This window comes from Cherax quadricarinatus, chromosome 16 (genome assembly GCF_038502225.1).
Source record: "Cherax quadricarinatus isolate ZL_2023a chromosome 16, ASM3850222v1, whole genome shotgun sequence".
Classification (NCBI taxonomy): domain Eukaryota; kingdom Metazoa; phylum Arthropoda; class Malacostraca; order Decapoda; family Parastacidae; genus Cherax; species Cherax quadricarinatus.
Window position 1 is genome coordinate 23,372,816 of NC_091307.1, and position 144,179 is coordinate 23,516,994.

The following is a 144,179-nucleotide window of genomic DNA, read 5'->3' on the forward strand; positions in this document are numbered from 1 at the left end:
GTCTGCTGGTGGGTTCTGGATATTGTACCGTGGTTGTGCAGGTTGTGGTTGTGCAGGTTGTGGGAGTGTGGGGTTGGGTGAGGCTGGTTGTTGTTGTGCAGAGTCAGCAGCGTGGGTAGTAGCGTGGACCGCTGCTGGTGCCACATGGGTCGTGCCACCATCACCATCACTATCACCACCACTGCCTGCTCCCTAACTCACATCATTCATACCCATCGTAGCAATATCGTCATCTTCACTATCAGGTCATGGTGTAGGGCCACGGGATGTGCTCCCAGAGTTTCTCCTTCCCCTTGGAACAGCACATGAAGCACTACCAGACCGCATGCTACGCCGTACATACTGCTGCTTCACTGGGGAATATTCACCCTCACTGTCACAACTAGAACTGCTTTCAATGACCTTGAAATCACTATCACTATCACATTCACTGCTAACATCTGGGTGTTGTACACAACCAAATAGTTTCCTCTTTCGTCCTGGTACAGGCGAACGTGAACAAGCCGGCCCAGCACCAGAGGTGGAAGGTTGTTAGTCATCTGGGTTTTCATCACTAATTACGTTATCCTGGGCACTTTTTGCGGTCACACTCACTTCAAAACCCTGGAATTCACTGTCACTGACATTTTCATCGCTGTTAGAGCTATCACTTGGGATCAAAAGACCTCCAATCCGCCGAGGAGTGAGGTACTTCTTACCGCGAGGCATGGTGAAAATGGACTACCAAGATGGCGTTCCCACAATGCACTGCTGAGTCCCAGATTTTTTTCACAGGGTGCACACCGACCACTGAGACCCATTCTCTCTCATGTAGGCCTACCAGGCCTTTCCCGCTTGATTTGAAGCCGCTAGAATTTATGCGTATAAATACGTCAGAAACAGTGGCGCGTAAGACGTATTTATACGGCGTAAACAGTCAAAGGGTTAAACGACATCTACCCTAGTTGCTTTACCTCTTTTCGTTCTCCCAATTGCCTCGCACACTTTCCCCATATCCACCTAAGGCTCCTCACTTCTAAATGATGTTATCCCTCCATGCCCCATTCTTGAAATCAATGCCTCCCCTGTATCACCAACCCTCAACAACTCTTTCAAATATCCTCTACACTATTATTACTATTAATTTCACAGGGAAACATTATACCCAAAGCAGTCATACAGCATCTAGGGAATGGGAGGTACTTAATTTTGATCCCTTTGATCAAGAGCCCTTCACCAGTTTAAAGGCACCATTCTTGTGCCAATATGAAAGTATGGTACAGTATTTAAAAAAATCAAAAGAAATAAACAAGAAGACAAATCTTGTATATTCCCAATGGAGACACCACTCACAATAATACAGCATACACCACACCAACCATGAAGTATCAATGGGAAAGCTGTAAAGCATTAGGAAAAATTAACCTAAAATACAAATGTTAGTACTGTGTCAAAACTGCTTTTACCCTTGTTCAATATTGAGCTACAATACTTTTGCATTTGTTTAATTAAGATTCACAGTGATGTGGCATCAGCCAAGTTAAGTGAAGCATGGTGACAGTAGCCAAGCAAGAATGCTGAATATATGTTGCTTACTTTACTTTGTGTATACAGCTCAGTTTATAAAGACAACTAACATTACATGAAAGCAAAAGAATGCAGATGTTTTAGGTAGTGTAATGTGATATATGTAACAGCTCAGAACATGCTAGAGTAAACAATTCACAATACTTATTTTTAAACTTTAAAGTACATTTAAAAAATATGAGACTAACTTCTAGGTTGGAAAGAAGCTTAAACATAGCATTACATAATTAAAAAAAAAATACAATGTTGGACAAACAGCAGTGAAAATGCATTGCATTCTTCAACTTTGATTTGAGTTAATGGCAAGGAGTAATACTGTATTCGAGTTGAATACACATTAGTGACTACACTAATTTTATGCAGAAATGCAAATGATACTTTGCAATTACTGTATAAAGCAGCCGGTACCAATATTTATCAAGATAAAAGTACCTGGTATTAGAAGAGCACCAAATACAGCACAATTTAAGTAACTTCCACACGATAATAAGATTTTTTTCCCAAGACACTGTTAATTATAAATATAGCTGACATGACAATTTGTTGTTAGAAAACTGCTACCACTTGTAATGAAAATTCCTTAATCACTGCATACTCACTGAAGATAAACGTTATATCATAAAGTTATGATGAATATTTAATACAGTATACAATACTAGTAACCTTTTTTCACCAAAAAAATTAAGTGAATATTAAAATTTTGTACTATACTACGTATAGAGCCAATTTAATACTTTTTAGCATATTTACAAATGTTCTTTCATTAATGAGGCTGCACTAATTAAAACTACAAATTTCTTCATTTTCATGCTTTTAAAGGGATAAGCTGTCACATAAATATAAAAAATGATAGCACTAGAGATAATTCGTCTATTATATACAAAAGACTGTTGTTTTAATGACATTCACTAATTAATAAAATTGTGATGTACCATTTACAGAGTACTGTATCATTAAATATTATTCACCTACAATATCTACCCATAACAATTTCAACACAGGTAACTTGTATAAATATGAATCATAACCACTATAATTTGATACTTAAATATGTAGTATTGTATATAAAATTTATGATATATTTTGTAGAGAAATAAATGAGCAAATGGCATAAATACACTGTGAGAACACCTAAATTCTGAAATGTTACAAATTTTTACTCTTTATACACATGTTACCCAGAGCAAAACCAAGTTAATAACAGAACATCACTTCAACAATAACCATCAGGAAAAAAATAGGTCTATGTAATAGCAAATACTAATTTATTTCCACAATAATATGCTGAACACGTTCTAAAATACTTGCATTATAGATAAGATTAAGGGAGTAAGAAGAATGCTTGTACAAGTCTGTACAGATCTTAAGAGTCCTGGACATAACTACCCAGGAAATGTGCAGTAGTTTGACCAAGAAACTTTGCTGAAACACCACAAACCACCATGTATTTGATGCCCATTAAAAGATACTGGAGTAATTGAACAGAGAATTAAATTAAAAAATACAAGTGAAGAATTTTTGATATATATAAATGAAACTTCATTGCACGGTTAGATGTGAGGTTGCAGAGTCTCTTGGATAACTATGGACAATGTTTGTACACTGGAAACCAAGGTGGATCACATCCCTGGCAGCGAACCCCAAGTCACCGCAGCCCAGCCCTATAGCAGCATCAGCACCTATACTTCCTGGGATCATGTGTCTAGTTCTCTTTCCATACATTCCAACTACTGTATAGGATTATCTGCCCAAGTCAGGGTTGTAAATGTAGTTATACAGGCTTATTCAATAATTTCAATATGATGACCCTTAATTTGGTCAAGGTCAAAATCAGACCAGTTGCACCCAATATAAATTACTACTCCATGTTGTTATTAAGCACTCAAATATCAGCAAGACTCACCAGTCTACATTGCAAATATGGTTCTTCCAGTAAGAATATGCAATGAGACAATAAAGTGCTCTAGCCTGAGAGCAACAACAAAGAAATTTTACCTGTTTAAATACATATGTAAGCATCCACAGTTCAAGTAATGTTATTTAAGATACTAAAGCAACAATCATTGCAGATACTTTACCCCCACCATACTGAAAATGTTATCCTGGTATGGGATTGTTATAATATAAATTATGGGACATGTAATTTGTCTCACCTATATATGTTGCTTTCAATCACTTGTTTTATGAAAGATAAGAAATTGCCTTGAGGTGATTATCTGGTGTTGATGGAGCACTGGTTTCAAATTATCAAACAATTAACAAATTAGAGGGAAAAGAATTACTAAAAAAAGTCTACTACTAAATAATGAGGTAGGTAATGTGACCTATAATAAAGTCTTTATTAGTTTATGAAGTACACCATAAACTTTACTGGGGAAAATTATTATTATTATATTAAAAAAGAAGTGCTAAACCCATGTGGGGATACAGCACTGCTACTGAGGGGGAAAAATGTGGGGCATGTGCTAACTGCTAGCTTTAAACAGTGGAAACAATGCCACGAAAATTAAATATAAAAATGCTGTTGCAAAATACATGCCATAATATTTTAATAATTTGGTAATTCAAAATATAAATTATAATTCTTGAAAATATCTGGGAGTGGCCTCTGCATTTTTAAAGCCTTTTTGTATTTAACATTTTTAATACTAAGGTTACCGTGGATGTTACATTCAACGGAGAGGAATATTCTTCCAACAAGAATATGTACTTTATCAGGACTGAATATCAGCAGGTACACAAAAATAGGTATGAGCATGAGCCAATATTTTAAGACAATTTTTAAAGCACAGGCAATGCAGCATAATTTCAAAACTAATTCTAATCCCTTTAATACATTTGTCACATGACACATTTAACCTATGCCTCATTTACATTCTCACTATGCTAGCTAACAATAAACCCAAGCCTCCACTGCTAATCTGGATCACCAGTGTGATTTCCATACACATTTGACAGAAAATGCACCATGGATACCTAAATGAAATTACAGTAATTCCTTTGCAAAAACCTTCCAAGACTGCAAGTAATGATAGAGGTGGGAAAATAAAGCGAGTGAGTGCTCCCTGTCAGGTGCATTATGCAGACCAAAGAAAACAGGTACCCTGTTTGAGCAATCTTGGATAAATGAACCAAACAGCAGGCAAGAAGCAGCAAGAAGTAGGCACTTGATCTACACTCTGCCAAGGGTAGGGGAGGCAGGCTTGTTGTTCTCGGACAATCAATAAGTACTGCATTGTGCAAAATAGCACCATATCTGTAAGGTAAGGACATACACATGGTACATTAACATGTCTTCACTAAATACCCAACTTTTATCTTAGCTGCAGAAAGAATGATCCTTCTGATGCTGTAATGTACACTACAAAGCAGCTAACTCTGTATTGAAAAAGTATTAAAAGTCATTTCAAATGTGTGGAAGCAGGTCAACAGCTACAGACAAAAGACTGTATCATCCAATTATTTACTGTATAGTTATGAACTTTGTACTGTGCATGGGGATTCTCAATGGCAAAAATAAATAAATTATAATAAAATATATAAAAAGGTAATAATAATGATGATGATAGTGATGAGAATGATACTGATGATAAAAATAAAAAATAAAAAAAAAATTACTGTACATTGTTAACAAAAAGTTGCAGTACTCTGAGCTAAGTTCTGGCACAGAGATGAGAGAGGTGCAGTCTATTAACAATCCCCCTAAAACAACAACTTCTGTTGTGAAAAATGCAATAAATATTTTCTTGTACTAGTATTTGTTGTTCCTTATAATAACAAATATCTACCTATAACTACAGCTTATACTTTTGCAAAAACACTTGGCATACACTATCGTTGTTAAAGTATTTTATCAAAGTTAGAGGAAAATATGAATCGAGTATAATACATGAGCAAAATGGGAGTCTGGTCTTTCTTGCCTTTTAACCTCATTATTTTTTTAGGATTAGAGTAACTAAATGCTCATGGCATTAACTATGGTCTCTATATTATTAAAGAACAGCATATAAAAAGACATGTATTACATACACAAGTGTAAATGCATGTGTGAAAACTGGGAGTGTTCTTAATTACATCACTCAAAACAGTGATAAAAAGCAAGTGTTGGTTAGTAGGAAGGGCAGTGCCTGTACTCTGAAGGAGGGATAGGGGGGTTGCAGCTGGGGGGTAATCTGAATTGTGATGTCAGCACACTTCTGGAAAAGACAGCGACTGAATGAATGATGGTCAGCTTGCCATGGTGGTGGACAGCTATTCTGTTTAAATATATATTATATACACTCTATATATATTTATTTTTATATCATCAGCTATTGGTAATTACCCATTTCTATTTATATCGGTAGCAGTGTAAAGTTTGTGATTTTCCGTCTTCTTGAATTAATCAATAATGTGTGCGTGCCTTAATGATTATATGCAACTACACAAGTAGTGCTATGCTTTTCTATCCTATTTTTATTTATTCAAACAATTCTTTAAATATTTCAATGGTGAAGACAGTTTTTAGCATCAGGAGTATGACATGGCAACCATTAGGACACGTGTATTTTTCTTTGCTTCAATCACTAATATTGGAGGAAAAAAAAAGCCAAAAGGTTCTCAAATATTGTAGCACACAACACAGCTATATTGAACCCTTCCTAACATTGCTGATAAATATATATTTCAGTGTTTGTGTTTGAGATATCTAATAATCTTAAGTTTGTGATTCCTTTTCATGCAATACTGTAACACATATATAGCATATATTTGTGTGCTGTGCTTCTTAGGAAGAGTTAGTTAACCAAGGCAAACTGCTCTAAAAATAGATCTTTTAAAAAATTAATTAATGTATTTTCCTGAATTACATTACTGTATGCACAATTCTTTAATTTGCACCAAAGCTAACTTGGCAACCTAACAGACGTGCTAATATTAAATGTTACTAATATAATGTCATTTAGCTTAATTCAGCTCAACATAGATTAGCCTAAAATTACTAAATAGTATTTAACATAAATGAAATGCTGTACATTCATTTGGTGATTTTCAAACTGATTTTCCCAGAATTATCTCAATAATGAATTTACACTACAGTATCTACTGTATACGATAAAACTTAATGCTGCTTTATAAGCCAACATTACAAGCACTGCTTATAAACATGACATACACACACCTCGCCTATGTAATTACAGTTTACCCTTGATTATATGTGATGGAGGTGGTGGGGGTTCCTCAGAATAATTGGAAATTCAATTAAACATATCGGAATTTTGAGTAATTTTTTATAATTCAACAGAATGTCATCAAGTACTGTACTGTATTTCCATACTGTACATCAGTATATGTAGTGGGTTCTAAAAAACCTGAGGAACAAAATAAATTGCTAACTCTTATTTGCATTTGGCTAATTGTATTAAATAACAGGAACCCACAACACCCACATTAAACATCCATTTTCCAAAGATCAATGCAACTTATTAAGAAACAGTGAAAAAAAATTATTACTATGTATAAATGTAAAAAAAAAAAAATCCTCGACTAATTTCTACAAAAAAATAAAAAATAAATAAATAAATAAAAAATAAAAAAAGCCCCACACACAAAAGAAGTACACAGTAAACCAAATTTCAATGAATTTGATGGAGTAAATTCCTGAGATTTTTTTTTTTTATAGAAAATCTCAAGCCCCTGTACCTGCAGCTGGTCAGTGTCAGCAGTAGTGGTGATGTTGAAGATAAAGACAAGTGAGCAGGACAAGCCTTCATTCAGAAAATAAAGTCTTGTTCTGGTGTACAATCTTTGCCTTCAATCATATCAGCAGTGTCCTTCAACCGAGGGTGGTGGGAATGGTGTTTTTGAGCACAGATAAGTTTCCTTTCCATTATGACTCGCTAACAGTTACATTAGTGTTATTCCACAAAAGTCTTAAGAGAAATACATGACTCAAACAATGAAATACTGACAAAAACTTTGATTTGATGTGCATACTGTATGGCAAATGGCACACTAGACAAAAGAGCAATATTACAGTCTACTAATAATGACCAATATTTTGAGGGGTAAAGCATTAATGAACAGTATTAAGAAACAAAACTTGCATTAGTAAATTCAATACAGTTTGAATGATGATGCCTAATTGTTTATAAGGGGGCCCCTCTTGATAATTTAAGAAGTTTTCTCTCTGAAAAGATATGTGATTACTACATAACTTTCATTAAATGTCAATAATCATCAAACTTGTTTAAGCTCTTACATTAGCTATATATATTTATTTTAATCAGTGAGAAGCACTATACAAAGAGGTCACAAAGCTCCTGCAGAATGGGATGTGTTCAGGTTCAATCCAGGGAAGGAAAGAATAAGTTCAGTTCCTTGGATCATGAACCTCCTCACTGGCGAAGAGAACCACCCTAGATGAGTATCGACACAGTTTGTTTACTGCCGAGTTCCTAACCTAAAGATTTAACATGCCAATAGGGAACACCTTTTCCCCAGCCATTTTAATTTATACAGTACATACATGGAAATATTTTTAAACAAAATTGCTAGGTAGAATTCTTCCCTATAGCGAAATGAAAAACACACATGTGGATAATGTCCTATGCATATGACCAAAGAATAAAGATTTATATAAATGTTTCTTCTTGAATTAAATATCAAATTTATAACTGAAGTTTGACACAACTGTAAATGTAACTTGTGTGAATAAGGCATCAGGTGGATTTCAACCATTTGCCAGGTGGCAACTGACACCTTTATATCTGCACCTTGATGGCACATATGTATTGAAAAGGAATTTTACTAATCTATCAACAACAATGTCTCAATACTTTGGCTGGAAAAATACACAAATAACCTGCATTTAGAAGACTGAAACTTATGATGATGGTCCGACTAGGACCACTAGTCACACTGGTGACTAGTTAATGGTCTAAGCCAAGCCAAAACATCGTCATAAGGTTCATTCTCCTAAGTGCTGGATATTTGTGTATTACGTGTACTACTTTATCAAGTGTGATAAGTTTCATTGTTGCTCCAAGTCACATTTTTAAATGCTACCTGGACACATGTGGGTTTAGAGTAGAGAATAGAATACATAACCTTCCATGCCTGCCAGTGCAAACCTAAACTTCACAAACTTGAGTGTAACAGCCTGTGTCAACTAGGTGTCATGCAAGTTCAAAGGTCCAAGAGGTGGGAACTCTCTACCTCTGCATCTATACCATTATGATAAACCTTGGTTTGGGAGCACATGACAGTGATTTCATTAGTAGTTAGTCTTTGAACTAACCTCTACTCTAAATCTGAGTGTAGCCAGGTACTGTAATGTGTAAAACGTATTTTGGAGCAATAGCGGAGCCTACATCGTGGCTGATGAATGGAGTCAAAATCCTTGTTTTGATACATAGGTACAATGTGCTGAAGCTGGGACAAAAAGCTAAACATGAAATAGCAATAACAATTGCTATCACCACCCTAGCATGCAAACATGGCCACAGCTGCTGATCATTCATTTGTCCCAGGAGTGGCATAGACCCACCTTCTGGTGCAAAAGTTCACAAAATGGGGGTAGGTAGTTGCTGAAGAAAATTAAACAATGTCGACAGTTGCTAAGCAGATTAGTGTATAGGTTGGTGAGACGATAAAAAAAATAATGACACGAGAACATTTACATTGAAGATACTTTTAGCACCAGTGACAGAATAAAAACATGATCACAATTGTATACGAGAAAAAAAAAAGGCCTGATAGGATAATAGAAACAGTATTTACGAAGTGTGGTAGACCGCTGGAATGAGATTCAACTGCTGGAAAGGAATTCAACTTCTGAAATAAGAAAGTAGTACATGCTACAATCACTAGAATTTTGTAAACATTGCATGATGAACTGAACAACAAAGCCAGGATGCCACAAACATAACTCCTGCAACTACAAATTCTAGACAAAATACGCATACAATAGTAATTACACGCCCACGCCCACACACACACACACACACACACACACACACACACACACACACACACACACACACACACACACACACAGTAACCTCTAAATTTATCAAAACCCTTTGTTAATGCATAACAAAAAAGCTAATTACAGAAATATTTATCTATTTGAGCATGTAGACCTGGGGTAGATTTGGCACAAAATGTGGCTTATATTTAGAGCATTATCTATCTGTAAAATATGGATGTGAATAGTTTTCATTCGGTACAATTTTACATCCTCCAGTCCTGGCGAATTTCTTAGAACTGGGCAGTAGTTGCATTTCAAAATACAGTATAATACTAGGATATTTTAGCCAAAACCCAGGTGCACTGTCAGGCTCAGGCTTTGTAACAAATAAATTTTGTAGTATAAACAACAACCCAGAGCACACATGCCAATGATTTAGAACAGAAAATCATGTTCTTGAGTGCCCACTACATTTCCTGGCCCTCATTCTAATAGGAAATATTATTTTATGAATTAAAACAGTAGCCATTAGCATAGCTGTTCAACCTGAACAAGCTTGAGAGAATCTAATGAAGAAGTGGTTATATATACCTTTGAAGTCGATTATATAAAAGAACACCAAACCCATGTAGGTCATATAGTGCTGCAGTGTGGTTATGTGCAAGGGTAGGGATTAGAGGAGTTGGGAAAGTAGTGCTGATGCAAAATTTACATCAAAGTTTGTGCAGTAGGTTAGTGTTAAAAAAAGCCACTCTCTGAGTCTGCATTGAAAATGGGAATTTTGGCTAGGTATTGCATATGTTGAAAAATATTGTGTGTGCTCTCTGAAGAAAGGACAGTCTATTAAGACATGGTGAATAGATAACTCAGTGTGGCAGTGTTTGCAGAGTTGGGTGTCTTCTTGTTGTCTCCATGTGCAAGTCAAACATATCCAATCTGTAATCATGCATACAAAGTTTTCCAGATCCTACAGCAATGGAAATATGGCTAGGAACCCAAATGCAGGTAGATAGAAAAACAATGTGTTGTGTTCTGACTCTGAACAATGTTGTTGCCAGCAACTATGGAGTTATGAGAGTACTGGATATAGTCTAAGGAAGGGAACCATTTGTGGGAGATGGTAGAATATGAGTAGTAGATCAAATGGCTGAGTCTGCATGCTCATTAAACTAAACATAAGAGTCCAGAAAGAGCAGAAAAAATAACTGTGCTCGTTAGATATGCGACATAACCATTTATGTATACAAAGTACAATGGAAAGTGGAATCAAATTTTTGGATATCTTGTAATGCACTCTGAAGTATGAAACAACAAATGACATGGTTTACATACTGTAGTTGAAATGTGAATGACAGTGGAGAGTATTGACTATAATTCTGCTGTAAAAATGCTGGCCAACTATGTAAATGTGCTTGAATTACTCTTATCTGCAAAAGCAGCCTCGTACCATACATCAGCGGGGAATCTGGAACCATTAGTGTAATGTACACTGCAATGTAATAATAATAATGTGACTGGAAGTGTTCAAGGGAGTGTAGGCCCTGTAAATCACTGTTAGAGTCATGAAGGAAGCAGGTTCATATATGAGGAACTACAAGGCTAGTTAGAACACTGGTAGTGGGTTCGGGGAATAAATGGATGCCAAAAAGCAGTTCTAGGGTCTAAGGAGGACTTGTGGATGTTTGGGGGGGTCAGTAGAGTGCCACAATTACTATGGATTCAGAAGAATAAGAAAATGAGTCATTCAACACAAAGTAAAAATGGAGAGCAGCACCTAGAATAAGCAAAAAGAAACATGTACCCACTCTGAGCCATGGTCACTTCAGCTGGAAGCTTATGAACCTGCTGAAAGGTTGCAATAATTGCCTCCTCCATGTTATATACAGTCAAAGGAGGTTTCACCTACTGCTGTTTGTTGTAGTTTAAATAAATATAAAAATCATGTACAAACATTTATACAGTTTATGTAACTACATTTGATATATGCTATTAATACAAATTATTGACAGTTGTAAGCCTTTATTTTAATTTATTGCTACTGAGATTGAATGCAGTCAGGGTTAAAAGTATCGTTGCACACTTGTTCAAAACTGGTCTAAACCCTAAGCAAGTTCTGGCAGTTCCAGTGCCATCAGTAGTTCAAGGTCTTGGCATGTAACAGAACTTTTGTCCATGACTACACCTGCACTTTCTTGGTAAATTTTATGCCATAAATGTATTAATAAAATTTGAGGCTACTGTGCGCATGTGTGTAATTACAGTACTTATTTGATTTTGTGAATAGTGAGCTCTAGCTCTTGTAATTACTTGTGTGTGTATGTGAACTTTTGTGTGAAAGGGTATGTATGTGCTTGTGTTTCTTAATGATACTTGCTGTTGAAGGGTCTTGAGAGGCAAGCTACAGGGTCTGGGCTCAGGGCGAGGGGAGTTCTGCCACAATCATGACTACTCACATGATATGGCCACTGGGGTAGGAATCCATAAAATGGAAAAACCAGCATAGCACTGTGGCAGGGGAGTTAATAGGACAATATCATGATGGTCATACTACCACTAGTGGAGGCCCACCCAAGCTATCTCAAGAATGTCCCATGCCTACACCCGAGATACCTCTGCACCTGCTCAACCTCACAGCAGTACACCAGCTGCTCACACCCTTTATTCTGTCACATTTACAACCACTGTAGTGTAAGCGCACCTCTGGCAAGACAGTGATGGAGTGACTGATGGTGAAAGTTTTTCTTTTTCGGGCCACCCTACCTTGGTGGGAAATGGCCAATGTGTTAATAAAAAAAATAATAAAAAAAAATATTTACAACCAAGCAGGTTGCAACAGTTAAAAAAAATAATCTGTACGGTTTGATGCTTTTTAGACAGCACTTGTAAAGTAAATCCATTACAATAAAGAAAGAGTCTGAGGTAGCAGAATACTTTAAAATTACATTACACATCCCCTGAAGAATGCCCACTAGGTGAATGCTGCAGAAAGAGAGCCATGGCTGCCAGAATTTCCTTGAGAATATATCGAGTATTTAATTGACAGCGAGAACCATCCCACAGTGACCACAATAGGAACTTGTCTGTAGCTGCCAATCACAGCTGCCACTCAAACCTTCACCATCTGGCCCATCACATCCCTCACATTAGTTTTAGCAACCCATATATCTCTCAATTATCATTGCCATCAATCAAGATCCTCTCTCTAAATAACCCAGTCTATTTTTTAATTCCTTTTATTTCATCAGCATATAAGCCTCTTTCAACATGAAGCATTCATCAGATATTAAATTTTAAACATTTCTTGAACTACATAATTCCTGTAAATACATAAACAAGACTGCACAACACTATAGCCCTGTCTCTTATTATCTCAACACAAAAATGTCTTTATATTACTGCTATTAGCACAAAAAAAGCCAGATGGATATTGTTTTATACTTTCATTTTCTTAATACGTATATCTGAGCGTAAGCAAAAGCCTACCCCCACTCAAGATTTTTAACTCATTTAAAATGTAGTCAAGGTAAGATATAAACAAAAGAACATAACAGTTACTCAATTTATATCCAGTGACAAAAGAGGCACTTCTAAAAACTGACATCTCTCACACTGTAACCTGGTATTATAAGATACCTCTCTAAATGTTACACTCACCAAAGCCTGCCTAGATAAACAAATAAAAAATTATCCTAGTCTGACAAACAAGTACATGAGACTGACAGTGAAAATATGAATAAATTCAAGGGGGTGGGATGGATGGAGGAGGGGTAAGGGAAGACGGAAGGAAACAGGTGGAGGAAGGAGGGAAGGAGGTACGTTGGTAGGGGAAGAGGGAAGGAAATAGGTGAGGGAAGGAGGAGGTAGGTAGGTATGTAGGGGAAGAGGGAAAGAGGTAGGCAGGTAGGGGGGTGGAGGTAGGCAAGTAGGGGGGGGTGGAGAAAGAGGAAAAAAGGTAGGTGGGGGAAAAGGAAAAAGGACAAATGGAAATAAGATAGAGAGAAAGAGGGAGGTGAGGATGAAAGAAGGAAGATGCAGGGAAAAGTATATCTGCATGTATCTATAAGTGTGCCTGCATGTTTGTGTATAAAGCAAGATTCAGATCTCAACATACACTACAAAGATAACTAGAACTAATCAAGTATGTTGTCACAAATGGCTTCCCTGACAACTTAACAGATGTAGGGCATGAATGAAATTTAACTGGGATTGGGGATCTTCTTTGTCAATCTTCTATGCCCCCCCACCCCTGGAACCTATTATCATTCTAGTCTGCTGCACTCTAAAGAGTAATTAATACTGTAATCATAAAGAAAGATATACAATTTAATGATTAAAAAAGCTAAAAAAAATTAGTTATGTTTGTATACATTAGCAACAGAAAGATGGTAGGAAAGGCCTGTGATAAATTACTATTACGTATAATAATAGGGAAGCACTAAACCCATAAGGGTCATACACTGCCTGGAAAACAGTAGGTAATCAAGGTTCATCCAGGAAAGGGGAGGGTAACCTCAGTATCTTGGACCAACAGCCCTTCACCAGCACCAAGGCACCCTCCCTCCCTTGAAGGAGGACTGGAGTAAAGTGAAAAGGGAATGAATGTGAGTAAAAGCAAGCAAGGAATAAGAGTGCGGGTATGAGTGAGGAAAAAGTAGGTGCATGTGTGTGGGGGGGGGGGGAGATGAGAGGATGAGTAGGGGTATGCATGTGGGACTAGGTAGGTAAGTGGGTGTGTATTTCCCTGAGTTTGTGAAGGTTGAAGTCCAGTTCCTGGGCCCACCTCTAAGTTTCTACTAATATGGTTGAAATGTCCAAATCATTTTTAAATCTGTGTATGGTGTCACTTTCTACTGTTGTTTCATTTCTCTTTTCAATTCTTTACCACCACAATGCTGTTCAAATGTCTGTTAATATAACAAAGACTCATCTGACTGCTTAGCTTTAATATGTGTCCTCAAATCCTCCACTAATTCATGTGAAAAAGTCCTTGCTTACCAATGCATTTCCCAGAATATTTATTATATCAAATCCTTTTCTTTTTTGATATACATTTCTCTAGTCATGGGGGTTGTTGTTAGTCTTGTCTCATAGCTCTTGCCACTCAGTTTTAGTACCAATCTGGTAGCAAACCTCTGATATACCTTTGATTGGTTTTGAGTCTTTCTACTCCTGGAGCCTGGTCATAGGCCAAGTTCATAAGGTGCTAGAACCTCTTAACTTGTAATGTGCTCGACCAAGTGTTGGTTCTACACTGGTGCTGTCTTTTCAAAAACTGATTTAAAAGATGAGAATAGCAATTTCAAACATTCTTTGTTCAGGCTACCAAAGATTGTTATTACATTAGTTTGAATGTTATACATAACATGTTATTCTGCTTGTGTGCCTTGAAACACATGATACATACTGTTTAATTCAAGATCCTTTCATTTAACCAACTCCATTGATTGATCAGCCTGGTGGTACATTGTATCAGGTTTCCTTTCTTTGTCAAACTTTCATTACTTTACACCTAATGGGGGGTTGAACTTTAGCCAGTACAAGCCATCTTGCTTTCTGTACACATCATCCTGGTTACAATCTTTTCCTTATAGGAACCTAATTTCCCCCTGTCTAACATTTTTCACATAAGTCACTGTTTGTCTTTTAAGTAGTCTCCACTTTCTCTCATGGATGATGGAAGCTATTCCATCATCCATTGCAAAATCTGTGAACACATACATGCAAGCATGTAAATGTGTGCTTGCACATATTTGTGTGTGTCTGTGTGTGAGTGAGAAATTACCTATTTAATACTCCAGGAGCAGAGTTATTCTTGCAGTGTTCTATCTTTAATGTTTATCACAATTTTTCAATATTTCTAATGGTTGTAGTACCTGTTTCAAAGATCTTCAAAGATCTTTCACTATTCATCCCCTCTGTGAAAGAAAACATCCTAGTTTTCTTCTGGCACTGCTTTTCCTCTTCTTTTCCCTGTCCTAATAAGTTTGTCTACAGTTTCACATTCTTTTATGACCATGTGTCCTTCCCTCCTCAACCATTCTGTTTTATCATGTTTTTCTGCTTCATAATTTTTCTTAGCTTCTCTGAACACTTTTTCCATTCTGCTCCTTTTTAAATGGACATCACACAACTGCTGGATATCATATTTCAATTTAATGTACACTTTTAACACCCTTTTTCAGTACAGTATTTACCTATTACAGCATTTATCTAAAGGGCATTTTAAGTTTTGCCAGTGTAATAAACAAATTATCAATAATCTCACAAATGTGATCTGATGATGATAATGTTTTCTTCCTTGTGATGCCTACATCCTTCTTTTTGTCTGATACAGTAAACCCTCAGTATAACTAAAAAAAAAAAAAAATGCAGAAAAGCACATAAGTACTCTACTGCATAATTAGTATAGCATTGTACTCACCATTCACAGCTACAGTGCAATATTGAAAATATAATTGAATTAAAAGTACGTACAATTTACTCAATCGATTTTTGCAGTCTCTTAAAACTTTGTTTTATCAAGGGTTTAGTGCACTTTTAATATTTTATCATATAGTCTGTCATCATTTTCTTCCATTTATTAATGAAACCTATTTGTATCAAATTTCATAAATCTATCGATTCATGTGTATAACCTAGTCGTATGTATGAATGCTTACTTGTAGTTACAGGAGCAAAGCTATGATGTGCATATGTACATACAGGTGTGGGTGTTTGTGTTGGTGGTGGTGATTACCAAGTGAGCATTGACATTTTATATTCTCTCCTGGCTATAGGTAAGGGAAGCTGACCCCAAGTGTGACATGCCCGTACCATACAGTCCACGTGTCATGTACTTCCACCCTACAAATACTATAATGTGACTACAGCCTATCTGCAGAAAGAGCTGTAGGACACTTATCTGATGGCAGGTAAATAGACAAAGCACTACTGGGAACATTAACCTGTTTGAACTCAAGAAATAACTCAAGAGTGTATGACTGGGGATGAATAAACCTGTAATGCAACTGAGTGAATGAATATGATATGAGAGGATGAATATAGTACATGACATGAATAAACCTGTAATACACATCTGCATGATAATGATACCTGTGGATGAAAATTGTACAAACTTAGTTGCCTGAGATAAAGCAAGTGAGGCTCGGCCTCACTTGTACCAATGACTGTTGAACATGCTGATTTACTGATAAAAATGCCAAGGCATGAGATTCGGGGTGAAATGAACAAATTGTACCTGATGTGGACCTGACCTGACCAGTAACTGTAATGAGGTAATGAGATGAATGTAGGCCAGTACTGACAATGACACAGTCAACTGGCTAGGAAAGGCTTGCTGCAATTGTTACTGCAATTATGAGGATGAGACATGGGATGGAATGTGGCATCCATGTTGCTACAGGATGCACTCAGTGGAACAGTATGATGGACATGGGAACTGGGAATACATGCACCCAACCTAGAACACTATAACATCTTGTTACCAACCAAGCATGTTGAAAACTTTACAAAATACATTTTATTCCCAGATATAAAAGATCATTAACTAAACTTTTCTAGTACCAAAGTAGTTTCAAGCCATGTCTAGACATAACATTCATGGACATCAATATTTAGTAGCAAAATTTAATGGGAGGGGAGGAGGGGGGGCCTATAACTTTTTTGGCACACAATTTATGTACATATTTTTTTCAATGTGTGTACGTACATGTGTGTGTGTGTGTGTGTGTGTGTGTGTGTGTGTGTGTGTGTGTGTGTGTGTGTGTGTGTGTGTGTGTGTGTGTGTGTGTGTGTGTGTGTGTGTGTGATATATATATAAATATATATAAATATATTATATATATATAAATACATAAATATATATATATATATATATATATATATATTTATATATATATATATATATATATATATATATATATATATATATATATATATATATATATATATATATATATATATATATAGTATATATAAACAATAATTTATAATGTGTGCTGACAAAATAAACCCACCCCAATTCATTGACTTTGCAATATGTTGTCCAAGGATGCTATGCCAAGAGTCAGTACCTTTAAGAGCCGCCAATCACAACCAACGGTAACAAACCCTCACTAAAACTTGATGAATTTTTAATTTCTCTCTAAAATTATTAACTAATATTATCTAAATAATTATCATATCTAAATACTACCCTAATTCATACTTTTAGCAAAAAGACAGGTTGAAATCAATGATTTTTTCAAAAATTATCTAATTTATGAAAGTGTCAAGTTATATCCCCATGAAAACAAATTTGAATCACTAGTAAACTGCTAACTAGCACATTGGTATCCATGGAGTTGCCTATTAACAATTGCATTAGTGAGAGCCCATAAGTGTGTGTAATGTAGCACACTTGGCTTTAGAGGAAGGCTGGAGGGGCAGTGGCTTGTAGCCTGTTTAATGGTTGAGCACACAATTAACACATGAGGCACAAACTCCTCTACTCACACTGGGGGTCAGGCTTCCTATCCACTTCCTCCTCAATTTATCTGCGGCTCTATAATGGTTTATCTAATGTATAATAGAGCAGAACCCGGATTTTTCGCCTTTAACTACTGTAGTACAGCATTCTTATTAATAAATCTGTTAAAAGCACATAAAAATGAATGTGAAAAAATTCTATAAACTAATAAAGCAGAGCTAAAATCAACATTGATTCAGAACATGTGCTGATATTGTGCAATGTGTGTGTATGCACGTGTGTACATATGCATGTATAAGTGAGCACGTGTGTATGTGTGCATGTATGTGTACATGTGTGCATGTATGTGTACATGTGTGCATGTATCTGTACATGTGTGCATGTATCTGTATGTGTACACTGTGTATGTATGTACGTACTCACCTATTTGTGGTTGCAGAGGTTGATTCTTCGATCCTGGCTCTGCCTCTTAACTTGCCACTCTTTAGATTCACTCCTGCTTAGCCTCATGGGCCTTATCATACCTGCTCTTAAAACTATGTATGAAGACTGCCTCTACCACTTCCTCATGAAGATTATTCCACATCCCAGCCACTCTTGAGACTGAAGAAATACTTCCTAATATCCCTGTGGCTCATCAGTGCCTTTAGCTTCCACCAATGTCCATAAGTTCCTGTTTTGCACCTCTGAAACAGCCTATCCCTTTCTACCTCATTATTCCCCCGAATATTTTGTATGTTATTATTATGTTCCCCGGTTCTTCTGTCCTCCAATGTCGTTAGGTCCAATTCCATTAGCTCATACCCATTAGCTCAGGAACAAGCCTTGTTGCATATGTCTACACTTTTTCCAGCTTCCTAACATGCTTTTTGAGGTGCAGGATCCACACCAGCACTGCATACAACGTATGTTGTATAAAGGGCCCAGTTAAGATTCCTGAAGGTTACTCTTAGATTCACCAAACAAGCACTGGCTGCAGATGTTATTCGGCCGATGTGAGCCTCTGCCGTTATACTGGGCACTATGCTCAGAGACTGCAGACTTCACTCAAAGAGTGAAGTCTGCAGTCTCTGTCACCCTAGTCTACATTCCATTTCCAGCATTTTTGCCACTTCACCAATCCTCACAACCTATCAATTATTGGGGTTTAATTCAAGCAACCACTTATCTGCCCAATCTTGCAGCCTGTCCAGATCCATTTGGAGCCTTTCCCTTTCTTCACATTAGTTTTACATCTACAAACAGGCATACATCTAATTTAATTCCAACTGAAATGACATTCATATAAACAAGAAACTGTACTAGTGATAATAACAATCTTCACGGGACTCCACTAGTTAATTTTCCTCATTCTGATGTCTCTTCTCTGACAGTCATGGTTTATTTTCCCTGTATTCACATTTAACTTTCACTTGATCCACCGGAATACATTTTGTTATTCCTGCTTGCACCTTGAGTTTGTGTCCCAGCCTTGTATGGGGTACAATGTCAAATGTCATCCTACAGTCTAAGAAAATGCAATACAATCATCCCTCTCTCTCTCTCTCTCCTATCTCTCATCTGTTACATTTCTATAAAACTCCAAAAAGTTGGCAAGACATCTCTGAACCTGTGATGGTTATTGTTTATGAAACTACTTCTCTCCAAATGGTCTATCACTCTTATTCTGATAATTTTCTACAGTACTGTGCATGGTGTGCATTTCATGTGCATGTTCATATGTATGTGTATGTTTCTGTGTTTGTGTATATTTGATACAATGTACTGTATTACAAATATTAGATACAGGAATAGGGCTCATGCTTGTGGTGTCCCATTTTGTTATAAATTTTCAAAATTCCTAATAGAACTGAACACACTATTTCTTCCCTGATCTCATAAATTAGTCATCTACCACACATCACTACAGAAATGTTTTCACTTCCATCTGTGTCTTCATTTCAAATGTACAACCTCTTGTTCTCCCTGTTAATGGAATCAAGAAGAGTACATTACCTACATTTTGAACATTCACTTATATAATTTATATGCATTTAATCATTATGCATATTCTCCTCTGATCATCTAATGAGTGCTTGCCTAATCCCCTTAGTATTCCTTCATAAATCTTTTTTTTTTTTCAATTCTGGAATCTATTTTGGGGAAAGTCTGATATGTTTTGTACTTTAAATATATGACTTTAAAATATAAACAACATATCACAGCAGCACAATCAAATGTTACATTGTAAACTATTTTTTAAACTTTTTACCATTCACATGATTCATCTGAAACCTATAATAAACAAGAACAGCATCAGTTTTTCTCCTATATTTATTTAATTTTGTAATGAAAATTTGTTTCTATAATCACCCCTAGTTCTTTTTATAAATTCAATGTTCTGAAAATTTTATCACATTTTCCTCTATTTTCATTAAGCATTGTTAAATGCCATAAAGTTTTTTATACTTGACGTTCTCAGGGAGTAATATATTACAACAAAAATATCTTTTAAACCTAAGTTTGGATTTCAACTGCAAAAAACTTGACATTACTGTATTCACATTTTACTTTCACTAGCTTATTATAAGCTTTAGTATTAATACTACTATGCCACTGCCCCTTTTCCCAATCCTCTCTCTCTCCAATTTTTTTTTCCAAGCATGACCTTATTCAGTGCTTCTTGCTAATGAATAAATACAAATCAATACCACAGCTAGAACAAATTACAAGTCCACAAATTTGAAATTAAAACTATATGATGTTTGGGTTCGTTCAGGATCTCAGTACACTAGCTAGAAACTTGATAACAGCCAAGATTTTATTATTGTGATCAATTTATCTGCTAAACTCAACAAGGGACATGCAAAATTGGGAATGTGAGGAAGTTGAGAAAGATGAGAGAGAGAGAGAGTGTGAGGAGGGGTAGAGGTGTGTGAATTATTATTATTATTATAATAAAAAAAGAAGCGCTAAGCCACAAGGGCTATACAGCGCTGCAGGGAAGGGAAGGAAGAGAGGGTATTGGATGGCAGAAGGGAGGAGGGATGATCAGTAGGTTACAGAAAACAGCGGGGCAGGGGATAGTACGGGGGTAGAGGGTAGCAAGAGATTGAAGTAGAAAGGGCTGAAGGTATCAGAATTTGTGAAGTAAGTCAGTTGTTGTCAAAAAGTCAATGAGAGAGACTGGATGAAAGGTGGGTCCATCAGCGAGAAGGGAAGGTAAAGAGAGAGCAGCAGAGCGAAGACAACGATGGAGGTAAATTCTGCGTGCTCGTTGATAAAGTGGGCAGTCCAACAGAATGTGGCTGACTGATAATGGAGCTTCGCAATTCTCACAGAGAGGAGCAGGGCACCTCTCCATGAGATATCCATGAGTAAGACGAGTATGGCCAATGCGAAGACGGGAGAGAGTAGTCTCCCAACCTTGACACAGGTGATATGAAGACAGCCAGTAACCTATACTCGGTTTAATAGACTGAAGTTTGTTGCCGAGCATAGTAGACCAATGTCGTTGCCAACGGATGTGAAGGTGGGAAGATATTGCAGCAAAATAGTCCGTAAATGGAATACCTCTATATGAAACTGGTAGGTCATGTACTGCTGACCGCGCAGCAGTGTCTGCCTGTTCATTGCCCTGTACGTCAACATGACCAGGGACCCAGCAGAAAACAATATCTTTATGCTTGGTAAAGATGCAGCGTAGCCAAAGTTGGATACGGAGGACTAACGGGGTGAGGTGTATCAAATTTCTGTATAGCCTGTAAAGCACTAAGGGAGTCTGAGACAACTACAAATGATGACACAGGCATAGATGCAATACAGATAAGTGCTGTAAGGATGGCATACAATTCAGCAGTAAAAATACTAGCCGAAGATAGTAAATGCCCTTGTACGACACTGTCCGGAAACACTGCTGCGAATCCTACGCCGTCAGAAGACTTAGAGCCATCTGTGTACACAGCAATGGCATGAGAATGAGAGTGAAAGTGGTCAAGAAAAAGAGAGCGGGAAGCGACCATAGACAGTTGGGCTTTCGAGCAAGGGAGAGAGAAAGAACAGACTCGAACAGCTGGAACTTCCCAGGGGGGTAGGGAAAAGTGAGATGCTACATGTACATAGAAAGGTGGTAATTGAAGAGAAGACAAGAGCGAATGAAGGCGAAGAGAGAAGGGACGGAGTAAACAGGGGCGGCGAACAAATGAAGAATGTCTACTAATATCAGTGACCATTCTATAAATGGAAGGATTGCGGAGATCATGAGAGCGTACATAGTAGTGAAGGCAATGGGCAACACGGCGATCGGATAAGGATGGAACGTTCGCTTCTGCATAGAGGCTCTCGACAGGGGAAGAGCGAAAAGCACCAAGGCATAAACGTAATCCTTGGTGATGAATGGGGTTAAGGCTAGAGAGAGTAGCAGGAGATGCTGCTGAATAGATCTGGTCACCATAATCAAGTTTCGATAAAATAAGGGTGGAATGTAGGCGAAGGAGGGTTCGACGATCAGCTCCCCATGAAAGATGAGCAAGGGTTTTAAGAAGGTTCAGCTGGCTGTGACAAGTTGCCTTCAGAGAGGTAATGTGAGGTTTCCAGGATAACCTACGATCAAAGAGGAGGCCCAGAAACTTGACTGTATCACGTTCAGGGATATGGGAGCCATAGAGGTACAAAGGATGATCGGAGATGACAGAGCGTCTAGTAAAGTAATTTGGTGGGTTTTAGTGCTGGAAAATTTAAACCCACGTGTGGTGGCCCAATTGGAAACACGGTCGACTGCATGCTGGAGAGAAACTGTAATGAGGTGACAGTCAGCGCCTGCACAGGCAATAGCGAAGTCATCAACATAGAGTGATGACCAAATATTTGATGGAAAACTAGAGGCCAAATCATTAATAGCAAGTAGAAAAAGTGTTGTGCTCAGAACACATCCCTGGGGGACACCTTCAGCTTGGATAAAGTCCTGGGAGAGCACATTATTAACCCGAACACGGAAATGCCTGTCAGTTAAAAAGTTCTTAAGGAAGGATGGTAGATTGCCTCAAAGGCCTAAGGAGTGGGCTTGGGCTAAAATATTATACCTCCAAGTTGTGTCATATGCCTTCTCAAGGTCAAAAAATATGGCAATAACTGAGTGGTTATTCGCAAAGGCATTACGAACATACGTATCCAAGCGTAGTAAGGGGTCTATGGTAGAACGTCCTTTACGAAAGCCATATTGACGAGTGGAGAGACTGTTGTGTGTCTCTAAATACCACACTAAACGTCTATTTACTAGGAGTTCCATCACTTTGCAAAGTGCACTGGTAAGAGCAATGGGGCGATAGTGGGAGGTTTCATGTCACGTAGTGCCTGGTTTGCGGAAAGGGAGAACAATGGCGGATTTCCACAGCTGTGGAAGAACTCCTTGTGACCAAATAAGATTGTAAAGGCGTAATAGGACTGCAAGGGCTGAGTGATGTAAATGTTGTAGCATATGAATATGAATGTCGTCGGGCCCAGCTGCCGATGATCGGCAAGCTGAGAGTGTTGCCTCCAGTTCTTGAAGTGTAAAAGGCACATTATACTGTTCTTCTCTGAGAGAAGAAAAGTCCAAGGGTGCTAACTCTCTGGCAGACTTTGAGGAAAGAAATGAGGGGCATAGATGGAGTCCCTGAGAAATACAGACCAGATGATTGCCAATTTCATTGGCAACATCTAGTGGGTTTGCTATATCAACACCGGCAACCCGCAGAACAGGAGCCGGGTCAGGAGAATATTTACCACTCAGTTTTTGTACTTTTTTCCAGACTGCACTCATAGAGAAAGCAGAGGTGATGGTGGAGACATAATCTCGCCAGCAAGTGCGTTTAGCATCACGGATGACACGGCGAGCGATCGCACGCTTCTGCTTAAAATCAAGAAGTCTCTCTGTGGTTCTATTGTACCGGTACGTGCCCCATGCAGCGCGTTTCAAACGTACTGCACGAGCACAAGCAGGAGACCACCAGGCACGCAATTCTGAGAATGCCTGCCCGAAGTTTGGGGTACAGAATGAGAAGCTGCGGTTAAAATGGAGGACGAGAAGAAGTGTAAAAGCTCATCGATGGAGGACGAAGAAGGAACCTCTCTAAAAACTATTAGGTGTTAGTAAAGGCTCCAATTTGCCTGATCAAATTGCCAGCGTGGGATGCGAAGAGGTGGTGAATATGAAGGGGAAGTAAGAATGATCGCTGTCATGTAAGTCCGGGAGAACAGACCAAGAGAAGTCTAATGCGGCGGAGGAAGAGCAGACTGAGAGATCGATGCAAGAGAGAGTGTGAGTCCGAGGATCAAAATGGGTGTGAGTACCTGTATTTAAAACATGGAGGGGGTGGGTGGCAAGAAAATCCTCTAACTGGATGCCACGGGAATCACAGTGAGACCCCCCCCCCCCAGAGGAAATGGTGGGCATTAAAATCACCAAGTAACAGAATCGGTGGCGGTAATGACGAAACAAGAAAGGCAATATCCGGAATAGATAATGCCCGAGAAGGAGAGAGATATAAAGAACAGAGCGTATACCACCTATGCAAGTGGATACGGGCTGCTGTGTAATGCAGCGAAGTACGAACAAATAGCTAATGGTACGGAATATCAGTGCGTAGAAGAAGGGCACTTTCATTAAAGGTCCCATCAGGAAAAGGATCTGAAGAATGCAATAAATTATAGCCTGAGATGGGAGAGATAGCAGCAGAGTGTAATTTTGGCTCCTGTAAGCAAACACCAACAGGGGAAAACTGGGAGAGTAACATCTGAAGCTCACCCCGATTACACCTGAGGCCGCGTATATTCCACTGTAAATAGGCCATGATTGGCAATGATAAAGATACCTGAAATCCGCAGGTAAGGGTTCCTACGGACTAGAGGGGTTAGAAAAGTCCACATGCGGAGGCAGTGGAAAACGTTCAAGCAGTGAAGGAACGGTGCGCTGTGAAGAAAGGAGTTGCGCAGATGGAGCAGAGGAGAGAGAAGGAGCGGAGGGTGGATCAGTGTCCATTGATGGTTTGGTCTCTGCAATATATTCAGAGATTGCTTCAAGTGTTTCGGAATTCAGAGACGTCGTATGGGAGACAATATTGGAAATGGTAGGGTGAGGTGAGTAAAGATTGGAACTGTATTGGACTGTACCAAGGTAGGGGGGGGGGCAAAAGGGTGGAGGGAACTGGAGAAGCGTGGAAGGGGACAGAAGAGGCTGAAACCTGGGAGGTGGCAGAAGAGGAAGAAACTTGGGAGGGAACAGGGGAGGAAGGTACAGTACGAGGAGGAGGGTGAACCTCTACACTTGTAACAGAGCCAGTGAGAGGGGAAGAACCAGGAACAGAGACAGGGAAGGTAAAATGAGGAGGTGGAAGATGGGTAGGAGGTGTTAACGGACCTTTTTTTTGACTTTTGAGAAGTAGAGGGACGATTGGGAGGAGGTGTCATACGAGATCTCGTCGCTACTGAGGCTTGTGAGAGAGAACACGAAGAAGCGAGATCAGACTGAGGCGTTGAAGTAGGGACGTCTGAGCCGAGGACAATAAAAGAATTAGATACAGGAGTGACTATGGGAGAGGTAACCACAGAGGTGGGTGCAGAAGATGGGATACCAGAAGTGGGGGGACGTTTTGAAACACGGGAATAAGAAACACGAGGGAGTCTCCCTTGGAGGCGGAGATGAGAAACTGCCATGGCATAAGGGAGACCTTCTGCCTCTTTGAGGTAATGGATTTCCTGCTCATTTAAGTAGACTTGACAACGGCGAGAGTACGAAGGGTGAGCCTCATGACAATTAAGGCAAGAGGGAGGTCGATTGCAAGACGTATTAGAATGGTCATCGGCACCACAGACTGGGCATTCGGCGATAGATCTGCAATATTTCGCTGGATGGCCAAATCGCCAGCAATTTCTACACTGTTGCAGTGTAGGGATCACCTTTCGAACTTGTAACCTATGTCCTGCTACATAAACTGAGGATGGGAGTTCACGGCTGTCAAAAGTTAAACGAGCCACATTGCTAGGGTATCGTCTCCGCCTGCGGGCAGGAAAAACGTAAGTGTCTACCTTGAGGATTGGGAGATCTTGGAGTTCCAGCTGTTCAAGAATGTCAGTGCCACATGTCTGGAAATTTTGTTGAACTATGGTATGGGGCAGAATGACGGTACCACTACAAGAATTGAGGGAATGATGTTTTTCAATAGTGACAGGAACAGTATCGATATGGGAAAGACGAGAAAGCTCATGAGCCTGGGTAGCATTCTGTATGGTGATGATGCGCGTACCGCTCTTAAGAGCATGAAAAGAAATATCTTTACCAACATGGCGTAGGAGTGCCTTGCCAATACTGTGGTCAGAAAGATAGGCAGTAGAGGAAGTCGAAAGTCTGAAACTGAGCGTGGAAAGGTAGTGAAGGACGTGTCGATCGTTTCTGAGAAGAACGAGAAGGTGGAGAAGTATCATCAGCAGGTAATTGTCGTTGGCGTTTAGGCGTGGGACCAGAGTTGGTCCGACATGGAACGGGTCGGCGATTCGAAAATTGCCGCACCGTAGAGGGAGAGGCCGGAAGCATAGTCAGAGGAGAGCGAAGGTCAGATAAATCGAAGGAGTCAGTCAAGGCCTCAGTACCTGAAGCGGGTGAGGAAACAGCACCGGCAAGAGGTACAGAGGCATGAGGAGTGTCTGAAGAGTGGTCCAAAGACGAGGCGGGGTCAGAACGGGGTGCGGTATCAAGAAGGGGCCCGGGGGTAGCAGGTTCATGGACTAGGGCTGCCATGGTTAGGTTACTTCTTTCTTTTTGTTTTTAAGAAAAAAAAAGAAAGAAGAAAATAAAAATAAAAAAAAAGAATAAAAAAAGGGGGGACCGGGGAGGAATGAAAGGGCCAGAAATCTCCCTCCGCTCCCAAGAGGACCTCAGCACCGCAAGTAGCGCAGATGCAGCATGGAACCCGTGCCATACCCTACCCATCATGCCAGTAAACTAACAATCCAGGATAGCAACCTCACATCTGCCGAGCTACCTCGGTGGACAAAAGAGAGGGTGGCTGGAAATCCGCCACAAAGCACACCTCCTTCGGCCACCACCCCCGGAATCCGAAAGGTGGCTTCCAGAGATACACCCGTCGCCCTAGAGACACCCAAAGCCACCCTCCGGGAGACCGGAGAGGGATCGGGACATCCCCAGGCAATCCAGATTCCACGGCAAACTACGCCACCGCCAAGAACCTCAACGGAATGGGATGGACCCCGGTACCCTTTCCCCTACCTAGGAACTAGCATGCCTGTGTGAAAAAAAAAAAAAAAAACCCAAAGGCCAAAAAGGAAGGGCAAAAGGGAGGGGTGGAGAGAAGGAGGAAGAAGGAAAAAGGGGAGGATGGGATAGGAAACGAGGGATTGGGTGGTAATTAGGTTCGGTCTGAGGAAGGAGACCGACAGGTCTAATTCCTCAGACCAAGAGCCTCTTCACCACGCCAAGGAGCCCCCCTTGAAGAGGAGAGGTGTGTGAAGTTGGGGGTAAGTGGAGCTGTGGTTTAATAAAGCAAAATTGTAATCAAAGCTGGTGAAATAGCTTAGTTTATGTTAAAAAGTCAAAAAGTGCTTCTTTATTAAAGACAATAGTGTCTGCATCAAAGGCAGGCCTTCCAGCAAGGTCAGTGAGTGAGTGTGTTGGGGCCGTTGAGACATCATAAGTGACTCCTGCATGAATTCCGATAGACAGGATAACCTATTATGTTAGATGAACAGTGCAAATTAACAGTGCTCACAGTGGCACCCTCTTCTCCCTGTAGTATCCGTGAGTGAGTTGTTTGTCCAATACATAAGCACAACAGAGCAATTTCCCAAACCCAACAACAATGGGAAGGTATGTCCAAATTCCCAAATAGTCTGATAAAAACAATTTGTTGTAGTACAATGTGGACCAATGTTTCTGCCAGCAGTTTGAGGAGGTGGTGAGAGCAGTGAAAAATAGTCATTTATAACCTTAGAAAACCTTCAAAGGGTTCCGAGTTTTCCTACTCCCACAGTCTGTCCTTGGGCAAGGCTTGTCTGGTGCTTGCCTAATCAACTAGGCTGTTACTGCCAGCAGCCTGCTGGCCCACATATCCATCATAGCCTGGTTGATCAGGCACTTGAAGGTACATGTCCAATTTTCTCTTGAAAAATCTTTACACTTGCTTTGACAGTGTTTCTGATATTCTGTGAGTGTTAAACAGTCTAGGCTCATAGATATTGATACAATGTTCTCTTACTGTTCCTAAAGAAATACCGCTATGGAAAATCAGGTGGTTTTGAATAGCTGACCAAGCGGCTAACTCTGCATGTTCACTACCTTCAACACCTTGAACAGGAACCCAGCAAAATATGATTTTTTTCTGCTTAGTGAATATGTGAAATTATTAACACTTCATACAAAGGACGATGGGATGAGGGAAGTCAAATTTTTGAAAGGCCAGAAATTATTATAATCAGAAAGAAGCGCTAAACCACAAGGGTTATACAGCGCAGCAGGGCAGGGAAGGCTGCAGGGGCAATGGGCAGTAAGAAGGAAAGGGATGATTATTAGGTTATGAAGTGTTGTGGGGCAGTGGATAGTGCAGGGGTAGAGGGTAGCTAGAGATGAAGGTGAAAAGGGCTGAGAAGAGCACCAGAGACATCATCATCATCAGAGTTTGTGTAGTAAATCAGTTGGTGTCAAAAAGGCAATGAGAAAGTCTGGATTAAAGGAGGGTCTGTCACCAAGGGAAGGTAAAAAAAGGGCAGCAGAGTGGAGACAATGTTGGAGGTAAATTCTGCGTGTTCGTTGATAGTGAGGGGCAGTCCAACAGAATGTGGCTAACAGATGGGTAGCAATTACAGCAAAGATGGGTAGCAATTACAGCAAAATAGTCCATGAATGGAACACCTCTATTTGAAACTGGGAGGTTGTGTACTGCTGACCGCATAGCAGTGTCTGCCTGTTCGTTGCCCTGTATGTCAACATGACCAGGGACCCAGCAAAAAATAATATCTCTGTGTTTGCTAGAGATACGGCGTAACCAAAGTTGGATACGAAAAACTAGGGGGTGAGGTGTATCAAATTTCCATATAGCCTGTAAAGCACTAAGGGAGTCTGAAACGACCACAAATGGTGACACAGGCATAGATGTAATACGAATAAGTGCTACAAGAATGGCATACAATTCAGCCGTAAAAATGCTAGCCGAGGGTAATAAATGCCCTCCTACGACACTGTCCGGAAACACTGCTGCGAATCCGACGCCATCAGAAGGTTTAGAACTATTGGTGTACACTGCGATAGCATGAGAATGAGAGCGGAAATGTTCAAGAAAAAGAGAGCGGGAAACCACCATAGGTAGTTGGGCTTTCGTGCATGGCAGTGGAAAAGAACAGACACGAGCTGCCGGAACTTCCCAAGGAGGCAGGGAAAAGTGAGAGGCTACATGAACATAGTGGTGGTAACTGAAGAGAAGACAAGAGCGAATGTAGGTGGAGAGAAAAGGGATGGAGTAAACAGTGGCGACGAACAAATAAAGAACGTTTACTAACATCAGTCACCATCCTATACAGTGGAACCTCAAAAATCGAACTGCTCCCAACACAACCAATTATGTAAGTGTATTTTTGTAAGTGCTTTTATAAGTGTATTTTTGAGGGTCTGAAATGGACTAATCTAATTTACATTATTCCTGATGGGAATAAATTCATTTGGTAAAGGCACTCGAACAACCTTCTGGACCGAAGAAAGTTCGATATTTGAGGTTCCACTGTATATGGAAGGATTGCAGAGGTCATGGGATCGAACATAACAGTGAAGGCAATGAGCATCACGGCGATCAGGCAAGGATGGAAAATTCGCCTCTGTATAGAAGCTCTCAACAGGGGATGAACGAAAGGCACCAAGGCACAGGACAAGACCTTAGTGATGAATATGATCTTAGATAGAGTTGCGGGAGAAGCCGCAGAATAGATCTGGTCATCATAATTCTAGCTTGGGCAAGACTAGGATGGAATGCAAACACAGGACTGTGCGACGATCTGCTCCCCATGAACGATGTGCAAGAACCTTAAGGAGATTTAGCCGACCATGGCAAGTTGTCTTTAGCGAAGAAATGTGAGGTTTCCACCTCAGCTGGCGGTCAAAGAGCAGGCCCAGAAACCTGACCGTGCCACATGTCGGAATATGTGAACCATGCAAGTACAAGGGAGTATCCGGTATAAGCAGACATCTAGTGAAGGTAATTAATCGGGTTTGTGTACCGGAAAATTTATAGCCATGAGAAGTGGTGCAATGGGAGATGCGGTCTATCACTACCTGAAGGGAGGCCGCTACTAGTCGACAGTCAGCGCCCAACTAAGCTATAGCGAAGTCATCAACATAAAGTGATGACCAAATATGCGAAGGAAGAATGGAAGGTAGGTCATTTATAGCTAAGAGAAAAAAAGTAGTACCAAGGACACACCCTTGTGGAACTCCTTCGGCTTCTACAAAGTCCGAGGAAAGCGAGGCACCAATACGGACCCGAAAATGTCTATCGGATGAGAAAGCAGCGATGAAGTTTGGCAGATTACCATGGAGCCTAAGGAGTTATGGCCAGAAAGAACCAGGACATTTAGTTATTTAAAATATGTGGACTTTTTGGGCAATTTTTCTAACTTGAGTTCTGTTAAAATCTAAAATGAGTTGTTCCCTTGCATTAACTATATAATGGAAATGAAGACTGTAAATTAACCACTCCATATTTGTATACGTAAAATCCAAAAAACTTTCATTAAATGTTTGTTGTCACAATTTTCGTTTATCTGCTGTTTCTCTCTTCATATTCTTTGTTAGATTTGACATTTTTTAGGTTTTAGGCAGAGGAATGATATAGTACTACTGCTCTATCATAGTACATTCACAAACCAGAGAGAGGGCAGTGATATAGTATATATCCAAGGAATGAATACATTACATATCTTCAGATATATTACTTTTATAAAAATGAAAGTTTTGCCTCCTCAGATCCTTTTTCATTTAGCTCATTGTTTCTTTTCAGTTCTTACTAATGTCTTCATTGGACAGATCTCTCCTAGTAATATGTTTAGTCTTGTTTCTTTAAATCTTGACTTATTTAACCATTCATCCATGCTTGACTGTCATAAATATAACCTTCAGAGGTCTGTTCTTTCACACTGTACATTTATCTATTCTTCTCAAGTTTGCAACATGTTCAGTTCCATTAAAAATGTTGACTCTTTATAAGACTTTTGATTAACCTTCTTCCTAAGTTGTGTCCTAACCAAAATTATTAAAAAGTCTTTTCTCTTCTACCATCTTTATCATTATTATAATAAACACCAATCTGAACCCTGTATCTTTATCAACAATTCATGACTACAGGTATTTGCTATTTCTTTTATTTCAGCTACACTTATGTTAGCCACTGTATTCAAATTCCTAAGCCATTGTCATGTCTCAATTTCTACACTGCGTATGAATAAATTACCCTTCACTATCCACGATTTACAAGCATTTGTTTCACTTACATATTCATATGATTACTACAAAATATTCATAGAGGGAACTAAACCAATAAGGGCCATTCAGCATTATGAAGTGAGTATAGTTGATGTAGAAACACTGTGTCAATGAGAAAATCTAGTAACTGTACTAAAGGTGGAACCAACAGAGGAAGGCAGACAAAGTTTAAGGGCCCGGAACACCACTCACAAAAGGCTCTAAACCTTCCAATGTCAAAATAGGTATAAATATTAGTGTTTATTGTGATCAAATCAACATGTATGGTCTTCTTAGTGTTTGGTGTTTGTTTGTGCTTTATGTGCTTATAAAGGTGTGTGTGTGTGTGTGTGTGTGTGTGTGTGTGTGTGTGTGTGTGTGTGTGTGTGTGTGTGTGTGTGTGTGTGTGTGTGTGTGTGTGTGTCTGTGTCTGTGTGTCTGTGTGTGTGTGTGTCTATGTGTGTGTGTCTATGTGTGTGTGTCTGTGTGTGTGTGTGTCTGTGTGTGTGTCTGTGTGTGTGTGTGTCTGTGTGTGTGTGTGTCTGTGTGTGTGTGTGTCTGTGTGTCTGTGAGTGTGTGTGTCTGTGAGTGTGTGTGTGTGTGTGTGTGTGTGTGTGTGTGTGTGTGTGTGTGTGTGTGTGTGTGTGTGTGTGTGTGTGTGTGTGTGTGTGTGTGTGTGTGTGTGTGTGTGTGTGTGTGTGTGTGTGTGTGTGTGTGTGTGTGTGTGTGTGTGTCTGTGTGTACTCGCCTATTTGTACTCACCTATTTGTGGTTGCAGGGGTCGAGTCTTAGCTCCTGGCCCCGCCTCTTCACCGGTTGCTACTGGGCCCTCTCTCTCCCCGCTCCACGAGCTTTATCAAACCTCGTCTTAAAACTGTGTATGGTTCCTGCCTCCACTACGTCATTTTCTAGGCTATTCCACTGCCTTACAACTGTACTCACCTAGTTGACTCACCTAGTTGAGGTTGCAGCGGTCGAGTCCGAGCTCCTGGCCCCGCCTCTTCACTGATCGCTACTAGGTCACTCTCCCTGAACCGTGAGCTTTATCATACCTCTGCTTAAAGCTATGTATGGATCCTGCCTCCACTACTTCACTTCCCAAACTATTCCACTTTCTGACTACTCTGTGGCTGAAGAAATACTTCCTAACATCCCTGTGATTCATCTGTGTCTTCGACTTCCAACTGTGTCCCCTTGTTACTGTGTCCAATCTCTGGAACATCCTGTCTTTGTCCACCCTGTCAATTCCTCTCAGTATTTTGTATGTCATTATCATGTCCCCCCTATCTCTCCTGTCCTCCAGTGTCGTCAGGTTGATTTCCCTTAACCTCTCCTCGTAGGACATACCTCTTAGCTCTGGGACTAGTCTTGTTGCAAACCTTTGCACTTTCTCTAGTTTCTTTACGTGCTTGGCTAGGTGTGGGTTCCAAACTGGTGCTGTATACTCCAATATGGGCCTAACGTACACAGTGTACAGAGTCCTGAACGATTCCTTATTAAGATGTCAAAATACTGTTCAGAGGTTTGCTCGTCGCCCATATGCTGCAGCCGTTATTTGGTTGATGTGCTCTTCAAGAGATGTGCCTGGTGTTATAGTCACCCCAAGATCTTTTTCCTTGAGTGAGGTTTGTAGTCTCTGGCCCCCTAGACTGTGTGTGTGTGTGTGTGTGTGTGTGTGTGTGTGTGTGTCGTGTGTGTGTCGTGTGTGTGTGTCGTGTGTGTGTGTCGTGTGTGTGTGTCGTGTGTGTGTGTCGTGTGTGTGTGTCGTGTGTGTGTGTCGTGTGTGTGTGTCGTGTGTGTGTGTCGTGTGTGTGTCGTGTGTGTGTGTGTGTCGTGTGTGTGTGTCGTGTGTGTGTGTCGTGTCGTGTGTGTGTCGTGTGTGTGTCGTGTGTGTGTGTCGTGTGTGTGTGTGTCGTGTGTGTGTGTGTCGTGTGTGTGTGTGGTGTGTGTGTGTCGTGTGTGTGTGTCGTGTGTGTGTGTCGTGTGTGTGTGTCGTGTGTGTGTGTCGTGTGTGTGTGTCGTGTGTGTGTGTCGTGTGTGTGTCGTGTGTGTGTTGTGTGTGTGTGTCGTGTGTGTGTGTCGTGTGTGTGTGTCGTGTGTGTGTCGTGTGTGTGTCGTGTGTGTGTGTCGTGTGTGTGTGTGTCGTGTGTGTGTCGTGTGTGTGTGTCGTGTGTGTGTGTCGTGTGTGTGTGTGTCGTATGTGTCGTGTGTGTGTGTGTCGTGTGTGTGTGTCGTGTGTGTGTGTGTCGTGTGTGTGTCTTGTGTGTGTGTCGTGTGTGTGTGTCGTGTGTGTGTGTCGTGTGTGTGTCGTGTGTGTGTCGTGTGTGTGTGTCGTGTGTGTGTCGTGTGTGTGTCGTGTGTGTGTCGTGTGTGTGTCGTGTGTGTCGTGTGTGTGTCGTGTGTCGTGTGTGTCGTGTGTGTCGTGTGTGTCGTGTGTGTGTGTGTGTGTGTGTGTGTGTGTGTGTGTGTGTGTGTGTGTGTGTGTGTGTGTGTGTGTGTGTGTGTGTGTGTGTGTGTGTGTGTGATTTTTTTTGCTTGATTAAAATATCTAACAGTTTATCCTCATTCCACTTTGTTTATCTTCGAAACTAGGAGGCATCCAAATTTAATACTCATATGAGTGATGCATTAATAAAGTACAGTACTCCTATTCTCAAAAAATATTTAAGTTATGAAGATTGCTTAGAAAATAACCAGGACAAAGTAAAGGAATGAACTGAATTCATCTGCCAGCAATAACCATCTGCCAGAAAAAAATCATACAATAGTTCAGATAGATTTACATGATATTAAGTATCATATGGAGAAATTTTTAATAATTAAATTATGTCTATGACAATGGGAAAGAGCCCATCAAATCTGCTTTACCAATTATTAACTGCCCCTAACTTAGCAAGCCAATTTATGTCTAAAATACTTGGGATTCTTCCCTAATATATCTTCAGCTTAAATGGCTCCATGCAGATCCCTTGTCTAATGAAGTGATAAAATGTCTAAAAATGTTTTATGCTGAAGTATCAGTGATTTATGACTGAAGCTTTAAATATTTTCCTACCATGTTACTGCCATATTTCTAGAGACTTGTCAAGAAACCATTACAATCACAATCACTTGCAACCTTTTAAACTAAACACGAATAATCCGAGTTCATTGTAATAAGCTCACTTCATAGACCTGATCCAGCATTTCACCTCTTATTTTATGGGGAATAACTTTACAATAATGAATTTTATGCTACTACAATGGATACATACAAGAGGCACACTAATGCCTGCAAGGAACAACAAGCATGGGGGGATCCCTAACAAATGAACATAATTTAAAAATAAATTTAAGAAAAAATAAACAATATCCCCCATACACAGTCTTGTCTTCATGACAAAGTGGTTTCTCCTTGGGCATGTGGGAGCTGCCCAGGAGTCCCCATACGTATCCAGTCTATCACATGACGGATCCAGTCCTTACTTTTATCATTCTTTGGCTCATGTCCTTCACTTCACCACAACCTGAATTCAAGTTTCATATGGAAGATGAGTTAATTCACAAGTGACTTTCGCACCGTCTTTTCAGTGTTCGTGTCTGATTTGTGGTATTCCAGCCTCTTGTAACTGTTCATAAAAGTTTAACCTTTACTGCATATATTTAAATTTTCATATTTTCAATACATCAACCAATAATCTGGGCCCTTATGCAAGATTATCCAATAGCCATCTTACAAAGTTCCCATGAAAAAGAGAATTCCTTCCATCTACAAGCAAGAGGCAATAGTAATTAGAACATAAGCACTCATGATTTGTCATGGTGAGGTCTGGATACCATAGGTCATGATGTTGTGTACAGGCATGAGGTATTTACAATGGTGAGTGAGCAATGTTCCTTAGTTTCCTCACTCAGGTTGGCTTCATTATACAACAGTTAACATTCATCTTCGAGATACAAGAAAAAAAGCACCATTGGTTTCACAAATAAACCACATTAAATTAATCACTAGTTCCATTTTGCTGGCGACAACTTCTGTAATGCTGCAAACAAGGCGCAAATATATACAGGATGAGGGTATGTACGTGTGTGGGGGCAAAGTGGTAACAGGGTGGTCACTGAAGGGTATCCTGAGCTGACAGTTAAAGGGCAGCCCAATCAAGGCCCTCCATAGGCCTTAGGTAACACATTTTTCTGGGCAGGCTCGTCATAATCCATCACTTCACTAAATTTACAATATATTTTGTACGACTGGCTCTAGACACATCACTATATTTTTCATTATCAAATAGATAACATGACAGTTATTTATATTATTAAATGACACTAAAATACTAATTTTTCACACCTCAATTTCATTATAATCTTATTTGATAATTCCAAAGATTAATATTCTAATACTTCAACTCCATCCTTGTTTTTATGATGATTAAATGTATAATTAAGAAAATGGTATTTATTGGCAGATGGATTAACGATTCCATACCCATTTTTCCACACACTCTTTTTAAAACACTTGCCAGGAGGGCGCAACCATAATTTTTCCTTATGCCTGAGTTACTGAGTTGAGCTTTAAGGTGCACTATGAGCTGCAAAAATGGCTGGATGCAAAGTATGCTGATCTTAGCTCTAGAAATCAAGTCTCTTTTTTTTTTTTTTTGTAAAAAGAACATTTGCTAACAAACTGTGATACTATTATCATTATACAGTATTCACTCCAAAGTTTTAATGCACAAAAACCAGACACATTCATATTAAGAAAATGCAGAACCATAAAATTGGGAGCAATCCCAAAAAAGTACTTACATATTATTATAAACCCCACCTAGCTGGTACTCAACTCAAGGAACTAACTCTGGCAGTGGGGACTCTTGGAAGGGAATTCCTGAGGTGAAATACTCCCATTAGTGGGTTTTCTTGTGCCAATTTGAGAAAATGAGTTCAATAAATTGATTAATTTTTAACAAGATTTGATTTTTATCTTCAGAAATGTTTTTTTTTTATCCCTATTGGTTTGAAAATTCCAACTCATTTCCTGAGCACATAGCTGCTGAAAATACTTGGGCTTATATATTCAAAATCAATTTCATCTTTAAATTATGACAGTCCGTGAAAATACGTTGATGTCGAGAAAGACTTGAAATACTTTAGTTTTCTGTCTAGGTACATCCATGAACTTCTTGCATTGATACACAATAAAATACTATTGATCATTAATAGCTGTGTCACAGATGTTTGAGGAGTACCTTAACCCCAGTGGAGTTATGAAGCCATGGAGTATGTTCTTATGAGGTACCTTCTGTTTGGCGGCTCTTCATAGTAGTCCAAGCACTTCCCTGTTGACCCCTTTAGCACCACACAAAGCCTTCCCCCCCCCCCCTCTCCCAACCACACAAGCCAGATCATATGGTTGGACACAAGGACTCCAAAAAAAATTCATTTTACATTTTCGCAAGTTATTAACAAAATGCATTTTAAGCACCGCCAAGGATATCAAACTATTGCACTAATTAATAACCGGAAGACATCTGACTGACTTACATAGCCTCTCACCTATCAGTACCAAATTTAGATGCTGAGAGAATGGAGTGCATTTTTCAGGTGAAGTCCCTTTAGCCCAAACCTTAGGCCAGCTAACCTTTGCTGTAACAAGAGAAACTAAATGTTCAGGAAGCTGGCTGTGTGAAACTCTTGAAGGGAGGGGGGTAATGAGGCAGACACACGGTTCACTAGGCCCCCAACACAGCTGGTGCCTGTGGGACATGGTAGCTGGGCTCTCTCCCGCACCAGGACCCATAATAGGCGGTTACAGCACAGGTACTTGTCCAGGTACATGGCCACCACATAATGGCCTGAAATAAATAGAATTATCCGAAATTATAAATGAGGGAACTAGGATAAGTAGCGCATATATCAATGCACTTAAGGTGCTGCATACATCTCTCTTATTTAATGTAGGTTATGTAATATAGCAACTCTTTGAAAGAATGCTCACTTTTTACTATAATTTATTTGATGTGTGCTAGATGTAGGTGGTGAACTTATGTTTTTTTTATCTAGGTGTATGCCCAGGAATTTACCTTCACTTTCTTTTAATTCAAGTAGCCTGATTTTTATATGATTAGTAATTGTATTTCCAGAGAAACTGATTAAGTAAATCAAATTTATGCTAGGTTTTAAGTAATATGACTTATAAGCTAATTACCAGCATTGACAAGCCCAGGTCTTGCTCTATAAAAAGGTAAATTATAAATTAACTACTAAGAGATATGGAAGCTCAAGTAACAATCCATTTCCAAATTATAAACTTGCACTCAGCAATTCAGAACTCAACTCAACTCGCCTTATATGCTCGATTCCTTCTGTGGATTTGAGGTAGGGGAAAGGTGTAGGTTTTTTGAGTAAATGGCCAGCCTTTCTACAACACAGGAAGCAGAGAGACGAGCCTCGGCATCGTGGTCCCAGCATTCTTCCATTGTATCAATTAATGCCATCATGGCCTAGAAAAATACAATTGAAAACTTATTATTTCAGCTATCAATTAACTGTGAAATTTTTGTCTTTCCTAGTACACATCTCTGATCATAAGTCCTTCAAGAGGAAATTCACCTTTACTGTAGCCTCTATTACAGGACATAACATATGCTGCAGTTACTATTTTAAAAACCATTCTAAAGCTTTTTACAACTAAAGCATACTGAACAATGTACATACTGCATTCTTGCGCCAGACATCCCGAATAACAGGGCGTGTCTTTTGGGTGACAACACACTCTTGCATATCATCCAGAGTAGGGTGCTGTCCAACCTCTTCCTCAAATGGTAAGTGGTATTCAGGTACAGGACCATCTTGGCCTGTTAAATTGAAGACATTATTATAATTATGTCATTTCAATCAAAATACTTTACTTTTAATGGCTTTTAAAACTTTTTAGCAATTATATTTAAAATTTGTAGACTTATATCAACAATTAATAAAACATTTGTAATGCACAAGAAAATGTGTATATAACACTTTTCTATATTATTTCTATCTACATACATCAAGAATAACAGTTTATACTTTAATTTAAAACAATTCACCAGAACAGTGTAGATTCCATTTTTCTGGATTTTATATTCTACTATTTCATCAATCTACATAAATGGTTAACTGTACATAAGTACAACATAAGTCTAGTGAAAGCTCACTTGAACATCTTGAGAGAATTTCCCACAGCACTAGACCACAGGCATACATATCAATTCGAAGGAAGGCATCACGCTGGAAGTTAATTGCACCCTCCAATACCTCTGGAGCCATATACCGTCGAGTGCCAACCTAACAAAGAAGTAAATACATTTAACTTTTACATATGGATAATCTTTTTTTTTTTTTTTTTTGTCAACATGTCAGCCATTTCCCACCAAGGCAGGGTGACCCAAAAGAAAAAAGAAAAACCCAAAAAGAAAGAAAAAACTTTCATTATCAGTCAACACATTCACCATCACTCATGTATAATCACTGTCTTTGCAGACACACCCAGATATAACAGTTTAGATAGTCACTCTAAACTGCCAATATTCCCAAACCCTTCCCTTTCAAGGGGTCCAGAGGCCAAATTTCAAAGTGCACACCAGTGTCCAAGAATTTTCAAAAAATAATTTTATTTTTTCTTATGAAATGATAGAGAATCTTTTTCTGAAGATAATAAAACAAAAAGTACGAAATTTGATGGAAAATTGACGAAATTATGCTCTCGCGAATTTTGATGTGTCAGAGATATTTACGCATCGGCGATTTTGCCGACTTTTGACTCCCATTTTAGGCCAATTACATTATTCCAGTTGATCAAATTCTTAGCTATTTCACTAGTATTACTTCTATTCTATCGAGTGAGCACAAGAAATTGCCAACTCAGCTGTTTCAATTACAAAATAAAGTGATTGGAAATTGTCAATTTGGCCAATTAAGTTCAAAGTTCAAAATATTCCAATTTCAAAACTAGGTCCAGAATAAACAATGCATGCATTCCTGGCACTAAACTAACATTTCTTCTGTTCATTAGTTACATTTTCAGACCTTACAAATGAATTCCATTTTGATTTTTAATTCACATAATGAATTTTTATTCAAACCAAAAAATAGAAGATTTACTGTCATGCAATATTGTAATAATTGTATAAATAATATCAGCACATTTGTAAACGTATATTAGACCCACCAGCTGGCGTGTATGTGTGTGTGAGGTCATTTGTTTACTCTTGAACATCAGCAAAAATTTAACATTTCTGCTACTTTAAGCTCAGTTTCAAGCCATTTTCAATACTAAAACCAATCAATATCAGCTCTATTTCTGTAATATATCTTCCATTCTATCAAATGAGACCAAGAAATCGCAAATACAACTATAAAAAACATACGAAAAAACACTGCAAAGTTGCTGTGTTAATAAAAAATTATAGTGTGTGAGGCAGGGTAACCTGAAAAAGAAGAAACACTTTCACCATCATTCACTCTATCACTGTCTTGCCAAAGGTGCACAGATAAAGACAGTTCAAATGACCCTCCAGAAAACAAATATCCCATCCCTCCTTTAGAGTCCAGGCACTGTACTTCCCATCTTCAGGATTCAAGTCTGGCTAACTGGTTTCCCTAAATCCTTCACAAAATGTTACCTTGCTCACACTCCAACAGCTTGCAAGTTCCAAAAATCATTTGTCTTCACTCACTCTTATCTAAAAACATCCCACACACCTGCTGGATGTCCAAGCCTCTAGCACACAAACATCCTTTGCCCCCTCCTTCTGACCATCCCTAGGGTAACCCCCTACCCTGCCTTCCCTCAGCTACAGATTTATACATCCTCCAAGTTATCCTATTTTGCTCCAACCTCTTTATATGTCCAAACCACCTCAACAACCATTCCTCAGCCCTCTGGATAATACTTATAGTAATACCGCACCTCCGCCTAATCTCCAAACTATGAATTCTCTGCACAATGTTTACACCACACATTACCCTCAGACAACATCTCCAGTACCTCCAGCCTCCTCCTTACTTCAACATTCACAACCCATACTTCACACCCATACAAGTGTTAGTGCCACTATCCTTTCATATATTCCCCTTTTTGCCTCCCTGGATAATGTTCTTTGTCTCCACAGGTGCCTCAATGCACCACCCACTATTTTTCCTTCATCAATTCTATGGTTCACCTCATCTTTCATAAACCTATCTGCCAACTAGTTCACTCCCACATATATGAACACATTCACTTCCTCTATACTCCCTCCTTCCAATCAAATATCCAATCTTCCATTACTTAAATGATTTGTTACCCTCATCACCTTGCTCTGTCTTATGTTCACTTTTAATTTCCTCCATTTACATACCCTTCCAAATTACTCCCCATGCCATGCATGTCGTAAAAGGCGACTAAAATGCCAGGAGCAAGGGGCTAGTGACCCCTTCTCCTGTATAAATTATTAAATGTAAAAAAGAAGAAAAACTTTACAATTCTTCTTTTTCAGGTCACCCAGCCTAGGTGGGAGACAGCACTTGTTAAATAAAGTATATAAACTTTCACCTCTCTCTTACTCACTGATGCCATTATCCATGAACTCCATCTGCATCTTACTCTCACTGAAGCTAGAACTAAATTATCTGATATATCTGCTGGTCCTCTATAAACATGCATATCCAAAAGTCGAACCATCATCCTTTTATCCACCAGCGAGGAGAAGGCTGGAGGCAGTGGAGATGTCATGTCCGAGGGCAATGTGTGGTGTGAATATAATGCAGAGAATTCGTAGTTTGGAAGTTAGGAGGTGCAGGATTACCAAAACTGTTGTCCAGAGGGCTGAGGAAGGGTTGTTGAGGTGGTTTGGACATGCAGAGAGAATGGAGCAAAACAGAATGATTTCAAGAGTGTATCAGTCTGTAGTGGAAGAAAGGCGGGGTAGGGGTCGGCCTAGGAAAGGTTGGAGGGAGGGGGTAAAGGAGGTTTTGTGTGCAAGGGGCTTGGACTTCCAGCGGGCATGCGTGAGCGTGTTTGATAGGAGTGAATGGAGACAAATGGTTTTTAATACTTGACGTGCTGTTGGAGTGTGAGCAAAGTAACATTTATGAAGGGATTCAGGGAAACCGGCAGGCAGGACTTGAGTCCTGGAGATGGGAAGGACAGTGCCTGCACTCTGAAGGAGGGGTGTTAATATTGCAGTTTAAACTGTAGTGTAAAGCACCCTTCTGGCAAGACAGTGATGGAGTGAATGATGGTGAAAGTTTTTCTTTTTCGGGCCACCCTGCCTTGGTGAGAATCGGACAGTGTGTTAATAAAAAAAAAAAAAAAACATAGTTCAACAAACTGTTGTCATTAATAACAGTTGTCCCAGTGTCAGAAGTGAGGCATTATTTGTAATTAATGAATTCCAAAATGCCAATGTCTTAAGTGTGAAACTTTGTAACTTGGAACCTTGTAAGTCAGGGCCCCACTGTATAAGAAATGATTATGCACCACAATGTCTTCCAATACTGGAAATAAAAATTATATTACTGTTTCATAGGCTCACTTCTTTTCCTCCACCAGTTTGTTACTTAACCCTTAAACTGTCCAAATGCAGATCTGCGTTTTCACTGCCAGCGCTCCAAATATTTTGAAAAAAGCAAAAAAAAATTTTTTTTTTTTAAATTAAAGAGGGCAATTTTCTGTGTGTAATAAGACAAAAAAAAATTTTAGGATCAGTACTTACGGAGATATAAGACCACGAAGTTGGCGCTGAATGCTCACCTGATGGCAACATTGAGTCCTGCTGCTTGCATAAGTGTTGCTGATATACCTTTTTTCTTGTTTTTATTTTAATTTATATATGTGATAAAAGAGAAAAAGGTAGCTTACGAGAGGTTTTTACAAAGCAGAAGTGTTATAAGAAGAGCAGAGTATATGGAGAGTAAAAGAAAGGTGAAGAGAGTGGTGAGAGAGTGCAAAAGGAGAGCAGATGAAAGAGTGGGAGAGGCACTGTCAAGAAATTTTAATGAAAATAAGAAAAAATTTTGGAGTGAGTTAAACAAGTTAAGAAAGCCTAGGGAAAGTATGGATTTGTCAGTTAAAAACAGAGTAGGGGAGTTAGTAGATGGGGAGAGGGAGGTATTAGGTAGATGGCGAGAATATTTTGAGGAACTTTTAAATGTTAAGGAAGAAAGGGAGGCGGTAATTTCATGCATTGGCCAGGGAGGTATACCATCTTTTAGGAGTGAAGAAGAGCGGAATGTAAGTGTGGTGGAGGTACGTGAGGCATTACGTAAAATGAAAGGGGGTAAAGCAGCTGGAACTGATGGGATCATGACAGAAATGTTAAAAGCAGGGGGGATATAGTGTTGGAGTGGTTGGTACTTTTGTTTAATAAATGTATGAAAGAGGGGAAGGTACCTAGGGATTGGCGGAGAGCATGTATAGTCCCTTTATATAAAGGGAAAGGGGACAAAAGAGATTGTAGAAATTATAGAGGAATAAGTTTACTGAGTATACCAGGAAAAGTATACGGTAGGGTTATAATTGAAAGAATTAGAGGTAAGACAGAATGTAGAATTGCGGACGAGCAAGGAGGCTTCAGAGTGGGTAGGGGATGTGTAGATCAAGTGTTTACATTGAAGCATATATGTGAACAGTATTTAGATAAAGGTAGGGAAGTTTTTATTGCATTTATGGATTTAGAAAAGGCATATGATAGAGTGGATAGAGGAGCAATGTGGCAGATGTTGCAAGTATATGGAATAGGTGGTAAGTTACTAAATGCTGTAAAGAGCTTTTATGAGGATAGTGAGGCTCAGGTTAGGGTGTGTAGAAGAGAGGGAGAATACTTCCCAGTAAAAGTAGGTCTTAGACAGGGATGTGTAATGTCACCATGGTTGTTTAATATATTTATAGATGGGGTTGTAAAAGAAGTAAATGCTAGGGTGTTCGGGAGAGGGGTGGGATTAAATTATGGGGAATCAAATTCAAAATGGGAATTGACACAGTTACTTTTTGCTGATGATACTGTGCTTATGGGAGATTCTAAAGAAAAATTACAAAGGTTAGTGGATGAGTTTGAGAATGTGTGTAAAGGTAGAAAGTTGAAAGTGAACATAGAAAAGAGTAAGGTGATGAGGGTATCAAATGATTTAGATAAAGAAAAATTGGATATCAAATTGGGGAGGAGGAGTATGGAAGAAGTGAATGTTTTCAGATACTTGGGAGTTGACGTGTCGGCGGATGGATTTATGAAGGATGAGGTTAATCATAGAATTGATGAGGGAAAAAAGGTGAGTGGTGCGTTGAGGTATATGTGGAGTCAAAAAACGTTATCTATGGAGGCAAAGAAGGGAATGTATGAAAGTATAGTAGTACCAACACTCTTATATGGATGTGAAGCTTGGGTGGTAAATGCAGCAGCGAGGAGACGGTTGGAGGCAGTCGAGATGTCCTGTCTAAGGGCAATGTGTGGTGTAAATATTATGCAGAAAATTCGGAGTGTGGAAATTAGGAGAAGGTGTGGAGTTAATAAAAGCATTAGTCAGAGGGCAGAAGAGGGGTTGTTGAGGTGGTTTGGTCATTTAGAGAGAATGGATCAAAGTAGAATGACATGGAAAGCATATAAATCTATAGGGGAAGGAAAGAGGGGTAGGGGTCGTCCTCGAAAGGGTTGGAAAGAGGGGGTAAAGGAGGTTTTGTGGGTGAGGGGCTTGGACTTCCAGCAAGCGTGCATGAGCGTGTTAGATAGGAGTGAATGGAGACGAATGATACTTGGGACCTGACGATCTGTTGGAGTGTGAGCAGGGTAATATTTAGTGAAGGGATTCAGGGAAACCGGTTATTTTCATATAGTCGGACTTGAGTCCTGGAAATGGGAGTACAATGCCTGCACTTTAAAGGATGGGTTTGGGATATTGGCAGTTTGGAGGGATATGTTGTGTATCTCTATACGTATATGCTTCTAAACTGTTGTATTCTGAGCACCTCTGCAAAAGCAGTGATAATGTGTGAGTGTGGTGAAAGTGTTGAATGATGATGAAAGTATTTTCTTTTTGGGGATTTTCTTTCTTTTTTTTGGGTCACCCTGCCTCGGTGGGAGACGGCCGACTTGTTGAAAAAAAAAAAAAAAAAAAAAAAAAAAAAAATTCAACAAGTAGGCCGTCTCCCACCAAGGCAGGGTGACCCAAAAAGAAAGAAAATCCCCAAAAAGGAAATATTTTCATCATCATTCAACACTTACCTCACTCATACATAAGCACTGTTTTTGCAGAGGCGCCCAGAATACAACAGTTCAGAAGCATATACGTATAAAGATACACAACATATCCCTCCAAACTGCCAATATTCCAAAACCCCTTCTTTAACGTGCAGGCATTGTACTTCCCATTTCCAGTACTTAAGTCTGGCTATATAAAAATAACCGGTTTTCCTGAATCCCTTCACTAAATATTACCCTGCTCACACTCCAATAGCTCGTCAAGTCCCAAATACCATTCGTCTCCATTCACTCCTATCTAACATGCTCACACGCGCTTGCTGGAAGCCCAAGCCCCTCGCCCACAAAACCTCCTTTACCCTCTCCCTCCAACCTTTTTGAGGACAACTCCTACCCCGCCTTCCTTCCTCTACAGATTTATACGCTCTCCATGTCATTCTACTTTGATCCATTCTCTCTAAATGACCAAACCACCTTAACAACCCCTCTTTAGCCCTCTGACTAATACTTTTATTAACTCCACACCTTCTAGTTTCCACACTCCGAATTCTCTGCATAATATTTACACCACACATTGCCCTTACACAGGACATCTCCACTGCCTCCTCTCTGCAGCATTTACAACCCCAGCTTCACACCCATATAAGAGTTGGTACCACTATACTTTAATACATTCCCTTCTTTGCCTCCATAGATAATGTTTCTTAGTCTCCACATATACCTCAACGCACCACTCACCTTTTTCCTTCATCAATTCTATGTTTAACCTCATCCTTCATAAACCCATCTGCTGATATGTCAACTCCCAAATATCTGAAAACATTCACTTCTTCCATACTCCTTCTCTCCATTTTGATATCCAATTTTTCTTTATCTACAACATTTGATACCCTGCCTCGGTGGGAGACGACCGACTTGTTGAAAAAAAAAAAAAAAAAAAAAAAATTTGATACCCTCATCACTTTACTCTTTTCTATGTTCTCTTTCAACTTTCTACCTCTACACTCTCTCCCAAACTTGTCCACTAACCTTTGCAACTTTACTTTAGAATCTCCCACATGCACAGTATCATCAGCAAAAAGTAACTGTGTCAACTCCCATTTTGTATTTGATTCCCCATAATTTAATCCCACCCCTCTCCCAAACACCCTAGCATTTACTTTTTTACAACTCCATCTATAAATATATTAAACAACCATGGTGACATTACACATCCCTGTCTAAGATCTACTTTTACCGGGAAGTAGTCTCCCTCTCTTCTACACACCCTAACCTGAGCCTCAATATCCTCATAAAAACTCTTTACAGCATTTAATAACTTACCACCTATTCCATATACTTGCAACATCTGCCACACTGCTCCCCTACTCACTCTATCATATGTTCTGATAATTGCAATTTATAGTAATTCTTGTGATTTCATAGCCAATCTTCGTTCTGACACTAATATTAGGTATTGAAATAATATTCAAATAGTCACAAACACACTGACATATGAACATTTTCACCTGCCTTGGTCATTTACTATTATCTAGAAATATATAGAAAGTATTTATAGATCTCAGCAATGTTTTAGACAAACTGGAGTATATATGAAACTCCTTGAAGAATGGTGTTAAGACGAGTGTCACTAAATTGCTGACAGTGCAGCAGTGGAGTGACACTTGATGAACATGCACTGCTCCAGGGAACCCTAGCTTTATTTGTTTTCAATGTTACACACAAACATGTCTGTCTGTCTGTCTATCTGTCTATGTCTGCCTAGCTCTGCTTATCTGTCTGCCTGTGTGTGTGTCTTTCCGTCTGCTTGTCTCTCTGTCTCAGGGAGCAGCTCGCAATCCAACAGGTATTACACACAATGCAGAGTCGTCATGTCTGATTCCTGATCAAGTGAAAATGTGTATTACTTACCAGTCATGCTTATTATGCCTTAGATCTACAAGCACTGTATAGCACTTTGCCTGAAATTTTTGGGTTATCCTAGGTAATTTACACTATGTGTAATAACTGTACTTGTGTACTTATGAGAGACAGAGACAGAGATATAAACAAAGACAGATACAGACAGAGAGCCAAAGTCAGTCAGTTGGTCAGCCGGCCAGCCTGCCAAATACGTATTACACATTCCAGGATCATTTCTCTTTACTTAGGGCATAGGTTATAGGACATTCTGGCAGGATGCCACTACCAGTGGTATCAGAAATGAAAGGATGTTGCACATGGGTTATTATCGAGGTTTTAGATATTTCCTTGACCACTTGTGGCCACATCCATCTCAAAGCTACCAAACTCTGGGTCAACATCACTCTCCTCTTAAAAGGGGAGTGTTAATACAACATGACATCAGTGAATCCCTGGTGTTTGCCACGCTATTTGCTCTAGCTGGTGCTCCCAGAAGATACTAAGTGCACACCATGCGTTAAGACCCATTCTATACTGACCAGGCATCTCAGGCCAATCGTGCCAAATTTGGAGGCAGGAAAAATAAAATGAAGATCTACGTTTGGAGCACTAGCAGTACAAACATAGATCTACGTTTGGAGCACTAGCAGAACAAATGTAGATCTACATTTGGGCAGTTTAAGGGTTAAAGATGTATAGAAAGACACTAAATGCATACAAAAATACAGAACACAATAAATTAACAACAGTATGCCAAGAAATTTGAATTTTATGATGACACTGTGTATTTTCTCCTACCTGCCCATGCGTATCACCAGCTGACTGTCCAGGGTGGAAGACCAAAGCTAGGCCAAAATCAGCAATGCAGGCAGACAAATCTGCTTTAAGCAAAACATTTTTGCTTTTGAAATCTCGATGGGCAATTGAGGGTTTAAGAGCTTCACATTTAGTTGCCGGCTGCTCTTCATGCACATACATTAGACCCCGTGCCATTGACTCGCCAATTTTACACAGTTCATTCCAAGTTACTAAGTTTGCCTGAAATATAAAACACAAAATTTAAAGTAGATATATCATCAATTATGAATATTAAAATACCACAGTATATATATTTATAACAACAGACTAATAAACACATCAGTTGTTTCCCACCAAGGCAGGGTGATCCCCCCCCCCCCCCAAAAAAAAAAACTTTCATCACTTACTCCAACAATCTCTTGCCAGAGGTGTGCCTACACTACAGTTCAATTTGAAGATCAGATGTGTAGTCACCAAAAGTATTATTCAGAGGGCTGAGGAAGGATTCTTGAAGCGGTTTGAACATTTAGAGTGGTTGAAGGAAAAACATGATGACTAGGAGAGTGTATAAATCTGGGGTGGAGGGAAGGAGGGTGAAGGGTTGTACTAGGAAAGGTTGGAGGGAGGAGGCGAAGGAGGTTTCGAGTGCTAGGAACTTGGACATCCCACAGGCTTGTAAAAGTGTGTTACATAGGAGTGAGTGGAAGAAAGAGGTTTTAATAATTTGACCTGCTGTTGGAGAGTGAACAAAGTAACATTTATAAAGGGATCCAGGGAAAACTGGTTAGCCGGACCTGAGTACAGGAGGTGGAAAGCACCTAGCATGCACTATGCAGGAGGGGTGGGGATGTTACGGTTTGGAAGGTCATCTGAACTGTGATGTTGGCGCCCTTCTGGCAAGACAGTGATTGAGCACAAAGGTGTTATAACCAGGCCTAAAGTCAAGTTTCCCCAGGGACTACTGTACCATATTCACTTACATATCTAAATACAGTTTTTTTTTTTAACAAGTCGGCTGTCTCCCACCAAGGCAGGGTGACCCAAAAAGAAAGAAAATCCCCAAAAAGAATATACTTTCATCATCATTCAACACTTTCACCTCACTCACACATAATCACTGTTTTTGCAGAGGTGCTCATAATACAACAGTTTAAAAGCATATGCGTATAAAGATACACAACATATCCCTCCAAACTGCCATTATCCCAAACCCCTCCTTTAAATTGCCGGCATTGTACTTCCCATTTCCAGGACTCAAGTCTGGCTATATAAAAATAACCGGTTTCCCCGAATCCCTTCACTAAATATTACCTTGCTCACACTCCAACAGCTCGTCAGGTCCCAAATACCATTTGTCTCCATTCACTCCTATCTAACACGCTCATGCACACTTGCTGGAAGTCCAAGCCCCTCACCCACAAAACCTCCTTTACCCCCTCCCTCCAACCATTTTGAGGACGACCCCTACCCTGCCTTGCTTCCCCTACAGATTTATACACACTCCATGTCATTCTACTTTGATCCATTCTCTCTAAATGACCAAAACACCTTAACAACCCTTCTTCAGCCCTCTGACTAATACTTTTATTAACTCCACACCATCTCCCAATTTCCACACTCTGAATTTTCTGTATACCATTTACACCACACATTGCCCTTAGACATTTATTAAACAAAAATGCCAACCACTCCAACCCTATAACCCCCCCCCCCCCCCCCCCCCCCCCCCCGCTTTTAACATTTCTGTCATGATCCCGTAAGTTCCAGCTGCTTTACCCCCTTTCATTCTACGTAATGCCTCACGAGCCTCCTCCACACTCACATCCTGTTCTTCTTCACTCGTAAAAGATGGTATACCTCCCTGGTCAGTGCATGAAATTACCACCTCCCTTTCTTCGTCAACGTTTAAAAGTTCCTCAAAATATTTTCGCCATCTACCCAGTACCTCCATCTCCCCATCTACTAACTCCCCTACTCTATTTTTAACTGACAAATCCATTCGTTCCCAAGGCTTTCTTAACTTGTTTAACTCACTCCAAATTTTTTTCTTATTTTCATTAAAATTTCTTGAGTGCCTCTACCACCCTATCATCTACTCTCCTTTTGCACTCTCTCACCACTCTCTTCACCTTTCTTTTACTCTCCATACACTCTGCTCTTCTTATAACACTTCTGCTTTGTAAAAACCTCTCAAAAGCTACCTTTTTATCTTTTATCACACCCTTCACTTCATCATTCCACCAATCACTCCTCTTTCCTCCTGCCCCCACCCTCCTATAACCACAAACTCCTGCCCCACATTCTAATACTGCATTTTTAAAACTATTCCAACCCTCTTCAACCCTCCCACTACTCATACTTGCACCAGCCCACCTTTCTGCCAATAGTTGCTTATATCTCACCCAAACTTCCTCCTCCCTTAGTTTATACACTTTCACCTCCCTCTTATTTGCTGTTGCCATTTTCCTCTTGTCCTATCTACCTCTTACTCTAACTGTAGCTACAACTATATAATGATCCGATATATCGTTGCCCCTCTATAAATGTGTACTTCCTGGAGCCTATCAATCAACCTTTTATCCACCAATACATAATCTAACAAACTACTTTCATTACGTGCTATATCTTACCTTGTATATTTATTTATTCTCTTTTTCATAAAATATGTATTACTTATTACCAAACCTCTTTCTACACATAGCTCAATTAAAGGCTCTGCATTTTCATTTACCCCTGGCACCCCAAATTTACCTACTACTCCCTCCACAACATTTTTACCCACTTAAGCATTGAAATCCCCAACCACAAGTACTCTCACACTTGGTTGAAAACTCCCCACACATTCACTCAACATTTCCCCAAATCTCTCTCTCTCTTCTACACTTCTCTCTTCTCTAGGTGCATATATGCTTACTATAACCCACTTTTCACATCCAACCTATATTTTACACCACATAATCCTTGAATTAATACATTTATAGTCCCTCTTTTCCTGCCATAGCTTATCCTTCAACATTATTGCTACTCCTTTTTTAGCTCTAACTCAATAAAAATATTAGCCCTACTACTGCATTCAGCTTTTTTTAAATGTCACAAAAACTGCAGCAATAACTATTATATTCTGTTTACTATACTTTTTTTTAAATTTTCCCTGTTCCTTAATAAGTTAATGGGAGTTGTTACACTAAGGGTTTCTCCTTAAGTACAAAAATCATATTCAGTACTGTACACCACTTTACCATACTACAAAATTTGCAGTATTTAAACTTTCACTCATCCAGTAAAAAAATAAGTTGCTTGGTATGCAGATTTATTAATAAAAATTTAAATTAAGGTGCTAGGTATGCAGATTTCTTAATATAATTATCCATTACAATGACTACAATTTTTATTAATCAAAAGTAATGTTACACGTTGTAAATAGCATTTAGCTACTCACCTTGAGGTAGTCACACAGAGAGCCTCGTTCATGATAAGCAGTAATAAGCCAAAATTCTGATTGAAGATTATCCCCATGTTTCTCTGCCCCAATGAACTGCAGCACATTTTCATGGGACATTTGAGGGAGAGAGTAAACTTCTTTTTCTACTAACCAAGACTGCTTGTCCTATGAAAAAATGGAAGACAGAAATTTAAATACATAACATTAGATCCAGAGGACAATTCTCTAAAAATTACAAAAAATGTAAATATAAACACAAATGCAGTATAATGTGATCCTTTATTGACTACGTTTCGCCCACACAGTGGGCGAAACGTAGTCAATAAAGGATCACATTATACTGCATTTGTGTTTATATTGCCATTGTGTCGGTATTTTATACCATTTATTTCCACAAAAAATGTAAACAATCTTACATCACATATACACAAATTTCTTATTTTAAATCAATTAGATTTATCCAAGTATCTCTGAAGCACTTTCCTAATTTTAATATTTAAGCACAGAGAAATAATTCATACTGCACCCACTGTGAGCAAATGGAAAATATATTAAAGGTTTAAAAAGTTTTATAAAAGAAAAATACACTGGAGTGTAAGTTAATAATTTGTGAAGGGATTTACGGAAACTGGTTAGCTGCACTTGAGTCCTGGAGGTGGAAAGTACAGTGCCTGCACTCTAAAGGAGGGGCTTGGGATACCTGCTGTTTGAAGGGACATCTGAACTGTCATATCTACAAGCCTCTGGCAAGACAATGAGTGTGAATGATAGTGAAAGTTATTCTTTTTCATGTCACCCTGCTTTGGTACGAGATGGCTAGTGTCGCAAAAAAAAAAAAATTGTAATTTTCCTGCCAGGTTGGGTGACTCACCATTCACTGTCACTCACCATCTAGCTATCTTCTAAGAGCACATATATTACTCACAAATGTCCAGTGGAAGGGAGGAATGAGTGGATTTAATCTAAAATTCATAACTAAAGCAATATTTTAATGAACAGATGAGAGCAAGGAATGAATTCCAAGCTAGCAAAGCTGGCAAGCAGTCACTGTGTACACTGGAAAAGCAAACTATAATAAAGGCAAAAGTATTAACCCTCTGAAGGTCCACCCTGTAGTTCTAAGGCTCAGAAGCCAGGGTCCAAGCCGTAAAACTATGTCATAAGCTCAGCTCACTCAGATAAGCTGTGAGCAGTAAATTTGGGCCCAGATATGAGAATGCATCTATGTGCTAAGTGTGCACCATATAAAACAAGTCCTGCACGACGCAGTGCACAATGAGAAAAAACTGTGATCGTGTTTTTGGTAAAACAGCAACTTTGCGGTGTATTTTCGTATTGTTTTTATGGTTGTATTCACGGTTTCTTGGTTTCATTTGATAGAATGGAAGATATTTTACAGAAATGGAGATGATTTTGATTGGTTTTAATACTCAAAATAGCTTGAAATTGAGCTCAAAGTAGCCAAAATGTTCGATCTTTGCTGATGTTCAAGAGGAAACAAATCACATCACATGCCCAATACACGTCAGCTGGGGGTCTAATGTACATTCACAAATGCAGTGATATTATTTCAATACTGCATAACAGTAAATCTGATATTTTTTGGTATGAATAAAAATCATTTATATGAAAAAAATAAAAATGGAATTCATGGGTAAAGCCTGGAAACATAATTAATAAACGGAGGAAATGTTATTTTAGTGCCAGGAATACCTGTACCATTTATTCTGGACCCTATTTTGAAATTGGAATATTTTAAACTTTGTGTGAAATTGGCCAAATTTCTGATCACTTTATTGGGTAGTTGATATAGACAACTGGGCAGTTTCTTGTGCTCAATCAATAAAATAGAAGTGATACTAGCAAAATGGCTAAGAATTTGGTCGACTGTAATAACGTAATTTGCCTAAAATAGAAGTCAAAGTGGGCAAAATCGCCGATGCATAAATATCGCTGACGCAGCAAAATTATCATTAGTGTAATTTCATCAATTTTCCATCAAATTTCATACTTTTCATTTTTTTACCTTCAGAAAAAGATTCTCTACCATTTCATAAGAAAAAATAAAAAAAAATTTTTTTTAAGTTCTTGGACCCTGTGGACAAGGCATAGAACTACGGGACAGACCCTCAAAGGGTTAACATGGATAAGGGACTAATTGAAAAAAAAAAAAGAAAACAGTTGCTAGAAGCTATGAAACATCAGGATGGACTCATGCAAGTAATGCTTATGCAAAACTCACTTCAGTGCTGAATATAAAATAATTAATTTATGAAATAAAAAACTAAACATTATTGTATAATTAGTAAAAATAGTGATATTCCTTACCTGGATTGGAAAAATTTTGACTGCAACGACATCTGTAAAGAGATTAGCTTTCCAAACTGCACCGAATCTTCCACGTGCCTTAATCTCCCGTAGCTGTATAGGGCGTATGCCCATTGGTGGTGATGGAGGAACTAGTGCTGCTGTTTCCACTCTTGGCAACTCCATGAAGTTAGCCTGAAATATGGTAACTTTCAACTGGATAGCAAAAGAAATAATTGCTAAGGAAAGTCAAAATAGGTACAGGAGGGCCCCACTTATATTGCGGGTTAGGTTCCAGGCAACCGCCATAAAGCGGAAATCGCCATAAAGTGGAACACCCCTCTTTTCCCCTTATAAATGCATACAAATACTAGATAACAAGTTTACAGTAACATATATTAAGTTAGCAATAGAACTAGGCATCAAAAAACAATAAAAAAGTAAAATACACATATAGTGCACTCATTACTTACCTTAAAATATTTGGAGTCCTAATCTAGGGTGAGACAAGTAGTATTTATTGTAAGAAATCAAGTGTGGTATGTATGGTAGTCAGCCGTCTACCAAACCAGGCCACCCCCACCTACACATAATATTCTATTACATTTAAGCATCCCAGAGCGATAAAATGCATATACAGTTCACTCATTGCTTACCTTAAAATATTTGTAGTCTTAATCTAGAGTGAGATAAGTAGTACGTATTTATTGTGAGCAATCAAGTGTGATATGTATGGTAGAAAGCCAGGCTACCATACCAGGCCACCCCACCCACACATACTATTCTATGATATTTAAGCATCCCAGAGCAATAAAATGCATATACATTTCATTCATTACTTACCTTAAAATATTTGTAGTCTTAATGTAGGGTCAGAGATGAGTAAACTAGATAAAATGAATAAAAGAGAGAGAGAGAATGAGTACATGAGAGAGGACAGGCGCAGAGTTATGTAAACAAACCAGGCGAACGTAAGTTTTGTAAACAAAGTGTACACGTCTAGTTTGTGTACAAGTTGCATTGTGTACAAGTTGTCTCTACATTGATACGGTAGAATAAATAAAGAACAACACTCCCATTCTCATGCAACACCATTTTTAGAAGAAATAACGCTCTGAGTGAAGGCAATGGAAACAAGTCACTGTCTGACTTTTTTGGGTTATTCTGGGTTCTCTACACATATGATGTTATGTATGATAATCTATGTAACCGTGTTTGTGTATACCTGAATAAACTTACATACATACGAAAGGAATAATTTTCTACAGTTACCCCCAGTAACACATTTTCTCTGATGTTGGACTAGAGAAAATGTTATTCTTGCCGTCACTTGTAAAAGTATGGCTCCCACATCTCATATTTATGTTTATTTATTCTATTGTGGGGTGTATTTATCATCTTTATATGTTACGAATCGTGTTTATTATATAATTTTGAAAAAAATATCATGGATGGATTAATGGAAATGTGTATATTAACGTAATATATGACATTTAACCCTTTGAGGGTCGACAGGCCCTCTCCGAGACTCGTTCTCAGGGTCGGCCAAATTAAAAAAAAAAGATAATTTTTTCTTATGAAAAGATAGAGAATCTTTTCTCGATCATAATGACACCAAAAGTATGAAATTTGATGGAAAACTTATGGAATTATGCTCTCGCGAAGTTAGCGGTCTTGGCGATGTTTACGCATCAGCGATTTTGCCCACATCGAGCCCCATTTTCAGCCAATTCCACTGTACTAGTCGACAAAAAACATGAATATTTCGCTAGAACAACATTTTTTCTATTGAATGAGTGCAAGAAACCACCCATTTACCAATTTCAACTATCCAGTACAGTGGTCAGAATTTAGCAATTTTGCCAATTTCACACAAATTTCAAAAGATGCCAATTTCCGAATAGGGTCCAGAATAAACAAGAAAGACATTCCTGGCACTAAAATGACATTTCCTTTGTTCATTAGTCACGTCTCAAGGCCCCTCTTACATTCTTTTGCTTTCCACTTTGAATTTTTATTCTCACAAAAAATAGAAGATTTACTGTTATGCAGACTACTGCATTAGTGTAAAAAATGGTATAAATAATATTGGCGCACTTGCGAAAGAATATTAGACTCACCAGTTGACGTGTATTGGACGCTTGGCATGATTTCTTTACTTTTGAACTTCGGTAAAAATCGAACATTTCTGCTACTTTGAGCTCAATTTCAAGGTACTTTTCATTGTAAAACCAGTCAAAATCATCTCAATTTCTGTAATATGTCTTCCATTCTATAAAATAAGACCAAGAAAACTAGAATACAACAATAAATACCATACGAAAATACAGTGCAAAGTCGCTGTTTTATTAAAAAAAAAAACGGTCAAAGTTTTTTTTTTCTCATTATGCACTGTATGCTACAAGATTTTTTTTTACTGTGCACACTGACCACATAGACCCATTCTTTCATATGTAGGCCTACCAGCTTTCTCCCACTAGATTTGAGGGCGCTAGAATTTAGGTGTACTAGTACGTCAAAAACCCTGGGTCGTAAGCCGTACTAGTACAGCTGAAACCCTCAAAGGATTAACGAGACTCAGTGATTATTATTATTATCATTTATAAAATGCCGTCAGTTGTGCAAGTCGTCTGCTACCACATCTCATATTTATGTTTATTTATTCTACTGTGGGGTGTATTTATCATCTTTATATGTTATGCATTGTGTTGATTATATAATTTTGAAAAAATATCATAGATGGATTAATGAAAATATGTATATTAACGTAATATACGACATGTAATGAGACTCGGTGATTATCATTATCATTACAAATATTACGTCTCGAGACATAAGACACTGATTTTAATGTGTACCTGCATGCCAGCACAGTATGTAAGTTTATTTAGGTACAGGTATACATAAGTTTAATTATCAGATCTCACATAGAATGCAAACAAACAGGGTGGGGCGCGATGACCGTATTAAAAAGTCAGGTGGGGGGAGCCGTATAGAGAGTTTTGGTCATAATTTGAAATGACTGTATTAGCGGAACGCCGTAAAGCGAAACACCGTAAAGCAGGGCCCTACTGTACTGTATCCTCATCCCCCTTTCAAATCGTGTCCCAAGATCCAAAATTTTATGTAATCATTTTTAATGCAGTCACATGCATTGTACTTGTGTAATTATTATAAAATGATGATCAACTCTTAACTTTCACTCAGTGCCATGAAATAACTTTGTCTTTTGAGATCTTTTATGGAGTTAACTTGCACTGTATCATTCATTGCCCAGATTATTCTACTTCCAACGTTATCTTGAAAAAGTACTTTACAAATCCCTGTGGTTCATTTGAGTATGTGTAGTTACCATGTATGTCCTCTCGTTCTTGTTTGCCTTGTGGTAAAACTTATCCTTGTCCATGCCCTATAGTAGTGTATTTTCTATGTCTATCAAAATCAACTCGTACTTCATTTTTCTAGAGACAGTCTTTCCTTATAAAACATAAGTCTGCATGTGCTTTTGAACCATCACGAGTTTTGCTTTATGCTCGAGAGTTACACCCTGGTGCTGTACATTCAAGAACTTTGTCTATTTTATCTATTCCCCAGAGTACAGTACAAGACATAAGCAATTTTGCTGATGACACAATAAGCTGTCAAATTAACTCTGATGAAGACACTCAAGCATTACACGAAAATCTAGATAGGTTGAAGCAGTGGTCGGAGAAGTGGCAGATGCAGTTTAACGTAGACAAATGTAAGGTTCTAAGCCCGAGGAAAGAGAATAACCATGGCACTTATAAAATGAATAATGTAGATCTCAATTATCCTGAATGCAAAAAAGATTTCGGAATTCTGGTTAGCAGTAATCTAAAACCAAGAAAACAGTTCGTAAGTGTTTGCAATAAAGTTAATAGAATTCTTGGCTTCATATCAAGAAGAATAAATAATAGGAGTCCTCAGGTTATACTTCAACTTTACATATCCTTGGTAAGGTCTCATTAAGACTACACTGTACAGTTCTGGTCACCATATTACATAATGGGCATAAATACGCAGGAAAACACAGAGAAGGATGATAAAGTCGATCCCATGTATCAGAAATCTTTCCTATGAGGATATACTGAGGGCACTGAATCTGCACTCTAGAAAGGTGTAGAATTAGGGGAGATATGAATGAGGTGTATAAATGGAAGACAGGAATAAAGTGGATATAAACAATGTACTAAAAATATCTGCAACACAGGACTTACAGTACAGTGGAACCTCTACTTGCGAGTTTAATCTGTTCCATGCCTTGCTCGCAACCGGATTTTCTCATTTGCAGAGTCAATTTTCCTCATTTAAATTAATTGAAATGCAATTAATCTATGCCAGTGGAATTCTGTACTTCAGTAATTTCGCAAATATCAACTCTACGGCTTATTTATCTATCTCACTTCATCTAATATGACATAAACAATATAAATAACATAGAAACCTATATGTACTCTAAAATGAATAAAATATGTCATTCATATAGTGGTATGGGCGGTGTCGGCGGTGGACGAGAGTTTGTCTGGACACCGGGCAAAATACTTCATGAATAATTTTGCTAATATCATCTATACTGCTTATTTATCTATCACAGTTCATCTAGTTTGACATAACAAACAATATGAATAACATAGAAACATGATATATACTCTAGAATGAATAAAATATGTCATTCATGTAGTGGTATGGGCAGAGTCGGTGGTGGACAAGAGTTTGTCTGGACACCGGGCAAAATTCTTCATGAATAATTTCGCTAATATCATCTATACGGCTTATTTATATATCACAGTTCATCTAATATGACATAACAGACAATATAAATAACATAGAAACACGATATATACTCTAGAATGAATAAAATACAGTGGACCCCCGGTTAACGATATTTTTTCATTCCAGAAGTATGTTCAGGTGCCAGTACTGACCGAATTTGTTCCCATAAGGAATATTGTGAAGTAGATTAGTCCATCTCAGACCCCCAAACATACACGTACAAACGCACTTACATAAATACACTTACATAATTGGTCGCATTGGGAGGTGATCGTTAAGCGGGGGTCCACTGTATGTCATTATGTAACAGGTGGAGGCGGCCACAACCGCTCCCTCTTTGTTGTGGTAAACACTGTCATCTAGTGACGGCCTTTTGAAGCTGTCTATTATTATAATTATTATATGTAGTACATTATTATTATACAGTGGATCCTCACCTAACGATATTAATTGGTACTCGAGAACGAATATCGTTAGGCGAGCTTTTTAGCGTTTGCCAAGGCAAAATGTTAGCGTTAAAATGTATCGTTAGGCAAATTTAACGTTATGCGATGCCATCGTTGGCCGAGGGTCCACTGTATATGTATTATTATTATACATATATTTATTTTATTATTATTATTGTATACTATTATTATTATTATTATTATTACTATACATATTGTTATTATTCATATTATTATTATACATATTATTATTATTATCATTATTATTATTATTATTATTATTATATAAATTATTTGTAATTTTTATTCACACAAAAAATATAAGATTTACTGTTATTCCTTATTGCAATAATTGTATAAATATGTCAACCCATTCACGACTGCATATTGGAATGGACAGTGACATCATTTGTTTATGCTGAAACAGCCAAGCAATGGACCATTTCTCCTAGGTTGAGCTCAATTTCAAGGCACTTTTTGTCATGAAAGCAATCAAAATCATATCTATTTCTGTAATATATCTTCCATTCTATTAAATGAGACCAAAAAACGAGAATACAACCATAAAAACCATACGAAAATACCACTAAGGGGTGGCTAATTGCTGAGAAGTGAACTCCATTATTTATGCTTAGATTTCTTTCATTATTATTATTATTATTATTATTTTTTTTTCCAACAAACTGGCCATATCCCACTGAGGCAGGGTGGCCCAAAAAGAAAAACAAAAGTTTCTCTTTTTTAAATTTAGTAATTTATACAGAAGGGGTTACTAGCCCCTTGCTCCCGGCATTTTAGTCGCCTCTTACAACACGCATGGCTTACGGAGGAAGAATTCTGTTCCACTTCCCCATGGAGATAAGAGGAAATAAACAAGAACTAGAAAGAAAATAGCAGAAAACCCAGAGGGGTATGTGTGTATATATACGCTTGTACATGTATGTGTAGTGTGACCTAAGTGTAAGTAAAAGTAGTAAGACATACCTGAAATCTTGAATGTTTATGAGACAGAAAAAAGGACACCAGCAATCCTACCATCATGTAAAACAATTACAGGATTTCGTTTTACACTCACTTGGCAGGACGGTAGTACCTCCCTGGGCGGTTGCTGTCTACCAACCTACTACCTACAATTATTATTTTTTATTTTTTTATTATCACACTGGCCGATTCCCACCAAGGCAGGGTGGCCCGAAAAAGAAAAACTTTCACCATCATTCACTCCACTGTCTTGCCAGAAGGGTGCTTTACACTACAGTTTTTAAACTGCAACATTAACACCCCTCCTTCAGAGTGCAGGCACTGTACTTCCCATCTCCAGGACTCAAGTCCGGCCTGCCGGTTTCCCTGGACCCCTTCATAAATGTTACTTTGCTCACACTCCAACAGCACGTCAAGTATTAAAAACCATTTGTCTCCATTCACTCCTATCAAACACACTCACGCATGCCTGCTGGAAGTCCAAGCCCCTCGCACACAAAACCTCCTTTACCCCCTCCCTCCAACCTTTCCTAGGCCGACCCCTACCCCGCCTTCCTTCCACTACAGACTGATACACTCTTGAAGTTATTCTGTTTCGCTCCATTCTCTCCACATGTCCGAACCACCTCAACAACCCTTCCTCAGCCCTCTGGACAACAGTTTTGGTAATCCCGCACCTCCTCCTAACTTCCAAACTACGAATTCTCTGCATTATATTCACACCACACATTGCTCTCAGACATGACATCTCCACTGCCTCCAGCCTTCTCCTCGCTGCAACATTCATCACCCATGCTTCACACCCATATAAGAGCGTTGGTAAAACTATACTCTCATACATTCCCCTCTTTGCCTCCAAGGACAAAGTTCTTTGTCTCCACAGACTCCTAAGTGCACCACTCACCCTTTTCCCCTCATCAATTCTATGATTTACCTCATCTTTCATAGACCCATCCACTGACATGTCCACTCCCAAATATCTGAATACATTCACCTCCTCCATACTCTCTCCCTCCAATCTGATATCCAATCTTTCATCACCTAATCTTTTTGTTATCCTCATGACCTTACTCTTTCCTGTATTCACTTTCAATTTTCTTCTTTTGCACACCCTACCAAATTCATCCACCAATCTCTGCAACTTCTCTTCAGAATCTCCCAAGAGCACAGTGTCATCAGCAAAGAGCAACTGTGACAACTCCCACTTTATGTGTGATTCTTTATCTTTTAACTCCATGCCTCTTGCCAATTTTTATTCACACAAAAAATATAAGATTTACTGTGACATCATTTGTTTACACTGAAACAGCCAAGCAATGGACCATTTCTCCTAGGCTGAGCTCTATTTCAAGGTACTTTTCGTCATGAAAGCAATCAAAATCATATCTATTTCTGTAATATATCTTCCATTCTATCAAATGAGACCAAAAAAACGAGAATACAACCATAAAAACCATTCAAAATTACCACTAAGGGGTGTCTAATTGCTGAGAAGTGAACGCCATTATTTATGCTTAGATTTCTTTCATTTTTGGTGTACGTTAAGAAGCATCTTTCCATCATACATTGCCCAAGTTTCAATAAGATAGTCCAACAAACAAATGAGATACAATTCCTGAGATCAAAAGCAAGAGCCCCTCACCAGTGTCAAGGAACCTACCTTGAGGTCTGCTCGCTTGTGGAAATTTTGCTCGCGTATGGAAGCAAAAAATCGACCCATCAACTGCTCGTATTTGGAAAAACTCGCATGTGGACACGCTCGCAAGTAGAGGTTCCACTGTATAGGGTTCAAGTTCAGAAAATTTTGATTTAAAAAGGATATAGGAAAGCACTGGTTTGTTAATGGAGTTGTGGATGAATGGAGCAATCTCTCAGGTAGTGCCACTGAAGTAAACACCTTGAACAGCTTTAAGAATAGGTTAGAGAACAACATGATTAGCTGGGTGTGAGTTGGGCCTGCCTAGCATGGGCCAGTAGGCCTGCTGCAGCACTCCTCCTGTCTTATGTTCTTATTTTGTAGTGACTTTACCTTTCTGAGTTTAACTCAGGGGATGTACGTCATGAATATTGTCAAATTCATCCTTACCTGCTCTTCTTCCAGAAATAAAATAGCATATACATACTAGCACCTATATTAACAAATGCAATACTGTATTTACCCTCTCTGCCTGACCTAGTCTGGGACCAAGCCACAAGCGTGCTGATCCCCGAAAACATCCTTCTGATATCCTCCCTCTGCCTCTAAAACTCATTCTGGCGTCCTCAGTAGTACTACTACACACCCGCATCCTGAGTCAACTTTACAACTTTCTTTGATGATGAATGGATGGGAGAGGGAGAAGTTTACAGCAGTCTTTTATCCATAAGGTAGGCAGTAGGCAGTGTTACTGGTGGCAATACTGAGATGCCACATGAACACCACCAGCACCACCACCACACCCCCAACAATTACTACTCTTTACCTTTCGATGAGTTCCTGGTCAACCAGACTGTTGCCGCTAGAGGTCTGCTGCCCCACATATCCATCACAGCCTGGTTGATCTAGCACCTGGTGAAGATACTTGTCTAGTTTCCTCTTGAAGACTTCTAAACTTATCCCAGCAGTGCTTCTGATATCCTCTGGTAAGATGTTGAATAATCTGGGACCACTGATGTTGATACAGTATCCCCTTATTGTGCCCACTTTATCCCTGCTTTTCACTAGGTTTATTTTGCATTTCCTCCCATATTTCCCATATATCTTTTATGTTGTTATGGCAGTATGAAGATTTGGGACAGGGCCCTTAAGTACTTTCCGAGTAGATATTATCATGGATCTCTCTCTCCTCCTCTCTAGTGAGTACATATTTAAGACTTTAAGGCATTCCCAGTAATTTAAATGCTTTGTTGGTTCTATGCAGGCTGTAAACGATCTCTAAATTTGTTCCAGCTCTGATATTTCTCCTGCCCTGAACAGGGCCGTCAACACTGAGCAATATTCCAAATGCGAGAGCAAGAGCGATTTGAAAAGTGTAACCAGTGACATAATTTCCCTTGTTTTGAAGATTCTCATTACCCACCCAGTCATCCTCATGACCTTCATCTTATTGGATTCTTTGAATGAAAGGTCAGCTGACATAATTATTCTCAAGTCTTTCACGTGTTCCTTTTGTTCTATTTGACGTACCCTCTACTATTCAGAAAATACCATCACAGTTCACACGCAACATACATCTTAGTAATCTGTACATGTTAATTTTTCTATACCTGTATGTGAATGAAAGGGGAATAGTGTTTCCTGGAAGGGGATACCAACAAACACACTATTTATCTTCTCTACTTCTTCCATTCGATTTACTATAGTCAATAGTCAATAAATTCAAGGATTATGTGGAGTAAAATAAAGATTGGATGTGAAAAGTGGGTTATAATAAGCGTGTATGCACCTGGAGAAGAGAGAAGTGTAGAGGAGAGAGAGAGATTTTGGGAAATGTTGAGTGAATGCGTAGGGAGTTTTGAATCAAGTGTGAGAGTAATGGTGGTTAGGGATTTCAATGCTAAAGTGGGTAAAAATGTTATGGAGGGAGTAGTAGGTAAATTTGGGGTGCCAGGGGTAAATGTAAATGGGGAGCCTTTAATTGAGCTATGTGTAGAAAGAGATTTGGTAATAAGTAATACATATTTTATGAAAAAGAGGATAAATAAATATACAAGGTATGATGTAGCACGTAATGAAAGTAGTTTATTAGATTATGTATTGGTGGATAAAAGGTTGATGGGTAGGCTCCAGGATGTACATGTTTATAGAGGGGCAAATGATATATCGGATCATTATTTAGTTGTAGCTACAGTTAGAGTAAGAGGTAGATGGGAAAAAGAGGAAGGTGGCAACAACAAGTAAGAGGGAGGTGAAAGTGTATAAACTAAGGGAGGAGGAAGTTCGTGTGAGATATAAGCGACTATTGGCAGAAAGGTGGGCTAGTGCAAAGATGAGTAGTGGGGGGGTTGAAGAGGGTTGGAATAGTTTTAAAAATGCAGTATTAGAATGTGGGGCAGAAGTTTGTGGTTATAGGAGGGTGGGGGCAGGAGGAAAGAGGAGTGATTGGTGGAATGATGAAGTAAAGGGTGTGATAAAAGAGAAAAAGGTAGCTTATGAGAGGTTTTTACAAAGCAGAAGTGTTATAAGAAGAGCAGAGTATATAGAGAGTAAAGGAAAGGTAAAGAGAGTGGTGAGAGAGTGCAAAAGGAGAGCAGATGATAGAGTGGGAGAGGCACTGTCAAGAAATTTTAATGAAAATAAGAAAAAATTTTGGAGTGAGTTAAACAAGTTAAGAAAGCCTAGGGAAAGTATGGATTTGTCAGTTAAAAACAGAGTAGGGGAGTTAGTAGATGGGGAGATGGAGGTAATAGGTAGATAGCGAGAATATTTTGAGGAACTTTTAAATGTTAAGAAAGAAACAGAGGCAGTAATTTCATGCACTGGTCAGGGAGGTATACCGTCTTTTAGGAGTGAAGAAGAGCAGAATGTAAGTGTGGGGGAGGTACGTGATGCTTTACGTAAAATGAAAGGGGGTAAAGCAGCTGGAACTGATGGCATCATGACAGAAATGTTAAAAGCAGGGGGGGATATAGCGTTGGAGTGGTTGGTACGTTTGTTTAATAAATGTATGAAAGAGGGGAAAGTACCTAGGGATTGGCAGAGAGCATGTATAGTCCCTTTATATAAAGGGAAAGGGGACAAAAGAGACTGTAAAAATTATAGAGGAATAAGTTTACTGAGTATACCAGGAAAAGTGTACGGTAGGGTTATAATTGAAAGAATTAGAGGTAAGACAGAATGTAGGATTGCGGTAAGCAAAAAGGTTTCAGAGTGGGTAGGGGATGTGTAGATCAAGTGTTTACATTGAAGCATATATGTGAACAGTATTTAGATAAAGGTAGGGAAGTTTTTATTGCATTTATGGATTTAGAAAAGGCATATGATAGAGTGGATAGAGGAGCAATGTGGCAGATGTTGCAAGTATATGGAATAGGTGGTAAGTTATTAAATGCTGTAGAGAGTTTTTATGAGGATAGTGAGGCTCAGGTTAGGGTGTGTAGAAGAGAGGGAGACTACTTCCCGGTAAAAGTAGGTCTTAGACAGGGATGTGTAATGTCACCATGGTTGTTTAATATATTTATAGATGGGGTTGTAAAAAGAAGTAAATGCTAGGGTGTTCGGGAGAGGGGTGGGATTAAATTTTGGGGAATCAAATTCAAAATGGGAATTGACACAGTTACTTTTTGCTGATGATACTGTGCTTATGGAAGGTTCTAAAGAAAAATTGCAAAGGTTAGTGGATGAGTTTGGGAATGTGTGTAAAGGTAGAAAGTTGAAAGTGAACATAGAAAAGAGTAAGGTGATGAGGGTGTCAAATGATTTAGATAAAGAAAAATTGGATATCAAATTGGGGAGGAGGAGTATGGAAGAAGTGAATGTTTTCAGATACTTGGGGGTTGACGTGTCGGTGGATGGATTTATGAAGGATGAGGTTAATCATAGAATTGATGAGGGAAAAAAGGTGAGTGGTGCGTTGAGGTATATGTGGAGTCAAAAAACGTTATCTATGGAGGCAAAGAAGGGAATGTATGAAATTATAGTAGTACCAACACTCTTATATGGGTGTGAAGCTTGGGTGGTAAATGCAGCAGCGAGGAGACGGTTGGAGGCAGTGGAGATGTCCTGTTTAAGGGCAATGTGTGGTGTAAATATTATGCAGAAAATTCGGAGTGTGGAAATTAGGAAAAGGTGTGGAGTTAATAAAAGTATTAGTCAGAGGGCAGAAGAGGGGTTGTTGAGGTGGTTTGGTCATTTAGAGAGAATGGATCAAAGTAGAATGACATGGAAAGCATATAAATCTATAGGGGAAGGAAGGCGGGGTACGGGTCGTCCTCGAAAGGGTTGGAGGGGGTAAAGGAGGTTTTGTGGGCAAGGGGCTTGGACTTCCAGCAAGCGTGCGTGAGCGTGTTAGATAGGAGTGAATGGAGACGAATGGTACTTGGGACATGACGATCTGTTGGAGTGTGAGCAGGGTAATATTTAGTGAAGGGATTCAGGGAAACCGGTTATTTTCATATAGTCGGACTTGAGTCCTGGAAATGGGAAGTACAATGCCTGCACTTTAAAGGAGGGGTTTGGGATATTGGCAGTTTGGAGGGATATGTTGTGTATCTTTATATGTGTATGCTTCTAAACTGTGTATTCTGAGCACCTCTGCAAAAACAGTGATAATGTGCGAGTGTGGTGAAAGTGTTGAATGATGATGAAAGTATTTTCTTTTTGGGGATTTTCTTTCTTTTTTGGGTCACCCTGCCTCGGTGGGAGACGGCCGACTTGTTGAAAAAAGAAAAAATTGTCAATCCTGCCCCATTCTGAGTTGTCTGTAATACTAAACTTTGATGGTGGAAACAAGGAAAAATTACAATGGCATTTACTCACATTTGCACCCCTGGCATCTAGACACCTACAAAGGAGACAGTAAGCAGTATGTTACTGGTTGCAAAGGTCAATCAACCCAAGCATTACCACATATGGTGAGTGCAGTCCTTAATGATCCAACACATGCAACATCTTTACCTCAACACAACAGGTATAATAGCACTGATTTTTTTCCCATTATTCATTACCAATAAAAAAAATGATCATACTTTGGATACATAAACACTTTTACAGATTCCCTTCCAATTGCAGGTGTCATGGAATGCATTCTCTAACTGGTAAGCATCTATTAATAAAATCAGATCATCCAATATATCGTCTCCTGAATAATTAATTAGTAAATTTTATTCAATCATAAAGCTATAAAATATGAATATTTCATACACTCATACAAACCTTTTCAATACCCCCATGATGCATTCTTCACTGAAATCATTAAGTAGTCTGAATGACTAATTGCTTGACTCTTAACCCGTAAACTGTCCAAACGTATATATATACGTATTTTTCAACATTTGAAAGTATGTAAAAAAAGTAGATCTTTTTGTTTTTCTACATTTGAAAATGTGTAAAAAAACTTTGATCTACTTTTTTTTTGTTATATTTGAAAATATGTAAAAAAAAACTTAGATCTACTTTTGTAGCACTACACATGTGAACGTAGATCTGCTTGGACCATTTACGGGTTAATTAATAAGTATAATCAAATACAGTGGTCCCTCGTTTATCGTCGTTAATCCGTTCCTGGAAGTGTGACGATTATCGAAAGACTATTTTCTTATCAATTTTCCCCATAAGAAATAATGTAAATACAATTAATCCGTTCCTGACACCCAGAAGTATTAAAACAAAAATTTTTTTTACGTGAAATACAGATGTAGTACATAAACAATACAATAGGACATAATGAATGAAACATTAACAGCGTAACACTTACCTTCATTAGCAATTCTTCTTAGTGTATGGAAGACTGGAAGAGGAGAGAGATTTGATTAGTTACCGTTTGGAAGGGAAATCCCCTTCCATCAACACATTAGGAACCAAGTCCTTTTCTAGGGTTACTTTTCTTCTCTGTTTCTTAATGCCACTAGGACCAACTTGAGAGTCACTGAGTCCTTTCTCGCAAAAAAAGTGTCCAGAGAGCTCTGTTTCTGGCATCTCTTTAAAACTTCCCTAAAATGGGCCAAGACTCTGTTGCTGTACAAGTTGCCGATATGGCTTGCAATATCCTTCTCAGGGTGATTTTTTTTTTTTTTTTTCAACAAGTCGGCCGTCTCCCACCGAGGCAGGGTGACCCATAAAAGAAAGAAAATCCCCCCCAAAAAAATACTTTCATCATCATTCAACACTTTCACCACACTCACACATTATTATTGTTTTTGCAGATGTGCTCAAAATACAACAGTTTAGAGGCATATACGTATAAAGATACACAACATATCCCTCCAAACTGCCAATATCCCAAACCCCTCCTTTAAAGCGCAGGCATTGTACTTCCCATTTCCAGGACTCAAGTCCGACTATATGAAAATAACCGGTTTCCCTGAATTTTTTTTTTTTTTCAACAAGTCGGCCGTCTCCCACCGAGGCAGGGTGACCCAAAAAAGAAAGAAAATCCCCAAAAAGAAAATACTTTCATCATCATTCAACACTTTCACCACACTCGCACATTATCACTGTTTTTGCAGAGGTGCTCAGAATACACAGTTTAGAAGCATACACATATAAAGATACACAACATATCCCTCCAGGGTGATGTTTCTCCATAAATCTTTCCATCCTACCCCACATTTCAAAAATCTCCTTAATTTTTGAAGAAGGCACCTTCCATCTCTTTTCCTCCTCCTCTGCAGCAAGATTCTGAGCTGCAATCTGTTGCTGTTCCTGCTGAAGCTCTTGCAGCTCCTCAGTGGTTAGCTCTTTGTTGTGGTCCTCCACCAACTCTTCCACATCCTCCAAACTTACATCCAACCCCATGGAACTCCCCAGTGCCACAACAGAGTTCGCAACTGACATGGGCTCACTAGGGTCAGCCACAAACCCTTCAAAATCCCTCTTGTGGACACAATCTGGCCACAATTTTCTCCAGGCAGAGTTCAAATTCCTGATAGTCACTCCCTCCCAAGTCTTACCTATAAGGCTTATGCAATGGAGGATACTGAAGTGTTCTTTCCAAAACTCACTTAGGGTCAAGTGAGTGTCTGAGGTCACATTAAAACACCTTTGAAACATTGCTTTGGTGTAGAGTTTTTTTAAAGTTTGAAATGACCTGCTGGTCCATGGGCTGGAGGAGAGGAGTGGTATTCGGGGGCAAGAACTTTACTGTGATGAACCCAAACTCCTGCAAAATTAGGTCATCCAAGTTTGGAGAATGAGCAGGTGCATTGTCCATTACTAGGAGGCACTTGAGATCCAATTTCTTTTCCAGGAGGTAATTCTTCACACTAGGGCCAAACACTTCATTGAACCACTCGACGAAAATTTCCCTTGTGACCCATGCCTTATTATTAGATCTCCAAAACACACACAATTTAGTCTTCATAACATTGTTTTTTTTGAACACTGGGATTTTCAGAATGGTACACTAGTAACGGCTTCACTTTGAAATCCCCACTAGCATTAGCACAGAACATGAGCGTGTTAGATAGGAGTGAATGGAGACGAATGATACTTGGGACCTGACGATCTGTTGGAGTGTGAGCAGGGTAATATTTAGTGAAGGGATTCAGGGAAACCGGTTATTTTCATATAGTCGGACTTGAGTCCTGGAAATGGGAAGTACAATGCCTGCACTTTAAAGGAGGGGTTTGGGATATTGGCAGTTTGGAGGGATATGTTGTGTATCTCTATACGTATATGCTTCTAAACTGTTGTATTCTGAGCACCTCTGCAAAAGCAGTGATAATGTGTGAGTGTGGTGAAAGTGTTGAATGATGATGAAAGTATTTTCTTTTTGGGGATTTTCTTTCTTTTTTTTTTTTTTTGGGTCACCCTGCCTCGGTGGGAGACGGCCGACTTGTTGAAAAAAAAAAAAAAAAAAAAAAAAAAAATGAGCGTCAGCCTGTCTTTCATAGGCTTGTGTCCTGGCAGTCCCTTTTCCTCTTAAGTAATGTAGGTCCTCTTTGGCATTTTCTTCCAAAAGAGGCTTGTTTCATCACAATTGAAAACTTGTTCCAGTTTCAGTCCTTCAGCCTCTATGTACTCCTTGAATTCAGTTATGAATTTTGTAGCTGCAATTTTGTCCGAACTGGCAGCCTCACCATGCCTCATCACACTGTGTATGCCACTACGGTTCTTAAATCTCTCAAATCAACCTTTGCTGGCCTTAAATTCACAAATATCAGTACTTGTTGCAGGCAATTTCTTTACCAGATCGTCATGCAACTGCCTAGCCTTTAAACAAATAATCGATGTCATAAGAGTATCTCCTGCTAATTGTTTCTCATTTATCCATACCAATAATAACTTCTCAACCTCTTCGAATACTGGTGATCTCATTTTTGTCAGCATATTTACCCCCTTTGCAACAACAGCTTCCTTGATTTCCTTTTTCTTGGCCACGATGGAAGATATGGTTGTACGGGATTTGTTATACATCCTGGCCAGTTCGGCCACACGTACGCCACTTTCATATTGTTCAATGATGTTTTTCTTAAATTCAATCGTATTTCTCACCTTCTTTACCAAAGGCTTGGCACTAGAAGCTTTCTTTGGAGCCATGGTAGCTTATTTAGCACTTGCAAGCACTAAAATGAATGGAATATTATGAAATATTTCGTATGAACACGTGAGGGGACCGTCGCTCACTGGTAAACAATGGCACACTGGCTGGGAAGGGAGGCCGAGGTGGCTCAGAGCCGTGAGTACACGTCCAGGACGAACAACGATTAGCGAGTCAACCGACCATTTGCAAGCCAATGTTTGGACTAAAATAACGCGACGATTTCCGAAAAGGACGACTATCGAGCCCGACGATTATCGAGGGACCACTGTATGTATATTCAATAACACAACTGTGACAAATTAATTTCAAATATTCACCAATTATTTTTCTCATCTCTCATACTTCTTCATCCCAATATATTCCAAACATTAACAGAAACCCAACAAAGACCTGACATACTGCACCACTGACTCTAAGTGTCACATCAAAAATAAATGTTACCCCCCAATGAATGCCCATGCATAACATTCTTCGTAGAAATATAACAGTTTTCTTAACACACCATGAAAAAACTTTTTACAGATCAAACTATTAAGAAATTGTCCATGCTGTCTGTTATCTTTGTTCTGAATAAGTATATTTTACCAACAACAAAAAAAATCTCCTTAAATAAGCCTCAACTTTCAAACGTGTTAACATTTACTGACCATTTTCTGCCGTCGGTAGAGGTAGAAGAGCAAGGTAATAACAATCACAATACAGATGAGTGTGCCTAATGTCCAGGCCACAGTTTTAACCACAACATCCTGGCTTTGAGGGGTGGCTGTTGGAAGTAATGATATTTACATTAGAAAGGCATACATATGGGAAACACACACATTTGTAAGGAGAAAATAAGCATTTAACTCTCTCACTCTACATTTGGATGTACTTTATCCAAATAGTACATATAACAAAAACCAACAGTCAACAGACATTTGCAGATACTGAACTTCAGAACAACTTTCTTAATAGAAGTATTTTCATATAACTCAGTATGGATGATTTTTTTTCTCATGGAATATATTCAAATTTTGCAAAGGGTGAAAGTATACTGTATCTATGATGGCATCAATGTAATGAATACTGATCACTACAACACAACTTGCTGATAAACAGAATGAAACACATGGTAAAACAGAGCTGTACAGTTTAGCATCCATCAAGAGCACTTCAGTAAAATAATAAAATACTGTACCATATTTTATCCCTTATGAATTACAGAGTACATGAAGCAACTATCTCAAATCAACTGTTGTATCCACAGTATAACATACAATGCATAACATACACTGCATAGAAAAAATCTGAATCAGTTTCAGTCAATGGCCTTTTATATGCTGCCACTGATAAAAGGCAGTTGTATGTGGACTCTTCCAAAGATATCTCAAATGCCTTCAATTGTTGAAGAAACCTGTTAGATTACTAGAAACATTTACCACATGAAGTACATAAAATTTGTGACAAAATATTAAAAGGGCCTGTGATGTATGCAAGTATACAGAAAACCTATCCAAGGTAACTTTATATGACTTGCATACACCTTTTTTATAAATATATTTTATCATGATTGATGGTGAATATGCTTCTTTTGTGCAAGAAAGGTATAAAATACCGACAATATGAAAGTTAAGACACATGTGCAACATCTGGATATCTTTATTGTAGTAGACGTTTCGCCATCCAGTGGCTTTATCAATACAGATTCTAGGACATAATAGGAAGACAGTAGAACTATATACTAAAGATGAGGTAATCAGTCCCTCGGCCTTGGAGTTAGTGTTCACAGCATCGTGGTGGAGGAGAATCTGGAGCAAAGACAAGAAGACTGGCGGTTATATAGGCGTCAGTGGATAGGGACGGGCCTATCCACTGACGCCTATATAACCGCCAGTCTTCTTGTCTTTGCTCCAGATTCTCCTCCACCACGATGCTGTGAACACTAACTCCAAGGCCGAGGGACTGATTACCTCATCTTTTGTATATAGTTCTACTGTCTTCCTATTATGTCCTAGAATCTGTATTGATAAAGCCACTGGATGGCGAAACGTCTACTACAATTAAGATATCCAGATGTTGCACATGTGTCTTAACTTTCATGCTTCTTTTAATGGGAGGCCATACCTTGGTGGGAGATGGCCAGTTTATTAAAAAAAAATGTATTAACATGAGCACTAACACAGTAATTTTTCAAGAGGATTGCCCAGTGGGGGCATGAATTGGTGTGCGAACAGCTAGCTTAAATATTTAAAATAAAAAAAGTTAAAAAATCTTTTCCTTCCAAACCAAAGTATTAAATCTAAGAAAAAAAATACATGTATATAACTGTACAGAGCTTTGTTTTATTTAATACTAAGTATACGACAGGTCCCGGACTTATGACGTTCTACTTTTACAACACTGGTACTTTGGAACTAATTAATGACTAGCATGGATTTCCTTTTCCAATATAGAGGACTACAGTACTTACCACAGTACTGTATTTATTTAAGGCATGTGAAGAGTGCTCACATTTGTTTGGTTGGGATTAAGCAACTACAGCATAGATTTAATACAGCAATATTTACAATATTCTTAAGGAAGAAACAAAAAATAATAATATTCACTAAAACACAACTTCATATGACAAGCAAAACAAGCATTTGTGGCTATTCAAAAAAAAAAAAGAAAAAAAAAATGGAAAACCATTCATCTCAAAATTCTGTATCTATATTGCTTAAAAAAAGAAGTCATAACACAAATTATCTAAAATTATGTTACATATTGGTTGCCACTTTGTAAAACTATGCATTATTTATATTACAGTAGGGCCCCGCTTCTCGGCGTTTCGCCTTACAGCATTTTGCTAACAGTGATCTCAAATTATGACCAAAATTTTCTATACGGCAAGTGATCTTTCAAATACGGCGCGGGCCACCTGGTTTGTTTACATTCTCCATGAGCACATCTCTCTATTATGTAATAATAATCACTCTCACTATCCTCATAAAATCTCTTTACAGCATTTAGTAACTTACCACCTATTCCATATATTTGCAACATCTGCCACATTGCTCCCCTATCCACTCTATCATATGCCTTTTCTAAATCCATAACTGCAATGAAAACTTCCCTACCTTTATCTAAATACTGTTCACATATATGGAGTTAAAAGATAAAGAATCACACAAAAAGTGGGAGTTGTCACAGCTGCTCTTTGCTGATGACACTGTGCTCTTGGGAGATTCTGAAGAGAAGTTGCAGAGATTGGTGGATGAATTTGGTAGGGTGTGCAAAAGAAGAAAATTAAAAGTGAATACAGGAAAGAGTAAGGTTATGAGGATAACAAAAAGATTAGGTGATGAAAGATTGAATATCAGATTGGAGGGAGAGAGTATGGAGGAGGTGAATGTATTCAGATATTTGGGAGTGGACGTGTCAGCGGATGGGTCTATGAAAGATGAGGTGAATCATAGAATTGATGAGGGAAAAAGAGTGAGTGGTGCACTTAGGAGTCTGTGGAGACAAAGAACTTTGTCCTTGGAGGCAAAGAGGGGAATGTATGAGAGTATAGTTTTACCAACGCTCTTATATGGGTGTGAAGCATGGGTGATGAATGTTGCAGCGAGGAGAAGGCTGGAGGCAGTGGAGATGTCATGTCTGAGGGCAATGTGTGGTGTGAATATAATGCAGAGAATTTGTAGTTTGGAAGTTAGGAGGAGGTGCGGGATTACCAAAACTGTTGTCCAGAGGGCTGAGGAAGGGTTGTTGAGGTGGTTCGGACATGTAGAGAGAATGGAGCGAAACAGAGTGACTTCAAGAGTGTATCAGTCTGTAGTGGAAGGAAGGCGGGGTAGGGGTCGGCCTAGGAAAGGTTGGAGAGAGGGGGTAAAGGAGGTTTTGTGTGCGAGGGGCTTGGACTTCCAGCAGGTATGCGTGAGCGTGTTTGATAGGAGTGAATGGAGACAAATGGCTTTTAATACTTGACGTGCTGTTGGAGTGTGAGCAAAGTAACATTTATGAAGGGGTTCAGGGAAACCGGCAGGCCAGACTTGAGTCCTGGAGATGGGAAGTACAGTGCCTGCAGTCTGAAGGAGGGGTGTTAATGTTGCAGTTTAAAAACTGTAGTGTAAAGCACCCTTCTGGCAAGACAGTGATGGAGTGAATGATGGTGAAAGTTTTTCTTTTTCGGGCCACCCTGCCTTGGTGGGAATCGGCCAGTGTGATAATAAAAAAAAATATATGCTTCAATGTAAACACTTGATCTACACATCCCCTACCCACTCTAAAACCTCCTTGCTCATCCACAATCCTACATTCTGTCTTACCTCTAATTGCTTTAATAATAACCCTACCATACACTTTTCCTGCTATACTCAGTAAACTAATTCCTCTATAATTTTTACAATCTCTTTTGTCCCCGTTCCCTTTATATAAAGGAACTATACATGCTCTCTGTCAATCCCTAGGTACCTTCCCCTCTTTCATACATTTACTAAACAAAAATACCAACCACTAACACTATATCCCCCTGCTTTTAACATTTCTGTCATGATCCCATCGGTTCCAGCTGCTTTACCCTCTTTCATCCTACGTAATGCCTCATGCACCTCCCCCACACTCAAATCTTGCTCTTCTTCACTCCTAAAAGATGGTATACTTCCCTGGCCAATGCATGAAATTATCGCCTCCCTTCTCCAACATTTAAAAGTTCCTCAAAATATTCTCGCCATCTACCCAATACCTCCATCTCCCCACCTACTAAATGTTTTTAACTGACAAATCCATTCGTTCCCCAGGCTTTCTTAACTTGTTTAACTCAAAAATTCGTTCTTATTTTCATTAAAATTTCTTGACAGTGCCTCTCCCACTCTATCATCTGCTCTCCTTCTGCACTCTGCCAGTACTCTCTTCACCTTTCTTTTACTCTCCATATACTGCTCTACTCTTCTTATAACACTTCTGCTTTGTAAAAACCTCTCATAAGCAAACTTTTTCTCTCTTATCACACCGTTTACTTCATCATTCCACCAATCACTCTTCTTTCCTTCTGCACCCACTCTCCTATAACCACAAACTTCTGCCCCACATTCTAATACTGCATTTTTAAAACTATTCCAACCCCCTTCAACCCCCCTACTCCCCATACTTGCACTAGCCCACCTTTCTGCCAATAGTTGCTTATATCTCATCCGAACTTCCTCCTCCCTTAGTTTATACACTTTAACCTCTCTCTTACTTGTTGTTGCCATTTTCCTCTTGTCCCATCTACCTCTTACTCTAACTGTACCTACAATTAAATAATGATCCAATATATCAGTTGCTCCTCTATAAACATGTACATCCTGGAGCCTACCCAACAACCTTTTATCCACCAATACATAATCCAACAAACTACTTCCATTACATGCTATATCATACCTTGTATATTTATTTATCCTCTTTTTCATAAAATATGTATTACCTTGTACACTGCTAGACTTAGTGTCATATTAGCCTTGCTGTGTTCTGATAAGCCGCCACCCCATCAACATCGAAAAATGTAATTTTTTTTAGCACACTGACTGTTTCCCACCAAGGTAGGGTGACCTGAAAAGGAAACACTTTCACCTTCATTCACTCCATCACTGCCTTGCCAGAGGCATGCTGATACTATTCTTCAGATGCTCCTCTAAACCGCAAATATAAGATATATGTCCGCCCCTCCTTCAGAGTACAGGTACTGTACTTCCCACCTCCGGGACTCAAGTCTTAAACTCATAAATAATGTGTATTGAGGCATCTGTGGTGAGGAAGGTTATCCATGAAGAGAAAAAGAGAATGTACCCAAGTATAATGGAACCAACACTGCTGTACAGGCATGAAGCACAGATTTTGAATGTTCCGGTAAATCATGTTTGAGGGCAATGTATAGGGTGAATATAATGCAGAGAATTCAGAGTTGTTAGATGAAGAGGTGTCAAGTTATGAAAAGTATTATTCAGAGGGTTGAAGAGTTGTGGTTTGGACATTCAGATGCTGTTAGTGTAAGCAAGGTAACATTTATAGTGGGATTCGGGGAAACCAGTTGACCGGACATGAGTCCTGGAGGTGGGCAGTAGAGTGCCTGCACTCTGAAGGCAGGGTGAGGATGTTGCAGTTTGGAGGTTCATCTGAACTGTACTGTCAGTGCCTTTCTGGAACAACAGTAATTGAATGAGCGAAAGTATTTTCTTCTTTGTTAGGTCACTACCTCAGCGGGAGATGGCTGGAGTGTTAAAAAGTATATAAAAGTAAAATAACTAAATAAAATAAATAAGTACACAAATCATTAATTACATTATTTTGCCAGTCTCACAGAAGTGAAGACGTTATTATGACCAATTTTCAATTAGCTGAAAGATTACTTAGAGATGACTAAATGAAAAGCATAGTGACCCACCCTCCCTACTAGGACTCACAACTACCTTTCCACACTACTTAACCACCCCTTCCCTCTCTCCCTCTCCTGCTCCCACTCTCTCTCTGGCCCAATACATTTGTACCATACTGAAGACTTTATTGTAGCTCTGTTCTATTTATTAAAAATTGCTTAATACTATTTGTAAGTAAAAAGAAACAGTACTGAATGTAGAATATTGATTTAATTTTTTTTTTTTTTCAACAAGTCGGCCGTCTCCCACCAAGGCAGGGTGACCCAAAAAAAGGAAGAAAATCCAGAAAAAGAAAATACTTTCATCATCATTCAACACTTTCACCACACCCACATATTATCAGTTTTTGCAGAGGTGCTCAGAATACAACAGCTTAGAAGCATATACGTATAAAGATACACAACATATCCCTCCAAACTGCCAATATCCCAAACCCCTCCTTTAAAGTGCAGGCATTGTACTTCCCATTTCCAGGACTCAAGTCCGACTATATGAAAATAACCGGTTTCCCTGAATCCCTTCACTAAATATTACCTTGCTCACACTCCAGCAGATTGTCAGGTCCCAAGTACCATTCGTCTCCAGTCACTCCTATCTAACACGTTCACGCACGCTTGCTGGAAGTCCAAGCCCCTCGCCCACAAAACCTCCTTTACCCCCTCTCTCCAACCCTTTCGAGGACGACCCCTACCCCGTCTTCCTTCCCCTATAGATTTATATGCTTTTCATGTCATTCTACTTTGATCTTTTCTCTCTAAATGACCAAACCACCTCAACAACCCCTCTTCTGCCCTCTGACTAATACTTTTATTAACTCCACACCTTTTCCTAATTTCCACACTCCGAATTTTCTGCATAATATTTACACCACACATTGCCCTTACACAGGACATCTCCACTGCCTCCAAACATCTCCTCGCTGCTGCATTTACCACCCAAGCTTCACATCCATATAAGAGTGTTGGTACTACTATACTTTCATACATTCCCTTCTTTGCCTCCATAGATAACGTTTTTTGACTCCACATATACCTCAACGCACCACTCACCTTTTTTCCCTCATCAATTCTATGATTAACCTCATCCTTCATAAATCCATCCGCCGACACGTCAACCCCCAAGTATCTGAAAATATTCACTTCTTCCATACTCCTCCTCCCCAATTTGATATCCAATTTTTCTTTATCTAAATCATTTGATACCCTCATCACCTTACTCTTTTCTATGTTCACTTTCAACTTTCTACCTTTACACACATTCCCATACTCATCCACTAACCTTTGCAATTTTTCTTTAGAATCTCCCAGAAGCACAGTATCATCAGCAAAAAGTAACTGAGTCAATTCCCATTTTGAATTTGATTCCCCATAATTTAATCCCACCCCTCTCCCGAACACCCTAGCATTTACTTCTTTTACAACCCCACCTATAAATATATTAAACAACCATGGTGACATTACACATCCCTGTCTAAGACCTTTTACCAGGAAGTAGTCTCCCTCTCTTCTACACACCCTAACCTGAGCCTCACTATCCTCATAAAAACTCTTTACAGCATTTAGTAACTTACCACCTATTCCATATACTTGCAACATCTGCCACATTGCTCCTCTATCCACTCTATCATATGCCTTTTCTAAATCCATAAATGCAATAAAAACTTCCCTACCTTTATCTAAGTACTGTTCACATATATGCTTCAATGTAAACACTTAATCTGCACATCCCCTACCCACTCTGAAACCTCCTTGCTCATCCACAATCCTACATTCTGTCTTACCTCTAATTCTTTCAATTATAACCCTACCGTACACTTTTCCTGGTATACTCAATAAACTTATTCCTCTATAATTTTTACAATCTCTTTTGTCCCCTTTCCCTTTATATAAAGGGACTATACATGCTCTCTGCCAATCCCTAGGTACCTTCCCCTCTTTCATACATTTATTAAACAAAAGTACCAACCACTCCAACACTATATCCCCCCCTGCTTTTAACATTTCTGTCATGATCCCATTAGTTCCAGCTGCTTTACCCCCTTTCATTCTAAGTAATGCCTCACATACCTCCCCCACACTTACATTCTGCTCTTCTTCACTCCTAAAAGATGGTATACCTCCCTGGCCAGTGCATGAAACTACCGCCTCCCTTTCTTCCTCAACATTTACAAGTTCCTCAAAATGTTCTTGCCATCTACCTAATACCTCCCTCTCCCCATCTACTAACTCCTCTACTCTGTTTTTAACTGACAAATCCATACTTTCCCTAGGCTTTCTTAACTTGTTTAACTCACTCCAAAATTTTTTCTTATTTTCATTAAAATTTCTTGACATTGCCTCTCTCACTCTATCATCTGCTCTCCTTTTGCACTCTCTCACCACTCTCTTCACCTTTCTTTTACTCTCCATATACTCTGCTCTTCTTATAACACTTCTGCTCTGTAAAAACCTCTCATAAGCTACCCTTTTCTCTTTATCACACCCTTTACTTCATCATTCCACCAATCACTCCTCTTTCCTCCTGCCCCCACCCTCCTATAACCACAAACTTCTGCCCCACATTCTAATACTGCATTTTTAAAACTATTCCAACCCTCTTCAACCCCCCCCCCCCCCCACTACTCATCTTTGCACTAGCCCACCTTTCTGCCAATAGTCGCTTATATCTCATCTGAACTTCCTCCTCCCTTAGTTTATGAACTTTCACCTCCCTCTTACTTGTTGTTGCCACCTTCCTCTTTTCCCATCTACCTCTTACTCTAACTGTAGCTACAAATAAATAATGATGCGATATATCAGTTGCCCCTCTATAAACATGTACATCCTGGAGCCTTCCCATCAACCTTTTATCCACCAATACATAATCTAACAACCTACTTTCATTATGTGCTACATCATACCTTGTATATTTATTTATCCTCTTTTTCATAAAATATGTATTACTTATTACCAAATTTCTTTCTACACATAGCTCAATTAAAGGCTCCCCATTTACATTTACCCCTGGCACCCCAAATTTACCTACTACTCCCTCCATAACATTTTTACCCACTTTAGCATTGAAATCCCCAACCACCATTACTAATATTAATTTTAATATTAATTAATATTCTTAAATAAATAACATTAGATGCGGAATGTTATGGCTCTGGAATGCATCTCCATTATAATATTTGGATGTCTATGGAAAAAGACGCTTCGAGTTCCGATAAAGGATTTGTGAAAAATTTTCAGGAACGCATTATTGCCGTAAGTGGGGAACCTACTGTATGCACGTGGCACTACTGTGCAGCCTGAGTGTTTGTGAGCGTCCTCGCCAACCGGGCTAGCCAGTCGTATCTCAGCTGCTATACCAGACTCCCGTGCCGCCTTCTGAACTGTTAAACAATACCTCTAGTTAAGTTCCCACACTAGTTTTGATACTGAATATCATTTATATACAGTAAAGCAAAATACAAGTTGTTTGTAGATTAGAATATCAATGTTATTAGTTAATTTTTTTGTTTATATCTTAATAATTATTCTGATTTATTTACAAGTAATGTAATATTTTAAGCCTTGAGCACCACAGATTTTTCATCAAATAATATAAATTAAGTTGTGAGACACTCCTATACAGAGTTTGCAGTCACGTGACTTAAGCAACTTTGCTTGACATTTTGGCAATCAAACACTGTTTTCATCATATTAATGGTATACAATACTGATAAGAAGATGAGTAAGACACATGTGCAACAGTTGGCTATTTTTATTGCCGAGATACTATGGCTGCACAGAAGGCTTCTTTAGTCAAAATACAGTGGTAACCTTAATGTTGGAGGCAACAGAAGTAGCGGAGAGGTAGATAAGAGGTGATTAGTCCCTTTGCCTTGGAGAAGGAAGCCTAAGGTATCCAATCCTTCAACCTTGATCAATGATTGAAGCTAAAAAGCTTGTAATTATCAATTCTACGACTGTTAACCAATATTTACCAAACAAACACGAATGATCCACATGTGCATAAAAAATGGCATACAGTGGACCCCCGGCTTACAATATTATTTCATTCCAGAAGTACGTTCAGGTGCCATTACTGAACGAATTTGTTCCCATAAGGAATATTGTGAATTAGATTAGTCCATTTCAGACCCCCAAACATACACGTACAAACGCACTTACATAAATACACTTACATAATTGGTCGCATTGGGAGGTGATCGTAAAGTGGGTGTCCACTGTACTCATAATATAAATGCATTTCATAAAAAAAACTGCAAGAAAAAATGTGTGGAAATAACTTGTTACCCTATCTCTGTTTGAGACAGCCAGTATTTAACCCTTTCGCTGACTGTACCGCAGTACTACGCCTTTGCGTTCACTGGCCATGCTGTAGTACTACAGCACAGCCAAATAAGCAGCGAGTGGTAAATTTGGGCCTAGATATGACAGAATCAGTCAATGCAGTGTGTACCATATAAAAAAAATGCGCAGCATGCAGTGCATGACAAAAAAAAAAACGCAACTGTGTTTTTGGTTTAAAGTATCAACTTTGAAGTGTATTCTCATATGGCTTTTATAGTTGTATTCTCGGTTTCTTGGTCTCATTTGATAGAATGGAAGGTATATTACAGAAATAGAGATGATTTTGATTGGTTTTAGGACTAAATGTAGCCTGAAATTGACCTGGAGTTTACCTGGAGAGAGTTCCGGGGGTCAACGCCCCCGCGTCCCGCTCTCTGACCAGGCCTCCTGGTGGATCAGAGCCTGATCAAAGTAGAGGAAATAATAGATTTTTTGCCAATGTTCAGGAGCAAACAGATCACATCACGCATCCAATACATGTCAAATGGTGGGTCTAATGTGCGCTCACGATTGCGCTGATATTATTTATACAATTACTACAATATTGCATAACAGTAAATTATGTACTTTTTTTTATGGATAAAAATCAAAATGAAATTCATGCGTAAAGCCTGGAAACATAGCTAATGAAGAGAGGAAATGTTATTTTAATGCCAGGAATGCCTGCAATGTTTATTATGGACCCTATTTTGAAACAGGAATATTTTCAAATTTGTGTGAAATTGGCAAAATTACCAATTTCTGATCACTTTATTGGGTAGTTGAAATAGTTGATTGGGTGATTTCTTGTGTTCAATGTAATTGGCCCAAAATAGGACTCAAAGTGGGCAAAATTGCCGGCACGTATATATTGCTGACACAACAAAATTCACAAAATCATAATTTCGTCAATTTTCGATCAATTTTTGTACTTTTTGTTTTATTACCTCAGAAAAAGATTCCCTACCATTTTATAAGATAAAATAACAAGTTTTTTTTTTTTTAATTCTTGGACACTGTGGACAAGTTCAGATCATAGGTCCAGACAGTGAAAGGATTAAAACAAAAAAAAAATATTTGCAATTACTGTAACTCTGAATCAGCATTCTAAAGTCATTAACTGGTTCCAAAGTGATAATGTCATATGAGTGGAACATTGTAGGTCAGGACATCATAAGTTGGGGGAATACTATTAAAGTGTTTTCTACACCTTACACAATGTGAACACATATTACAAATAAAATTTAACATATCAATGCTTCAGAATTTTTATATAAAAATTAAATGTGTACATATTATTTATGGTAGTAGTCATGAACAGTACTTTGCTTCAGATAAATAGTTTTGTTGCAACTCACAAAGGTAAACACAATACCCCTTGACTGTCAATATGTTAGACATTCAACACCTGATGCAAAGTCGCTCCAATACAATAACACTATAAAAGTCTTTCAATAAATAAGGGAATTTGAAACAAAAAAAAAACTTATATGTCTTAATCCAAAATAGGAATATGCAGTAGTAGTGTAGTGACCTTACCTAAAAATACATGTAGACAATATAAAACAAAACAAAAACAAAGCTGAGTTACAAAATACCCCTCAATCCCTTACTACACAATGAATATAAGTCTCTGTTGCTGTAGTTAAAAATAGTGCAAAATGTCCTCTGCTTATTGTTAAGCTGCAGTTCTTTGCAACACAGGCAAAGCTCCTAAAAGGATACTCGTAGATATACCAATCTAAGAAGACCATGGGTACAGTCAACAGGTGCCAGTCTTTTGTAAACTTTCTGGAATTTTTCGTTTAGTGTAACATCAGATTATTTTAATATGGAGAGTTATGCAAGCATAAATTTACACTTTTTTTTCCCCCCTAGCAAAATAAAAAAAAATAAAAAAGCCAGCCATATGTAAGATACCTAAATACACTGAAAACTGGGAGCTAATTGGATGCTACAGCAAATCAATCATGCATGGCCCCACACCTTTATAAATCAATGAACATTTGGAGACAAGATGTACCAAAAGTATTTAACAGTAAATTCTCAAGAAGCATAAGTTACATTCCTGAAAATATGAGTACATACTGTATTCTGAAAACTTACTACTGTACATAAACTGAACATTATATGCAACACAGTTTTTCTGTGGAATGCCTTTGTGGTAGAACAAATGCTCAACCTGGCCAGTCAGCTGACCAGAGCATCCCTTAGTCTTGTGGGGAGAGGAAAGCTGGTTAAGAAAGGAATAGGTTTATGGTGTCATGGGGACATGACACTGAAAATGACCATGTGTGAGACAAGTTGAAACTCTGTATTCCTGGGTGTTCTCTGCTTGCATAAAATGAGTTTTTACCCATTTAATTATTAGGTTACACTTTACATTTTAATGAAAATAAGAAAAAATTTTGGAGTGAGTTAAACAAGTTAAGAAAGCCTAGGGAAAATATGGATTTGTCAGTTAAAAACAGAGTAGGGGAGTTAGTAGATGGGGAGATGGAGGTATTGGGTAGATGGCGAGAATATTTTGAGGAACTTTTAAATGTTAAGGAAGAAAGGGAGGCAGTAATTTCATGCACTGGTCAGGGAGGTATACCATCTTTTAGGAGTGAAGAAGAGCAGAATGTAAGTGTGGGGGAGGTACGTGAGGCATTACGTAAAATGAAAGGGGGTAAAGCAGCTGGAACTGATGGGATCATGACAGAAATGTTAAAAGCAGGGGGGGATATAGTGTTGGAGTGGTTGGTACTTTTGTTTAATAAATGTATGAAAGAGGGGAAGGTACCTAGGGATTGGCAGAGAGCATGTATAGTCCCTTTATATAAAGGGAAAGGGGACAAAAGAGACTGTAAAAATTATAGAGGAATAAGCTTACTGAGTATACCAGGAAAAGTGTACGGTAGGGTTATAATTGACAGAATGTAGGATTGCGGATGAGCAAGGAGGTTTTAGAGTGGGTAGGGGATGTGTAGATCAGGTGTTTACATTGAAGCATATATGTGAACAGTATTTAGATAAAGATAGGGAAGTTTTTATTGCATTTATGGATTTAGAAAAGGCATATGATAGAGTGGATAGAGGAGCAATGTGGCAGATGTTGCAAGTATATGGAATAGGTGGTAAGTTATTAAATGCTGTAAAGAGTTTTTATGAGGATAGTGAGGCTCAGGTTAGGGTGTGTAGAAGAGAGGGAGACTACTTCCCGGTAAAAGTAGGTCTTAGACAGGGATGTGTAATGTCACCATGGTTGTTTAATATATTTATAGATGGGGTTGTAAAGGAAGTAAATGCTAGGGTGTTTGGGAGAGGGGTGGGATTAAATTATGGGGAATCAAATTCAAAATGGGAATTGACACAGTTACTTTTTGCTGATGATACTGTGCTTATGGGAGATTCTAAAGAAAAATTGCAAAGGTTAGTGGATGAGTTTGGGAATGTGTGTAAAGGTAGAAAGTTGAAAGTGAACATAGAAAAGAGTAAGGTGATGAGGGTGTCAAATGATTTAGATAAAGAAAAATTGGATATCAAATTGGGGAGGAGGAGTATGGAAGAAGTGAATGTTTTCAGATACTTGGGAGTTGACGTGTCGGCGGATGGATTTATGAAGGATGAGGTTAATCATAGAATTGATGAGGGAAAAAAGGTGAGTGGTGCGTTGAGGTATATGTGGAGTCAAAAAACGTTATCTATGGAGGCAAAGAAGGGAATGTATGAAAGTATAGTAGTACCAACACTCTTATATGGGTGTGAAGCTTGGGTGGTAAATGCAGCAGCGAGGAGACGGTTGGAGGCAGCGGAGATGTCCTGTTTAAGGGCAATGTGTGGTGTAAATATTATGCAGAAAATTCGGAGTGTGGAAATTAGGAGAAGGTGTGGAGTTAATAAAAGTATTAGTCAGAGGGCAGAAGAGGGGTTGTTGAGGTGGTTTGGTCATTTAGAGAGAATGGATCACAGTAGAATGACATGGAAAGCATATAAATCTATAGGGGAAGGAAGGCGGGGTAGGGGTCGTCCTCGAAAGGGTTGGAGAGAGGGGGTAAAGGAGGTTTTGTGGGTAAGGGGCTTGGACTTCCAGCAAGCGTGCGTGAGCGTGTTAGATAGGAGTGAATGGAGACGAATGGTACTTGGGACCTGACGATCTGTTGGAGTGTGAGCAGGGTAATATTTAGTGAAGGGATTCAGGGAAACCGGTTATTTTCATATAGTCGGACTTGAGTCCTGGAAATGGGAAGTACAATGCCTGCACTTTAAAGGAGGGGTTTGGGATATTGGCAGTTTGGAGGGATATGTTGTGTATCTTTATATGTTTATGCTTCTAGACTGTTGTATTCTGAGCACCTCTGCAAAAACAGTGATAATGTGCGAGTGTGGTGAAAGTGTTGAATGATGATGAAAGTATTTTCTTTTTGTATGAGTCTACTGTATTTAATTAGTGAAATGGTCCTTGAAATACAGTGAACCCTCAGTTATCGGCCATTCTGCTTATCGGCCAACTCCATTATCAGCTGTTTTTTCGGCTTCCGGTTCAGCCGATATTTCACTCATCGGCCATGCTGGACGTGTCCACCGCCAACCGCTCACGTGTTCCTGAGTCAGTGTGGCTGTATCTCTGGGCGAGTGAGGAAGCTTCTGCTCATTCATCCAAACATTTTGCTATAATCCATTGTTTTTGGTTGTTATTGATTATATGCAACTGTGAAATAAGTAACCATGGCCCCAAAGACAGTTCCTAGTAAAGTTCCTTTGGTCAAGAAAGTGAGAAACACGATAGAATTCAAGGCAGGCAGGCATAGAGGCAAGGAGTGTAGCAGGCATGCAGGAAGTGTAGCAGGAAGGCAGGGAGTGTAGCAAGCAGGCAGTGAGTATAGCAAGCAGGCACAGAGGCAAGGAGTGTAGCAAGCATGCAGGGAGTGTAGCAGGAAGGCAGGGAGTGTGGCAGGCATGCATGGAGTGTAGCAGGAAGACAGGGAGTGTAGCAATGTTTATTTGCAATATATGTTTAATAATAATCACTCTTGGGCACATTAAATGTCTTATTAGACATTTTCATTAATTCATATATGATATTTTCTTCAAAATTATATAAAAAGCACGTTACATATTATGCAGCATATAAACATGCAATGTTTATATGCTATTGAGTGGAGAATCGGGTGGAGAGTAAACATTATGTTTTCTCTGCTTCAGAGTTAGAGAAAACTGTAAATCTGGCATCTTGCCCAGTAACCACCCTTCATATGCATTTGTTTACAAGTCTCGGCATGAATTATTCATTACTTCTTCCTCTGTTTATGATGGCATCTAAAGGTAGTTGTTAGAAATGATTAAACTCAGTGAACATGGTAATAATATGGCTGTGTAGTGTAGCCCAAGGAGGGCTACAAACATGTACTGTACCTACATCTACCGCTGACTACACTGACTTCCTACAAATAAATACTACTCACCTCTCGCCCTACATTAAGACTACAAATATTTTAAGGTAAGTAATCAATATACTCATTATTGTCTGTATGTAAAACTATAGTTAATCTTTAAAAAATATATTTTTTGCTAATATTTTTTTATATCTGAAACGGATTAAATGGATATACATTAATTCTTATGGGAAATATTATTTCAGTTTTCGGCCTTTTCGGTTTTAGGCCAACCTTCTGGAACGGATTTTGGCCGCTAACCGAGGGTCCACCGTAATCATAGAGTACATAATTACTGTGTGCCTACTGCACATATTAATTGAAGTGACCATAATACTCACGTGGGGTACTGGGCGTCTCTTCCATTGGGTGCCAAGAGAAGTTATGGTTACAGTTGTTGTGATTACAGCAACAAAATAAATGTTTTTTCTTTTCTGTTAAGCTACTTTCTGGTTCAAAACTGATGCATTCAGAAGAACAAGAAATGTCATCCAGCCAGCAACCCTTGTAAGTAATCTCCAACTGTAAAAATAAAGAACAATTTACTTACTAATTTTAAATACTGAAAAATAACATATTTTGCAATGCTAAAACATGATGTAAATTAATAAGTATTTCAACAATCAGCCACAATGAATATCATTTTCTCAGGGTTACAACTATGATAATTTTCTTCTCTACTAACTTAAAAAAAATTTAGCCTTTTTTTACTCTACATCATTACTTATTTCACAAATTTTAACTCCATCACTGTCCAAAGCCTTGAAATTGTAAGTATTTACTGTCTATATTTAACCCTTTGAGGGTTTCGGCCGTACTAGTACGGCTTACGACCCAGGGTTTTTGACGTACTAGTACACCTAAATTCTAGCGCCCTCAAATCTAGTGGGAGAAAGCTGGTAGGCCTACATATGAAAGAATGGGTCTATGTGGTAAGTGTGCACAGTATAAAAAAATCCTGCAGTACACAGTGCGTAATGAGAAAAAAAAAAACTTTGACTGTTTTTTTGGAATAAAACAGCGACTTTGCACTGTATTTTCGTATGGTATTTATTGTTGTATTCTAGTTTTCTTGGTCTCATTTTATAGAATGGAAGACATATTACAGAAATTGGGATGATTTTGACTGGTTTTACAATGAAAAGTACCTTGAAATTGAGCTCAAAGTAGCAGAAATGTTCGATTTTTACCAAAGTTCAAAAGTAAACAAATCATGCCAAGCGTCCAATACACGTCAACTGGTGAGTCTAATATTCTTTTGCAAGTGCGCCAATATTATTTATACCATTTTTTACACTAATGCAGTAGTCTGCATAACAGTAAATCTCCTATTTTTTGTGAGAATAAAAATTCAAAGTGGAAAGCAAAAGAATGTAAGAGGGGCCTTGAGACGTGACTAATCAACAAAGGAAATGTCATTTTAGTGCCAGGAATGTCTTTTTTGTTTATTCTGGACCCTATTCGGAAATTGGCATCTTTTGAAATTGGTGTGAAATTGGCAAAATTGCTAAATTCTGACCACTGTACTGGATAGTTGAAATTGGTAAATGGGTGGTTTCTTGCACTCATTCGATAGAAAAAATAGAGTTCTAGCAAAATATTCATGTTTTTTGTCGACTAGTGCAGTGGAATTGGCCGAAAATGGGGCTCAAAGTAGGCAAAATCGCCGATGCGTAAACATCGCCAAGACCGGGAAAAGATTCTCTATCTTTTCATAAGAATTTTTTTTTTTTTTTTTTAAATTTGGCCGACCCTGAGAATGAGTCTCGGAGAGGGCCTGTCGACCCTCAAAGGGTTAAAAAAAAAAAATTCTTCTGCAATGGTCAAGAATCCTTTTAAGGGCAATGACACCAAAAGTATGAAATTTAGTGGAAAATTTACACAATTACACAGGTACAAAACTAACAGTCTGAAAGCAATTTATACATTGGTGATTTCACCAACTTGCTTTTATTTTAAGCCAATTCTATTGCTCAATTCAACTAAATTCTTAGCAATTTCACTAGCATGCCTTCTGTTCTATAGACTGAGCACAAGAACCTGCCCATTCAAGTATGAAAACTATCTTATGAAGTGCACAGAAGTCAGTAATTTAAAAACAAATAAAAAACAATCACTAGATATTCCACGCACTAAAACTACATTTCCTCCGTTCATTAATTACATCCTCAGGTCTCTCCTATATTACACTTGCCTTCCATTATGAATTCCTCATTTCACAAAACAACTGAAGATTTACCCTATTTATCAGATAATACAATATAACCAGGAATGATTAGTCATGGTTTACAGCATCCCAATAATTGAATCAGACTTAGTAAAAACCCATAAAACAGATCGAAGAGTGTAGGAGAGCCTTACCTATCCTTTGGAAAATCAAGAAAAATCAAATATTTCTGCTACTGTAAGGCCAATTTCAAGCTACTTCCAGTCCAAGAATCAACCAAAATCATCTCTATTTTAGTAATGTGTGTTCCATCCTATTGAATGGTTTTATGGTTTTATTGGCTGTCACCATAAAACCATCTTAGAAAACACCTCAAAGTCAATATTTTAAAACCAAACAAAAGGTCAGTTTTGCCTTTTCTATTATGCACCATGTGGGGAAGAATTTTTTTTTTTATACTGTGCACACTCACTGCACAGACCCATTCTCTTACATCTAGGCCAAAATTTACCTCTCTCAGCTTGTCTGAGTGAGCTCAGCTCAAGATGTACATCCATGTGAGGAACCCTGGCATCCCCCTCTGGTGTGTGGGGACACCAGTGAAAGGATTAACAAGAAAAATAAACAAGGGAAGGACAGTGAAAGGGTTAACAAGAAAAATAAAAACAAAATATAATCTATGACTACCTCTACAAATTCAAATAACTAATAAGGCATCTGTCAGGTCTTCAAGACCTGTTTTCTATGTGAAGGCCTTAAGGCACCTTGGGATTGTACCAACAGCCTACAACACAATGGAGGCAGCTGTAGAACAGAGGCAGGAGCACAGAATCCTGATTATTTAAACCAGAATTCAGACATTTTCAGGGAAGGGGGAAGATAAAGGGAAGTGTCCATCAAACTGCTAGACAACTTGTGAAGCCCAGGTACTTAGAGAATCTCTTGACTGGGTCCTGACCAAAGCCCTGCATCTAGTCACAGAGGACAAAGATGAAGCCAACTTCTTGATGTCAGTACAACTTGAACACTGTAATCATACCATGCAACATTAACACAACAGCAGGCAAGATACCTAGCCTAATCCCAATCACCATCACACAAACGAGCATGGAAGCAACCAATGACAGAGCTTAGAAAACAAATGACTGGGTATACCCTCTGCAGGGTCACTCCATTCAAATACTCCTCATTCTTTATCCTAGGTGGAGTACAGTACTTTCAGTGATTGTAGACTCAAGACCTAGGCAAAGTGATGTTCTGACTACTGTATTTTAGTTCCATGCCCAGGAAACATAAGGAACCTCTCTAGAGTCCACCAGAGTATCCCTGAATGGGTCAACTCTGAACTTAAACTAGGCCTCAGCAAGTGGAAAGGAATGGCTAGAGATCTTTGGCAATGTCAGGTATAGGAACAATCCCAGACGAGAACCAGCCTTGAAAGGTAAATGCCAGGATCCCAGAATGTGGCATACAAGCATGTGGCTGGTGCAGAACCCGTCACTGCCTGGATGTTTTGGGTCATTGCTCTGGTCTGTGTACCTTTAACAAGTTAGTAGGTGCAAACAAGGCTAGGCTAGCTTACGTATCCATGGGCTAAGTAAGATAACCCAAGGACATGAATGTCTTGACATTCAACCTGAGAGGTAAGTACAAAGTATTGTAATATAGCTCAGTTTGGGGTGATGATGTTTTTCCGGATAACAGATAGTTCTGAGGGATGCTCAAGTCACTTAAGCAGCCTGATAAGCCCCTGGCCAGAAACTTAAGCAGATAAGGGCAGGCATGAAGGATCTACCACAGGGGAAGACATGCAACTCCAGGTGTGTATGCTAGTCCCCTTAAGGGCATGAACACAAGGTATACCGATTGAAATTTTAAGAACTGTTCAGTGATAGGTGTGGAAACATGTCCTTGGAAGAGCTATAGTTCAGGGGAGTAAAAGATGGCCTTGAGAAAGTTGCATCCCAATACCAGAGCAGAAATGCATAATGATTCATTACAGAATTTTTTTTTTTTTTTTTAACGAGTCAGCCGTCTCCCACCGAGGCATAATCTCCAGGATGCATCAAACTAGAGAAATGCTCATTACTGGCTACTACCATGAAATCAGAAGAGACTAGAAACTTAAAACAAAAACAAACAGAAAATTGGGTGCATGCATCACCCAGACGCAGTGCCAAAATTTCCATACTTGGGGGTTTTGGGGGGTGGCTATCTGGTTGGAAGGAGGGTTATGAGATTTTGTTTTGAAGTAATGTTATTATTACTAATATTTATATTTAGGGACAAGGCCATGGGAATTGTGGGATGGTTGAAGCCCCATCCCACCCCTTTGGAACAGCCAGTTGTGTCACCTAACAAGTCAATACCTGGGAAGACACTCCGAAAGCTCAGAATAACTCAAGACTAAAAAAAAAAAGTGGCACCAACCCGCAGCTGAAGGAGAGAATGCACGACAAATCTTGAAAGCAGACTAGTGTGCTGAGTTCAGCAAAGGTGGTGATGTATTGGTCAGTCAAATTCATAGAGAAATTCAGATGGAAATTCATCTGTATAAGCCAGATAAGGCCAATAGAAGGAACCCTATCTAGAAGTGAAGAGCAGGCACAACAAAAATTACCAAGAAAATGGAAGGGTATATCTAGTGTTGGCAAGACTGATCCAAGATCAAACATGCTTGAAGGGTAATAGGCCCACCAGATTCCAAAAATCACAGAAAAGGGGTTCCTTATGCACTTGAAAAATGTATTATGGATTTAAAGTATGATACCACCACTTGGAGAGCATATAAATCTGTAGGGAAAGGAAGGTGGGATAGGGGCCGTCCTCGAAAAGGTTGGAGGGAGTTGGTAAAGGTTTTGTAGGTGAGGGGCTTGGACTTCCAGTAAGCATATGTGAGCAAGTTACATAGGAGTGAATGTAGACAAATGGTTTTTGGGACTTTACGAGCTGTTGGAGTGCAAGCAGGGTAATATTTTGTGAAGGGATTCCAGGAAACTGGTTAGCCAAACCTGAGTCATGGAAATGGGAAGTACCGTGCAGAAGAAAATGATCTATGGAAGACTAAAAGATAGTGACAGAGAAATGGGAAGAGGCTGAGAGGTATGGAACCATGGACCATCTGTCTCCTGGAGAGGGGTAACTGTTTGACAGTCTGTCAGTGATAGACGAGTATGAAATTGTAGAAATTTGTCAGATGGATAACAAATGCATCTCTGGGTACTCCAAAATCTTGAAGATTCAAAGACTGCAGGATGAAGACACCACTTGTGCAAGGTGAGGTGACAAACCAGGTGATTTAGGTGTAATCGTCCTATAACCAAAATGAGGGAGATGAACAATTGGTCCAGAGATTGGTGTTGTCATGGATCACATTGAAAAACAATAGAGGGAGCCTTATAGGTTATTTTCAAAGCAGGGACTCTGACTATCATGAAGAATTCCTAAAGGACTATGCAACCAGAACACACATAATGTGCCACAGCCATAGTTTAAGGCATTTGTTTAAGGAATAAGTTTTGGAGAATGAAGATTTAAGGGCACTGTTTCAGCTACTGTTGTATTCGTAGAGTATTAACCTACTTAGAGAAAACAGATACATAGGTATTGATGTGACAACATCTTAAGTTATTTCTGCCAAAACCAGCTGTCACAGGTTTACAGGAACAATACACACAGGCTGGCTTGTGTATTGGAGGCACAGAAATCTATTACTAAGTGAAAAAGAGTGAGACACCCCCCACTGGGCCTGAAGAGTTTATTATTGGACATAGGTATTCATAGACTGTATTCCAAGGGAACCATTCAGCCACCACTACTGATAAATCTTATAAGATCCTTATCACTACAACCATAATCTCCCATTCTTAATAATTACAGCATTATGACTAAAACTATAACCAACTTAATCACTGATGCATTAGAATCCATGACATTACTCTAGTTGCCAAATTTACACAAAATTACTAACCTTGCCTGAGTTATTAGTCCACAAAACAAAGCAATGGTTTGGTTTGTCTGGGTTCTCCCATACTTCACATGTCTCTGTTGTCTTCCCTGAGCAATGAGGTGGCTGGGGACCTTCATTTGAACACTGTGTACTGTTATATTTTTCACATTCGGTTACTTTAGGTGGAAGATTTTCTGCAGACTGTGCAGCTCCCTCTGTAAAATACAAAACCAATTATTCATACAATAGTGCTAATCATCCTAAATTCAATTTGCTAATATAATTAGTTAAAATCATTGTTTTGTTGTAAAACAAGTCAATACAGATGCTTTATGAAAATTAATACAGAATGTACTCTCTAAAGAGAGAGAGTGAGTGAGTGTGAGTGAACCAGTAAACTGTACATGAAATTAAAAAAACAGAAAATCTCCAATCTATCACAGGGAAGTTTAATTAAAGTTACCAGATTCTGCCCAAAGACAGTCTGCATCACAATGACTGGGATTACAGACTACCTAAGACAAGACTGACATAAAGGATGAATGATTACAGAATAAGAAATGGATGTAAGAGAAAGACAGGATGCCACAAATTAGTGGATAAACGAAGGCATAAGCCGATAGACAGTGAGAAGACTTGTTTGCAGGGAAATTTTATTATGATGTTTTGTCCAGGACTGAACTTTATTAAGTAAACAGCTCAGTCTTGGATGAAACATCATAACAAAAATTTTCCCTGTAAACATAAGTGTCTTTCTCAACCCCATATATTAAGACAACAGGAAGAAGGAAACATGATAGGGAGGGAACATAATCTTTCAAAATCTTTATTTTCCTTAACCATATACTGTTTCTTCTGCTGCATGTACTGCATATTCTTGCTGAGCTTATTCAAATGCATGTCACTTTTTTCCTTCATTACAGTACAGTACAAGAAAATGACGATTGCTTTAATCCTATAGCCAAATCAGCATATGGATTTTTCCTAAAATTTCAAATGCTCCTTGAAATCCTTAATATCTGAAGGCATGAGAAATAGTTCCACAAGTTATTACAAGGTAAGACACCCATCCCTTTTCCCTTAAAGAAAAGGAATTCCAAGAGGAGTGTAAAAAAGTCTTGACCCATATGGACATTTAAACAGTTACCTATTGGCTTCAAATAATGCTACTTATCTCTTCTTGCTTGAATAAAGAGGTTCTATTTAAAGAAACTTTTTAACTACTAAGGCTGCTAAAAATATTAAAACTCAAAATGCTAATTTCAATGTTGTTTGCAAACTACCTATTTTCGATGGTTTCAAGGCTTGAAAATAAATAAAAAAAAACTAGTTTAAAAAATGCTTGAAGATTATCAAAGACTTTGTGGTGATTGTAAATCAATTTAGTGAGAAAACTACTACTTCACATTTAATTCTGATTTTAGCTGAAAATTTAGGAAGGCTTCAATTACTAAACATACAGTAACTGCAAAATGAAAATGGCTATTGTGAGCCACAAGACCATAATGTAAATAGAGATCTTACCTGCTACTGTACCAGAGCAGAGACGATGGGAAGTCCAGCTAGAGTAAGCAGGCACATCATAATGCGTGACAGCCGAGTTACAGCAAGATATCTTACCTGCTACCAAAGCAGAGATGATGGGAAGTCCGGCTAGAGTAAGCAGGCACATCATAATGCATGACAGCCGAGTTACAGCTGTGCTACCAGCCATTGCACAGCTGGCCCACCACGCTACACCTCCACTTTACCAGGCCTAAACACTTGCTCTTTTATGGCCCTTCTAATCGGTATCCTGTCAGGCCTGGCATATGTGACAGGGTAAATTTCATAAAACTAATTACATCTGTCCAATTAACTGAGCCCCTGTCATGTCCATGTTCTATATACAATATAATTTTTTAAGCATCTCATCAAGGCCTTTATCACCTTGACTCTCACCAAGGACTTTTTCTATTTGAGTTTACTGCCACAAAGTATGCACACACAGTTCCAAATATCCTACTCAAACTGGCATTCATGTAGGAGAGACTTATTGTGCACTACCACACCTGAAGAGGTTTCAGTATAACAGCATATCTGAAATACAGAAATACATAAATAACTTTGAAAAAAAAAAGATCCATTCTCAACAGAAACAAGAGTAATGTATGAAATTAAAACAATGACTAAACATTCTTTTCATATTTACAAATAATGTGCACTTCAAGATGAAAGTTTGGATTAGCCACTCTTTCTGATACTTAAAAGACCACAAAAGTATTATTCACCTTGCTGACATTAACAATGCCCATTTCTAACATGTTCAGATTATAAACTTCCTATACATTGATCCTCTGCCAAAACTGTTTACCCTTCTTCTAAGCATTCACAGACTCCATATCATTGAGCTGACCCTTATACATCACACTGCTAACATAAATCTTAGCCCCAATTTTGTTTCTGTAGATGTCTGCCTTTCTCAATACATTGTAAACTGCTCATCTTCAGTACCCTCATGACTTAACCTGACCTTTGTATCCTCATGTTTTCTCTTGAGCTATCTACTATATTTCCTTCACCTTTCCTGTTTTCCAACTCTCTCCTTACTTGCTTTTTTTTTCTTAGCATGGGCTATTAGGCCTACTGCAGTGCTCCTCTTTTCTTTGTTCCTTTGCTAAGCCTCTTTACGACTTAAGCAATCTAGTCCAATTATTACTACTATTTAAACTACTTTTATTAGTACTACAAGCTATCTCCTCTACAGAATTAAAACATTTCTGTTCTTTGTCTAAAGAAATTGTGCAGCACATAGAAAAGAGAGATTGTGCAGGGCACAGAAAAACATTTTGGGGCTAACTGAGGTGATGTCGTATGGCTCCGTAGGCAACGTTCTTGCTTCACACACAAAGTATCCATGGTTCAATCCCCGGGCATGGGTCGAAACATTGGGCATGTTTCCTTACACCCATTCACCTAGCAATAAGTAGGTACCTGGGTGCTAGTTGACTGTGTTGGGAGACAAGATTGAAGGACCCCAATAGAAACAAGACAGGCAGTCCTCGATGACACACTAAGTCTCTTGAGTTATCCTGGGTGGCTAAACCCGGTTAAAAATTCAAACAAATCTTATTATCATAACTTAATCACATGACAAATTTTATAATCATCCATCACTGTCTCAGTCTCACTGGGCTGGAATGTAAAAGAACTTTATCTAGGCTTTTATTCTAAACACAATCTAAACAAAGCAGAATACAGCAGGATGTCTGATTAAGCTAACAAGGACAAGAAAGGTTAGGGACACTGCCAAAAGTAGTAATTGGAGCAGCTGTAGTAGCTAGCTGTGCGAGAAGCATTTCACTGAATGATTTGTAAACTGCTATTGGATTGTTGGAGAAGCCAAAGCCATGATCAAACATGCAAATGGTGAGGTAATCAAAAAAGAACAGCTCTCTGCAATAGTTAGCTGGCAGTTGGACAAATCCTGTAAAAAGACCTACACCCTGCCATTGGAGGCATTTTGTCATTTCTTGCAATGACATTACATAGCAAGAGATACTCCACCCCAAGACTGATCTTATTCAGATTATTAACCCCTAAAGAGTTAGTAACCTGGGATAACCCAATAAAGTAAATCAATGCAAATATTACTTTCATTGGGCCCATTTAGATCCTAACAGGCAGCAGGTATTAAGAGACTTGTGCATACATCGTGTGAGGTTCGGCCCCACATCCTCTCAGTAGTAAGGCAGGTGTGCTAACCACTGAGCTATGAGATACCACTATGATAAACGATTAACCCAGTATACATGCCTCGAAGCAGCCTCAAAACCAAAAGATTACTTTCCCTTTAGATTTGCTTGAACTATGCCAATAGGATCACATGCACAGTCTAAACCCAGACAACTAAACCCTACCATAGAAGGTGCTTCAACCATGTTTGATAGTGCCATAGATCACAAATGACACATCATACCTACACCTTAACAAGCAATGCTGCACACTATACCTTAACAAATAATGCTTGCAAACTCTTACATACATTTTAATGCAGGTACACCCCTCATTCTGTACGTTCAATAATGCTTGAGTACTCCAACACTATAGCATAACAAATGATGCTTGCACACTCTCACAAAACAAAAGATGCTTGCACACCCCTCACACAACAAATGATGCTTGCACACCCTCACAACAAATGATGCTTGCACACCCTCACACAACAAATGATGTTTGCACACTGGCACACAATGCTTGCACACCCTCACACAACAAATAATGCTTGCACACCCCTCACACAACAAATAATGCTTGCACACCCTCACACAACATATAATGCTTGCATACCCTCACACAACAAATAAAGCTTGCACACCTCTCACACAAATAATGCTTGCACACCCTCACACAACAAATAATGCTTGCACACCTTCACACAACAAATAATGCTTGCACACACACAAATAATGCTTGCACACCATCACACAACAAATAATGCTTGCACATCTCACACAAATAACGCTTGCACACCCTCACAAAAAATAATGCTTGCACACCCTCACACAAATAATGCTTGCACACCCCCACACAAATAATGCTTGCACGCCCTCACACAAATAATGCTTGCACACCTCACACAACAAATAATGCTTGCAAACCTCAAACAACAAATAATGCATGCACACCTCACACAACAAATAATGCTTGCACAACCTCACACAACAAATGATGCTTGCACACCCTCACAAAACATATAATGCTTGCACACCCTCACACAACAAATGATGCTTGCACACCCTCACAACAAATGATGCTTGCACACCCTCACAAAACAAATGCTTGCACATCCTCACACAACAAATGATGCTTGCACACCCTCACAACAAATGATGCTTGCACACCCTCAACAAATAATGCTTGCACACCCTCACACAACAAATAATGCTTGCACACCTCAAACAACAAATAATGCTTGCACACCCTCACACAACAAATAATGCTTGCACACCCTCACACAACAAATAATGCTTGCACACCCTCACACAACATACAATGCTTGTACACCCTCACACAACAAATAATGCTTGCACACCCTCACACAACAAATAATGCTTGCACACCTTCAAACAACAAATAATGCTAGCACACCCTCACACAACATATAATGCTTGCACACCCTCACACAACAAATAATGCTTGCACACCCTCACACAATACATAATGCTTGCACACCTTCACACAACAAATAATGCTTGCACACCCTCACACAACAAATAATGCTTGCACACCCTCACACAACAAATAATGCTTGCACACCCTCACACAACATATAATGCTTGCACACCCTCACACAACATACAATGCTTGCACACCCTCACACAACAAATAATACTTGTACACCCTCACACAACAAATAATGCTTGCACACCCTTCACACAACATACAATGTTTGCACACCCTCACACAACACACAATGCTTGCACAGCATCACATAAATAATGCTTGCACACCCTCACACAATAACTAATGCTTGCACACCCCTCACACAACAAATAATGCTTGTACACCCTCACACAACAAATAATGCTTGCACACCCTCACACAACAAAAAATGCTTGCACACCCTCATACAATATATAATGCTTGCACACTCTCACACAACATATAATGTTTGCACACCCTCACACAACAAATAATGCTTGCACACCCTCACACAAATAATGCTTGCACACCCTCACACATATAATGCTTGCACACCCTCACGCAACATATAATGCTTGCACACCCTCACACAACAAATAATGCTTGCACACCCTCACACATAATGCTTGCACACCCTCACACAACATATAATGCTTGCACACCCTCACACAACAAATAATGCTTGCACACCCTCACACAAATAATGCTTGCACACCCTCACACAACATAATGTTTGCACACCCTCACACAACAAATAATGCTTGCACACCCTCACACAACAAATAAAGCTTGCACACCCTCACACAACAAATGCTTGCACACCCTCACACAACATATAATGCTTGCACACCCTCACACAACAAATAATGCTGGCACACCCTCACACAACAAATGCTTGCACACCCTCACACAACATATAATGCTTGCACACCCTCACACATATAATGCTTGCACACCCTCACACAACAAATAATGCTTGCACACCCTCACACAACAAATAAAGCTTGCACACCCTCACACAACATATAATGCTTGCACATCCTCACACAACAAATAAAGCTTACAAACCCTCACACAGCAAATAATGCTTGCACACCCTCACACAACATATAATGCTTGCACACCCTCACACAACAAATAATGCTTGCACACCCTCACACAACATGTTTGCACACCCTCACACAACATATAATGCTTGCACATCCTCACACAACAAATAATGCTTGCACACCCTCACACAACATATAATGCTTGCACACCCTCACACAACAAATAATGCTTGCACACCCTCACACACAACAAATAATGCTTGCACACCCTCACACAACATATAATGCTTGCACACCCTCACACAACATATAATGTTTGCACACCCTCACACAGCAAATAATGCTTGCACATCCTCACACAACAAATAATGCTTGCAAACCCTCACACAACAAATAATGCTTGCACACCCTCACACAACATAATGTTTGCACACCCTCACACATATAATGCTTGCACACCCTCACATAACATATAATGCTTGCACACCCTCACACAACAAATAATGCTTGCACACCCTCACACAACAAATAATGCTTGCACACCCTCACACAACATATAATGCTTGCACACCCTCACACAACAAATAATGCTTGCACACCCTCACACAACAAATAATGCTTGCACACCCTCACACAACAAATAATGCTTGCACACCCTCAAACAACAAATAAAGCTTACACACCCTCACACAGCAAATAATGCTTGCACACCCTCACACAACATATAATGCTTGCACACCCTCACACAACAAATAATGCTTGCACACCCTCACACAACATGTTTGCACACCCTCACACAACATATAATGCTTGCACACCCTCACACAACAAATAATGCTTGCACACCCTCACACAACAAATAATGCTTGCACACCCTCACACAACAAATAATGCTTGCGCACCCTCACACAACAAATAATGCTTGCACACCCTCACACAACAAATAATGCTTGCACACCCTCACACAACAAATAATGCTTGCACACCCTCACACAACAAATAATGCTTGCACACCCTCACACAACAAATAATGCTTGCACACCCTCACACAACAAATAATGCTTGCACACCCTCACACAACATATAATGCTTGCACACCCTCACACAAATAATGCTTGCACACCCTCACACAACAAATAATGCTTGCACACCCTCACACAACAAATAATGCTTGCACACCCTCACACAACAAATAATACTTGCACCCCCTCACACAACAAATAAAGCTTACCCTCACACAGCAAATAATGCTTGCACACCCTCACACAACATATAGTGCTTGCACACCCTCACACAACAAATAATGCTTGCACACCCTCACACAACAAATAATGCTTGCACACCCTCACACAACAAATAATGCTTGCACACCCTCACACAACAAATAATGCTTGCACACCCTCACACAACAAATAATGCTTGCACACCCTCACACAACAAATAAAGCTTACACACCCTCACACAACATATAATGCTTGCACACCCTCACACAACATATAATGCTTGCACACCCTCACACAACATAATGCTTGCACACCCTCACACAACATATAATGCTTGCACACCCTCACATATATAATGCTTGCACACCCTCACACAACATATAATGCTTGCACACCCTCACACAACATATAATGCTTGCACACCCTCACACAACAAATAATGCTTGCACACCCTCACACAACAAATAATGCTTGCACACCCTCACAAATAATGCTTGCACACCCTCACACAACAAATAATGCTTGCACACCCTCACACAACAAATAATGCTTGCACACCCTCACACAACATATAATGCTTGCACACCCTCACACAACAAATAATGCTTGCACACCCTCACACAACAAATGCTTGCACACCCTCACACAACATATAAGGCTTGCACACCCTCAACAAATAATGCTTGCACACCCTCACACAACAAATAATGCTTGCACACCCTCACACAACAAATAATGCTTGCACACCCTCACACAACAAATAATGCTTGCACACCCTCACACAACATATAATGCTTGCACACCCTCACACAACAAATAATGCTTGCACACCCTCACACAACAAATAATGCTTGCACACCCTCACACAACAAATAATGCTTGCACACCCTCACACAAATAATGCTTGCACCCCCTCACACAACAAATAATGCTTGCACACCCTCACACAACAAATAATGCTTGCACACCCTCACACAATAAATAATGCTTGCACACCCTCACACAACAAATAATGCTTGCACACCCTCACACAACAAATAATGCTTGCACCCCCTCACACAACAAATAATGCTTGCACACCCTCACAATAAATAATGCTTGCACACCCTCACACAACAAATAATGCTTGCACACCCTCACACAACAAATAATGCTTGCACACCCTCACACAACAAATAATGCTTGCACACCCTCACACAAATAATGCTTGCACACCCTCACACAACAAATAATGCTTGCACACCCTCACACAACAAATAATGCTTGCACACCCTCACACAACAAATAATGCTTGCACACCCTCACACAACAAATAATGCTTGCACACCCTCACACAACAAATAATGCTTGCACACCCTCACACAACAAATAATGCTTGCACACCCTCACACAACAAATAATGCTTGCACACCCTCACACAACAAATAATGCTTGCACCCCCTCACACAACAAATAATGCTTGCACACCCTCACACAACAAATAATGCTTGCACACCCTCACACAACAAATAATGCTTGCACACCCTCACACAACAAATAATGCTTGCACACCCTCACACAACAAATAATGCTTGCACACCCTCACACAACAAATAATGCTTGCACACCCTCACACAACAAATAATGCTTGCACACCCTCACACAACAAATAATGCTTGCACACCCTCACACAACAAATAATGCTTGCACACCCTCACACAACAAATAATGCTTGCACACCCTCACACAACCCAGTTTTAGTAAACACCTTAACCTACTTACGCTTCATCAATACAAATTATATGAACTCAGCAAAGAGGTGCTCTGCCTTACAATCTGAGAGAATGACTAAGTCGCACTGTTCCTAAGAGATAGAGATTTAGGTTAATAACTCCAGGTTTGTGTATCAAAACATTGGTGGTCAACTTGTGACCGAGGTTTTCTTGGTCACTCACAAACTATCAACTTACACTACTACCACAGGCTGCATCACAATATCTTCTCACATCTATATTTTCACACGTAATACATAACTGCACGTGATACCTCTCATAAGAAGCAGTATTTCACTAACATATCCCAATCTGTTAGGGAAATCCAATATGGCGTGTGTTTTTACGAGATATAATCCACTCCCTGTAAGTCATCTAAAAACCTACGCCTAAAGGAAGATGTTATGCATTTTTTCAGTGAGCCACAGATATTGCGGAGTATATACTCATTCTTCGGGCCTTTATTTTGTAAGAGTAATTTTTTGGTAGCTATATTAGCTAATATATAGTGGTCGTGAGTTTTTTGGTGGTGGTCCCCTGGCGAGGGAATCAACGTATTGGAACATTGGGAAAAAGGTCGGATAGGCTTAGGACATTAATCTCAAAAATAATACGATGTGGCTTTATCTTGGAAGATGTGTACCGCTAGAGGAGGGTGGAGATACATTTGATGGATCCTGAGGTGTAGAGCATCGCGTCAAGCATCAAACAGTCGCAGAAGGAAAAGTTGTATAAACAAACAAATACATGATTGTACACCATTGATGGATGTTGACATACTTTTATATTTACACCACATTTACTTTCACCTACTTCCAGAAGATCAGTGCATGTATTCATCCTCAGGAAGGAAGCGTGCGATAATGTAGGCAATGTGAGAGGAGGATGGAGAGTGGAAGAGAAGAGGAGAAGGAGGCAAAATAAATGTTGTGTTGCTGAGAGTGAGGTACAGCATCACCACACGTACGCAGTTTGAGGAGGAGCCACCACACCATCACGCTCCTGCCAACGCCATTCATTACGAATTCATATACAAAAATACTTATTCCTACATATACCATAGATTGGCGGTGTTCCTGTGTATACAAAATCCTCAAAATAAGGGAAAATTACAACCTGCACAACAATGGTCAAGCAAACATGTATGCAAAGTCTCGGGCAAGAATAATAGTATCTTTGTGATAAATTATTAAGTTAACACTATTATATGCTATTAAAAGATACTGTGATAATGCTACACCTAAGTAGTAATAGGTAACTTATAATTAACAATATAAAATGCAAGAAGCAAAAATTGAGGTCACATTTGAGCAGCAATATACGCTAGCAAATAAAAAAAAAGATACTTAATTTACACTAGTCAAAGCTTGGCTATTATTACTTCATTCATTCCGTCTCTATCTCTTACTTTGTTGAAAAACATAATTTGTTAAACACAACATCGGTATTTTATACATCTTACGTCGGGTCTCTCATACTATGTCGATATTTCCCAGTGAACTTTCAAAATACTATTTCAGTCAAGTATATATATATAATATTAAAGCATCGTATACGATCAAAAAAAAATTGCTGGATTTGCAAATATGTTCAAGGTTGCTATATAACGCTAATTATATTTATGGAGTCAAGTCATTCTCATTATAAGAATGTTGCAATTTGAAGGTATGTCAGCGTCATTCACCTTGCGTAAGTCTTACAGTCAAATAGACTCAGGTTCGATTCCCAAGAGATCGAGGCGTATGGGCAAGTCACACTTGCCCATATTTACCTAGAAGAATTCACTTATTTGTGGCCGTGGGTATCGGGTCTCGGTTCCTGGCCCCACTTCTGGTTAGCAACGCTCTGGCCTCACACACCGAGTGTCCATGGTTCGATCCCCGACATGGGTGGAATGCTGTCCGTGTTTCCTTAAATCTGCTGCCCCTGTTCGCCTAACAGCAAGTAAGTACCTGGGTGTAAGCCGACTGGTGTGGGTCGCATCCTGGGGAACAAGATTGATGAACTCCAACAGAAATAAGACAGTCCTCGATGATATACTGACTTTCCTGACCCTCCGGGTTAAAAATCCAAACAAATCTTATCTTACCCGTAAACGGTCACACTATTCCCTTCACAGGCCCTATAATACGTACTCTTAAAGCCCTTCATCGACTCCATTTCGACCACTTTTTAATTTCTGACATTTGTGATGCATGTGCGTAAATATTAAACTTCAAATTTTGCTATCCTGTTCCCGATTCTGTTTTTTAAAAACATTATCTTTTTGTCTGCTCTATCGAGTTCTCTAACTATCATGTACATCGTAATCATATCTTCCCTTACATTTCTAATGTTTTTAAGGGTATACCTTTTTTAGTCTTTCATCATGGAATAGTTCTCTTAGCTTCGAGATTTGTCTCCTAACGAATACCTGTATTTTCTCTCGTTTCTGGATATGTTTGTTTTGAGGCGAGGGTTCCATGCTTGTGACTTACATACATCCTATCGAATTACCCGAATGAAAATAAGCTTTATTGCTTAAGAGAAAGAAACACTGTTTTAAGCCTACTGGCCTATGCTAGGCAGGTCCAAATCACACCCACTTAAGGAAAGCGCACTGCTGCAGGCCTACTGGCCCAAACTACGCAATATTTTTAAGGTTACACAAGGTTTTAGCTTCAATGACGCTACTCGAGAGTTTGTTCAACTGATCCACAACTCTATTACCAAACCAATACTTTCCTATATCCTTTCTAAATCTAATTTTTTTCCAACTTGAACTCATTGCTGCAAGTCGTCTTGGTTGGAAATTTTTAGCATGTTATTTGTATCCCCTTTATTTATTCTGTTTTCCTCAGTCCTATCATCCCCTAATTCTTGTCGGTATTGTATACCATTTATGTACATTCCCTAATTCTTCGCCTCTCTGGAGAATGCAGAGAGAGTCAGGATTAAAGGAGCATCCATCAGCAAGAAGGGAAGGTAAAGAAAGAGTAGAAGAGCGGAGACGACGTTGGAGGTAAATTCTGCGTGCTCGTTGATAGAGAAGACAGTCTAACAGAATATGGCTAATCGATACTGGAACTTGACACTGCTCACAGAGAGGAACAGGGTGCCTCTCCATGAGATACCCATGAGTAAGACGAGTATGGCCAATGCGAAGGCAGGAGAGAGTAGTCTCCCAACCTCGGCACTGATGACAAGAAGACTGCCAGTAACCTATGCTCGGTTTAATAGAATGAAGTTTGTTACCGAGTAAAGTTGACCAACGTTGTTGCCAATGGGTGTGAAGGTGGGTAGCTATTACAGCAAAATAGTCTGGAAATGGAACACCTCTATATGAAATTGGTAGGTCATGTACTGCTGACCGCGCAGCAGTGTCTGCCTGTTCATTGCCTTGTACGTCAACATAACCAGGGACCCAACAAAAAATAATATCTTTATGCTTGGTAGAGATACGGCGTAGCCAAAGTTGGATACGGAGAACTAGGGGTGAGGTGTATCAAATTTCCGTATAGCCTGTAGAGCACTAAGGGGGTCTGAGACAACCACAAATGATGACACAGGCATAGATGCGATACGAATAAGTGCTGCAAGAATGGCATACAATTCAGCAGTAAAAATGCTAGCCGAAGTTAGTAAATGCCCTCGCACGACACTGTCCGGAAACACTGCTGCAAATCCGACGCCGTCAGAAGACTTAGAGCCATCTGTGTACACAGCGATGGCATGAGGGGCAGATGGCAGACCAGGGGCCTAGCTTCTCCCTACGAGCCCCGTGAGGGCGGGGACTGTGGCTAGGCCTGGGGACAGTTGGTCCCAAAGATGAGGGGGTACTTGTACCTCCTCCCATGGGAGACTTAAGTCTCGAGATACTCCCCAGACAGGGAGCCAAGGCCGGGTCACCACTGTTGGAAAAGACCCGGGCCGAGAGAGTACCGGCGAATAAAATAAAATAAAAAAAAGGCTATTTTGTAGTATTTTTCCTAATAAAGTTAATCACTCCTCTCAGACTGAGTGTACTACTATAATTATTATTTTAATCAAAACCTAGCTCTAAACCTACTGGGGTCATGCAGCTCTGACGTGTTGGTAAGACACATAGGCAACATTTAAGCATGTGTCTTACCAACTTGTCGGTATTGTATACCATTTTGATATTCATCTCTGACGTGTACTTGATTGATAGCTTGACTCGTGTATTGACTCGTACACGTACACTGCAGCTCCGAGTGTAGTGTTGCCAATGGCAACTACATAAAATTATAATAAAAGTGCGCCAATGGTCATTGTGCCCTTCAATTCCCTCTATTTTAGTGTACGTAACGTAATTTATGTAATTCTTTTTAGACAGACCCCAAAAAGGACAAATTAATGTCCTGCTTGAGGCGACACAGGCCGGAGGACAGTGACTAAAAGCAGGCCTGTCCAGCCTAAAAGCAGGACAGTCCTGCCTGCAAGCAAGACAGCCCTGCCTGCAAGCAGGGCAGTCCTGCCTACAAGCAGGACAGTCCTGCCTAATAGCAGGACTGCCCTGCCTAAAAGCAGGACTGTCCTGCCTCAAAAGCAGGACTGTCCTGCCTCAAAAGCAGGACTGTCCTGCCTCAAAAGCAGGACTGTCCTGCCTAAAAAGCAGGACTGTCCTGCCTCAAAAGCAGGACTGTCCTGCCTCAAAAGCAGGACTGTCCTGCCTCAAAAGCAGGACTGCCCTGCCTCAAAGCAGAACTGCCCTGCCTCAAAGCAGAACTGTCCTTCCTCAAAGCAGGACTGTTCTGCCTCAAAGCAGGACTGTCCTGCCTCAAAGTACGACTGTCCTGCCTCAGAGCAGGACGTCTGACCAGCCTAGGTCATGCATACAAGAAATCAACTTGGTCATCCTTCTCTGCGCGTTTTCCAGCGCATTTATAGGTAAGAGAAGATTGACTGGGGAGTTTATTTGACTCATCTGTAATTTTTTAAATTATTATTATAATAAAAAAGAAACGCTAAAATTTCTGAAAAACTGAATAGTTTAGCTGTCTAAAGCCTGCAAAAGTAATAGGAACAGCACTTGGGGACAATGAAGCTTTGGAAAGAAAAAAAAATAGTAGGATATGATAAAAATGGAGGAATTTGTAAATGTAACGTTAATGGATGGGAATCAGAAACAGGGTGCTAAGGCAGCAAATGAAGTTTGTGCCCGGGCCCGGGCCACACTGTAGCTGAAGTATATTGCACGTCTATCTGTGTACACTGCAAAAGTTGGTTAAGAGGAAGCAGGGTAAGACGTTTAAAGTGTAGGTAGTCCATCCGTAGATGGGCATAGTGGACTGGATAAATACCAGGCTCAAGTCCCAAGGTTACAACTGGGGAGGAAGGAAAGGCTTGTGATGATATACGTAGAGCCTAATTTTGAATAGGATAGAGTCGTTGTAGAATGAAGTCATCGAAGAACCAAATACTACACTACCATCATTCAGGTTTGTTCCTTATTAGTGCCTTATAAAATGCAGTGATTCACACCCCACCTCACTCCAGATACCTTATTTATGGAGTTCACGTTCTCAGCATAAGACTCAAGTAGTCAATATGCTTTGCCTATATTAAATTAGGATCATCTAGCACCATTCCAAGCCATTTGTGAGAAAATAATTGTTGGGAGGATGCAGAGTCAACAATTATTGTAGGTAATACCTTGAGGTGTTTCCGAATAAAGCACATTAGTCTGCATTTTGCAACTTTCACCATTCAACCCCAGGTAGGCAACCATACAGTGATTCAATTCAATTCAATTCAATTCAATTCAATTCAATTCAAAGTTTATTCTCTATAAGGATTACAATGTTGAATTTACAGAATTTGGTTATTGTGTGGTTTACATATAGTTAAATAATGATTACAGAGTGTACCACTAGAACGCCTAGCATGGCTAGGCATTTCGGGCAGACTTAGTTTAATTCTTTATTTTAAAATATTACAAATTATGAGGTAAGTTGGTATTATGGCTGTGACTAAATACTAGTTTGTGAGTTTAGCAATGTGAATGCTTTTGTTTTGGCACAGTACATAGTTTCAGTATTGGAGTATCATAGGATTCATTATTTTAAGATTGAGATTAATATTTCTGTTTATGGTCAATTGGGTGAGTGAGTGTAAGTGTGAACCACCAGGTGGTATTCGTGTAGTTAGTTGATGGGGTGTATCAGGGAGATAAGATGTTTTCTAATGGTAGTTTTGAAGGTGATGAATGTGTCTGCAGTTCTAGAGTTCTCAGGTAGGGTGTTCCAGATTTTAGGGCCTTTAACATACATTGAATTTTTGTAAAGGTTTAGTCGGACACGGGGAATGTCGTAGAGATGTTTGTGTCTGGTGTTATGCCTGTGGGTTCTGTCACAACTATCAAGAAAGCGTTTTAGGTCAAGGTTGATATTGGAGTTTAAGGTCCTGTAGATGTAGATTGCACAGTAGTAAGTGTGGATATACTGAACAGGGAGTAAGTTTAGATCTATGAAGAGTGGGGGGAGGGGTGTTGCCAGGGATGGGATTTAGTGATTATTCTTACTGCAGCTTTTTGTTGGGTTATTATTGGCTTTAGGTGTGTTGCTGCAGTTGATCCCCAAGCACAAATAGCATAGGTGAGGTATGGATAAATAAGTGAGTGGTATAGTGTGAGAAGGGCATTTTGCGGCACGTAGTATCGTATCTTGGAGAGGATCCCAACCGTTTTGGATACTTTTTTGGTTATGTGTTGGATATGGGTGCTGAAATTCAGGTTGTTGTCAAGGTATAGGCCTAGGAATTTGCCCTCATTATGTCTGGTAATTAGAGTGTTGTCGATCTTAATGTTAATTTGTGCATCTCCTGCTCTGCTACCAAACATAATATAGTAGGTTTTGTCAGTGTTAAGCGTAAGTTTATTGGCTGTCATCCAAGTCGATATTTTGATCAGCTCCTCGTTAACAATGGTGTTGAGGGTGGCAAGATTAGGGTGAGAGATGACATAAGTTGTGTCGTCAGCAAAGAGAATGGGTTTCAGGTGTTGGGATACAATAAGTGTCAGGGGCCCGAGACTGTTCAACTGCCTCCCAGCACACATAAGGGGGATTACCAACAGACCCCTGGCAGTCTTCAAGCTGGCACTGGACAAGCACCTAAAGTCAGTTCCTGATCAGCCGGGCTGTGGCTCGTACGTTGGTTTGCGTGCAGCCAGCAGCAACAGCCTGGTTGATCAGGCTCTGATCCACCAGGAGGCCTGGTCACAGACCGGGCCGCGGGGGCGTTGACCCCCGGAACTCTCTCCAGGTAAACCCAGGTAATACGTATGGAAGATCATTGATGTATATGAGGAAGAGCAGGGGACCAAGGACACTTCCCTGCGGAACTCCAGTATCAAGTGGCCGTGTTGTTGATGCTGTGTCTTTAATGGTGACATACTGATACCTATTAGTAAGGTAAGATTTGAAATAAGCAAGCGCATGGCCTCTTATACCGTAATGGTCAAGTTTGTGGAGTAGGATGTCGTGGTCGACTGCACATTAGCAGGAGTACCACTACTCCTGCTAATGTGTAGGAGCCAATACTATGGAACTAATACTCTTCTCCAGGCTGAGGGACTGACCACCTCAAAACTGCGTCTTCAAGGATGGACTCATTACATCGTTTTCACATCTATACTGATTTTATCAACTTTTCTGTACTCGCCTGAAGAAGCCTACTGTGTAGGAGAAACGTTTCTGAATAAAGATACCTAACTGTTGCACATGTCTTACCATATTTTAGAGCATTTTCTCCACATTGTAAAGATTAGCTGACAAAGTTCTGGATGTGGCACACACAAAGTTCGGTTGGGAATGTTGCCTGCACACTGAAGATCGGGTGATAGTGCCTGCACACTGAAGACCGGATGGGAATGTTGCCTGCACACTGAAGCTAGGTGTCACATGCAGTCTCGTATGTGAGGATGTTATCGACACTGAAAATGTTGCCTTCAATCGAAAGAGTTTTAAGAAGCTATCATATTATGTAGTAACTTTTAGTATTAAAAATTAGTGTGAATTACAACTTTATATAAAAAAAGGTCGCATATTAGCCTTGCAAAAGCATAATTTTTTCAAAGTTTGATGAAAATTTATTAAAAATGGTATGTAATTGAAAAAATTCTTAATGTATTTCCAAAATACAATACAATACAAAATATTTTAATACAGTAAAACAGTATTCATAAAAGATAGTTATTAAATTAAGAAATGTTGAAGAGATGCTATTGCAAGTTTCACCAGCCCACCACGTTGAGGTCTGCGACCAATGGGCTGGACCGAGGGCAATCGTACAAAGGCTCTCATAGGAAGCCTTTGTTACATGGAACCCCAAACCATGCACCGATGGTTACTTCGGTTGATTACCAGTGGTAGCTAGGCTACCACCAGAAATCGCTCACCAACAGCCAGGACATAAGGCTGAAGATAATACGCTACCGGCCAGCTAGCGCAGGGAGAGGCGCGAGTGAGAGTAGGGATGGGAAGGCAAGGATGAGGGAACCCCAGCAAACACCACATAACTTACTCTGTACCACTGATGTGTCAAAATCAAAATATGGAAGTTATCAATTATGATGTTTAGACAACATCGACGCAATGCGATGTAATGTAGTGTGCATGCTGGGAAGGATTTAACATATATGGGACACTACAATAATACTGGACACAGTCCGATACAATTACATACAAATATAAAAAAAACTAATGGACAAAGCCCTTAGCATCAGCCATTCGACTGAAAATAAGACAAGAACTGTTAATTAATTCAGTGTCTTGGATAGCAACACTGGAGAGTACACGTGGGGGCCCTGCAAGGCGACCGGGTTCGTCAGTGAGGCCCTCAAGGAACTGGGGCCAACCCTGTGAGGCCCTCAAGGGACAGAGAAGCATTCATGGGAGGGGGCAAACCCGCCTGAAGGAAGCCCTTATGGGCAACCCCACCTAGGGAAGGCCCTCGTGGACATGGGCAACCCCGCTAAATGGAAGACTTCATGGGCATGGGCTCCGCTCTGGGAGGCCCTTGTGAGCATGGGCTCTGGCAGGCTCTCGTGAACATGGGCTCCACTCCGGGAGGCCCACGTAAGCATGGGCTCTACTCCGGGATGCCCTCGTGAGCAAGGACTCCGCTCTGGGATGCCCTCACGGGCAAGGACTCCGCTCTGGGATGCCCTCACGGGCAAGGACTCTTGGCATGTATATTAAGAAGAACATAAGAAAGAAGGAACACTGCAACAGGCCTACTGACCCATGCGGAGCAGGTCCATGTCCCCCCCCCCCGGATTAGACCAATGACCCACCCCCCGGATTATCCCAATGACCCACCCAGTCTGGTCATCCCCACTCAAGGATGGAGCACTGTACCAGACCCAGCAGCACAAGCTAGTCAGGTCCAACTCACAGCCACCCACACCCACTCATGTATTTATCTAACCTATTTTTTAAAACTACACAACGTTTTAGCCTCAATAACTGTACTCGGGAGCGTGTTCCACTCATCCACAACTCTATTACCAAACCAGTACTTTCCTATATCCTTCCTGAATCTGAATTTTTCCAACTTGAAACCATTGCTGCGAGTCCTGTCTTGGCTGGAAATTTTCAGCACACTATTTACATCCCCTTTATTTATTCCTGTTTTCCATTTATACACCTCAGTCATATCCCCCCTAATTCTACGCCTTTCGAGAGAGTGCAGATTCAGGGCCTTCAGTCTATCCTCATAGGGAAGATTTCTGATACATGGGATCATCTTTGTCATCCTCCTTTGTACGTTTTCCAGAGCATTTATATCCATTCTGTAATACGGTGACCAGAACTGAGCAGCATAGTCTAAATGAGGCCTAACCAAGGATATATAGAGTTGAAGAACAACCTGAGGACTTCTATTATTTATACTTCTAGATATGAAGCCAAGAATTCCGTTAGCTTTATTGCGAACACTAATGCACTGTTGTCTTGGTTTTAGGTTACTGCTAACCAGAACTCCTAAATCCTTTTCGCAATCGGCAGTATTAAGATCTACATTATTTAGTTTATATGTGGCATGGTTATTTAACTGTCCAACATTTAGAACTTTGCATTTGTCAATATTAAACTGCATCTGCCACTTCTCCGACCATTGCGTCAGTCTATTCAAATCACCCTGGAGTGCTCTAATGTTCTCATTAGAATGAATTGGACGGCCTATTTTGGTGTCATCAGCAAATTTGCTTATGTCGCTATTTATTCCCTCATCTATGTCGTTTATGTAAATTGTGAACAACAACGGGCCCAACACTGACCCCTGAGGAACACCGCTTGTGACGTGCCCCCATTCTGATTTCTCCCCATTTATGCAAACTCTCTGCTGTCTATTTGTCAGCCACGACTCTACCCAGGAAAAAATTTCTCCTCCTATGACTCTACCCAGGAAAAAATTTCTCCTATTCCGTGTGCCCTAAGTTTCCTCAGTAGCCTTTGGTGTGGAACTCTATCGAAAGCCTTACTGAAGTCCATATACACAATATCATATTCATTACCATGATCTTCCTCCTCAAACACCTTAGTGAAAAAAGTTAGTAGATTCGTAAGACAGGAACGCCCCTTTGTAAAACCGTGTTGAGAATCATTAATCAATCTGTGCCTGTCAAGATGGCTACGAATTGCTTCGGCAATTATTGATTCCATAAATTTTCCCACTATGGAGATAAGGCTTATTGGTCTATAGTTCGAAGCCAAGGACCTGTCACCTGCCTTGTAAATAGGTATTACATTTGCCATTTTCCACTTATCAGGCACTATGCCAGTTTGTAGTGATATGTTAAAAAGATTAGCCAAAGGTATGCTAAGTTCTTCTTTACATTCCTTTAACACCCTTGCAAACAGTACATCAGGACCTGGGGATTTGTTAGGTTTTAGTTTCTCTATTTGTCTGAGGACCATGTCACTAGTTACCGCAATCGTACATAGTTTATCATCCTGTTCTACGAAATCTATTATTTCAGGAATATCGCTAGTATTTTCCTGGGTAAAAACTGAGAGGAAGTAGGTATTTGGAATTTCACACATATCCTTATCACTGTCAGTGATCTGACCAGAGTTACTCTTAAGTGGGCCAATCTTGTCCCTAATCTTACTTCTGTATACCTGAAAGAACCCTTTCGGGTTAGTCTTTGAATCCCTTGCGACCTTAGCCTCATAATCTCTTTTTGCTTTTCTTATGCCTTTCTTTATTTCTCTCTTTAATTGAATATATTGATTTCTTAACTGCCCATCCCCTCTTTTGATACGCCTTTATATGCCTCTCTTTTGACCAATGAGATGTTTTAATCTATTGTTCATCCATTTGGGATCATTTTTGTTAGATCTAATTTCCCTACTCGGAACAAAAGTTGTCTGGGCAGCTAGAACTATGCTCTGAAAAACGTCATATTGGCAACCAAGGTCACCTACCTGACCCATAGTTAGGACATCCTAATTTAGCCCACCCAAGTAATTTTTCAGTCCCATGAAGTCGGCCAAGCGAAAATCTGGTACAGAGATTTGATTGCAGTTATCTAGGTAATTCCATGATATATTGAAACTAAGTGATTTGTGATCACTTTCCCCAAGCTCATTATTAACCTCAAGATTATTAATTAGTGAATCTTTGTTGGCAAGAACCAAGTCAAGCAGATTGTTTCCTCTAGTTGGTTCTGTCACAACCTGTTCTAAAAAGCAATCCTGAACCGTATCAAGAAAGTCACTAGACTCAAGATTTCCTGTCATATTGTTCCAATCAATTTGTCTAAAGTTAAAATCTCCCATTATAACAACATTTTCATATCTAGATGCCTTATGAATTTCGTCCCTTAACAGCTTACTGCACTCCCTATCAAGGTTTGGGGGCCTATAAATCACACCCAAAATTAATTTGTCACGACCCTCGAAAAACTGAAGCCAAACCGATTCTGTGTTCGATGTTTCTAATCTTATATCATGTCTAAGACAACAATTTAAATTTTCTCTGACATACATCGTCACACCACCACCCTTCCTGTTGACCCTATCAGTGTGGAATAGTTTATAACCCTGTATGTTGCATTCAGAAGGCATTTCTCTATCTTTCAGGTTGAATCAGGTCTCTGTTATACCAATAATATCTATATTACCTACACTTGCAAGTAATTTTAGCTCATCTATCTTATTTCTTAGACTCCTATTTGTATAGTAAACTTTAAGGGAGCTAGTCACTCGTTGCCCTCTACTATCTCTCTTTGTTTGTTGATCAATTGATTTGCCATTACTAGCAACTTTATTTTGAATATTGTCTTTTAAACATATCCCTGAGGTATCCCGGTAATAACTACTGTTTCTAACCCTAATGCTGCAGCCTGATTGTTTCCCACAAACACCCATACCTCTATAATCTATCAGTTTAAATTCCTAGACAAGTCATCAATTACCCTCTCAATTGAATTGGCTAATGCAACCACTCCATCCCCAGAGAGATGAACCCCATCCCTTGCATACATATCACGTTTGCCAAAGAAAAGGTCCCAGTTATCAATGAATGGGATTGCAAGTTCCTTGCAGTACCTGTCTAGCCAGCGATTTATACCAATTGCCCTAGACATCCATTCTTTGCCCACTCCCTTTCTAGGCAAGATGCTACATATGACTTGGATCCCTCCCTTAGACCTAACTACTTCTATGGCTGACCTGTACTTATCCAGCAGCTCCTCTCTCCTGCCCTTCCCAATGGCATTACCCCCAGCACTAAGATAATGGGCTTGTTCCCATTACCTGCCATAATATTATCCAACCTGCTGACTATGTCGCCAACACCAGCTCCAGGAAGACACACTCTCTGTCTGACCTTTCTGTCTCTGTTACAAAATGCACGGTCCATATATCTTACCTGAGAATCGCCTACTATTAAAATATTCTTACCTTGATTAGCAGGAGAGTCAGTGGTACCTTCAACCTCACTAACCACTGAAGTACACTCGTCTTAGAGAACAGAGAATCGATTTCCTACCTTCACATCTCTATTAACTCTCCTCATCTTCCTTCTTGAACTGTGAACCACTTGCCACTTAAAGCGGCTGCCACTCTCACTGCTGGTGACCATTTCTACCTTACCAGCTAAATCCTTCTCACACTCGCTCCCAAACTCATCTATGCGAAGCTTCAGCTTCCTATTTTCCTCCTGAAGAAGTAGAATCTCCTTCAACACATGAACCTGGGATTCTAAAGCACTACAACAAGCCATGGTATGGGTAACAGCCCACGCTAACTCCCAAGAGCTTAGCGGTACGACCGCACTTGACCACCGACCTCAGCGTACTGTCAAAATAAAATATTATTATTATTCAGCGCCTGTGGGGAGGGGATGGAAGGTATTCAGATTCATTTCAGGAACTGCAGCACATATCCAATTCCCTAGATCAAGAACCCCTCACCAGCCTCAAGGAACCTCTCTTGGGGGTAAAGGGATATAGCATTCAGGCTTCAAGGGAAGGCAACATGAAGGCGACATATCGTATTTTCATAAAATCTGAAACACTATCACTCGCAGTGCCGGATCAGCCGGGCTGTGGTTCGTACGTTGGACTGCGTGCGGCCAGCAGTAACAGCCTAGTTGATCAGGCCCTGATCCATCGGGAGGCCTGGTCATGGACCGGGCCGCGGGGGCGTTGATCCCCGGAATAACCTCCAGGTAACCTCCAAGTAAACCAATGAGGTTGACGCTGCATTGGACTGTCGTCTGGGTCAACCAGTGGACTTTGGTCTGGAGCCAAGCAGTGGACTCCAGTCTGGGGTCAACCAGTGGACTCTGGTCTGGGGTCAACCAGTGGACTCTGGTCTGGAGCCAAGCAGTAGACCCTGGTAAGTAAGTAAGTTTATTCAGGTATACACAAATACAGTTACATAGAACTATCGTACATAGCAGCATATGTGTAGAGAACCTGGGATAACCCAAAAACGTCAGACAGAGTGACTTATTTCCATTGGGGTCCTTTTACCTTATTATTATAATATAAAGGCTATAATATTTTATTATTATTCTATAATGAAGATAACATCTTATTATCGTACTAAAAACACTATCTACTACACGAGGGTCATTAAGACTATCTACAGTACGAGGGTCATTACTAGGAATAAGGTAAAATTTACACGCATGTTAGCTAAAAAATAGAAAAACATTCCCCTCCCTTTCTGTAGCTACATTCATCAGACACCTTTTGGCAGTCTTCTTGAACTGGTTCATGCTATGACTGGCTTTGACATGTGCGGGCAGTCTGTTCCATTTCTTTATTGCTGTACAATAAAAGGTGTTTGAAGCCTGGCCAATAACTGTGGGTACTACAAAGTTGTGCTCTCTCCCCCTAGTATTATGATTGCTTTGGTTCCCAACCTTGACAAAATTGACAGCAAGATATTCTGGACACTGTTTGTGAGCAATTTTATAAACATGATTTAGCGTCAGTTGTTTTACTCTGTCTTCAACATTCAGCATATCCAACTGCTGAATTCATTCTGGCCTACATGCTCTCTTGGTCCCAGCCCCAGGATGAATCTTACGATTTTGTTCTGGGTGATTTGCAGTCTATCTTTCAGTTTTTTTTTTTTTTGTCAAGGCAGAGTACCATGAAGAGCAAGCGTAATCCATATGGCATTGTATAAGGGCTAGACATAGGGTTCTGCGAACATCAGTAGGTAGACACTGTGCTTGTCTATACAGGAACTTCAGTCTGGCATTCGCTTTCTTTACTACACTGTTCCCTATCAATTCTCCAGACATACATGGGTCAAAGGGGATTCCCAGATATTTTACTGATGAAACTGAAGTGATGGGCTCCCAATTACACTGGACATTAAAATTATTTACTCTTCTCAGTTTATGTTTCGTGCCAAAGAGAATGGCTTCAGTTTTCCCGAGGTATAATGATAGTTTGTTGTCTGCTAACCATTTGCTGCAGGACTCCAGTTCCAGTGTTAAAACATTAGCTATATCTTGTGGGTCTTTACCTGACACTAACAGAGCACTGTCATCTGCATACAGTAGGAGTTTGCACTTGACACTGATGGGCATGTCATTGACATAACATAAGAATAATAAGGGCCCCAGAATACTACCTTGGGGAACTCCACATGCTATCGGCAGGGGTTCTGATTTTGTTTTGTTGATTTTGACAATTTGTCTCCTGTTGCTAAGGTAGGACTTAAACTAGTCTACAGAACCTATACCGATAGCTTGAAGTTTCTTACATAATATATTGTGGTTGACAGTATCGAAGGCCTTTTGCAGGGCTAAGGTTACCATACCTATGAGGTTCCCCTTTGGCATTTCAGTTCTCAGGTAATCCATCAGATTAATTAGGGAGGTGTCGGTTGAGTAAGATCTTCTAAAGCCTGATTAATAGCTATGGAGAATGTTGTTGTCATTAAGGTACTTAACTACTTGAGAGTACACCGCCCTCTCTAGAATTTTGGATATTATACTGAGTATACTAACAGGCCTATAGTTGCTTACATCAGACCTACTATTTTTCTTGAAAATAGGAGTAACTCTGGCCTCCTTGAACCCCTCCGGTACGGTATTAGTGGTGATTGATAGATTTATTATGTGAGCAATATTAATTGACAGTTCTGAAGCACCATCTTTTAGGAACTTAGACGGGATGTTATCCGGGCCAGTGCTCTTAGTTGGGTTTAACCTGCTTAGTTCTTTTTGAATAAAGTCATGAGATACACTTACCTGTTGACAACTGTTCGGGGTTACCCCTTTATTGGTATAGTATGTTTGAAACTTATCAGTGTGTTAAAGGTATTTGATGCAGCTGGTAGTTTACTTACTAGGGTTGATGCAACAGATGTGTAGAAGGCATTAAAGCAATTTGCCACCTTAGATGTTTCGTGGCATACCTCGTTATCGATAGTGAGTACTATGTTAGACCTGTCTACTGGTTTATGGCTATACCCCAGCTGTTTTAATTGTTGCCAGAGTTTTCTGGGGTTATGCTTATACTCTTCAATTTTTGAGCAGTAGTGATTTGCTTTTGCTCCTTTTATAAGTCTATGCACTCTGTTCCTCACCCTTTGGAGCCAAGCAGTGGACCCTGGTCTGGGGTCCAGCAGTGGACCCTGGTCTGGGGTCCAGCAGTGGACCCTGGTCTGGGGTCCAGCAGTGGACCCTGGTCTGGGGTCCAGCAGTGGACCCTGGTCTGGGGTCCAGCAGTGGACCCTGGTCTGGGGTCCAGCAGTGGACCCTGGTCTGGGGTCCAGCAGTGGACCCTGGTCTGGGGTCCAGCAGTGGACCCTGGTCTGGGGTCCAGCAGTGGACCCTGGTCTGGGGTCCAGCAGTGGACCCTGGTCTGGGGTCCAGCAGTGGACCCTGGTCTGGGGTCCAGCAGTGGACCCTGGTCTGGGGTCCAGCAGTGGACCCTTTTCTGGGGTCCAGCAGTGGACCCTGGTCTGGGGTCCAGCAGTGGACCCTGGTCTGGGGTCCAGCAGTGGACCCTGGTCTGGGGTCCAGCAGTGGACCCTGGTCTGGGGTCCAGCAGTGGACCCTGGTCTGGGGTCCAGCAGTGGACCCTGGTCTGGGGTCCAGCAGTGGACCCTGGTCTGGGGTCCAGCAGTGGACCCTGGTCTGGGGTCCAGCAGTGGACCCTGGTCTGGGGTCCAGCAGTGGACCCTGGTCTGGGGTCCAGCAGTGGACCCTGGTCTGGGGTCCAGCAGTGGACCCTGGTCTGGGGTCCAGCAGTGGACCCTGGTCTGGGGTCCAGCAGTGGACCCTGGTCTGGGGTCCAGCAGTGGACCCTGGTCTGGGGTCCAGCAGTGGACCCTGGTCTGGGGTCCAGCAGTGGACCCTGGTCTGGGGTCCAGCAGTGGACCCTGGTCTGGGGTCCAGCAGTGGACCCTGGTCTGGGGTCCAGCAGTGGACCCTGGTCTGGGGTCCAGCAGTGGACCCTGGTCTGGGGTCCAGCAGTGGACCCTGGTCTGGGGTCCAGCAGTGGACCCTGGTCTGGGGTCCAGCAGTGGACCCTGGTCTGGGGTCCAGCAGTGGACCCTGGTCTGGGGTCCAGCAGTGGATTCCGGTCTGGGGTCAACCATCGTTTCTGGAAATGAAACAAGCATGTCATTGCCTACATTTATTGAAATCAATTCACATAAAATTTTCTCACATATTTTGCAAGTAAACAGCACCTTAGATAAATACAATGAATCCGCTATAATATAACTGTTAATGAACAGTTATTGCCAGGAAATGTCTCACCAAAGGAGTAGACAACCCCACGCCATTTTCTGCTGGAGGCAACTGAGGGGGAAGAATGCGCGCGCACCACCCAGCAGCCGCCAGGCTGTGACGTAAACTCTCATGATTGGCTGAGCCTCTGTGACGTATTCAATGATGATTAGCTGTTGGCTCTTACTGTTCTATTTACCTACCTCACAGATTATATTTAGGTTATAATTCAATTCAATTCAATTCAAGTTTATTCTCTATAAGGGCTACAATGTGGGGTTTACAGGTTTTGGGTATTGTGTGGCTTACATGTTATAAAATACTAATTACAGAGGGGGCCACTAGGACACCTAGCATGGCTAGGCATGGCCAGAAAGGTTGATTGAGTTTTCATTAGTAGGACACCATAGCGCTGGAAATATTTTGTACTAAATGACAAAAATGTGGACCAAGAAGAAAGTTCCCTTTCTTCTTTTTTAATCAAAATATAAGAAACTAATAACCTCTATACATCTCTATGGCAGTTATTTAGTTAAGAAATATTAATTAACATGATTATTCAAATCTAAAAATATTTCGGTAAATTAATTTATATTTATGTAAAACTGAAGAGCACTATTTAGTGTTCCTTAAACTGTTGGCTTGATTCATTCATTAGAGGTTCGCCGGTACTTCCGGCCCGGGTCTTCTCCATATGGTGACCCGGCTTGTTGGCTTGATGCTGGCAAAGGGCTCTTGATCCAAGAAATTAGAGAGGCCTTCCCCGTTCTCACATCAAAACTCATTACCTTCTGATTCCTACGTGCTTAATGCTTCCCTATAAATATAACACATTCTGTCGAATTTTCAATTTTTTACCATGGCGTGAGGTGCTTTCCTATTAATGCTTCCCTATAAATATAACACATTCTGTCGAATTTTCAATTTTCTACCATGGCGTGAGGTGCTTTCCTACTCTACCCTATATTTTTCCAATCTTTAAGCATATTTCAGGAATATCCATATATACTTATATTAATTTGTTATGTGTATAAAGTATTATTTATATGAAGTTATAATTTCAGCCTAGTGAAATTATATATATATATATATATATATATATATATATATATATATATATATATATATATATATATATATATATATATATATATATATATATATATATATATATATATATATATATATATTGCAATGAAAACTAAGCGTTAAACCCACAAGAGTCTGGAGTTTACCTGGAGAGAGTTCCGGGGGTCAACGCCCCCGCGGCCCGGTCTGTGACCAGGCCTCCTGAACTAATTAATAGTTAAATAATTTTGTATACATACTGATGAATATACTACAGTGAGATCAACATTGTATATTCTGTGCTCACTTTAGTAGGTACACATACCTTTCTAGTTATGGGTATGACCCCCCTTTTGCCCACAGAACAGCCTGAATTCTTCGTGGCTTGGATTCAATAAGGTACTGGAAACATTCCTTGCAGATCCTGGTTCATATTGACATGGTAGCATCATGTAGTTGCTACATATATGCCAGCAGCAAGTTTATGCTGGGAATCTCCCGTTCCATCACATCTTAAAAACTATCCGCCAGATTCTGACCCTACTATCTGCATGTTGCGGTAGAAATTGAATCGTCAGTCCAGGCGACTTTTTTTTCCAGTCTTTAACTGTCCATTTTTAGTGAGCCTGTGCCCAATGTAGCCTCATTATTATTATAATAAAAAAAGAAGCGCTAAACCACAAGGGTTACTGTAGCCTCAGAACCTTGTTCATTGTTAACAAGAGGGGAATCCAGTGTGGTCTGCTGCTAGTGGACCTATATACTTCAAGGTTTGCTGTTTTGTGCGTTCATAGATGTTCTTCTGCCTACCACTGTTGTAATGCAGTTAGAATTAATGTCACCTGTCAGCTTGAACCAGTCTAGGCATTCTCCTCTGTCTTCTTTCACTATAAAGAAGCTTTCGCCACCAGAATGCCGATCATTGAATGTTTTGTTTTTCACGCCATTCTTCATAAACTCTTAGGTATGTTATGGGTGAAAATCCCAGATCAGCAGTTTCTGAGATCCTCAAACCGCCCTGTTTGGCATCAATAATCATTCCATAGTCACTCAGATCACATTCTTCCCCATTCTGAGGTTCAGTCGGATAAACAAGTAACCCTCTTGATCATGTCTGCATGTTTGTAGACATTAAGATGCTGTCACGTGATTGGTTTAGATACTTGGATTAACGAGCAGATGTACAGGTATCTAACAAAATGGCCAGTGTATATACATACACACACAATTATATATATATATATATATATATATATATATATATTTATATATATATATACAAATATATATATATATATATATATATATATATATATATATATATATATATATATATATATATATATATATATATATATATATATATATATGCAAAACAATCGCAGACATGTGATCGTAACAATGCAAGACAAGCCACAGGGGATGGAAGTCTTTAGTCCAAGCACTTTCACACTTCTAAGTGCGTCATCAGGAGCTATGCAATGTTGGAAAGGTAACAACTGAAGTAGGGTAAGTTTTCAGAGTGGTAGTGTGGAGCCAACCAAACTTACCCTACTTCTCCAGTTGTTGCCTTTGCAACATTGCACAGCTCCTGATGACGCACAAACCTATATTATGCATTAAGGTATTCTTGACTGATAATGACCAAGTTACGTATAGCCTCAAGGCTTCACACTTTCGTAAATAAGTTTCTCAGAAACATGATCATCTTTTGCCCTGATACCTTCATGTGAAATGCCACCTTGAAGGTAATGTACTTTGATTCGAGGAAAGAGAGCAGAGCTTCAAATTTCTCGGCTCTAGAGCAGTTCACTAGTATCTTGGTACCTGGATATTATTATTATAACACAAAAGAAGCTCTAAAAGTACCTGGATATCAACCCAGATTTAAAATATAACTTCTTATTGTTACATTCCAGAAAATGACTAAACCCGTAGGGGTCATAGCGCCTGTGGAATACGAAACGCTGTTTCCAGTAGGAAAAGTTCAGCTCCTTGAATCAAGAGCCTCTCACAGGATCACTGAGGTAGAGGGGACTCGGCTAATGGGATATATTTTTCATGGAGAGCGCTAAACCCATAGGAGTCACACGACTTGAGAATGTGGGAATTTGATCTAAGGGTAGCTAAATTTCCTTGGAAATTTCCTTGGATCAAAAACCATTTACCACAGACCCTTTGAAAAGTATATCCAGTTTTAATACATTAAAAATTACAAGTAATTTCATGATGGAAGTGCCAAACCCACAGGGCTCATTATCTATGGAATGCGAAATTCGTTCAATGGAGAGTAGTTCAAATTCTTTATATCACTTTCCACAATACTATTCAATGTTGCAGCAGCCTACTACACAGCTCTCTCATTTTTTATAAGCAGTACATACATCCCTCTTGTTATGAGAGGGGGTTTCAAGTTTATCTACTACAAAAGGTAAGTATGTTAAATAAAAGGACGCAAGTGCAGCTAATGTGACATTTTATTGTGGCAACGTTTTGCTCTCCAGGAGCTTTGGACGGTACACGTGGGGGCCCTTCAAGGGAGCCGAGTTCATACCAGTGAGGGAATAGGGAGCCCCTCAAGGAACTGGGGGCAACCGTACGTAGAGGAGGCCCTCACGAACATGAGCAACCCCACTAAAGACTTCATGGACAAGGGCTCCGCTCTGGGAGGCCCTCGTGAGAAATAGTACTAAAGGGAAAACTTCATGGACAGGGGTCAATCACCGTGGGAGGCCCTCGCGGGCAAGGGCTCAACTGTGGGAGGCCCTCATAAGCAAGAACTCCACTCTGGAAGGCCCTCATAAGCAACAACTCCACTCTGGGAGGCCTTGAAAGCAATCACTTAAGGTTAACTCCTTGGCTTTACCCAATTATCAGTGGACGTTAATTATTCATTTTTTTTAATTATCATTCAAGGCTTGTTTCTTGCTTTACATACGAGGATCATTCTTCGCTTTATCTACCATACGAGGCTCAGTCCTCTCATTATCATGAGGCTCATTCCTCGCTTTACCTTTCATACGAGGCTCATTCATTACTTATTATGAGGCTCATTCCTCGCTTTACCTGTCATACGATGCTCATTCCTCATTACTTATACGAGGCCCATTCTTCTCATTACTTATACGAGGCTCATTCCTCTCATTACTTATACGACTCATTCCTCATTACTTATCATTCGAGGCTCATTCCTCGCTTCACATATCATACGAGACTCGTTCCTCTCATTACTTATCATACGAAGCTCATTCCTTTCATTACTTATCATACGAGGCTCATTCCTCGCTGTACCTAACATACGAGGGTAATTCCTCTCTTCACCTATCATACGATAATCATTCCTCGCTTATACGAGGCTGATCCCTTGCTTTATCATAAGAGGCTCATTCCTCGCTTTGCTTATCATACGAGGCTCACTCCTCCCTTTACCCATCATGCAAGGATCATTCCTCGTTGTATCTATCATAAGATGCTCATTCCTCACTTTACCTATCATACGATCATAACTTGTTTTACCTATCAGACAAGTCGCAGGTTATTACTCACTTTGACTCACGAAATCGTAATGACACGATTGCAAACAAACCATACCACAGGCGGGATTTGAGACTCTGACCGCGGGTTCAAATCCAGCCCGTGGTATGGTTTATTACTCACCTTACCTAACATACAATTATCATTCCTCGTTTCACCTTTCATACGAGGCTCATTCTTCGTTTTAGCAAGAATCAAAATTTTCTTGAAAATTTAATATTAAAAAAATTCTAAATAGGATGTGCATTTGTCTGGCGCTCAGTAGACGGAGGATCAAGCCTCCACCACGTCCTGCGCTAAATAACCCACATGCATTTAGTGCTTAACATGAATTATTAAAAAAATCTAAACTATAATAAATCTGAAAAGAATTATAATTTATTAAAAAATAAATCCTCAACCAAAGAACTCTAATTCAATTATTCGTAACTCATACTATCCCTTAGCTCAGGAACAAGCCTACGGGGAATGGGAGAAAAACATGTTTGATGCGAGTAGGGCGATTCAGTTCGTTAGAACGAAGTTCTTCACCGTCAAGACACCCCTCCCCCATGATGTATTCACGATACTGGTAACTATTATAATGGGGAAGTGTTAAGCAACAGGGGTCATAAAGTACCTGGGTAGTCAGCACCGTGGATCAAAAGCCCTTCAATAGCGTCAGCTTCACATTTTTGATACCGGCTGCCATATTATAGTGCTAAACCTGTAGAGGTCAGTGCCTGAGCAACCAATATCTTGAATCATGAGCCTTGAACTCATATCAAGGCCCCCCACAATGGGTTAATATACTGGTAAGCAATTTAAATCAAGTGATGGGGCCACAGTGCCTGGATAATATGCAATATCTGGCCTTAATTAATGGACATACCACCTCCAATTACTTGGAATAAGAGCGCTTAACCGTCGCAGCAGCAACTTCCCTAAACGGGGTTGGTGGCCATATGAAGACATTTTCAAAATTTAGAAACTTTTATCACTAGCTGTGTCACATTAATAATTAACATATAAGTTGATGCTGCAGTTGACATCTGGTCGGGAACCAAGCAGTTGACATCTGGTCGGGAACCAAGCAGTTGACATCTGGTCGGGAACCAAGCAGTTGACATCTGGTCTGGAGCCAAGCAGTTGACATTGGTCTGGAGCTAAGTAGTTGACATCTGGTCGGGAACCAAGCAGTTGACATCTGGTCGGGAACCAAGCAGTTGACATCTGGTCTGGAGCCAAGCAGTTGACATTGGTCTGGAGCTAAGCAGTTGACATCTGGTCTGGAGCCAAGCAGTTGACATTGGTCTGGAGCTAAGCAGTTGACATCTGGTCTGGAGCCTAGCAGTTGACATTGGTCTGGAGCCAAGCAGTTGACATTGGTCGGGAGCTAAGCAGTTGACATTGGTCTGGAGCTAAGCAGTTGACATTGGTCTGGAGCTAAGCAGTTGACATTGGTCTGGAGCTAAGCAGTTGACATTGGTCTGGAGCTAAGCAGTTGACATTGGTCTGGAGCCAAGCAGTTGACATTGGTCTGGAGCTAAGCAGTTGACATTGGTCTGGAGCTAAGCAGTTGACATTGGTCTGGAGCCAAGCAGTTGACATTGGTCTGGAGCTAAGCAGTTGACATTGGTCTGGAGCTAAGCAGTTGACATTGGTCTGGAGCCAAGCAGTTGACATTGGTCTGGAGCCAAGCAGTTGACATTGGTCTGGAGCTAAGCAGTTGACATTGGTCTGGAGCTAAGCAGTTGACATCTGGTCTGGAGCCAAGCAGTTGACATTGGTCTGGAGCTAAGCAGTTGACATCTGGTCTGGAGCCAAGCAGTTGACATTGGTCTGGAGCCAAGCAGTTGACATTGGTCTGGAGCTAAGCAGTTGACATTGGTCTGGAGCTAAGCAGTTGACATTGGTCTGGAGCTAAGCAGTTGACATTGGTCTGGAGCCAAGCAGTTGACATTGGTCTGGAGCTAAGCAGTTGACATTGGTCTGGAGCTAAGCAGTTGACATTGGTCTGGAACCAAGCAGTTGACATTGGTCTGGAGCCAAGCAGTTGGCATTGGTCTGGAGCTAAGCAGTTGACATCTGGTCTGGAGCCAAGCAGTTGACATCTGGTCTGGAGCCTAGCAGTTGACATCTGGTCTGGAGCCAATTATTATTATAATAAAAAAGAAGCGCTAAACCAGTCTGGAGCCAAACAGTTGACATTGGTCTGGAGCTAAGCAGTTGGCATCTGGTCTGGAGCCTAGCAGTTAACATCTTGTCTGGAGCCAAGAAGTTGACATCTGGTCTGGAGCCAGGCAGTTATCTGGTCTGGAGCCAGGAAGTTATCTGGTCTGGAGCCAAGCAGCTGACATCTGGTCTGGAGCCAAGCAGCTGACATCTGGTCTGGAGCCAAGCAGCTGACATCTGGTCCGGAGCCAAGCAGCTGACATCTGGTCTGGAGGCAAGTAGTTGACATCTGATCGGGAACCAAGCAATTGACATATGGTCTGGAGCCAAGCAGTTGACATCTGGTCTGGAGCCAAACAGTTGATATTGGTCTGAAGCCAAGCAGTTCACATCTGGTCTGGAACCAAGCAGTTGACATCTGGTCTGCAGCCAAACAGTTGACATCTGGTCTGGAGCCAAACAGTTGACATCTGGTCAGGAGTCAAACAGTTGACATCTGGTCTGGAGCCAAGCAGTTGACATCTGATATAGAGCCAAACAGCTGACATCTGGTCTGGAGCTAAGCAGTTGACATCTGGTCTGGAGCCAAGCAGTTGACATTGGTCTGGAGCTAAGCAGTTGACATCTGGTCTGGAGCCTAGCAGTTAACATCTGGTCTGGAGCCAAGCAGTTGACATCTGGTCTGGAGCCAAGCAGTTGACATCTGGTCTGGAGCCAAGCAGTTGACATTGGTCTGGAGCCAAGCAGTTGACATTGGTCTGGAGCCAAGCAGTTGGCATTGGTCTGGAGCCAAGCAGTTGACATCTGGTCTGGAGCCTAGCAGTTGACATCTGGTCTGGAGCCAATTATTATTATAATAAAAAAGAAGCGCTAAACCAGTCTGGAGCCAAACAGTTGACATTGGTCTGGAGCTAAGCAGTTGGCATCTGGTCTGGAGCCTAGCAGTTAACATCTGGTCTGGAGCCAAGCAGTTGACATCTGGTCTGGAGCCAAGCAGTTATCTGGTCTGGAGCCAAGCAGCTGACATCTGGTCTGGAGCCAAGCAGCTGACATCTGGTCTGGAGCCAAGAAGTTGACATCTGGTCTGGAGCCAAGCAGTTATCTGGTCTGGAGCCAAGCAGCTGACATCTGGTCTGGAGGCAAGTAGTTGACATCTGATCGGGAACCAAGCAATTGACATATGGTCTGGAGCCAAGCAGTTGACATCTGGTCTGGAGCCAAACAGTTGATATTGGTCTGAAGCCAAGCAGTTGACATCTGGTCTGGAACCAAGCAGTTAACATCTGGTCTGGAGCCAAGCAGTTGACATCTGGTCTGGAGTCAAACAGTTGACATCTGGTCTGGAGCCAAGCAGTTGACATCTGGTATAGAGCCAAACAGCTGACATCTGGCCTGGACCCAAGCAGTTGACATCTGGTCTGGAACCAAGCAGTTGACATCTGGTAGGGAGCCAAACAGTTGACATCTGGTCTGGAGTCAAGCAGTTGACATCTGGTCTGGAGCCACACAGTTGACATCTGGTCTGGAGCCAAACAGTTGACATCTGGTAGGGAGCCAAACAGTTGACATCCGGTCGGGAGCCAAGCAGTTGACATCTGGTCGGGAGTCAAGCAGTTGACGTCTGGTCTGGAGCCAAACAGTTGACATCTGGTAGGGAGCCAAACAGTTGACATCTGGTCGGGAGCCAAGCAGTTGACATCTGGTCGGGAGTCAAGCAGTTGACGTCTGGTCTGGAGCCAAACAGTTGACATTTGGTCTGGAGCCAAGCTGTTGACATCTGGTCTGGAGCCAAGCAGTTGACATCTGGTAGGGAGCCAAACAGTTGACATCCGGTCGGGAGCCAAGCAGTTGACATCTGGTCGGGAGTCAAGCAGTTGACGTCTGGTTTGGAGCCAAACAGTTGACATCTGGTAGGGAGCCAAACAGTTGACATCTGGTCGGGAGCCAAGCAGTTGACATCTGGTCGGGAGTCAAGCAGTTGACGTCTGGTCTGGAGCCAAACAGTTGACATTTGGTCTGGAGCCAAGCAGTTGACATCTGGTCTGGAGCCATACAGTTGACATCTGGTCTGGAGCCAAGCAGTTGACATCTAGTCTGGAACCAAGCAGTTGACATCTGACCTGGAGCCAAACAGTTGACATCTGGTTTGGAGCTAAGCAGTTGACATCTGATCTGGAGCCAAACAGTTGACATCTGGTTTGGAGAAAAGCAGTTGACATCTGGTCTGGAGCCAAACGGGTTGACATCTGGTTGGGAGCCAAGCAATTGACATCTGGTCGGGAGTCAAGCATTTGACATCTGGTCTAGAGCCAAGCAGTTGACATCTGGTCTGGAGCCAAGCAGTTGACATCTGGTCTGGAGCCAAGCAGTTGACATCTGGTCGGGAGCCAAGCAGCTGACATCTGATCTGGGGTCCAACAATGGGCTCTGGCCTAGGATGAACCATCGTTTCTGGAAATGAAACAAACATGTCATTGCCTACATTTACGGGGAAAATCAATTCACACAAAATTTCTAATATATTTCGCAAGTAAACAGCGCCATAGTTAAACACAGTGAACACATTACACTCTGAAAACATTGTAACTGTTAATGAACAGTTATTGCCAAGATATTTTGAAGAAATTGCTCACCAAAGGGGTAGAGAACCCCCATGCTATTTTCTGCTGGAGGCGACTGAGGGGGAAGAAAGCGCGCGCACCACCCAGCAGCCGCCAGGCTGTGACGTAAACTCTCATGATTGGCTGAGCCTCTGTGACGTATTCAATGATGATTAGCTGTTGGCTCTTACTTTTCTATTTATCTACCTCATAGATTATATTTAGGTTTTAATTGACTGGATCTTCGCGCCAGAAGAGTAACTGAGTTTTCATTAGTGGCGGCACCACAGCGCTGGAATTATTTCTTACTAAATGACAAAATGTGAACCAAGAAGAAGGCTCCCTTTCTCGTTAAATTACAATATAAGAAACCAACCTCCATACATCTCTATGAGCAGTTATTTAGTTAATAAAAAAGTATAATCATTATTGTTGTTTGCATTAAATTTATTAAAAGTGTTGGCTTGATGCTGGTGAAGGGTTCTTCATCCAAGGATTCTTATATACCCCTCTCCTTTAAATATAACATTATCTCCTATTTCCCAGGTGGGTAGGAAGTGGTATCAGATACCAACACTGTAGACTTCAAGCACACTGTGTAGGCTCCATCAAGCACACTGTGTAGGTTTCATCAAGCACACTGTGTAGGCTTCATCAAGCACACTGTAGGCTTAATCAAGGACACTATGTAGGCTTAATCAAGCACACTGCAGGCTTAATCAAGCACACTATGTAGGCTTAATCAAGCACACTGTGTAAGCTTAATCAAGCATACTATGTAGGCTTAATCAAGCACACTGTGTAGGCTTCATCAAGACACACTGTGTAGGCCTCATTAAGCACCCTGCAAGCTTCATCAAGCACACTGTGTAGGCTTCATCAAGCACACTGTGTAGGCTTCATCAAGCACACTGTGTAGGCTTCATCAAGCACACTGTGTAGGCTTCATCAAGCACACTGTGTAGGCTTCATCAAGCACACTGTGTAGGCTTCATCAAGCACACTGTGTAGGCTTCATCAAGCACACTGTGTAGGCTTCATCAAGCACACTGTGTAGGCTTCATCAAGCACACTGTGTAGGCTTCATCAAGCACACTGTGTAGGCTTCATCAAGCACACTGTGTAGGCTTCATCAAGCACACTGTGTAGGCTTCATCAAGCACACTGTGTAGGCTTCATCAAGCACACTGTGTAGGCTTCATCAAGCACACTGTAGGCTTCATCAAGCACACTGTGTAGGATTCATCAAGCACACTGTGTAGGCTTCATCAAGCACACTGTGTAGGCTTCATCAAGCACACTGTGTAGGCTTCATCAAGCACACTGTAGGCTTCATCAAGCACACTGTAGGCTTCATCAAGCACACTGTGCAGGCTTCATCAAGCACACTGTGTAGGCTTCATCAAGCACACTGTGTAGGCTTCATCAAGTCCACTGTGTAGGCTTCATCAAGCACACTGTGTAGGCTTCATCAAGCACACTGTATAGGCTTCATCAAGCACACTGTGCAGGCTTCATCAAGCACACTCTGTAGGCTTCATCAAGCACACTGCAAGCTTCATCAAGCACACTGTGTAGGCTAAATCAAGCACACTGTGTAGGCTTCATCAAGCACACTGTGTAGGTTTCATCAAGCACACTGTGTAAGCTTCATCAAGTCCACTGTGTAGGCTTCATCAAGCACACTGTGTAGGCTTCATCAAGCACACTGTGTAGGCTTCATCAAGCATACTGTGTAGGCTTCATCAAGTCCACTGTGTAGGCTTCATCAAGTCCACTGTGTAGGCTTCATCAAGCACACTGCAAGCTTCATCAAGCACACTGTGTAGGCTTAATCAAGCACACTGTGTAGGCTTCATCAAGCACACTGTGTAGGTTTCATCAAGCACACTGTGTAAGCTTCATCAAATCCACTGTGTAGGCTTCATCAAGCACACTGTGTAGGCTTCATCAAGCACACTGTGTAGGCTTCATCAAGCACACTGTGTAGGCTTCATCAAGCACACTGTGTAGGCTTCATCAAGCACACTGTGTAGGCTTCATCAAGCACACTGTGCAGGCTTCATCAAGCACAGTCTGTAGGCTTCATCAAGCACACTGCAAGCTTCATCAAGCACACTGCGTAGGCTTCATCAAGCACACTGTGTAGGCTTCATCAAGCACACTGTGTAGGCTTCATCAAGCACACTGTGTAGGCTTCATCAAGCACACTGTGTAGGCTTCATCAAGCACACTGTGTAGGCTTCATCAAGCACACTGTGTAGGCTTCATCAAGCACACTGTGTAGGCTTCATCAAGCACACTGTGTAGGCTTCATGAAGCACACTGTGTAGGCTTCATCAAGCACACTGCAAGCTTCATCAAGCACACTGTGTAGGCTTCATCAAGCACACTGTGTAGGCTTCATCAAGCACACTGTGTATGATTCATCAAGCACACTGTGTAGGCTTCATCAAGCACACTGTGTAGGCTTCATCAAGCACACTGTGTAGGCTTCATCAAGTCCACTGTGTAGGCTTCATCAAGCACACTGTGTAGGCTTCATCAAGCACACTGTATAGGCTTCATCAAGTCCACTGTGTAGGCTTCATCAAGCACACTGTGCAGGCTTCATCAAGCACACTGTGTAGGCTTCATCAAGCACACTGTGTAGGCTTCATCAAGCACACTGTGCAGGCTTAATCAAGCACACTGTGTAGGCTTCATCAAGCACACTGTGCAGGCTTTATCAAGCACACTGTGTAGGCTTCATCAAGCACACTGTGCAGGCTTCATCAAGCACACTGTTTAGGCTTCATCAAGCACACTGTGTAGGCTTCATCAAGCACAGTGTAGGCTTCATCAAGCACACTGTGTAGGCTTCATCAAGCACACTGTGTAGGATTCATCAAGCACACTGTGTAGGCTTCATCAAGCACACTGTGTAGGCTTCATCAAGCACACTGTGTAGGCTTCATCAAGCACACTGTGTAGGCTTCATCAAGCACACTGTGTAGGCTTCATCAAGCACACTGCAAGCTTCATCAAGCACACTGTGTAGGCTTCATCAAGCACACTGTGTAGGCTTCATCAAGCACACTGTGTAGGCTTCATCAAGCACACTGTGTAGGCTTCATCAAGCACACTGTGTAGGATTCATCAAGCACACTGTGTAGGCTTCATCAAGCACACTGTGTAGGCTTCATCAAGCACACTGTGTAGGCTTCATCAAGCACACTGTGTAGGCTTCATCAAGCACACTGTGTAGGCTTCATCAAGCACACTGTGTAGGCTTCATCAAGTCCACTGTGTAGGATTCATCAAGCACACTGTGTAGGCTTCATCAAGCACACTGTGTAGGCTTCATCAAGCACACTGTGTAGGCTTCATCAAGCACACTGTGTAGGCTTCATCAAGCACACTGTGTAGGCTTCATCAAGCACACTGTGTAGGCTTCATCAAGCACACTGTGTAGGCTTCATCAAGCACACTGTGTAGGCTTCATCAAGCACACTGTGTAGGCTTCATCAAGCACACTGCAAGCTTCATCAAGCACACTGTGTAGGCTTCATCAAGTCCGTTTTGAAGCAATTATACTTCCTGCTCAAAGTTGTTCATTAAACATTTATACGCTGGCTATATACGTAAAAAAAAAACTCGTTAGATTTACTTTTTTTTGACTAGACATTCATCGTTCATCTTTTTTTTTGTACCACAAGCACTGCCAGAAAAACATTATAGGTATCCAAGCCACTATAGTTTTTTTTTTTAATCCTCTGGTGTATTACGGACTTAGAGAAAAATGAAATGGTTGATGTGTAGATATATAATTACTGGTAACGAAGTTATTACATGACAACAAAATTTCAGGCTTTGAGTATTAAGATAAATTAACATGGATATCCATGTTAATGTATCTTAATATTCAAAGTATCACATAACCCAGTTTCCACTTCCTCAGTGATCTGAGAATGATATCCATATATCCTTATTTATTTAACTTGAGAGGAATAGTACAGAGCGCAGTATATACAACTTACCGCATTGAAACTGCCCAAATTTCTTTACTACAAATATTAGATTGGCACCTATACGGCTGACTGCAGTTTTAAACTGACTCAAAAGTGGCATTAGAGCTCTAGTTATCGCATAGTGATAAATATCCCAAAATATACTAATTTGAGAGTCGCTCAGATGTTGCATTATCACGTTATCGGCATTGAAGGTTTGGAACCGATCGGATGAGGTATTCATAAAGCATTCCTTTGAGAGATGGAAGTAGATCGGTAAAACCCACTTGTGGGGCAAATCGTAGTTAAATATAATTCTTACCTTATTTCTGTCTTTAAGTCATTATTGAGACAACAGGAAAGCGCTTGAGTTCAGTTAACATTCCCTGTGATTTACGTTTTCGTAAAACACCTGAAATGGCTGAACGGACATGTGCTGAAAAGGCACTACCACAATGGGTGTGATGCGTTGATGCTGATTCTAATGAATACGGTCTCACAAGTGCCAACTAGAGGAGGGATGCCAAACACGGGGAATTAAGGCCTTCTATCTTAAATCCTTAGTTGATTTCTTACAAATTGGTTGCATGAAACTTCTTTATTTACGTTATTCAGGCTAGGCTAAGTTTAGGTTAGGTTAGACTAGGTTCTACGAGAAGAGAGGTGCCATACAAGTGGCGCCTAGGAGAGGCGGTGACACCTAGGAGAGGTGGCACCTAGGAGAGGAGAGTGCCACATACAACGCACTTAGCAGATGAGGGGGAAGGCCAAGAGGGAATCATACAGATAAAGCAAGATCGCTGGCTGCCTGGCTGATCATTGAGCTGAACGCTTGGATAACCATTCAACTGATTGGTTGGCTGACCAGTCGTCTGACTGAACGGTCGACTGACTGGCTGCCCAGCCATCTGACTGGATGATCGGCTGGCGGACCGGTTGTCAGGTTGTCTGGCTGACCAGTCGGCTAGTTGAATCCCCATATGACCAACATACGCCCCATACAGCGGCTGGTTTGATTTCCACTCCTAACAGGTCATTCGCAGAGGATTACGTCCTTGTGGAAAATTGCATTTATCTGAATGTATCATTATATACATAACAGTAAATGAACAAAGATAATTATTATTTATCAGTTAGACAAGTAGGAATTTGGGACACCTAGGTCGCAAAAAATGTCCCCCTTCGATACCTGCCACTGTCATATCCACAATTTACTCTGGACCTATTAATTACAAATGAAAAATACATCACCAGGAATGCTGGTAAATATGTAAATTTGTGGACTGTATATTAAATTAATGAAGAATTATATATCTACACAGACGGAGAATATCTTAAAATCACTCACCAATTTGACTGGAGACCAAGTTGTATCATACTCAGAAAACCCCCCTGTCTACATTTATGATAATACTGGCCAGAACTATAAACATAATATAGACATGACTTAGCTGGGGTTCCTGGAGCTGTCTTGTCCAGTCGTCTGATATCTCAAGTTATGCATGAATGCACATCCAACAATTTCGCCTCCTATTTGAGAGGTGTCAGCCCAATTTTAACCTCTAGAGCACGAAAAATTCTTCCCATTACACTAACGTTTCTAGTCCAAATTCAAACAAAATGGCAACTCCTCCTGCGCAGACGCAGCTTCCCGTTTTCTATGACAAATATTATTAAATACAGTATAGGCCATCTATTTACCTATAAATTACCGTATTTCCGGAAAATATACAGTATTTTGCACATCCTAAACGAAGTTGTGTATCATCAGTTTTACAGTCCAGACCCAGTATATTGCCAACTCATACGAGTTTAGCGATCCGGTTCTTTAAAATAATCTTGCCAACGAGTTTTCAACCCTCAGACGAATTTCTTCTCTTTGTGCTTCTCTAAGGCTAAAATCTTGTAGGCTTCAGGTTAACATGGAAACTCAGATCCTTGAATTGTTTTGCATGGTGTTAGCGACGTCTAAATGCAGCGGCTATATCATCGTTAACATACATTAGAAGAAATTAAAATCGTCTTGTTTGGGAAGCTAATTAAGACCGGGAAGACATATTTGGGCAGGTAACCGCAAGGGGAGATGAAAGACCTTGTAATATATCTCAACGAGACACATTGTAATACACAGCATTGAGACGTGTCTATAACAGCCTAGTATACAGTAGGGTTAGTCTCACACCAGTCATGCTTGTGGTGAGGTGATGTCGATAGATAGTTGTGGTGAGGTGATGTCGATAGATAGTTGTGGTGAGGTGATGCTGATATAGTTGTGGTGTATGTCGATAGATAGTTGTGGTGTATGTCAATAGATAGTTGTGGTGAGATGTCGGTAGATAGTTATGGTGAGGTGATTCAATACATAACTGTAGTGAGGTGATGTCGATAGATAGTTGTGGTGAGGTGATGCTGATATAGTTGTGGTGTATGTCGATAGATAGTTGTGGTGTATGTCAATAGACAGTTGTGGTGAGATGTCGGTAGATAGTTATGGTGAGGTGATTCAATACATAATTGTAGTGAGGTGATGTCGATAGAAAGTTATGATTTGAAGTTTATAGATAGATAGATATCGATAGATATTTTTGACGTAATATCGACAGACATTTTTGAAGTGATATCGATAGATATATATGGTGAGATGATGTCGATAAATATTTGTGGTAAACGAGATACAGTCGATAGATATTTTGGTAAATGAGAAATCATTAGATACGGTAAATAAAAAGTCGATAGATATTTGTAGCAAATGGCCCTTCTCTCCCTCTTTTTCTGCAATCTCCTTTACTCTCATTCACACCTCCCTCTCTCTCAACCATCCTGGAATTCCCTCTCCCTCGGACATCCTAACCCTCCCTCCCTCTCCCTCATTCCTTACTACAAGCCACCGTTACTCGTAAGAATTTGTGCGCACGAAAAGTTTAGCTCATGACGGTATCTGAAACAGTTCGTGAGTGAGGATTTAGCGCACTGGATAACTACCTTCCTACAGCCTTACACTATATGCCTCACCTTGTAGTCACTACCACAACCATCTCTTCCACTATCACAACCACAACCATCTCTTCCACAACCACAACCATCTCTTCCACTACCACAACCACAACCATCTATTCCACTACCACAACCATCACTTCCAGTACCACAACCATCTCTTCCACTGCCACAACCACAACCATCTCTTCCACTACCACAACCATCTCTTCCACTGCCACAACCACAACCATCTCTTCCACTACCACAACCATCTCTTCCACTGCCACAACCACAACCATCTCTTCCACTGCCACAACCACAACCATCTCTTCCACTACCACAACCACAACCATCTCTTCCACTACCACAACCATCTCTTCCACTGCCACAACCACAACCATCTCTTCCACTACCACAACCACAACCATCTCTTCCACTACCACAACCACAACCATCTCTTCCACTACCACAACCATCTCTTCCACTACCACAACCACAACCATCTCTTCCACTACCACAACCATCTCTTCCACTACCACAACCATCTCTTCCACTACCACAACCACAACCATCTCTTCCACTACCACAACCACAACCATCTCTTTCACTACCACAACCACAACCATCTCTTCCACTACCACAACCATCTCTTCCACTGCCACAACCACAACCATCTCTTCCACTACCACAACCATCTCTTCCACTACCACAACCATCTCTTCCACTACCACAACCACAACCATCTCTTCCACTGCCACAACCACAACCATCTCTTCCACTGCCACAACCACAACCATCTCTTTCGCTACCACAACCACAACCATCTCTTCCACTACCACAACCATAACCATCTCTTTCACTACCACAACCACAACCATCTCTTCCACTACCACAACCATCTCTTCCACTACCACAACCATCTCTTCCACTACCACAACCATCTCTTCCCCTACCACAACCATCTCTTCCACTACCACAACCATCTCTTCCACTACCACAACCACAACCATCTCTTCCACTACCACAACCATCTCTTCCACTGCCACAACCACAACCATCTCTTCCACTACCACAACCACAACCATCTCTTCCACTACCACAACCATCTCTTCCACTACCACAACCATCTCTTCCACTACCACAACCATCTCTTCCACTGCCACAACCATCTCTTCCACTGCCACAACCATCTCTTCCACTACCACAACCATCTCTTCCACTACCACAACCATCTCTTCCACTACCACAACCACAACTATGTCTTCCACTGCTACACCCATCTCTTCCACTACCACAACCATCTCTTCCACTACCACAACCATCTCTTCCACTGCCACAACCATCTCTTCCACTACCACAACCATCTCTTCCACTACCACAACCACAACCATCTCTTCCACTACCACAACCACAACCATCTCTTCCACTACCACAACCATCTCTTCCACTACCACAACCATCTCTTCCACTACCACAACCATCTCTTCCACTACCACAACCATCTCTTCCACTACCACAACCATCTCTTCTACTACCACAACCATCTCTTCCACTACCACAACCATCTCTTCCACTACCACAACCATCTCTTCCACTACCACAACCATCTCTTCCACTACCACCACCACAACCATCTCTTCCACTGCCACAACCACAACCATCTCTTCCACTGCCACAACCACAACCATTTCTTCCACTACCACAACCATCTCTTCCACTGCCACAATCATCTCTTCCACTACCACAACCATCTCTTCCACTGCCACAATCATCTCTTCCACTACCACAACCACAACCATCTCTTCCACTACCACCACAACCGTCTCTTTCACTACCACAACCATCTCTTCCACTACCACAACCATCTCTTCCACTACCACCACAACCATCTCTTCCACTGCCACAACCATCTCTTCCACTACCACAACCATCTCTTCCACTACCACAACCATCTCTTCCACTGCCACAACCATCTCTTCCACTACCACAACCACAACCATCTCTTCCACTACCACAACCACAACCATCTCTTCCACTACCACCACAACCGTCTCTTCCACTACCACAACCATCTCTTCCACTACCACAACCATCTCTTCCACTGCCACAACCATCTCTTCCACTACCACAACCATCTCTTCCACTGCCACAACCATCTCTTCCACTACCACAACCACAATCATCTCTTCCACTACCACAAACACAACCATCTCTTCCACTACCACCACAACCGTCTCTTCCACTACCACAGCCATCTCTTCCACTACCACAACCATCTCTTCCACTACCACCACAACCATCTCTTCCACTGCCACAACCATCTCTTCCACTACCACAACCATCTCTTCCACTACCACAACCATCTCTTCCACTGCCACAACCATCTCTTCCACTACCACAACCATCTCTTCCACTACCACAACCACAACCATCTCTTCCACTACCACCACAACCATCTCTTCCACTGCCACAACCATCTCTTCCACTACCACAACCATCTCTTCCACTACCACAGCCATCTCTTCCACTACCACAACCATCTCTTCCACTACCACCACAACCATCTCTTCCACTGCCACAACCATCTCTTCCACTACCACAACCATCTCTTCCACTACCACAACTATCTCTTCCACTGCCACAACCATCTCTTCCACTGCCACAACCATCTCTTCCACTACCACAACCATCTCTTCCACTACCACAACCATCTCTTCCACTACCACAACCATCTCTTCCACTACCACAACCATCTCTTCCACTGCCACAACCATCTCTTCCACTACCACCACAACCATCTCTTCCACTACCACCACAACCGTCTCTTCCACCACCACAACCGCTGCCATCACCACCACAGCCATTTCTTTGTCTTCTTCCTTTTCTTCTTCATGACATATATGCGTCTGTGAGTTAGCTAGCTAAGAAATCTCAAATATAAGTGCCTGGCTATCCCAGCCTAGTTTAGCCTAACCTAATTCAATATAGCCCAACTTAATTTAACCAAACAATTTAGCCAATCGTAATTTAACCTAACTTAACGCAATTTAGCCTAACTCGACGTAATTGAACCTAACTTAATTTACCCTAACCTAACCGTGCATCAAGTGTCATGGAGAGCTCTCAAGACGCATCAAGACTGCGGAAATACTGGATCCTCTTCTCTTAGCACGTGATCTGATTTCACTTCCCCCTCTAGGCAGTGATGGGATTCGATAAAGTATTCGATTCTCCTATTGCGATGCTCTTTTGGAATAGTGGAAAAGACTTGTGGGAGCCGCAAGATGTCGCCATTAAAGAAATAAGCTAGGACACACAATAACGAAGTTCTTGATTCAGTGAAAGGAAAGAGATCGCTTTTGAGTGTAAAAATAAATTGTAATTCAAATGCATACACACATGCTGTATATACATATATACAAGCAGCACGTTAAAAGGCGAGCCCAGGAGCAACAACTTGACCCCTACAATTAGATGTAGGTAAGTACATTCACTTATACAATGGATGGTTCTGATTCAACGGCGCCACCCTCCTCGCTCCCATTACAAGAAACAACCTATGTTGAAAATGGTATAAAATACTGGCAAGTTGATGAGTAAGACACGTGCAACAGTTTGGCATCTTTACAGTTGAAACGTTTCACCTACGAAGGAGGCTTCTTCAGTTAAATACAGAGAATGGATTGAAGGCAGCAGAAGTGACGAGATAAAGGTGCTGTAATTACTCCATCATCCCTGTAGAAATAGTTTGAGGTTGTCAGTCCCTCAGCCTGGAGAAGAGTTCAGTTCCATAGTGTGGAACGATTGAAGCTGAAGCATGAGAGTGGAGTCTTAAATATTGTAGATGGTGATGTTGATGACCACGCCTTCAGAGAGTAAGCAGGTGATGTGTTGATGTTGATGACCACACCTTCAGAGAGTAAGCAGGTGATGTGTTGATGTTGATGACCACACCTTCAGAGAGTAAGCAGGTGATGATATAGTGATGTTAATGACTACACCTTCAGAGGGTATACAGGCGATGATGTATTGGTGTAGTGACAATGTTGATGATCACGTCTGCAGAGAGTGTGCAAATGTTGATGTTGATAACTATGCCAGCAGAGAGCAAGCAGGTGGTGACTACGTGGAACACCTGGTGTGTGGAGATGGTCCCAGGGGGAAGATGGGCAGGAAGAGTGGGGCACGTATAAAATGCCCAGTCTGCATGTTCAAATGGTGGGTTTAGCATGGGAGGTTAAAGCAATATTGCGTATAGCAATCAGATTTGATAACAACGGAAAATTAATCGCTACAATATAGATCACTGATTATTGTCCAATTGAACTAGGGTGATGGAAGAACACATACCAGGAGTATACCTGCAGAGGGCTTCGGGTGTCAACGCCCCCGCGGCCCGGTCTGTGACCAGGCATCTTGGTGGATCAGTTGAGAGATTAAAAACACAAGAGTGCTAACTGGAGGGTGGATATGGGTTGGCGGACCGGTGTTTGAGTACGTTGATGTAAATGGATGAGAAGAGGCTATCCAAGATCTCCCCATGAGCCACAATCGAACATGATACCACTTACTATTGCGTAACACAAAAACGGGATCGGGCAAGGATAAAATCAGGGTTTACATGAGATTTAGGGAACAAATCATATACTACATTTAAATATTCGTGGGATGTGCTACAGCGTAATGGAGTGTGAAGATAAATGTGAGAAATATCAGACCACTTTCAGTGAATAACCAGGTTATGGTTCTAGTGTCCGTGGAAGAACATAGTCAAGCACTGTGATGTAATTTGGTTTCTTGTAAAAGAATGCATACAGGGGAAACTTTAATATTAAGATCTGAAACTCACTTTCCTCTGCATCCTATAATATTTCATTGCAAAACTAGCATAAAAAGTAATATATATATATATATATATATATATATATATATATATATATATATATATATATATATATATATATATATATATACATATATATATACATATATATATATATATATATATATATATATATATATATATATATATATATATATATATATATATATATATATATATATATATATATATGCAATAAGATCACAGTAAACAGGTGATTTCAGAATATGCAAAACAACCACTCTGAAAGAATAGAGAAATTCCAAGCGCTTTCGTGACTACTCACATTGTCAAGGAACTTGACAATGTGAGTAGTCACGAAAGCGCTTGGAATTTCTCTATTCTTTCAGAGTGGTTGTTTTGCATATATATATATATATATATATATATATATATATATATATATATATATATATATATATATATATATATATATATATATATATATTTTTTTTTTTTTTCAACAAGTCGGCCGTCTCCCACCGAGGCAGGGTGACCCAAAAAAGAAAGAAAATCCCCAAAAAGAAAATACTTTCATCATCATTCAACAATTTCACCACACTCGCACATTATCACTGTTTTTGCAGAGGTGCTCAGAATACAACAGTCTAGAAGCATACACATATAAAGATACACAACATATCCCTCCAAACTGCCAATATCCCAAACCCCTCCTTTAAAGTGCAGGCATTGTACTTCCCATTTCCAGGACTCAAGTCCGACTATATGAAAATAACCGGTTTCCCTGAATCCCTTCACTAAATATTACCCTGCTCACACTCCAACAGATCGTCAGGTCCCAAGTACCATTCGTCTCCATTCACTCCTATCTAACACGCTCACGCACGCTTGCTGGAAGTCCAAGCCCCTTACCCACAAAACCTCCTTTACCCCCTCTCTCCAACCCTTTCGAGGACGACCCCTACCCCGCCTTCCTTCCCCTATAGATTTATATGCTTTCCATGTCATTCTACTTTGATCCATTCTCTCTAAATGACCAAACCACCTCAACAACCCCTCTTCTGCCCTCTGACTAATACTTTTATTAACTCCACACCTTCTCCTAATTTCCACACTCCGAATTTTCTGCATAATATTTACACCACACATTGCCCTTAAACAGGACATCTCCACTGCCTCCAACCGTCTCCTCGCTGCTGCATTTACCACCCAAGCTTCACACCCATATAAGAGTGTTGGTACTACTATACTTTCATACATTCCCTGTTTTGCCTCCATATATATATATATATATATATATATATATATATATATATATATATATATATATATATATATATATATATATATATATATATATATATATATATATATATATATATATAGAATAAGAGGGGAAAGGAGGCCCTAATGTTACTTCTATTGTTCATGATTGAGCTGTACATAGCTGATAAGAAGACTGAGGGAACGTTTCTCTTGGAGACCAAGCTTTTCCAAGTCTACATAGAGTACATGGTAAGCATAGGTATATGTATTCGGGAGAGCAGGTGACGAGGATACGTGGGGTGCGAACCTGACTATGTCAGGTCAAAAGGAAGGTGTGTGTGTGTGTGTGTGTGTGTGTGTAGAGGAGCATGTGTACATTAGCTCACAATAGCGCTGACCCCACCAAGTGAGTTTTCTTTGATATTCTAGAGTTTTCATGTGATCATCCCTGCGCTTTTTTTTCCCCCTATATATTTTATGCTTTCCTCTCATACTTACGTATCTGCTGATGAAGATCTCAGTTGTAGGCCTTAATATACAGACAGCCATACCCCCGGCCGGGATTGAACCCGCGGTCATAGAGTCTCAAAACTCCAGCCCGTCGCGTTAGCCACTAGACCAGCTAGCCACGATAAGATTCATCCAACTAGGTATATTTCTACACCATAGGAAAGTTAGCACAGGCACCTCTGTGACCACAAATGCAAGTTTTTACAGACGAATCTCCAGCTAGCGTGGCCGTGACGAACTCTAGCTCAAGTCCCTTCACTGCCGTCAACATGACTCAAGAAATCGTAATGACACGATTGCAAATAAACCATACCCCCGGCCGGGATTGAACCCGCGGTCATAGAGTCTCAAAACTCCAGCCCGTCGCGTTAGCCACTAGACCAGCTAGCCACGATAAGATTCATCCAACTAGGTATATTTCTACACCATAGGAAAGTTAGCACAGGCACCTCTGTGACCACAAATGCAAGTTTTTACAGACGAATCTCCAGCTAGCGTGGCCGTGACGAACTCTAGCTCAAGTCCCTTCACTGCCGTCAACATGACTCAAGAAATCGTAATGACACGATTGCAAATAAACCATACCCCCGGCCGGGATTGAACCCGCGGTCATAGTGGCTAACGCGACGGGCTGGAGTTTTGAGACTCTATGACCGCGGGTTCAATCCCGGCCGGGGGTATGGTTTATTTGCAATCGTGTCATTACGATTTCTTGAGTCATGTTGACGGCAGTGAAGGGACTTGAGCTAGAGTTCGTCACGGCCACGCTAGCTGGAGATTCGTCTGTAAAAACTTGCATTTGTGGTCACAGAGGTGCCTGTGCTAACTTTCCTATGGTGTAGAAATATACCTAGTTGGATGAATCTTATCGTGGCTAGCTGGTCTAGTGGCTAACGCGACGGGCTGGAGTTTTGAGACTCTATGACCGCGGGTTCAATCCCGGCCGGGGGTATGGTTTATTTGCAATCGTGTCATTACGATTTCTTGAGTCATGTTGACGGCAGTGAAGGGACTTGAGCTAGAGTTCGTCACGGCCACGCTAGCTGGAGATTCGTCTGTAAAAACTTGCATTTGTGGTCACAGAGGTGCCTGTGCTAACTTTCCTATGGTGTAGAAATATACCTAGTTGGATGAATCTTATCGTGGCTAGCTGGTCTAGTGGCTAACGCGACGGGCTGGAGTTTTGAGACTCTATGACCGCGGGTTCAATCCCGGCCGGGGGTATGGTTTATTTGCAATCGTGTCATTACGATTTCTTGAGTCATGTTGACGGCAGTGAAGGGACTTGAGCTAGAGTTCGTCACGGCCACGCTAGCTGGAGATTCGTCTGTAAAAACTTGCATTTGTGGTCACAGAGGTGCCTGTGCTAACTTTCCTATGGTGTAGAAATATACCTAGTTGGATGAATCTTATCGTGGCTAGCTGGTCTAGTGGCTAACGCGACGGGCTGGAGTTTTGAGACTCTATGACCGCGGGTTCAATCCCGGCCGGGGGTATGGTTTATTTGCAATCGTGTCATTACGATTTCTTGAGTCATACAGACAGCTCTTGTTTTTTTGTTGCCCACGATCACTCTTACAGAAAAAGCTTTGTAAAAAAGATAATTTAGGACTACAGTATCGGAATAACCTCCAGGTAACCTCCAGGTACATAGCAGGCTCCGGAATTCCAGTGCTATGAATAAAAAATATCATCAAAATTGCTATCTGATCAGTAAGGAGAGTCCTCTGACTCTTGTATAAACAGCGTTACTGTTCCCTATTTAATGGTAAGTGAATTAAAATGGACTCGGTGATTTTTGGTCTGTAGCCTTCAAAATAAGCATCAACAGGAAAAGACAGATTCTTGAAGTGAAATGAAATAAGTATTTCTGCTCCTTGAAACTAATGGACAGCGTCGTGAGTGAAGCCGGCTCCAGTGTCAAGGTAACATGAGGTTCAAAGGTACCAGAGGGGGCAGGTAAAACGCCAGTACCTCTGGCACGGGCAACGATTGATTGCTCAAAGGGAAGTTCAAGTACCGAGGAGGGAGCACGGAAGTGCTGGGGTAGGTAAATGGTGTCGCAGTGACTTGAGATCAGGGGGAATGAGCCATTGTCTCAGCAATCGCTACTAGGTAAAAAAAAAAAAAAATAGAAGGCAACTCCGAGAATAAACGAAAAGAAACCCCAGTCACCCTGAATCACGGTCACCTCCGCTCTGACAGATAGTGTTGTTGAACTATCCTGGTTGATGATACCCCAGAACCGACTGAGTTAGGCTTAGTAAAACTGCCTAATTAACCAAGAGCACAAACCGTGAAGTTGTCTTTCAGCTAGTAATGATGATGGGTGAACCGGAATGAGCGCAGAAAATCATACACCTTCACTAGTAATCCCAGGATTTGTAGGCAACCTCCAGTAACACTTCCGTCATCAGAGGCCCTGACATAGCAACTTCTCCCCATCCCTCTTGTCTTGGAGGGTTGTCTGACAAGCCCTAAGTGATCCAATTTCCATCACGTCGCTTCCTCTCAGTACTCTTTTTTCTCGACAACCCCCATATTAATGTGTCAGGTATTATTATTATTGTTGCTGTTATTGTTATTATCATGTATCATCTCTGTCCACTAACAGAAATAGTGTTATCTCAGCTTTTGTGTGAATTACAACCAGTGGATGAATGTACTCAGATTGTTTCACTCGAGAATTGAATGTGGTTAGTTAGAATGATGTACATACAAGAGATGGACGAGGTTAGTTAGAATGTTTGAGTGGAGAGGCGAGCCCTTGAGAGGTGGAGGTGATGGTAGTGGTGAGGGAGCATCGTGCAGCCGGCAGTGGTGTCAAGAGTGCTGGTAGGTCTCCAGCAAGGTGCACCTCTGTGGCCTTGATCTTTGACTTTACGACTTCATAATGGAAAAGATTCTTCTTGGCTCGCATTATATATTATTATCACAGTTCAGAACAAGCGCTAAACCCGTATGGGTTATACACACACACACACGAAGTAGTGGAGGCAGAATTCACAATTTTACGAGGGGATGTAATAGGGCCCCACGAGGCTAGAGAATGAATCTAGCAAGCGGCAAGTTGAGAGGTGGGGTCAGGAGCTAAGACTCGACCCC

General features: G+C 40.3%; 1 protein-coding gene across 9 annotated transcripts; it reads right to left on the reverse strand.

The window, feature by feature from the left end:
• Positions 1-2,814: 2,814 nt before the first annotated feature.
• LOC128688900 (activin receptor type-2A) lies at positions 2,815-101,329 on the reverse strand. 9 transcript variants are annotated; one of them, XR_008407087.2, is made up of 14 exons: positions 101,198-101,329; positions 93,241-93,795; positions 91,738-91,931; positions 85,942-86,122; positions 79,130-79,240; positions 70,141-70,256; positions 53,113-53,286; positions 50,782-50,949; positions 47,343-47,582; positions 38,625-38,754; positions 38,149-38,288; positions 37,778-37,934; positions 37,073-37,286; positions 2,815-4,822 (listed from the first exon to the last, which is right to left on the reverse strand). XR_008407087.2 is itself a non-coding variant. In XM_070085470.1 (13 exons), exons 2-12 carry the CDS (start codon positions 93,428-93,430, stop codon positions 37,779-37,781), a joined length of 1,704 nt encoding a protein of 567 aa, XP_069941571.1. In that variant the 5' UTR covers positions 93,431-93,795; positions 101,198-101,329; the 3' UTR covers positions 31,790-37,286; position 37,778. The 9 variants fall into 9 exon arrangements, 7 of the variants coding, with proteins under 7 accessions (XP_069941571.1, XP_053632904.1, XP_053632906.1 ...); XR_011392066.1 differs by having other exon boundaries at positions 36,988-37,286; XM_070085470.1 differs by lacking the exon at positions 2,815-4,822 and having other exon boundaries at positions 31,790-37,286; positions 93,337-93,795.
• Between the last annotated feature and the right edge of the window lie 42,850 nt (positions 101,330-144,179).

Coding starts and splice junctions, on each gene's coding strand:
- LOC128688900 (XM_053776929.2), bottom strand. CDS start 93,430: ATGGCTGGTAGCACAGCTGTAACTCGGCTGTCATGCATTATGATGTGC. Junction 79,241..85,941: donor AGAGACGCCCAGTACCCCAC/GTGAGTATTATG, acceptor ATTGTTTAACAG/TTCAGAAGGCGGCACGGGAG. Junction 47,583..50,781: donor CTCTGTGTGACTACCTCAAG/GTGAGTAGCTAA, acceptor TTTATATTTCAG/GCAAACTTAGTAACTTGGAA.